This window comes from Setaria viridis, chromosome 9 (assembly GCF_005286985.2).
Source record: "Setaria viridis chromosome 9, Setaria_viridis_v4.0, whole genome shotgun sequence".
Classification (NCBI taxonomy): domain Eukaryota; kingdom Viridiplantae; phylum Streptophyta; class Magnoliopsida; order Poales; family Poaceae; genus Setaria; species Setaria viridis.
Window position 1 is genome coordinate 24,034,668 of NC_048271.2, and position 143,450 is coordinate 24,178,117.

General features: G+C 46.3%; 6 protein-coding genes, 2 long non-coding RNA genes and 1 pseudogene across 9 annotated transcripts; 4 read left to right on the forward strand and 5 right to left on the reverse strand.

Annotated features, from left to right (window-relative positions):
* Positions 1–4,193: 4,193 nt before the first annotated feature.
* On the reverse strand, positions 4,194–5,773 carry LOC140221339 (uncharacterized). Its single transcript, XR_011897114.1, has 2 exons — positions 5,282–5,773; positions 4,194–5,190 (listed from the first exon to the last, which is right to left on the reverse strand). It is a non-coding gene; the product is annotated as an uncharacterized lncRNA (long non-coding RNA).
* Positions 5,774–7,756: 1,983 nt separating this feature from the next.
* Positions 7,757–11,758, forward strand: LOC117841084 (uncharacterized). 2 transcript variants are annotated; one of them, XM_034721656.2, is made up of 4 exons: positions 7,757–8,226; positions 8,839–9,798; positions 11,045–11,104; positions 11,457–11,758. In XM_034721656.2, the coding sequence occupies exons 1-3, from the start codon at positions 8,163–8,165 to the stop codon at positions 11,074–11,076; spliced, it is 1,056 nt and encodes a 351-aa protein (XP_034577547.1). In that variant the 5' UTR covers positions 7,757–8,162; the 3' UTR covers positions 11,077–11,104; positions 11,457–11,758. The 2 variants fall into 2 exon arrangements, with proteins under 2 accessions (XP_034577547.1, XP_034577546.1); XM_034721655.2 differs by having other exon boundaries at positions 7,761–8,226; positions 8,833–9,798.
* Positions 11,759–15,961: 4,203 nt separating this feature from the next.
* Positions 15,962–16,060, forward strand: LOC117841147 (small nucleolar RNA Z247; annotated as a pseudogene).
* A 4,326-nt stretch (positions 16,061–20,386) lies between these two features.
* On the reverse strand, positions 20,387–21,774 carry LOC140221359 (uncharacterized). Its single transcript, XM_072290889.1, has one exon. It carries the CDS (start codon positions 21,740–21,742, stop codon positions 20,741–20,743), a length of 1,002 nt encoding a protein of 333 aa, XP_072146990.1. The 5' UTR covers positions 21,743–21,774; the 3' UTR covers positions 20,387–20,740.
* Positions 21,775–24,283: 2,509 nt separating this feature from the next.
* LOC117838133 (vacuolar-sorting receptor 3) lies at positions 24,284–31,316 on the forward strand. The gene is made up of 12 exons (XM_034718034.2): positions 24,284–24,699; positions 25,641–26,333; positions 26,562–26,650; positions 26,812–26,881; positions 26,953–27,036; positions 27,127–27,203; positions 27,292–27,373; positions 28,385–28,467; positions 28,543–28,609; positions 29,181–29,309; positions 29,391–29,500; positions 30,752–31,316. Exons 1-12 carry the CDS (start codon positions 24,390–24,392, stop codon positions 30,851–30,853), a joined length of 1,896 nt encoding a protein of 631 aa, XP_034573925.1. The 5' UTR covers positions 24,284–24,389; the 3' UTR covers positions 30,854–31,316.
* Positions 31,317–35,672: 4,356 nt separating this feature from the next.
* LOC117839465 (uncharacterized) lies at positions 35,673–36,586 on the forward strand. The gene is made up of 2 exons (XR_004636829.2): positions 35,673–36,252; positions 36,456–36,586. It is a non-coding gene; the product is annotated as an uncharacterized lncRNA (long non-coding RNA).
* A 1,814-nt stretch (positions 36,587–38,400) lies between these two features.
* On the reverse strand, positions 38,401–44,207 carry LOC117840436 (uncharacterized). The gene is made up of 9 exons (XM_034720947.2): positions 44,043–44,207; positions 43,543–43,623; positions 42,594–42,711; positions 42,403–42,497; positions 42,229–42,300; positions 41,343–41,672; positions 41,150–41,258; positions 39,851–40,022; positions 38,401–38,783 (listed from the first exon to the last, which is right to left on the reverse strand). Exons 1-9 carry the CDS (start codon positions 44,064–44,066, stop codon positions 38,696–38,698), a joined length of 1,089 nt encoding a protein of 362 aa, XP_034576838.1. The 5' UTR covers positions 44,067–44,207; the 3' UTR covers positions 38,401–38,695.
* Positions 44,208–47,257: 3,050 nt separating this feature from the next.
* On the reverse strand, positions 47,258–49,322 carry LOC117837084 (uncharacterized). The gene is made up of 2 exons (XM_034716659.2): positions 48,987–49,322; positions 47,258–47,812 (listed from the first exon to the last, which is right to left on the reverse strand). The coding sequence occupies exons 1-2, from the start codon at positions 49,320–49,322 to the stop codon at positions 47,363–47,365; spliced, it is 786 nt and encodes a 261-aa protein (XP_034572550.1). The 3' UTR covers positions 47,258–47,362.
* Positions 49,323–56,810: 7,488 nt separating this feature from the next.
* Positions 56,811–60,075, reverse strand: LOC117836105 (cinnamoyl-CoA reductase 1). The gene is made up of 7 exons (XM_034715476.2): positions 59,827–60,075; positions 59,361–59,511; positions 58,999–59,168; positions 58,537–58,722; positions 58,150–58,312; positions 57,331–57,520; positions 56,811–57,235 (listed from the first exon to the last, which is right to left on the reverse strand). The coding sequence occupies exons 2-7, from the start codon at positions 59,476–59,478 to the stop codon at positions 57,049–57,051; spliced, it is 1,014 nt and encodes a 337-aa protein (XP_034571367.1). The 5' UTR covers positions 59,479–59,511; positions 59,827–60,075; the 3' UTR covers positions 56,811–57,048.
* Positions 60,076–143,450: the final 83,375 nt, after the last annotated feature.

Sequence of the window (143,450 nt, forward strand, 5' to 3'; positions counted from 1 at the left end):
TTATGTGGGGATGCTTCACACCCATGGCAAGAGAAGCACCGCCACAACCACAAAGGTCGGCAAGGCTCCACGAAATGCGGGAAATATTATTGCTAGACAATGATGAGCCTGCGACATATGCAGAAGCAATGATGGACCCAGACTCCAAAAAATGGTAGAGTGCCATGCAATCCGAAATAGAGTCCATGGGAGACAATCAAGTTTGGAACTTGGTTGACCCGCCTGATGGTGTTAAAGCCATAGAGTGCAAGTGGATCTATAATAAGAAAAAGGACATGGATGGAAATGTTCACATCTATAAAGCACGACTTGTCGCAAAAGGTTTTTGACAAGTTCAAGGAGTTGACTACGATGAGACCTTCTCCCCGTAGTGATGCTTAAGTCCACTCGGATTATTCTAGCTATAGCTGCATATTTTGATTATGAGATATGGCAGATGGATGTCAAGACAGCTTTCCTGAATGGAAACCTAACTGAGGACATGTATATGATACAGCCCGAGAGTTTTGTCGATCCAAAAAATGCTAGAAAAGTATGCAAGCTTCAGAGATCCATTTATGGATTGAAGCAAGCATCCAGGAGTCGAAACATTCGTTTTGATGAAGTGGTCAAAGAGTTTGGCTTCACCAAGAACGAAGAAAAGTCTTGTGTTTACAAGAAGGTTAGTGGAAGCTCTGTAGTATTTCTAATCTTATATGTGGATGACATATTGCTGATTGGAAATAACATTCCTATGCTTGAGTCCGTAAAGACTTCACTGAAAAATAGTTTTTTGATGAAGGACTTAGGGGAAGCGGCATATATTCTCGGCATCAAAATCTATAGAGATAGATCGAGAGGGCTTATAGGATTAAGCCAAGATACTTACATTGACAAAGTGCTGAAACGGTTCAACATGGAAGAGGCGAAGAAAGGGTTCTTGCCTATGTCACATGGCATACACCTTAGCGAGACTCAGTGTCCTTCGACTACTGATGAGCGGGATCGCATGAGTAGAGTGCCATATGCTTTGGCTATTGGATCATGTATGCAATGATAAGTACTCGCCCAGAAACAAGCCATTGTGATGAAAATTTTTTTGTTGAATTTGGTTCTTATCTATGACTGTTGAGTATGTGAACAACTGCGAATAAATCCGCAAGTGCACGGATACCATTGTAGCTTTCACCTCAAAGTATTCCAAGGGTATCAAATCTAAGGGAACGTGTGTGTATACCTACGACTCTAATATCCAAGGACAACCAACCAAAGGTAGGCGAAGGGTAGAGAGGATTCCTATGGATGGCACTAGATAAGTTAAAGGTCGATCTCTCAGGTCAAGATACTCGCTTCGGGCACCGGCTTACCCTAAATGAGTCAAGCGCCTTCGGCCAATGGCTCTGTGCTATATCCGAACATAGAGGATTATGAACGACCAGTAGGACTCTCACCACCTACGGCCTACCTCTACGGCCTGTGTGATATAAGGTAAACGAAGGATAACCCTTAGCCTAGACATCACATCTACGCTACTAATTACTACTGCAGCCCAACTACGTCTGTCAACCCGTAGCAGACATACAGCACTCCGTATAAATACAGTGGAAACAAACCCGCGAGTAAGGGAACTGATCTCATTTATAGATAAGTACTAAACCAAAGAAGGAATCACGAATACTCACTTACTTAACTCAGAAGGAGCATCCATAGAGGTACATGACCGAGTAGAGTTCCTCCGAGCTACTCCCTCCCTCTCTCTCTCCATATAATAAGCACTAGCCTAAGCAGGGCTTTGCCATGGAGTGGAGCTCTTCTCTTGATAGGAATGAGAGTGTTTCTCCAAGTGAGGGATGGAAGGTGGTGTGTCTTGAAATGGAACCCCTCCCCTTCTATTTATAGGCTCTTGGGGTTGGTTTCGAGCAAGGATATTCAGGGAATCTTCCCTAACCCCCTTTGGGAAACCGTCAACCGCTGCCACGTGTCAACCAGGGATGAGAGGAGGCAAGGATGGTTCGGCCGTTCGGCGGAACCACCTGCAACCACCTTTCGCATCGCCTTTGCTCTGGGTCGCTGCCATGTGGGTCCTCATGTGGCTACAGGGTGCTTGGCAATGAATGTAGTCAGTTTCCTTCTGGTTGTGAGCCCATGGATCACTACTGTTGATGCTCATTCTTTATGTGTTTATGCAGGAGTTGACGCCCTAGATTTGGTATTTAAGAGCTGTCAACAATGACCTTCCTAAGCTATCGTTCATTTGTTGATGTGTGATGTATGCATGGTTGTAACTATTGCGTCGAGCTAAATCTTTGAAGTGGTTACATGTGTCGGTGTTCCCGTTTTGACTTACTGAGCTATCGTTCATTTGTTGATGTGTGATGTATGCATGGTTGTAACTATTGCGTCGAGCTAAATGTTTGAAGTGGTTACATGTGTCGGTGTTCTCGTTTTGACTTACCAGTTCCCAATTGTAATCGACATGTTCCAGATTGAAATGTTCCATTCCTGATATCCCGTAATATTGATTTCGTTTTCCCGTTCCTGCTCGCATTCTCGGCCAAAAAATGCAGTAGCGGGAATGGTTAAGGTGTTTTCCCAACTGCTTTCATCCCTAACGGTGGCAATGGAGTGGTTACGTCGATGGTGTGAGTTTCAGGCATAGAGTGTGTGGGCGAGCCGGCGGTGGCTCGGCATGGATGTGGTAGCTGCCACGCGAGTGGTGGGTGACTAACAGTTTTTGCCTTGGGGGCGTTGGAGCTGCGACGGCTATGGGAATGGTGGCTTTCCTAGCGAAAGTCTTGCTCGGCCTTGTGCCGAGCCGGCAGTGATGACGTTCTTTGGACATCGAGGCCAGTGCCATTTCTGGCCGGGTTCAACCGCTAGTCAGAACAATGAATAATAGTAATTTCTATTGAATATAGAAGATTGACCCTGATAAATGCCCCTACATCTGCCCTTGCCCCCTTGGGGGTGCCCTCCTCTCCCTAACGGCATTCTCCCGGTGAAAATTGTTCCTGAGTTTCCTTAGGTGAGCGGCAGCGACGTTTTTTGCGTCATATCTTCCTTGGAAGCATCATCTTTGGAGATACATTTCCGACGTTTCCTGACTTCTCGGTGGCTTATCTTTGACATTGTGGTGCTCTTGGCTATCGCAACGGTGGTGTTCTGCGTAGGGACGAGAGGATCTCTCTTCTATCTCGCCCTCTCCCTCCGCAATCTTTGCCGTGTTGACATCTAGGAGTCCGCACATTTTGGTGGAGTGTTGCCTTGAGTTGTCAGAGTTCGGCGGTGCGTTTGCAACTCCATGTTGGTCTAGCGGCGACTGGTCACGCATAGCGGTGGCCAGCTCGGTGCTAGGTTCTTCCCCTCGGCGGATTGTTGTTGTCATCGGTGCACAATGTTTTATCTGTTCGGGCGAGTTGCTAATCCAATCAGCCAGTGACATTGCGAGTTGAGTGGCACAATACACTGTGCGGCATAAGCTAATGTCCTAATCCAACCTGCCGGCGATGTTGTTGTTGAGTTGAGTGGTGCAGCTGTGTTGATGTCCCAATCCAACCAGTCAGTAAATTGCTGCTAAGTTGTGTGGTGCACCGTGCTAATGTCCAATTCAACCGATCGGATGTTGTTGCCTGAGTGAAGTTGTGTGATCGTGTTGATGTCCCAATCCAACCGGTCGAGTTTAGTTGTTTTTCTTAGTCCTTTTTATTTTCCTGATTGTGACCTTGTAGAGTCGTAGTCTTGTATTTTTCTGCTATTTGTGCGGTTCATTAAAAAAATACATAGAAGAAGTCCGATTTCATACACTGACACTGGTAGGATAGGAACAAATCCACATGCTCGAATTCAAAACTTGAAAATATAGGGGCATCGTCGCATAGTCAGCTTGTTTCCATATAATTTAGGGGGTGTTTGGATACACCCCTTTAAAGTTTAGCACATATCACATCGGATGTTTGGATGCTAATTAGAAGTATTAAACATAGGCTAATTACAAAACTAATTGCGCAGATGGAGTCTAATTCGCGAGATGAATCTATTAAACCTAATTAGTCCATGATTTGATAATGTGGTGCTACAGTAACCATTTACTAATGACGGATTAATTAGGCTTAATAGATTCGTCTCGCGAATTAGCTCGGGGTTCTACAATTAGTTTTATAATTAGCTCATGTTTAATCCTCCTAATTAGCATCCGACCATCCGATGCTCTAAAGTTTAGCACCTAGCCTTAATGGGATGTCATGTCATCTAAAATCTGAGGTGGCAGTACAATTAATGAGGAAGACTTCGTTTCCCTTTCGTACGTGAGACACCAGGTCGACTCGAAGACCAATGCACAAAGTCTTTCGTACGTGAGACACCAGGTCGACTCGAAGACCAATGCACAAAGTCTGTGGGGGACATTTATTTCCCTTTACTTATTTTTTGCACGTGTCACATCAAATATTTAGATACTAATTAGGAGTATTAAACGTAGACTATTTACAAAACTCATTACATAAGTGGAGGCTAAACGGTGAGACGAATCAAACCTAATTAATCCATCATTAGCAAATGTTTACTGTAGCAACACATTGTCAAATCATGGACTAATTAGGCTAAATAGATTCGTCTCGCCGTTTAGTCTTCACTTATGTAATGGATTTTGTAAATAGTCTACGTTTAATACTCCTAATTAGTATCTAAACATTCGATGTAACGGGTGTTAAAAATAAGCAAGAGTAACCAAACCAGACCGCACGTTGGAGTGTTTCTGCTTCCCGTTCCAGCTTTTCGCGGGACCCACCTCGGGCATACGAAGCCATGGCCGGCCAAGGCGCCCTCGAGCCCATCGGCGCCCGAGTCGGCCCTCTGCGGCGTTCTCCAGCTTCTTGCCACTGCCCGCGCATGAAGCTCGCAGCCGACGGCCGGCGCAGATCTCCCTCTCCCTGGAGCCGCCCTAGTGAATCTCTCCTCTGCCGGCCATCGCGGCCTCGCTCAGCGCGACACGGCGTCGCGCTCGCCGCAGCCCCGCGCACGCGCAGATCCGGCTCCGCCCGCATATGGACCTCGCTGACGCCGTCCGTGCCTGCGATAGTTGCCCCCCGCCTTCGCAAGTGCTCGCATGCCGCCCTGTGCAGCTCGCCGCCCAGCACACGAGCGCCTCCCACTACCACGGCCTTGTGAGAGTCAACACTCATCGATGGAAGTGATGGTGGCCGAATCAGACGCCTGGAATCATGAATTGGTTCACGGATGGTAGAAATCGAACCCCAATTGCATGAATTGATGCATTTTAGAATGAATCGACAGCAAGATTTACCAGTACTTAGGCGCCGGAGAAGGGAGAGAGGGGTGAGGCACATGGCGAGGCCCCTGTCCGCCGCGCGTGCGAGGCTGGCCGCGGCTGCTCCTCTGCTGCGCCGCCCGTACAAGGCGTCAAGGCCGGGCGTGGCTGGGCTCCTGCTCTAGCGCATGACGCAACCCCCGCGCCACCGCCCACGTCTGGCCCCTGCTCCACCGCTCAGCAGGCCGCCCAAGGCGAGGCCCCCACGCTGCTGCGCCGGCGACGTCGGTCGTGGCTTGGCCACTGCTCCGCTGCCACAGCGAGGTAGCGCCGCCGCCCCCGTCGCACGGCGCTGCCTGTCGCGGTCCCGCTGCCTAGCACAACGCCACCGCAAGCCATGCGCCCAGCCGGCGTGTCGTTGCGCCGACCAGGGATGCGTGGGGCCGGCCGGCGCCGCCCGCGCCTCGATGCCGCCGGTTCCAGAGAGAGAAAGGAAACCAGGAGAGATGGATAGAGAGGAGAGAACGCAAGAATTTACTGAGGACCCACGGGATGAAACGTTGGGTTGAGAAGAGCAGTTTCTGAAGGTGGGTTTTGTTTAGTTCTCAATTTGGGAGTGGTAAAATTGGCATTTTGCCATAAATGCGTAACTGTAGCGTTTCGTTTGTATTTGTGAATTATTGTTCAAATATTGACTAATTAGGCTCAAAAGATTCGTCTTGTAAAGTACAACAAAACTGTGTAATTAGTTTTTGATTTCGTCTACATTTAGTACTCCATGCATGTACCACAAGTTTGATATGATGGGAAATCTTCTTTTTGCATAGTGTCGAAGTTAGAAGTTTGGAGGGAACTAAACATGGCCTAATGTCCAGCTGACGTGGCCTAATGTCCAGCTGACGTGGCTACATGAACTCTACTCATAGAAATCATGGCCGCGTGCAGCATGACGCCAACAACCCACAGAGGAAGAAAGACTGTTGGCGCGCGCGAGAGGAACCCAAGCAAGATTTCAGAATTCAAAACGCACCAACTCGCCGCGCTTCTTGGCTTCGCGGGGTCCCGAGGCGGGCGGCGCACAGCGCACTTGAGAGCCTGCCCTCCAAAATCCAAAAGCAACGCAACAAAACAAAAAACAGGCGTAGTCGTAAATTTCCCACGTTGACAGCCCCGTTTTCTTCCACTGATTTATTTTTAGCACCCGTCACATCGAATGTTTAGATACTAATTAGGAGTAATAAACGTAGACTATTTACAAAATCCATTACATAAGTCGAGGCTAAACGGCGAGACGAATCTATTAAACCTAATTAGTCCATGATTTGACCATGTGTTGCTACATTAAACATTTGCCAATGATGGATTAATTAGGCTTAATAGATTCGTCTCACCGTTTAGCCTCCACTTATGTAATGAGTTTTGTAAATAATCTACGTTTAATACTCCTAATTAGTATCTAAACATTCGATGTGACACGTGCTAAAAATAAGTCATCGGAAGAAAACGCCCCCAGGTATTTGCATGATGCGGCACCAAATCTCTGTTTTCACGTTTCGTTAAAAAATCATATACCCGAATCGTGTCAAGAAAAATGAAACCTAGAATAGAAAAGCTGTTGTTCATAAAAGAATTGCAATCACATTAAATAAAATCTTCTTCTCTGGAGCAACCATAACAACTATGGTTATTTTGTATTAGTCACATCATCGCCAATATTTGCGGAAAAGAGAAAAAACGTAGAGCTAAGATCTGAATGAACCCTTATCATACAATGCATTTTGAAATTCGCAATCGTTCGTCTCTGTCTTGAAAAATGGATCTTTGATGATAGTAGATGTTCTTGTATTGGTCCCAAACTTGTTATTAAAAAATACTATTTTGACATCATATTGCAAAACCGACATTTTTTTCTAATAAAATTGTAAGTTTTTATGATATACAGCAAAAGTGATGTTCGTTTTGCTTTATATATAAAATACTTGTACGTTCTAAAAATACATCTGTGCTTGCACCTCAGTTAGCCGGGGAAGGGAGTGTTTGGATACCACCTGCTAAAGTTAAGCACATGTCACATCGGATGTTTGGATACTAATTAGGAGTATTAAACATAGGCTAATTACAAAACTAATTGCATAGATGGAGTCTAATTCGCGAGACGAATCTATTAAGCCTAATTAGTCCATAATTTAACAATGTAGTGCTACAGTAACTATAATGATAGATTAGGTTTAATAGATTCATCTCGCGAATTAGCTCGGGGTTCTGCAATTAGTTTTATAATTAGCTCATGTTTAGCCCTTCTAATTAGCATTCGAATATCTGATGACCAGCATAGAGCAATTTCAAACCAACACCTGACAAGCCAAAAACAGTGCACGAAAAGCCTCCAAAGTTCTCAATTTTTTCCATGGAGACGCACACGCACGACGGCACGAGTACAGCCATGGTCCCAACACACAACGCCCAAGACCGGTCTCCTCGAGTCCTCGACCTTGTTCTCTCTCCCCCAAAAGGCTGAGCTCCTGTGCCCCTGCCAGTACTCCTATACTCGACTCCTACCAGACTCTACCAGCGCACGACGACACAGGTCCTCCATACCAGACTCCAGAGTCCAGAGCAGCCGTCCTCAAAAGAATCCTCCTATCGCCATTAATGGCGCCCTCTGCCTTCTTTTTGCTTTGACCCAGTACAGATGCACAGAGAGCCTCTCCCTCCCTCCTTGCGTGTGGCTGAGACCGTGCAGTCACCTCACCTCAGTCCAGGTCAGGATCAGGCGCTAAGCGACTTCAAGGGCTCTGCTGCTACTGTTGCTGCCCACTACCGTGGCAGCCAGCCGGCTACTAGTATCCCGCTGCAGCTAACCGCAGTGTGGTGAGAGAGCGGAGAGTTGAGTGAGTGAGAGACCGAGGAAGAGGGGATGGAGTTCTTGCTGCTGTTCCTCGTCTCCGGCTCCCTTCTGCTCCCTTCCTTGGGTCTTGCTGGTAATGCCTCTCTTCGCTATAGTTCTATGGATTTCTTTTGTAGTTTTGCTGCTTCTGTTAGTTTGATTGTTGTAGTTCATCTTTCCTCTCTTTCTTCTATCTTTTCACGCCTCTATTTACTTTTCTCTTGATAATATGGTGTGTATGTGCTTTGTTTCTGGATCCAAGATGTTCTTGATATGGTTTTTACTGATTGTGCAGTATCAAACACGGATCTGGTAGTTTTAATTTATTTACTCCTACAGCATAGATGTATCTTGAATCAGCATTGGGGAGAGCCCATACTGAAAATAAGTATTCGTAGTCTCACTAGGCAGAAATTATTTCGGCAGCATATTCCCCTCCTTCCATTATCTTGCCCTTATTTTGTTTTCCCTTAATTGATCCTTCTCGGTTACATTAGTTACTCAAACATTTGCACATCTGCCTGCTTGTTCCACACCTTTCAACTTCAAGCCGCATTCCTTATCATTTGTATCTCTGTGTCAGTAAAATCTCAAACTGTTTCTGCATTTCTTTGTCGATTTTTTATGTTTTGTGTGCATTGATGAGTTTCTCCTGCAATGTACCTTTGTACGCTGTACCATCCCCATGGTTCTTCCGCAGTTTCAGGTCAAGAAGCTCGTCAACTGGTTCACCTCAATGGGCCATCTCAAACAGGTGTACATGTATCAGTCGCTCGCAAGGACCTCCCCATGGTGGCCTCCTCGGTTCTTGGAGCTGAGTCCTGGCTCAGGACCCATGTGCTGGCACAATACCCATCAGAGCACATTACGGCCATCGTTGTAGGCCGTGGTGTAACCTGCAACCATGGCCAAGAGCTCCTGCGGCTTCGCCTCTTGCACGCCGTCAAGAATCTGCACCATTCTCTCGTGCGCTGGGGCCTTGTTGATGATATAAAGGTCACCTCTGCCTCCCCTGTATGTGCGAGAGACAGAGCAGTCCTGCAGAGGAGGCTGTATGGGAGGCACCACTTGCCACCGTCTGCAACGTTCCGGCCACCGCAGCCACCTGTGGCATCGACATACATGCCACCACCACCAGGCGTGGCACTGTCCTTTGCACCGAATTACCCGCCTGAAGTTGTCCCCTCTGTTCCACCCACAGCAGCTGTGCCACCACACTCACCTGCTGTGCCGGCAAGCCCACCTCCAATGGTATCGGCTAGTCCACCCCTCACCATGCCTTCTACCCCACCCACCTCAATTCCTGCTAGTCCACCTGAGGTTACTGGTGGCATGGCCCCATCAGCAACGCCACCTCCATGCTTGGCTCCACCCACAGCGGCAATGTCCCCACCACCTTGGTCTGGCGAGGGAGGGAACAGTGGTGGCTTGTGGTGTGTGGCCAAGCCGACTGTGCCAGAAGACAAGCTGCAGGAGGCAATGGACTATGCTTGCAGCCAGGATGGAGTGGATTGCCAGGAGATTGCTGCTGGTGGTAGCTGCTTCTATCCAGACAACATTGCATCGCACGCATCATATGCGTTCAATAGCTATTGGCAGAAGATGAAGCAGATTGGTGGGAGCTGCAATTTTGGTGGTACTGCTTTGCTGATCAGTTCTGATCCAAGTATGACCTCCCTAACATATGCATTGCTTCATGGTTCTTTTGTTCAGTACAATAGTATGTATTAAGTTTCCATTAGTAGTGAATTCTGATGCTTTTTGTTTACTCATTATTTGGTTTCTAAAGTGTTTGTGATTGTAAACTTGCATTGCAGCATTGTGGTGCACACAATAGTAGCAATAGAATGATAGATTGATAGTGAAATGGCATATGTAGACTAAAGTGCTCATTTATATTATGGAATAACTGTTTTCAACAAAAAAGCCAAGTACTCCTACATGTTGTGCAGCACCTGCAATGCTAGTCATTTTTTTTAAGATAATGACCTGCCGGTGATGAATTCACGTTCATATTGTTAGGCACTTTCTGTCAGAATGGCTATTACTTATCATTGGTTATGTCATTGGCATACTGAACACTGAGCTAGCCAGCGAGAGATTATACATGACATTGACCAGAACAGATTATTGATTATGATTTTTTGATGAATTGAGAAGGAGCTAATGCTGTACCTGCTTGAATCTGATTTATATAACATATTTACCTTCTGTCATTGCTATTGAATCATTTGACTTATCTAAAATTCTCTACCTGTAAAAACATGGCATCGACATCTTACTTTTTTTTCATTAATAAGTAACTTAAATATGTTTGATTTAGCAACATGATTGATCACTGGGATACCTTATCCTATTGGTTCAGGAACATTTAGGATTGCTGGGTATGTTTGGTAGTAGTCCAAATAGCACAGAGATCCTGTCTTCTTTGCTAGTTTTACCCTGAATATAGTTTTAATCTCACCAGTCCACTCTGCACACTGCTCTTCTCTTGTTGTTCACTGTTTGAAGCTAAAATTAATTAAAGACTTGTGAAAATTGGGGCATATTTGGCTCCTGGGTACATTTGCAGTGAATATAGTGCTCTCTAAATTTATGGCGGTTTATATGTATTTTTACAATATGAGTGTTTCGTTTGAAAACTATGTCTAATCTTTAAGGGTTTGATTCTGTGATATGTGACCAAGATCTTGTCAGTAGGTACTACATAACCTTTATTAGAACTTTATAAATCTGTGGTTGTTGATCCGTTTTTTCCACAAGTCAAAGCAAAAATGAATTGATAACAGAACTGTATGACATGCTGCAGATATTACAGTAAATTTTTCATGCTCTGGTAGTAATAGTGCTACACGATAACTCCCTTCCAGATGTTAGATTTCTGCCTCTGACATGGTCCCTTGTATTTACAGGCTATCTACAGTGCCGCTTCATGCTGAGTTGAAAGGGCTGTGCTAGGATCTTATTCTATGGTCAGTATTCTCAATTGAATAGTTCTGAAATATGCCTGCTATTCATTCTTATTAAGCAAACTACTGTTTGTTATCGTTATGTTGATCTTGTTTCTTCACTTAAGTAGTCACAGAATCTGTTTGTACTAGCAACAGAAGTAGTCAAAGAATATGTTTGTAGCAACCAAAAGACCGTAAGTGGAACTAAACATTTTGTAGAGTTTATGAAGTACCATCTATAGAAGTTGTCAATATATCATATTTCATAATTACTCTAACTATGCGAGGCCCCTCAACATATTTCACCAGTTGAGGCTTCCTAGTTGCTATACCTTCATTTTGGACTCATATTCAACACCAATCTGTTGTGCAGGTCTTTGGCAAGACTGAAGATAGGGATGCCACCAAACGCGGACTAATAGTGGAGCGGCTGCTACATGCAAACGTTTGGCCCATCAATTTTTTGTTGATCCGTGCCTTTGCAGGGACTAGAATTCTTAGGAAAGTGCGTATCTGTAGTTTCTGGATTATTTACTTTTTGCGCGGATCTTCGGTCTTGTCAGCATCTTGCTGTCAGCCAGGATGGTTCTGCAACGCAAAAGCTGAACCTTCGTTAAAAGTTATAACTCATGAACTTGCCTTGTTCCGATCCGATAGTTGGGAACTTGAGTACAATTGTGGTTTTTATTCCTGAAAAATCTGGCAACTCCTAGAGTACCTAAAAACTACTTTTCTAAAATTATGTATTGGGGGTTCTTCTAAAAAAATTTTCCTAAAAACATATCAATCCATAGCAGATTGCTAATAAATTGCACCTAATATTTCAAAACAGTCATGTCATCGTATTGGGTCCATCAGAAGGGACGCGCGGGCATACGGGAATCAGGATTGGGGGAGGAACGTCAACGTTAAAATATACGCGGTAGAAAATTGGGGAAGGTTTGGATGGATTATGGAGTTTGTTTTTTATCTTTTTCTCCTTAAAAAGGATATTGGGGTAAAATTAGTAGTGTTTTGGAGTTGCTCTAGCAACGTATTAGTAGTTGTGGAAGAAAATAGCATTTAAGTATTAGTAGTTGTAGAAGAAAATAGCATTTAAAAAAAATCAAGTGAATTTATCAAAGCTAGGTTTCGATCTTGGGATCTGTGGGTTATGGGCCCACCACGCTTCTGGTGCGCCACTCTGATTCTTGTGTAGATTTGTATGTTAGGCTACATAATATACAAGATAACTTTCTTTTTGTTTTGAAAGTCAATTACTCCCTCCGTCCGGAAAAGATTGCAATTCTAGCAGTGTCATAGTTTTGTATCTTAAATTTGATCAATTATAGATAAAAAAGTATCAATACTTATGATATCAAATAAATACCATTAGGTTAATTATGAAATGTATTTTTATAATAAATTAATTTGGAGTCATAAATATGAATAGTATTCACTAGAAATGTGGTCAAACGTGAGCTACTTTTGATGGCACGCAACCCGTAGTTGCATTCTTTCCCGGACAGAGGGAGTATAAGATAACTCTCAGGTTCAATTTCCGTATCCCGAAGTCAACCCAACTACGTGTGCCGCCCTTCGATAATCCAGTTACGATACCTACGATTCGCTTTGACTGCCAAAGGCTGCTTGGAGCGATGGAAAGAGAAGCATCAGGTCTTCATGCATCGAGATTCAAGAGCGCCCGTAGCAACACGAAAGCGTGATCCAATCAATAAACGACTGTCTTGTTTCCTCACTGTTCGCTGAGCTCTGTTGTCCCTCGTGAGCAATAATGAGGGTGCGCATGGGCTGGGCAATCCAGAATCCACCCAAATCACTCATCCAAAGTCCAAACCCAATCCAATCCACGAAAAAGGTTGGTACATTATTGGTTGACCCGGATTAGTTTGAAACCATGGGTACTATAGTTGTCCATTCGGGCCGCCCAGCTCGGTCTGGCCAAGGCCCGTTAACTTTCATGCTGGCACTGGCCCGTCACGACGCCAACATCGTGCCGTGCTATGCCGGCCCACGAGCCGCACCAACAGCCAAGGCATGGGCCCGCAATGCCTTTTCCGTGCCGGGCCGGCCCGTAAAGCACAGCCGGCTTCGGACCACCACGAGGCACGGTGGCCCCCGCACCGCCGCTCCCGCAACCGGGCCCCTCGCCGCGGCCACCGTTGCTGCCCGCAGCCAGCCACCCGCGCCGCCGTCAGACCTCCACACCGCCGCTCCCACTCACCACGCCGCCACCGTGGCTCTCCGCTCTGCCGCTGCTGCTCCCCACAGCTAGCCCCACGCCGGCGCGGAGGAGAAGGGCATGGCGGCGTGCGGCGGGGTAGGGGGCGACGAGGCCGCAGGGAGGGGAGGCGGCCGCCGGAGGCTGGAGGGGAGGCGGAGGTCGGAGAGGAAGGGGAGGATGGAGCCATGGAGGGGAGTTGGGGAAGATGCGAGAGACTTAGAAGGAGGTGGAGGTGGCGGTGGGCACTGGGCAGCAGATAGGGAGAGGAAGGGGTGACGGGTGAGAGTTAGCAGGCCAGAGGTTGGCATTTATGTTGTTGTTGGGCTGGTAGGGAGGAGGTTAACGGGCCATTTCGGGCCGGCATACTAAAATCGTGCCGGGCCGGGCCACCCGTTGTGCCGGGGTGGCGACCCACGCTCGGCACGAGCTACCGGGCTGGGCTAATATGGGCCCAAAAAACTTCATGCCGAATCGGGCTAGGTTCGGGCAAAAAAAAGGGCTCTGTGCCAGGCTAACGGGCCGCGGGCTGCATCGACATCTATAATGGGCACACGCGAGCTGCAGCTTCAATCGGCACGTTGGGTGCAGGCGAACTCCCTTCGTCACACACTCACTCACACGAGACTTGTTTCCCAAATGGAGCTAAAACGAGACAGAGAAAATAGGATGCAACAACCTTGTAGCCCTCGTATAGTCATATAGCTCAGGTTGCAATCAATCGCTGATGTTAAGGTCTCGAGAAGGATGATCCGTCGTCATTGCTAGAACGAGGCCCTTGGTCGTGATACGATAACATTGTTAGAGTTAAGATATTGTTATTGCGTGTAACAAATGAATGAGTTGTTAAAGAGTCCGGTTCTATTATAAATAGATTAGTTTGATAGCTTTATCTACAAGTTGTATCAATACACAACAGAACTGAATCTCAACAACTTCTCCTTGTAATCTCTTTGCAGTCTTTTAGAACTCCTCTATATAAACACGCAACCTGTAGCATGTCGAGATACGCAACTACAGTTCCACCAAATCTTTCATGGTAATCAGGGCTACCTCTTCCTAATAAATTAAAAAAAAGCTTGAAGTTCCATCCATGGCGTCCTCCTTCTCCCTACTGGTGCAACTTGGGCCGGTTGTGTCAGAGAAGCTCACACGGAACAATTACGTTTTGTGAAAGGCGCAATTTCTCCCTACTGTTCGTGGTGCCCAACTCATCGGGATCCTCGAAGGCAAAGTTCCTAAGCCGAGCAAGACCCTGGAGGTGCTGAAAGATGGCAAGAAGCAAGAGGTTCCCAACCCCGAGTATGACTCGTGGGTAAGCAAGGACCAAGAACTCCTCAGCTACCTCTTAAAATCAATTACCAGGGAAGTGCTGGCAGGAGTGGCGATCACGACTACCTCCGCTGAAGCGTGGAAGGCACTGGAGACTATGTTCGTGTTGGGATACGAGGTAGGCTACACTAGCGCAAATCAAAAAAATTTCTACCGCGTAAACCAGGAAAACTGCCGTATAAGGATCACAGGATTACCACTCGACGCACTGATGCGGAAGACATAGATTCGTGTCGATGCAGCGAAGTCGATCAGCGTAGTCGTACGTAGTCGATCACGTCGACGTCCAGCAGCTCCTCAGCAGCTCGTCCACGTGCAGCAAGATCGTCTTCGTGCCGCGGCTCGTCGTGGCTCGTCGGCAGCTCATCCAAGTGCTGCAGACGCAACACCTCCAAGGTATCCACATGTGCAGGGAAGAAGTGTCGCAAGCCAGACTGCTAGGTCCACGAGTTGCAACAGGCGAGGGCGTCGGAGGCGCGGCAGATGTGTTTTGCCAAAAAGGTGTAAACCCTAGGGCGCCCCCACCCCTCTATTTATAGAGGTTCCTAACGGGCCTCTGGGTCCGAGGCCAATTAGTACTTCTAAACCTAATCCAACTCGGATCACATCCGAATTGAGCTTCCATGCATTTTCGGATTCGATCACTCGAGGGGCCCAGAGATATCACTCTCAATCAGAGAGGTTCAAATCCCATCTTGATTGACCATGTCTTATAGCATGCTTCTTAACAAACTCGAAAGCTACCTTTATAACTACCCTGTTACGGCGTAGCGTTTGATAGCCCCTAAGTAAGTCGATCCATATCTTGAGTACATGCGACAATCTCAGGTCTAAGGACAAAGCGTACATGTTGTGTAAAGAGAGAACTACTTCTCGGGTTGGGTCAGTCCTAGCACATGTCTCCACATGTGCCCACCTTATTAGTTCAACATCTCCATGTCCATGATTCGTGAAACATAGTCATCAACTAATACATGTGCTAGTCTAATATTCATGTGTGTCCTCACATGAACTCCGACTAGGGACGACTTTAGAATAACCATACAAGTAAAGAGTTTCACATACAATTCACATAATTGCAAATCAATTCAAGTAGCCTTTAATGGATATTCAAGGAACACAATATAAATCATGGATACAAATGGAATATCATCATCTCTATGATTGCCTCTAGGGCATACCTCCAACAATTCGTGGCGCAATCAAGAATGCGGGTGACCAACCTGGGGATGCAGCTGGCGACTCTAAAGAAGGGAACCCTGACTACTTCGGCCTACTTCAACAAGATGCAAAACATAAAAGATGAACTTGCTGCTACTGGAAAGCCTGTTGGAGATGATGAGGTTGTTGCTCATATCCTCAATAGTCTAGATTTTGATTATCATCCTCTTGTATCCTCGATGCTTGGCCGTGTAGATCCGATCTCGCTGTCAGATCTCTACTCTCAATTGATGGAGTATGATCTTCGCCTGGAAATGTTTCAAGAAGCTGGACAATTTTAGTCGTTGGCCAATTCTGCCTCTCGTGGACGCGATCATAACCGTGGTCGTGGGAACTACCACGGCAATGGTAATAGTGGCGGCCGTGGTGGTCAGTTCAGTTAAGGCCGTGGAGGATAGAACCAAGGAGTGGTGCAAATCCATCCAAGAAGAGCGGCAAACCACAGTGTCAAATCTGTAAGAAAGTAGGACATGAAGCCCTAGGATGCTGGTATCGCTATGATGATGATGATCAGCAACAAGGCAAGACAGCAGGCGCTGCAGCAATTGGCTATGGCTATGACACCAACTAATATGCAGATAGTGGTGCCACAGATCATGTGACCAATGAATTGGAGAAGCTGACGGTCCGTGACAAGTACACGTGGTGTGATCAGGTTCATACCGCCAGTGGATCAGGTATAAAAATTAGTAATATTGGGCATATAATTTTTCATACCCCTAATAGAAATCTACATCTTAACAATATTCTCCATGTCCCTAGCGCTCACAAAAATCTTATCCCTATACATAAATTAGCTCGAGACAATAATACTTTCCTTGAATTTCACCCAAATTTCTTTCTCATCAAGGATCAGGAAACGAAGAAAATTCTACATCAAGGTAGATGTAAAGGTGGTCTATATCCTCTAGGGTCGCATTCATCAAGGGAAGGTTCAAGTAAATAAGTTCATGTTCCAGATGGCATGGTAGGCTAGGTCATCCAGCAATTCCAATAGAATCGATGCATAAAGCTAACTGGATGGTAGGCTAGGTCATCCAGCAATTCCAATAGAATCGATGCATAAAGCTAACTAGATGGAAAATGCTTGTATAGCTCGAATTATGTAGAAGAGAAAACACCTCAGATTCCTGAAGAGGGGAGGTCTGAAACTGCTTGCTGTGGAGGACCAGAGGGCGCTCATGGTGCGCCTGTGCACGTTGTTCGCTCCGATTCGTGAGTTCATGAGCAACTGACGTAAGTTCCGGGCTGCGGCAGACACGGAGTTATAGGCGGCGGCGGCGTCAAACGCCAGGTTGCAAACTCGTGATGCTCCGTCACCGAGACTTGCAACACCAGGCGAGGACGTTCCTCCTCTGTTGTGCGCCTGTGTCTGTCATTCTTGGAACAAAATTAGTGGGTGGTATAGGGGGTTCTTGAGCCACGACTAGGGCCACTAACCTTGTGGTCCTAGGCGTAGGTCCGCCCTTCGTCACTCCCATTCCGTTACTCTTGAGCACCACCGTCCAACACCGTTCCACATGTCCATTTCAAGTTCCCAATCGGCGGGACACTGCATGATGGTCGTCCCACACACGCCTTGCGAACCAGGTCCACTGGCTACCACGCGTACGCAAAACCTCTGCACGTGAAACACACACAACCCATGGAACGGAACCAAACAAACAAGGTAAGGCCTCGTTCGGCAAGCTAGGTTTGAAAACAAGCCTGTTTTCATTCCTGAGCTGGATGGAGTGAATCCAGGTGGTTCACTGAAACCTGGTCACCAATGGATCCGGGCCAGGAATCAAACCTGGTCCTTTTATAGCCGTTCGTTTTGGTCAGAAATGAAAACACTTGTTTGACAGGTAGCAAACAAAAAGTAGCAACATCCTTTTTAGGCCTCAAATGAGGGAGAAGTAGCAAACAAAAATAGAGTCTTGATGAAAAAAAAAAGTAACATCCTTTAAGTCTTGATCAAGATAAAATAAAGTCCTAACATTATCAGGTCTTCAAGATGACAAACATTACACGAGCGTCTTGAAGAGGCAGTAGGAGGTCTGAAGAGGCAGTGAAACTGGAACCTCCTACTACCTCTTTAGTTCTTCAAGTTTCTTCTCTTGAGCAATCCTAACATCATCTAGAAGGTCCTGAAAATTAAACATATAGCATTAACATATCACCATAGCTAGACAAAAAGGGGGCTATGGTTCATTGTCGTAATTGGGGGAACAGAAAAGAATCTCGAGCCATGAAAACAGAAATGGACAAGCTGCCTCCTTAAATATAGCTCAAAGAAAATGGACTTGATTTAGAACAGTGTATGCAAGACTAAGCTTGTGCCTCCTTTGATAGAGGTGAATTATAAAATCAGTTGTCAGTTTATTCCTACTTATTTCCAATAGAATTGAAAATTTTGTTTGCCTACAATTAACTATATGTAGCAGACGCATAGAAAGAGGCATGAGCATAGTCATGACTACACTCTTCTAAATCAAGTTTAGCTCACTTCTCTGATAGGAACAAACACAAACCTATTATTCTCACTTCTTCATAATCATGTTGTGCAAGTTAAATTTGATAAGCAATTCTAGCAATTAGAAATCTAGTCTCCCAAACAGTACTGATGACAAACAAAACTATTATGCTACAGAAAATGAAGCTTGAGCTAAAAAGAAAGAAAGAAAGAAAGAAAGAAATGTGCATCCAGCTCGTTCTCATTCTGAAGATCCAGCCCAAGCAGTAGGACAGACACAAATTTGCAGTTCCAAGAAAAAAATGATCTTTAAGCGAAGCGTAGCAGCAAATTGCCAAAGAATGACAAGAAACAACATGAGTTTTCTTCCTTACAACAAGAATGACAAGCAGTTATGCACTGAACGTAATAACATTAAGAGCACAAACATTAGAATAAAAATTTCATTTCCACAGATGCATCTCTAGATCTGTAGCTATCGCTATCAGTAAATGCTAGTGAACTGAAGGACGGAACTCAATTCCATTCCTACACTGAATGACATGGACACAGTTTAACAAAATGAATGACTCTGTTCAGTGTTCAGCAAAGTGAATGACAAGAACTCAATATAGAAGATATGCAAAAAGATTGAGTAGAGATCAACTATTGTGGTTTCCTAAAGCTAGTTCCTTGAACATCAACGCCAATAATAATCAAATAGCAAAAGGATGGTGACTTCGTGCAGTGTAGAACGTACACATAGTAAAGGAAGCCACAAAAGAGCTATAACTCATAACATACCTGCTAGGCCATCTCATTCCTAAGCCAAATCAAAGCGGATTCTTCATCTTCTTCACTAGCACAAATAAAAGTCTCTCTGTTTTCTTTGCTCTTGGTGAAGATTGCATAAGATTTGGCCTTTTCCTGTTTAGTCACTTCCATTGTGTTGATAATCGATATGCACCTTTTGATGGAGTATTCATTACCTTTAGCAACCTCCTTATCTCTTGCCTCATTTTCTCTTGCTAGCTGTTGAGCTTCATCATCTGCTTGCTTTGTCCTCATTTCAAGGAATCTCTCCATCATAGCTTCAATTTTTGCACTCTTTCTAGGCTTTTGTCCTTCCTTTTCTGGTTTCTTTCTTGATGCAGCCATTCTTCATTGTCCACTTCTTGCCTCCTCTTCTTTATCTCCTGCATCCTTTTCTTCATCCTCTTCATCACGTATCTCATGAATTTCCTGTAGGGCTTCTTCCTCAGCTTCTTCCTCTACAACATCAATTTGTTGAAGGGGCTCTTCCACACGTTCTGACTCAATAGAAGTGAAATTGTATGTCCCTTCAGCCAGATGACCTACATTTGGCACAATGCATTCAAAGAAATAGGACAAGCACCTATTTTACATCGTAGAGAAATAGGAAAGAGCTTACTATACAAAACTTACCATCATAGAGTTCTCCCAAAGCATCAAAAAGTGGAAAGCTTGCCTTGTTGTTTTGAAACTTCTTGATTTTGGGGAAAGTCTGCATATTTGAAAAAAAAACAATGATCAAATACAAAGTTATCACTATGAGGTTATCCATAGAATTACTTCAAGAAATTAACTTACCACTACGAGGTTCTCCCACATTGAGGCTGATCCTTCAACCATATTTCTTTGCTCATTCCATTTTGACCCACTTTGCATTCTTGCCGCTTTGAGCATCTTGTAGCCTCTCTTAAGCTGACATTATTTATCTTGAATTTGTGCCTTTGTGTATGAGACAGACTTGTTTCTCAGATGGAACTCCTTCACCATCTTGTTCCACCCTTCAGTGTTCCAACCGTTGTCACTTCTATAGCCACTATCTTTATACTCATGCAGAATTTCAACAAGTGATTTCTCAAAAGTTGGGTTCCAGTCCGCTCTTTGTTTTCCTACATAAACAATGGTCAAGCATTAGTAACAGAAATTTCATAGCATCAATAATATAAAATTGACAAGAAAGCATGAAGAAACATTAAACACCGTACCTCCACTCCTCTTTGCCCCACTGCATGTAGGAGAAGACTTCTTTTTTATAGCACTTGTTGTAGGCAGGAAACTACTCAACTTTGGCGACCCCCTTGCAATCACATTGAGCTTTGGGGAGCCTTTTCCAACCATCACTTTTCAAAATAAAAAACTTATTCATGATACAAGCTTATTAACTTATTCATCAACTTATTCATGAAAACTAATTTACATGTTGCTGGTACTGAACCCACATTTCTTGGACGATGGTATCTCTCAAAGCATTGCCTTGTGCAGTGCCTGAGTCATTGTTTTGATCGCCATTGGGTAAAGAAACAAAGTGTGTTGGATCAATATTATCCGGCTGATGATCCAACCATTCCTCATCTCCATGAAGTAATCGGATTAGATTGTGGAAGATGGATGCAGCTATAGGTATTTTTCACTTGATTTTCTAACGTAGGAATGTGGCAACTTTGAGAATGGGGAAGCGCTTCTTAAGCACTCCCAAAGTCCTTTCGACATGGTTCCTCAGTAGTGTGTGGCGGTGGTTGAAGAGCTCCTTTGAGTTTTGTGGTCTTCGATGTCCAGCTCCAAATTCTTTCAAATGGTATCGAACCTCTCGATATGGAGCGAGGAAAGATGGAGTATTTGCATACCCTCTATCAACCGGATAGAATTTGCCTGGAGGTACCTGGAAGCCCTTGCTCATAGCCGATCTTAGCACTCTGGAATCTGTAGCTGATCCCTCCCATCTACTATAACTAAAAGTGATGTTGAGATCAAAATCACATGCCACCATCACATTAATGCTTAGTGTGCCCTTTCTATTCCTAAAAGGAGAATGCTTCTCAGGGGATATGGAAACGGGGATATGAGTTCCATCAATGGCACCAAGACAATTCTTGAAGAATGGATAGAATCTAGGATTATCTTGGATTTTCGGATGCACTTGATTAGGATCGGGGGACTGGAGGAAACGATGAGAAAGTGTGGGAATGACCTTCTTGAAGAAATGGTTGATGTGACGATGGACGGTGTCGTTGCTGTGCCCAAAGGTCACTACAGGATCCTCATATGAGGCGTTGCGACTTAACATGTATAGGAAGAAACCCAACTTCTCCTCCACCGTAATCCTTGTATCAACAACGAGTCTTTTCCTTCTAAGATAAGTCGCCAACTCTTTGAAGATGTGGGGTTCCATCCTAAATGTAACTTGACAGTTCTTGATATGTCCCTCAAGGAGTCGACGAACCTTAACCTCTCTTGTTTCTTCTGATGTATGACATTTCTTCTTTACTCCTCCTTCTCTAGCAGAACCCATCAGATATAAGGCGGGGAATAGAAACATCATCATGTCATCATCTTCTTCCTCCCTCCTCTTTCTAATATGATCTCTCAATGAGATATTCATTGCAGAACTAAAGCATATAAATTTATAGTCAGATAGAAGCATATAAATGATACTATATGCTAACCTAGCCTAACAAAGTCAAATTAAAACTCTTCGCAAGTGGCCAAAGCAAACCAATCTAGGGTGTAAGATATAAACATGGTGAAATGGTAACACCCTTGAAGGCTGGACTAATTTGGCACTATGGATGTAAGTAGAAGAAAAGAATGAACTCATGCTACAGTCATAATAGTGAAATGAGACGACTATCAGATAATGCAATATCGATAATATTAGTGCTTATATTACTTCGGTTCAAAGCATATAGCTGCCTTATCTCCTAACTGCAGTAACAAAAAAATAAAAGCCATCCATGTGTAAAGTTGCAGCACGAGTGTTCGAGAAAATATGCAGCACTTGCATAGTTTCACTTAGGAGCCAAGAGGTTAATATAACTGCCAGGTAATATTTACTCCAATTCAATTGGCATAACGAACTCAAAGAAAGAGCATGAACTTGACAATATCACCAAGAGGATTATCTTCGAATAGCAGTATAGCACAAACATGGGGTCCAGGACACCTTACAAGACAAAAATTACCATCAATCAGAAGTAACTTGAGCTCCAATTGTATAATGATTCTTTAAATGTTATTTCTGTTACACTAAAGTAAGAAAATCAGAATAGGAATTGTTACATTAAGGCCTCACTTTTTTCAAGTCTTCTAGTTTAAAACAAATAAACACTTACTATACTTCTCTCATAGGCCTAGTATCCATTTTCGGTTTCATATATAACCACTCAAAATTTGACCACTTGTTTCTAAACAAAGTACTCCAGGAACGAGAATACTATACAGGTTGTCATGGCAATTTTACTCATTGCAATAGAAAAAATTACTCATTGGAATAGACTTAAACATAGATAGAATTATGTACCTATTGGAGTTGGTACCGGATCCCAAGAAGGGGGTGGTTCACCTTCCCCAACTCTTAATGGTACTGGTGGGATCTATAAGTAACAAGAAAAAGTCAGCACATCACATAGAAGGACAGTTATGACATGATGATGGTGGATGGTGCTGCTACTGTCTAATGGAAAAAGTCGTCACATCACATAGAATGGTGCTGCTACTGTCAATATGATAGTTATTCAATAACCTAAACTAATTATATTTCTCACTAGTGTATTACTCTTAAAAACTTAATTTTATATTTACTGATGTAAACCATATCTTAGGCTGTCTAACTAACTGGTAATCACATAGAAAATGGCATGTCTCTGAGCATGGTTCAAATTTGCAATCACAACCACTCTATGTACCTCAACAACGAACTGGTAAAAGAATCAAATGTGCTAAAAGATAGCAAGATTTAATTCAACAATAATATAAAAGCATGATTAACTTGCAGTAGCGTATCCAACATCCAAGATGCATAATAATAGTTCGAACAGGTATAAACCCAGTTTGATACGGTTTTGTTCTACCAACACTTGATTAGGATCTAGTAACTTTTGCATATTGTTACTAAATTGAAATGTTTCCACCAGTTATATTTTTCTGCCTTAGATTGGACACAAAATTATGAAATAGATAAGACCAAAGTAAATGGATATCTTAGTGACAATCCAAAGAAGGGGATGCCAGGCCATTACTGCAGCTCTTCCAGCCAGGCTGTAGCATCAGAAATCAGGCAAGATGTCGCACACCAAGACGGACTCGAGCCTGGTGCCGTCCCCGCGCTCCCCGCCGCGCACGCGCCCCATCTACTACGTGCAGAGCCCCTCCAGGGACTCGCACAACCGCGAGAAGACGGCCACCTCCATCTACTCCACGCCGGCGCTCAGCCCCATGGCGTCGCCGCGCCACTCCCACTCCTCCGTAGGCAGGGACTCCTCCTCCAGCCGATTCTTGGGCCACCCAAGCGCGGCCATCAAGAACTCGCTACGGATCTCAACTCGGCAACATCAAGAATAAGAATACGAGGACAGGAGAGGGGAAGGAAGATAGGGCGGCGCCTTACCGGTGAGAAGGTGGCAGAGAGGGTCTCCTTCCGGGCTGTGCTGTCTCGTGAGGATTCGTTCGGAGGGTTGGAGGTGGGGATTGCTTCCGAGCCTCGGAGTGAAGGAGTGAAACCAAGCCGGCCCAAGTTCGGTTCCAGGCCAGATCAACCGAACAAAAATTGTTGGGTTATATTCATTTCGGCCGTTTCAATCCGTCCGGATTGAGCTGCGTTCCAGCCCGTTCCGGCCATCCGTCAGATTACCATGCGACCACCACGCGAAGTCGCCAATGACTCGCGAATCCACGCCACGACCTAGGACCGCGACCATGTGATCGCCGCTCACTGACCGGTAGGGCGACCGACCAAGCGCCCACATGTCAGCGTACCAGCGGGATACTGTTTCTGACCCAATCGTTTTTCTGCACCCGGTGTACAGGCCTACCACGCCGTACCCGAGAGCCGGCTTCTCATGTCAGTGAGACGTGCCACGAAGACCTAGTGCACGGTGCACGCACCCAGCACTCACACCACTCGCGCTGCTCCACCACGCGAGCCACGAGCTGAGAGCTAGTACGAGAGAGATAGGGATAGCAGTGGGGCATTAAAGAGAGAGAAAAAGAAAAGAAAAAACTGCTTCGGCTTCGATTCCGTTGAGCTTCGCTTCCGATCTAAACCCTCGCCGCGCCGCCGGAGCTCGCACGCGATGGGCGCGCTAGGGTTTCGGCGGCCGCTGCCACTACTGCTGCTGGCGCTGCTCACCGCCGCGGCGGTGGTGGTGGAGGCGCGCTTCGTGGTGGAGAAGAACAGCCTGATGGTCACGTCACCAACGTCGCTGCGGGGGCGCCGCGACAGCGCCATCGGCAACTTCGGTATCCCGCAGTACGGCGGGAGCATGGCGGGCGCCGTCGTCTACCCCAAGGACAACTCCAACGCCTGCGACGATTTCGACGGCAAGCACCCCTTCCGCGCCAAGCCTGGCGCGATGCCCACCTTCCTCCTCGTCGACCGCGGGGGTGAGCGTCCCCGATCTCTCGATTTTCCTGTCGTCGCGCCATGCGCTTTGTTGTGTAGTAGTAGTGCTTTGAGACATGGAGCGGGGGAGATTGCGACTTAGCTGCAAATCAATCAATCAATTTATTGCTTTTGCCTGTAACGAGGTGTAAAAGGTGGTGGCTAGTTTAGCATGTTCTAGTAGTCTATCTGGCAACCAAGTGAGCACAGCTATAAATAGTAATACCAAATCCGGTTTTTATTCTCCCCATTTTGTTATTAAACAAATAAATCGGTGGATCCATGCATTGCCTGTTGAATATGGGATCCTGTAAGTACAACGCCTAATTGGTGGTTTCAGCTGATCGGGTCAATCTGTATGGGGTTTATGCTGCTACTGAGTAAACTCAACGATGATGTGAAGAGTGCTGCAATCTGTATTGCTGAATTGGCGTTCTTGTGGTACATTGGTTATTTTAGGATGCCAACTTAACTCAATGGATAACTGTGCATGAATCCGTCGGGAAAAATAGCTTACTAGTAATTATTGATTCTCTGGCTTATTTTGGCACTAGTTTCTTATTGTGTAGAAAATTTGATATGTTTGACTCTGATCTTATCTAGCTTTCCAACTGCATTAGCTGCTGTTTTGATCGTTCTTAGTAACTTATTAAATAGGCACATGGCCACATGGGTTTGCCCCTCCCTCTCCCTCTCTTAATTTTTTTATATCTTGGTAGGTTTGAATGGTTGGGTAGTGATATACTCATATACTTCTCTTTTCAGATATTGTACTGATCATGATGATTTCTTCTCCTTTATATTCAAATATATGTGATGTGCAACTTTGATTGTGGAAATGACATTATTGGTCATAATATTGTAGTCTATGCTCCCCATATATGTTTAATGTTTTATTTCCTCATCATGATAATCTAGTTGTCCTCCATATATGTTTTTCCAGATTGCCTATTTGCGAAAAAGGTTTGGAATGCGCAAAATGCTGGTGCCTCTGCTGTACTTGTAGTTGATGACAAGGATGAACCATTGATAACAATGGATTTACCTCGGGAAGATGATGAGGCTGCAAAGTATATACAGAACATAACCATTCCTTCTGCATTAATAGATAAAAAATTTGGTGAGCAGTTGAAGAAGGCTGTTAAAGATGGAGAAATGGTTAATGTGAATCTTGATTGGAGGGAGGCTGTTCCACATCCTGATGACCGTGTTGAGTATGAGTTATGGACAAACAGCAATGATGAATGTGGACCTAAATGTGATATGCTGATGAATTTTCTAAAGGAATTTAAAGGAGCTGCTCAACTACTTGAGAAAGGCGGCTATAGTCAGTTCACACCCCATTATATTACTTGGTACTGCCCTCAAGCATTTGTGATCAGTAAACAATGCAAGTCCCAATGCATAAACCATGGGAGATACTGCGCACCTGATCCAGAACAAGATTTTAGCACAGGCTATGAAGGAAAGGATGTGGTGGTAGAGAACCTCAGACAGTTATGTGTGTTTAAAGTTGCAAATGAAAATAAGAAACCATGGGTCTGGTGGGACTATGTCACTGATTTTCACATTAGGTGCCCAATGAAGGAGAAGAAGTACAACAAAAAATGTGCTGAAACTGTCATCAAATCACTAGGTTGGTTCTGTTCTTTCTTCCCTTACTGAAGAATCCACATTGTATGTATACTTCTTAATCTTGGTTTTAAGTTTTTAACTGCTAATCCCTGTTTACTGCACACTTAAATTAGTGTACTAATGTACACGTTCATAGCACGATATGTCATCCGACATTTAACTTGTAGATATAATGGCCTGCTATTTCAGTATAAATGTAACTGCTTTAATGTTTTTACACTTGAAACAGGTCTGGATGTGAAGAAGGTTGATAAGTGCATGGGAGACCCAAATGCTGATTCTGATCACCCGTTGCTTAAAATGGAGCAAGATGCTCAGGTGAAATGACTTAGTATATTACATAGTTTGTTGTGGAGCTTTTATTAGAAAACTAAAGCAACGTAGAGTTTGTTTTGTGAGCAGTCAGTGCAGACTATTTTCACTGAACATTTACCATCATTAATTATATATGGGTTAACTTCTGCTGTTATGTTCTGTAGATTGGGAAAGGTTCAAGAGGAGATGTTACTATATTGCCTACTCTTGTTGTGAACAACCGGCAATATCGAGGTAAATATTTCACAGGAACTATTACAAGCTTACATTCACCCTGTATGATTTTAACCTGGAAAAGGATACAGGGAAGCTTGAGAGGAAAGCTGTCCTCAAAGCTATTTGTGCTGGTTTTGAGGAAACTACTGAACCAAATGTTTGCCTGAGTGATGGTAAGAACAATATATTATTCAACACCCAAATGTACACTGTGTAGGTCTTATTATGTGTTAGCTACTGATTCTTGAGCTGTTTCAAAACAGATATAGAAACTAATGAGTGTCTGAATGACAATGGAGGTTGCTGGCAAGACAAAGCTGCTAATGTAACGGCCTGCAGGGTACGTGTGGATAACTAGAAGATATTTATTGACTTTGCTGTCTGAATAATTCTTCGATTTTCTCACTTTGATGTCAATTCTTATCCAGGACACCTTCCGTGGCAGAGTGTGTGAATGCCCCACGTTCAATGGCGTACAGTTCAAAGGCGATGGCTACAGCAATTGTGAACGTAATATCTTCCGTTCTCATTTCTCACACCTAACTTTGACTTGTTTGGCATTATAACCTTGGTATCAGCTATATTAACAACTTGCATATAGGAATTGGCATTTTGAAACAATAAGCTTCCAGCGTAAAATTGTGTTATCTTTGAATACCCAAGAACTATGGAGGAATTGTTTTCTTTGGGATGGTATTATGGTAAACCATCATCAAATAGGACACCTAAATCTGCTAAAACACTATTGATGAGATGTTGCACTCTGCCTGTTATGTACTGTATATCATAATGGAGTAATTTTATAGGAGGGAAGCTGGATGTTAGTGACTTGAAGAGGAGTACGGGCAAGTTGAGAGAAAACAATGACTTAAGAGAATTTTCTCATGCATAAGTTCATCCATTTAATAGAGGGTTCTCCAAAAAAATGATCAAAGAGATAGATTGAAGTAGGGAATGGAGTATATCAATATGGAAACTAATAATTAGCCAGCTAATCAAAACCCCTCGATTGTAGAGATTAGTTGTGCCAGGTGCAATAAGGTAGCCCTTTTTTCTGTACATGTAAAGATGTAGTGAGAAGTGATGCAATGAGAAGTGAAGGAGGCAGAAAAGTGTTTGCATTTGGAAGTGTCTGTCCCACTTGGTAGCTTCATTTTCTTTAGTGTATCCAGATAGTCAAATCTGCATGGTTTAAGTCCATGCTCAACAAGTGGTTCATATAAACAGGTCAAATGGAGGACCCAGCACCGATAACAAAACTTTCATTGCACTATTGATTAGGTTCACAAAATATTTATTTTGTGCTAATGGTCTATTGAGCTATTGAGCAGTGACAGTTTTTATCATTGTGATTCTGGTATTGAATTATGTTTTGGTATTATGAACTTGCACAGCTTATATGCAGTTTCCTTCTTTTAATTATGGAATATGCATCCCTTTTACCACGCACTGAAACATGCACAGGCCAGTTAGACAGTTTGTATAGGAGAAGTTTATATTGGTTATCTATGTTACTTGCAGCTGCCGGACCAGGAAAATGCTTGATAAACCATGGAGGATGTTGGCATGAAACTCGTAATGGGAAAACATTCTCTGCTTGTCAGGTAGGTGTAGGACTTGCTACTGAATATTGATCTGTTGTTTTTTTTACTAAAGTTTTTTTTAAAAAATGTTTCCAGGAATCTGGAGATGGGAAATGCCAGTGCCCAGCTGGTTTCCGAGGGGATGGTGTTAAAAAATGTGAAGGTGCTGTGTCTAATACTATGAGTTGCCTCAGCATCCACTTTTTCCTCCCTCTCTTATGGTTCTAATGAGATTTATTTCTATGATGTTAAAAGTTATTTCGTTGTTGTGCTAGTGACAGTATATGATTTGATCTCACAGTTATTAGCCTTTGTAAATATATGCACAAAACTAGGAAGTATGCTTTGATAGATATATACTTATTAAGTATTTGACTTGTCTTGTTTCAAATATCTGCAACATCAGATTTGTGTTCTTTCAAAAAAAAATCTGCAATATTATGTACTTGTTTAATTCCCTTATCATGGAATGAGGAAACAATGCCCTTTTTTCCTTGTAAAATCATCTATCTAATTAGCACTAGCAACAAGCTATCTGTAGGGCTGTAGGGGCATTGGGTGCAACATTTTAGCTTGGGAAACCAAAATGGCGAAATATCTGCACTGTAAATCAACTTGCTATACATCCATTTTGGACTGGTGGTAGTATTTATTTGGCAATGACGTAGATGTTTAGTGCAGTGCAGAATATACATCATGCCTTAAACCATATTTCTTTTACTTTACCTTTGCAGATATTAATGAGTGCAAGGAGAGAAAAGCTTGTCAGTGCCCTGAATGCAACTGCAGAGATACATGGGGTGGCTATGACTGCACTTGCAGCGGTGACCTTTTATACATCAGAGAGCATGACACGTGCATAAGTAATTTCCAACTTAACTGATGTTTTTTTCAGTGATCTTTTAGAGGATCAATTAACTATTATATGGTTGGTTAATCTGTAGGCAAGACAGCAGTTCAGGCTAAAGCAGCATGGGCTGCAGTGTGGGGTATCTTGATAGTTATCGTTGTTGTGGCAGCGGGAAGTTATATTGTATACAAATACAGACTGAGGGTAAGCTAGCACATGCATAACCTTTCTTTCATTCATACAGTTTCATTGTGACCTTGTTTAACAATGAACAATTTTGCTACATTCATACAGTTTCATTGTGACCTTGTTTAATGATGAACAATTTTGCTACCTTTGAGCCTGTTACTGACTTAGGAGTAACTCTATTTCATTAAATAGATTCCATTTCTGAAATACTTGCACAAGCTTGGGTTTGTGCTGTTATGTGTAGACATGATCCAACTATTCTAATTTACATGCAAAATAAGTACATCTTTGATCAACTTGATCTATAAATTTGTGCTATTTAACTATCAGTTAAGATTTGACTTATGGCATCTAAAACATAGAGATGGAAGTAAAACCTATGGCCAGCAAAACAGATTTCTCATGTTGGTACTTGTTTGTGATTCACATTCTTGTTGGTCTGCAGCAATTTTATTCACTTTGACTTTACCATGTGTCCATGTAACATGTGCCACTCTTTGCTTGTTATACTTATACATGCATCGTTGTATGTGGCTGTGATAAGGCACTCCTTGGAATTACTGTTTTCTGGAAAGCTCAGTTGCAAATTCAGCAATTTATTTTCTGTGTGACACTAAATACGTTTTACCTTTTCCCACCCGCGTGTTGGTTGTCAACCCTGGAAGATTGAGAACTAGTGGAGTTATCCGTCAGTTTATAAAACTATTCTGAAAACAAGGCAGAAATGCTGCATCCATTAATTTGTAAATCAGATATTGTGATTTGAGACCTGGTACATGCTGCATTCTTCAATACTATGAAATGAGGTACTCCCTCCATCCCAAATTGTAGGTTGTTTTGGCATTTCTCGGTTCATAGCTTTTGCTATGCACATATACACTATGTCTAGATACATAGTACAAGCTATGAATCTAGAAATGCCAAAACGACCTACAAATTGGGATGGATGGAGTATTACTTATCCCACACACATTTCTAACCAGAGGTTCCTAGTTAACGGGCATATGATATGTGGCAGCTTTATGTGCTGATTTTGTGCCTTTTAGTTTCCAACTGAATGGTCAATAGAGCAGTAACTTGTTTTCTGTTGCCAGTATGCTAAAATATTTTGTTGGCTGTTGAATTGTCATTCATACATTAATTGATAAAACATTCTACTAATGATGATTTAGGGTACTGTAAAGTTGCTCCAACTACCATGTATGCTTGTACTAGTTTTTGCTCACTAACATCATCTGAATTCCATTTGTTTGTTTGTTCTTTCAGTCTTACATGGACTCTGAGATCAGAGCTATTATGGCACAGTATATGCCACTGGACAATCAAGGAGAGGTCCCAAATCATACACATGAAGAAGATCGTTCATAAAATGTCTCCTTTACGTGCACACACCGTTACATGGTAGGCCCATATGGCCTAAGTGACAGCAAGGAGGATACGCAATGTTTGAGCAGTGATGACGTATACAAACTGATACTGCAGGTGATAATGGTTTTATTTAGAGCGAATAGGGGTATGTTATTCACCTGCTAATTTATTGGGAGCAGTTTCATCTTGTATAACATTGTAAGCTCCATTTATGCGAGTGTACATCTGTAGGTTTTTTTTTGTTGAGCAGTCCAGTTTTCATAGTTTTTTTAGCCTATGAATGTTTTGTTGGCTTGTTGCTGGTCCATGTAATAGCATCTTCGAGTTTTCCACTCAATGGCGCCCGGGAAGACTCTGGACAACCTTGTTTGTTGGATGTAACACGTGCTACATTACATGAGTTCTCTTGTAACACTGGAAATAAATAATAGCCATTCTTGTCAACAGGAGAAACTTTACTTTCCGATTTGAACTTGTCGGTTTCTTGGAATCCTGATATTTTGTCGTCAAAATGTGTGTTTCCTTGCGTCATCTGTACCATCTGTGGTCACATCATGTACTTGTAACACTAGAAACATGGATTGAAAGCTTCCATGATTTATAATGGTGCTTGAAACATGGATGGTACTATGTTAAAATTTGTTCAAAGTGAGTTAATGAGATGTTGAAATATTCTGGGAACAATTGAAACTTGTGTGTAATTTGAGAAACGTATTTGAAAACTGAACCATGAAACAATGAGCATGCCTATAACTTGGTCTGGCTACACAAATCCATACATGAAAAAACATGATCCGAACTGAACGATCTAAAGGCTAACGCTCTTTACTGACCTGCTCGTAGGAAGTTCATGGGAAAAGTGGAGGATTTCAAATACGATTAAATTCTATCCACATTTTTCTTTTTAGAAAATGGAAATGTTTCTGACCTCTACAACATAACAACATAGCTAAATTTTTACAACATTCTCAGCTCAAAAGGTGATAAAAAATAGAAAAGATGTAAGCATACAAAAGGAATTAATCAAAAGCAAAGTCTATTATTGCTTTTCCATCCTTTCTTAGTAAAGATATCCAAAGTGATAATCTCCAACATTTTGCTTGTTGAACATATAGTTTCCTTCAATTCCTCACGATGCAATAGAGATTAAAACCGCAACATATATGCTTCACTAGAAACAACATGCATAAAAGAGATAAATCGTTATTTCTGAAAACCAAATCGATACGAGCTGCAATGTAGCGGAACCGTCCAAATTAAACCGGCTTAAGTGCACTTAACCATCCTTGAAACAACTAGTCGGGTCAACGTGCACTTAAAACGGTGTAATCTGACAGTTCGTCGGGTCAAGCCCGATTCTACCACCGATCCCTTCAATCGAACCCATATGCACAGAGCTCACGCGACGGTGAGAACAGATGATACAACAGAACATTTGATAACATCATAGAGTACTCATTAACCGAGTACCTAATAAGTACACACAAGTTTTGGAACAAGTTTGAAGTTCGCAGCGGATTACAAATCAGAGTTGGAAATAAAATAGCTACAGCGGAAGTCTAAGTGATACGATGACAACAAGTACATAGTGACATGGGTAGCCCGTCCGCTGTCATCCGTCCGAGTACTCCTTCACCCGAGTACTCTTACGCCGAGTCTGAAGACCACTCGACTGACCACCCCTCGGGTAGAGGACGGCCGTCCCAGGGTTGATCAGCAACTAGCTCAAATAAGTCAGCACTAAGCCTTGAAAAACATCAACAAGCAAGGCTGAGTAGACTAATACTTAGCAAGACTTAACCGATCATGGACTATACTTAGCCGACTTCTAGTATGCAAGGCTTTTAGATGGGGGGCTTGTTTTGCCAACAAAAAACAACTAAGGGTGGATCCTTACTTTCAAGTGTTAACCTCCATTTATAGTTGAACTAGATTACTGTAGGTGAGCAACTTTGCAAAACTTTTCCGAGGTAAGGTAAACAAGTAGTGAGATAACAATTTAACAGAGCATGTTTCCACTTCTTACTACGATGTGATGAAGAGATCAAGGCTCTCTTAACTGAGAGCGGCGGCAAATCGATTCGATTTATAACCTTGCAAGGTGGACCTATACACCCGGCATATGACTTGCCCCATCGAGCAACATATGACAAATGATTCCCTTAAAGAATGAGGGCATTTGAGAACCCCTGCGCCCCTCGAGTACTAATCCCTACCGGTACCTCCCAGGGCCTGCCATGAGTTACATACCAGTACACGAATAGGGATCAGGACGAACTCAAACTACTATCGCGCAATAAGGTACTAGGCTTTACCAGTTTCAACTATCTCTTCCTTCCGGCAGGTGCATAGTACAGTTCAAACTTGATCAGCACGGCCACAATGAACAAGCCTTAATCGACACAGCCGGAGTGTAACCAACACTCCATACTTTCTTTTCTTTCTATCTCCGCCCGGTCTCCAATTCTTCCATCTTTTAATTCCAGTTTCAAGTAGTTTTTCCCTGAACCGAGAGGTCCTATGTCTCGCGAGTGATAGGAGATCACTTGACTTTTATCACTCCTGATTTAAGCATGGCACTACTCGTCCTGCACATACTAGTATTTGAGCCTGGGAATCCTAGGGATCATGCAACTAAGGTTTCATTCAACTCCTAGAACTTAATGCAGTAAAAATTACTACTCATAAGACATGGCAGTTTTGAAATTAGGGGTAGAACTTAATGCAGTAAAAATTACTACTCATAAGACATGGTAGTTTTGAAATTAGGGGTTATGCTTTGGGACTTGCCTTCGGAATCAGCCTTGGGCTCTTCCGTACTCTGGTACAGTCCTTGCAGCGCTTCCTTTGAAGAGGCTTCGAGCTACTTACTCTCGGACACGGCCACCAACTCGTAGAGACCGTCCACTAGCGGATTGTCTACACGACAATGCATATGTATGAGTTGAAGGAAACATAAGATACATGCACAACATGCGATTTGAAAAGTGCAACAACCCAAATCATCGGATTAGAAACCACGGAAACACCAAGACTCTGCACAACTCAATCGACTACTGATTACCCTTGAACAAATGGCAGAAGGGTCCTTCGACTACTCGGATGACTACTCTGACTACCTTCTCTGTACTCTAGCACAACCTTAGACTACTCATGGCCCTTAGAAAACAACTCGGTTGGTGCCCAATCGACTACAAGCAGCCTTGAAACAATTCAGACACACTCCTCCAACTACTCGTGGCTCCGAAACTACTCGGAGTACACACGTCCGGTGGTGCTTGCACACAGGCACTGTCGTGGGACTCTCGACTACCCGAAAAACCTAGAAAACACAACGCCTCGATGAGAGCTTACCCAAAGACTTTGTTTTGGAGAAGAAGGGGCTGGAAAGGGTGGAACGCGGGGGTGATGGCACCGTCAACACTTCACTTCTTGGCGCTAGAAACTCCGGCGGCGACCAGTGAGGTTGGAGATTAACTAGGAGTGTCGACGAGGTGGTGTCAACTGTGAATCGGAAGTTTGGAATAGAGCTTTTGAGCGTAGTTGGTGGAAGAAGAGTTCGTTCGGCTTGCTTGTTTTAGCTGAGGAAGAGTGGAGGGGTGAAAGTGAGCGGAAGAGCGAGGTCTGCTCGGTCGGGAGCTATTTATAGGGAACGGTTACCCTTTTGCTATGGCAGTCCACGGCGGTACCAGGCGGTGCGGGGCGGGGTCAACGCTACAGTGGAGGAGCAGTGGCGCGCAGAGGCGTAGGCGATGGGACGAGGCGGAATGGCGTGCGGTTTTAGTCACGTGAGCGCTAACTTTCGGTGCTAGACGGAACGATGCGCGGCACGACATCCATCGGGCGGAACCCATCGGTCCGAACAGAGGATTCCAAAGAAGACAGAAAGAAGGGAGGACGACAGGTGGGGTCACGATTTTGGAAAAACCTCATAATCAAAACTCGGGTCGGGAGAACAACCAACAAAAATTTGAAAATCCCATTTTCTTAACAAGAAAAGAAATTGATGCAATGCCATGATGCTCATTTTGCTTAAGTGAAGTTGTTTAACCCTAACTTAACACGTGGGGTGTTATATGCAATCCTCAAGAAAATCAGTAATCTTTCTTTGTTTCTTATGCCTATTAACCAGTTTCGAACCATGTGAGTCACTGATTTGGGTGGGGTTAACCTAATAGCTATATTAACAATTACCCAAATAATCTTAGCACGCTGATAATAAAAAAAGATGTTTAATTATTTCATTACAATTGAATAAACAATAGTTTTGACTCCCAGACCATTTTCTCTGACATTGTTCGCCTTTTTGGATTATTGTATTGAGGCATAAGCAAAATACAGGAAACTTTTATTAATCGTTGAATCTCAAGAGCCATTAAAATTTTGCGGCTCTGACTCAATGTGGTAGCATACAGTATGTTTATTTTTCTTATTCTATCCGTTTTAAATTATAATTTGCTTTAGCCTTGTTCTAACCTAAACATCTCTAACTTTGACTAAATTTATTGAAAAAATGCCAACATTTACAAATCCAATTAGTTTTTTTAATCAAACTATAGATATTAATAAGTACCTCCATATCAAAGTACTTGTTGTTGTTTAGTACCTTTTTTATAAACTTTGGTAAAAGTTAAAGATGGTTGACTTAGAACTTTAATCTGGAGTAGGAGGGGGTAACAAACTAAAATTCTTTGTTTATCCTTAAATGTGCTTCAAACACCATGTTTACTACTTCTGTATCACTGGGACTATTTGAAGCACAAGAATGGCAATTTTTAAAAAAAGAAATAATAACGCTCAGAGCAATTCTCAATTTATCATGATGGATTAGCCATGAGCCACACCATTTCCCTTTTAAGATCGTGCTCATTCTGTAACGTTTCATGTTAGTATTTTTGCATAATGTGGCGGGGAATTTATGAGAGATTAAAGGGTATGAAGCATAGGAGTAAAACAAATCTCGATATTGAGCGTCTTTTACAATTATCTAACGCCAACTCGCACAATAATAAGAGCATGTACAACCCAGCACGTAACGACGGCACGGGCTCGTGCTCCCATGCCGAACCTGCCGTTTTACTCCCTCGTTTCCAACCGGCCATGGCTCCTCCAGATCGGATGCGGTGTGCGCAAAATCAGCGGTGATGGTGGCAAAATCGGCTTCGGCGTGCTCCAAATCCCCTCCCATGCAACCATCTCTTCCCCTCCCCCGCCAGATGCAGTACAGAGCTAGGAGCGGATTGGGGATGAACGGCGGCGGCGCGTAAAGCCCCTTCGGCCGCGCCAAATCAAGTAGAGGGGACGGCCAGCCGCTCCTGTGTGCGTGTCGTGCGAGAAGGCAACCTGCAAGCAGCTGGAGCGCAGCTGCCGCCGCGCACCACGTTGGCACCGAGCAGAAGGTGGTTGTTCTTCTTACCGAGATTTCAGGCTTCCAGCGCCAATTTGTTGCTGCGATCAATATGTAGTATAGGAAGAAAGGGCAGCTATTTTCTTGTCTGTTCTGAATTCTGATCGTAACGATTGCTTAATGGCTGTAATCCGCTTGGCAATTCAATCAATTGGTATATTTCTTAATCTGAATTTTCTTTTGTATCGTTAACAGGCTGCTCTCAGAGTAGACTCTACTCGTGTTCTCTCCATCGTTGGATTTACTGATTGGCCATCCATCTGGAGTTATGTGGATGTTTGTACAATTTTTGCTCCCGGAATTTGCATTAGTCTACTTGAACTGCATGTCATTGTCTGATCCGAACTCATCCATCCAATTACAAGAACTATCCTACTTATGAGACTGAACTTCTTACATGTCCTCTCCAGCTTGTCTTTTTGCCCTTTGAAAGCCCAGGTTCTTGAAGAGTTGCAAAATAGATAAATGTTATGATCTGAAATCATCAATCCAATCAAAGAAAATGTAAGATTATTAATGTCAGCAATCTATCCTACTTCATGGCTAGTTCTTTTATTCAAACTGAAGTACTAGTAGCATATGAGTCTTAATGGTGGCCGCAGGAGATGGCTTTCTGTGATATTTCTTTGCATAATTCCAGTGGTAATATCATTTAGGTGCCATGCTATTCTTCCTTGTGTCTCCACGTGCCTTTATATAAAAAGGCAAATGAGCTCTAATGTCAAAGACCTACATGATGTGCTTGAATATTTTGATGGTTCTAAACAAATTTTGTTTTATTTTTATCTTGCTTATGCTGATCTCATTTGTATCGAAGAAGCAACAAAATAGTATACAGAGATCTTATTTATAATTGATCATGAATGTAGACGTGCATTAAAAAGTTTACAGTCAGACAAATTAAAACGTTTGCAGTCAGACAAACCGTCTATTTTGTTGTCTTTATGTGATGTGGCAAAACTTGCAGACAACAGCTGTCAAAACTGTTGTACATACCCTAATATAGCCACCTTCTACAACAATTACATGAATAGCTGTTGTACTTTTCCTTTGAGAGTTCGCTGGGGGTGATGACAACAGTTTCCTTATGTCGGTCTCAATGGAAGGTTTCATGAGCATTAAATTGTATACCACATCAGCAATTTTGCTAACTTGGTAAGGCCATTACGAGAAGAGAGAACACACGACGAGACTACAATATAAACAAAGTTTGGAAAAAATCCAAATTACTCATTTCAAGTATAGCTAAACTATTTTTTTCAGTTTACCATGCACTGTGCAATTTGGTTCAATTTACCCCTAACATAATTTGTCTTTTTTTTCTTCATGCACAAATGGAATCTTAAACTAAATTTTTGCAAATGATAATAGATACCATAACACATGTTAGAAAAATATATCATGGATTTTTTTATCATTATTTTGATAGATAAGACATTTAATAATAAATTAATACATGTGATACAAAATTATAAGAAAAATAATGATAGAAATTCATCTTATTTTTGATATATATTATTATGTCCGCTACCATCTTGCAAAATTATAAATCAAATTCAACTTGTGTATGGAGAAAAAAATAAATTATGTTAAGGGTAAATTGAACCAAATGATTGGACCAAGATATAGTTTAGGAGTTTATTTAGACTTCGGCTATACTTGAGGGCAGTAATTACTTCTCCTCAAATTATTATATTTCGTGATAATGAAGATAAAAAAGAGCGACATACTCATCGACAAATTACAGAGGAACCACAGCCTCAAATGAGCTCGTATCCATAATGATTAAGTTACGGTTTTGACATCAGCAGCTACTGTTCAACATAAAACGTGTAGTTTTGGAAGTCGTATAAAATCGTAGCACAGGTACCAATTCAACCGCACTAAAACCTAGTAGCTCTAAGAAAAAGTTGAACAGGTATAGATTCTAACACAAAATTCTGATTATATTCACAAAAAAACTAAGCAAATTTTCATCACATAGGGTACAATGTTGTCTCTCTCCTAAAAAATTTAAAGGATAAAAACAACTTTTAGACAATAAATTTAAAAGAAAAATATCCCAATTTAAATATGTTAAATATGGGAATTTTGCACGAGAGGGGTTAATTGGACAAACTGAGTAGCTTTGGCCCCAGAATGAATAAATATTTCCCGTTCCCATCAAATAACAAAGGGTAGACGGTATATTTTCTATGATTTCTCCTCAGGCAGGTAATACAATATTGTATGGCATTATAGTTACATAAACATGAGCATCAATCAGGAGATGGAAGCAGTCAACTATAACTCTTATATGTAACTAACAACTATCCATCCTCAAACCACCAAAAAGGCCCACAGAAAGGGGAAAGAAAAAAAATACAGGGAGGGTAAAACCCTTTCAAATCAGCAGCATAGCAGTACAAGATTGCAAGGTCGAAAATTCAATAGTGCTACTGAATCTCATCCTCAACAAAGTTTTCAGAAAGACTGCGTTGGGACAGCCGGTAATAGAGAATTCCCATCGTCGCTATACATGCCCTGCAACAACATATTATTTTGTACATTAGCGCAAATTCTCTTTAACAAAGAGTAAGATATTATCATCTTGAAAACCAGACATGGAAAGGTAAGAGAAATGCAAGACTATGCAACCAATATTAATCAATGATCTGTGTAATAGTCTGAATTCTTTCTCCAAATTTGTAAAATAGGGGTGCACGCATGAGGGTTATCTATAAATTTTTAGATTTCGGTTAAAGTTCGAAACAGATGACAACAAAATCTGAACAATTTGGATTGGAAGCCCCTAATCCATACAGGCCATAAAGAAACACTTTTCTTTTTAAACCATGCAAGAGATGAGAAAAATATGAGCAGGAATGCAGGATAATAAATTTACATGGTTGCTAATAAAAGACAACAAAGGGTACCGTGATCAAGTAACAGAGCGTATTAGCTTAATAAGGTTATCAAGTAAAAGGCTATTTAAGTTTATTTGTTTAATTGCAAATATCAACTGGAGTTATAGTACAAGGCTATCATAATTAATGAAGAAGACAAATATCAGGTTTTATTGATACTCAAAACATCAAGTACTATCTATTAAAGACTACACATGTTACAGTAGAAGTGCAACACTTGAAGATAATGAAAACTCAGTGACTCCTTTCTTTTTTATGGCAGCTATTTACATGTCTCACAACTCTGGCATGCCAATTCCTTAGCAACCTGTCACATATGCACATATGCCAGACTATCTTTGCAAAATTGCCACATAGCTGTGGATGTTGTTTTCTAACTATGACAAAGTATCACTACTGATCTGAGATATCCGAAGTACCAGTCAGCAGCCTAAGTGGCTTCTACACCCGAGACCATTGCCAAATGTAGTATGTTACAAGGTAATTCAATTCTTATCCTAGTTTACTGCAAAGCAGGAAAATGTCCTGTTCCTTAGAGCACACACTAGGGAAAAAAAGGCTCTTATCCTACTTTACAGATATTCACGATAAGCACCCATTCTAGAGAGGCAAGGGAGGGTGAGAGAGTATATAAGCAGGAAAAAAAAAACAGAGAAACTAATCAAAGCATGCTAGAAGACTTACATGATAGCCATTGCAAGTAAGATCTTCGTGGGATCCATTCTTGATGATCTTTGCCTGGTGCGACCCTCTGGAGCATCACTCTCCTTTTTTGAAGGTGCCGTGACTGGTAGTGTTGGCAGTGCACTAGACCAGAAAGGCAGCAGCATCCTTAGAAATCTGTGACGAAATGTACCTGTACAAGGGATGTAAGCATCAAATGGTAGCAAGCTGGATTTGAGGTAGCTTATGACCTCAAGCTCACTAGGAAAAAAAGTACTAAACGGCTATTTTAGCATCAATCTTGTCATAAAGCCAGCTTTAGTATACACATGCAGGGTTTTCAAATAAGTTGGTTTTACATTTGCTTATTACAAGACTGAGAATAAAGTGAAACTCAACTGCTCAAAAGCATGAACTGAATCTAAATTCTTAAGTTCAGTATATTTCAACCATACAACAGTACTTCATATAATCAATCATAAATATCTCGCAGGCAAAAATTTTAAGTTCACACTTAGTTGCTAGAGTTTTCTGGTGTTGCTTCTCAAGAGTAAAGGTGTTGCAGCTGTCAGTGCTCATGAATATGTAAGTTTTAAATCCGCTATGGCCCAACAAGTTTGACCATCCAACAGTCCTGAGATTAATTCAAGAATTTCAAACAGACGCAAATAATTTTCCCAAGCCAATTATTATTGCATATTTTTAGGACCAGAAGGCAAAGAAAAATGGTCTGGTATATAAATCACAATCTTTTTTATAAGAATAAATCATATTTTATTAGGCCTAGATCAAGCTCAGGCAAGGCCATATACGCTCAAAACAGGACAGTGCCATACATGCAGTAAAATAGCCAATAAAAAATAAAATTATCGTGTTTGCTACACAAGAATTTCATGAAACATATTAGTTTGAGCACGATATGGAATACTTGTCCCTACAGGGGCTTAAAAAAATATAAGGTCTAGTCAGTTAAGTCAATAGATGCTCAAAGCAGGAAGATATCATATGTAAAAGTGTACATACAAGCCATAAAATAAGAGCTATCTTCAGTACTCAGGATTTTGACAACAAACATTTTAATGCCAGCAGAATCTGGTAAAACTTCAATGTACCAAACAGGGACTGAAAGTATCATCACACTTGTTTGCAAGGTAACTAGTGATATGATAGTGCATGGTAACTAACTTGTGGAACAGCATCATTCCCACTAATTGTTTAGTTCAAGTCATCCGTTTACAAAATCATAGCATAATACACGGAATCATAGGCACAAATAAAGATGAATGAATAGAACAAATCATCCTGCCCATAGCATCTTACCCCTTTTGGTATACTTTTTGCGATTTCCATCTTCATCATCAGCATAATAAGAAATCTCTGAATTTTGTCTATCAACACTGGTAGCACCTTTTCTTGTCATAGCACCAGGCTACAAATGAAGAGATAGGATTGCTGTTCTGTGAATAAGTAAAGCTCAAAAGAAGACAAAATATTGGGATATCTCAGGACTTACCCCATGTGGGCTTGGACTTCTGATGAAGTTGGACTCCTGTTCTGGGAATTGTGTTATCACTGGACTAGGACCCTCTATTTCAACAATTTCTGGTTCAACATGGATAGGTGCCCCAGATCCTACACTAGCAGAAGAGTACATTCCAGAATGCAATGTTGATGGCAAAGATGCATCTTTAGCTGAGCTAATTATGTTTGCACCATTAGATTCTCTATCACCAGAACTGGATAAACGTTTAAGAGGATCTGATGCAAAAGCAGGAGGGGTCCGAGTATCAGCTTTAGGCATTGTCACAAAATGATTTCCAAATACGTTCTTCTCCAATCCAGTCTGCAACATATTAGAAAAGCACAAGTTTTATCATAACCTAATGTCTCACAGAAAAAAAATCTTGCAGTAAACATACACTGAAGTCTAAATGTACTTGAACAATCGAAACAAACTTGTTTAAGTATATACAAAAAATCTCAAAGTCGTTAAAGCATTATAAAATGAATACTAGTCAATATCAATTATAAAATCATGAAGGTTAATTTGGGATCTGCACTTTAAATTCCATGATACAATGCAGTTTCATAAATTTCATAGTTCATAAGAAACAAATGAAGAAAAACAGTTGGACAGCATCAACAGTTGGAATGCTTATATGTCAGAAAATGATTAAATATATGTCTGAAATAAATCCCTGATAAATACAGAATCAACGGGTTACTCTGAAATAGTAGTATTTAGCCAATGCAGAATATTGCACCAAGAACTTTTTCATCAGCAGATATTTTAACACTCGAATAGATGCAGCTTAAATGTTATGAAAACTTAATAAGGAGAAAATCAGTGGTTTTAACTTTTGAGTAGGCAAACATGAAATAGGTTTGAAGTATCTAACCTGGACTATTGCTTCTTTCAGTTTTGCGTGAAGACGAGAACCTGTATCTTTAATGCTTGATGGTGGCCATATCTGTTAGGATAGCCAAAGATCAAAAAAATGTGAGATCCTCAGAGTTGCAGCAGCCGATTTGCACATGCGCTTCCATGCAGAGGGAAATTGAGTTCAACTCACAGGCTCAGAACATGAGGGGCAGACATATCCAGCAGGTGCTGTTTGGGTTGGAAAATTTTGGATATGTGATATCAAGCATTTTGTGTGCATCACATCTATAAGGAAGTCAGCAAACGAATATCCAGTTATATTAAAGAAATAAGGCATCTTGAATGAATGAATTTAAGCATTCTATTGAGAAAAACACATACGTAAGCAACCCAATCTTGTAGTTTCTTCGCTTCCGGCTTCCAGAACTGAATTGCAAGATGAGCAGTGTTGTGGCCAGTCATAATCAGAATTAACAACCCATTCAGCATAATTTTTCACCTACACAACAAGGACAGATGTTAGTTCCTAAATTAATGCAACACTGTCTTTTAATCTAACAAAACTTGCAGAGATGTTAATGGGCAGATAAGATGTAACTAGCACTGTAACGTAAAATTCTAAACTTTCTGCTCGTGCAAAGTAAATAGAGCCAAAAGGATAATATGATGCACAATGCACCCATATGATGCTGCAATCTAATACTACACAATAAATGAAACCTGGACCCAAAGTAATTGCAAGCACAATGCTGATTTTCTTACTTACACAAGAGGCTGTACATCCTATTCTTAGTTTTGCCTTCAAATATATAACCCATAGTCTACTTCATCACACCGCCAAATGGGAAAATCAGCATTCTACCAATGAATAGCAGCAGGTATAGGACAAGCTCAATACAAAAAATGAAAGCTTTGTAGGTTTTAGATACTCGAAATAAAAACCTGAGACATAAGCGTCATTATTAAAAGATGGTCAATGCATATGCATCCAAAGGAAAAGCTGATGCTCTGGCAGACGCACTAGTGAAATGAAAACCTTGCTCAACCAATTCCTTGTCATGGAATCCACATCCATCCATTTCTTATCAAACTGTAAACAATTGACAGCTTATCCCTTGTTTCTTGAAAGTCTCAATGGAAACCAAAACAATGTACAATAAGGGCAATGAGACAGGAATTATTGTGAATGACTACAACCAGGAAACAGCATAGAAAAGAACTGGTCATACTATGATAACATAACACTAGCTCAATCATTTTGGGGCCTAGATGCTATTTGTTTGCGCACATGCAACCAGGACCATAAAAGAAGTCAGGGAAGCTCACTCACCACGCACAGCTCATGCTCCTGGAAGCATATGCACTCGCCACAGACAGGGACCTGGTGGACGAAGCAGTAAAGCCTCGTCGCCTGAAACAGCAGAACAGGCACACAAAATCATCAGCTCCAAACTCCACCACAAGCAATCAAGCAGATCAACCAAACCCACTCCAAATAAATCTCAGAACACAGCCAACACGATCGGCTACAACTACAAGAACACATGGGAGGTGTTCGACGAAATGCCCAAGCGTGGAACCCAACATTCATTCCAAGGGATGAGCGTGAAAACCCCCAACGCCCGCCGTGAACCCATACAACCCCCAAAATCCGCACTTCTCGCGCCGCTTTGTCGGATCCGGACCACGCCGCCGCCGAACCCGCCCACCCAGCATCCCTGATCCCAAATCCGCCCGTATGCTGCCGGCGGAGCAATACAAGACGACGCGAGAAACCGCGGGGGTTCGGGGCGGGGATCGCCGGATCGGCGGGGAGGGAGGGGGAGTTACCTTGCGGCATTTGCACACGACCATCGCCGGTGGACTTCGGAGGCCGCCGCTCGAGGGGTGGATCGGCACGGGGCGGGGCGCGCCGGGGAGGAGAGGGGGAGCGCGAGGAGCAGATCTCGTGGGGGATGGAACGGAGGCACAGCAGTGTCCCTCTCTCGACCTTCTCGGTGTTTGGTTGGGGGGTTGGGGATGGGCGGTGTGCGGCTGGAAGCGGTCCGATGGGAGATCGTACGGCTGAGATCTCGCAGCTCACGTGAATTGCTGCCAACGTCTCCACGAAGGCAGCCTGTGACGGAAACTCGCCTTTTTTGTGTAAGAAAAATATAAACAACCGTCTAAACATCAGGCTCCAAGGCGAATTTAGAGAAGGTAGAGTCAGATGGACATCGAATTTGATGCTTAAGTACTGAACTACTGATAAGATATTTCACTTTCTCTGAGTCAGTTGGAAAAAAGACGAGAACAAAATTCTTACTAATTTTAATATTTTCTACCCCTTTGTGTAGCGAGGGTCGGAGGGATATCACGGAAGTTCTAATTGATCTAAGTTCAGTAAAGTTGAAAATCTAAAAACTCCAATTCTAACAAAAAAATTATCTAATTTTTAGTCTCACAGCTAATTCATTGTATGTTAAGGTCAAGAGAAAGGAAGAAGAAACTATGCGTGCGGCTATTGATGCCATCACCTCATGCATAGCCTCTCCCATCTCTTGTGCTTGTTGTAGGTTTTAGATCCTATTTGGCATGACTCTAACTCTGGGTGGAGCTGCTCCACTCCAGAACTCCAGGTGGAGCCAGCTCTAGGTGGAGTTGGAACTGTCTGATGCAGGTGTTTGACTGGGAGGGTGTCTAGAAAAGAGGAGTTTGAGGGTAGATTGCCATTCTTGCCCCTGGTTCTTTTTGAGAGGGTGTCTAGAAAAGAAAAGAGGAGTTTAGGAGTTTGAGGGTAGATTGCCATTCTTGCCCCTGGTTCAAAAAGACAAACTGTTCTTTACGCATCAGTTGTGCCTGCTTGACAACTAGAATAATGCGTGTCACTACATGCCAATAAGCTTGACCAACACGATTAGCTTCCTGATCATGGCTGCAGAAGAACACGAATGAGCCGAGTGCAAAGCCTTCATTTGGTGATGTTTACAAAATGGGCGAGCCATTAGGCCGCATTTTGCTACTTGGCCAGCAGATCACAGATTCACAGGATAGAAAGAAAAGAAACCGAAGGGATTGCAAGATAATCAATGGCGTAAACACAGCAACAGGCGAACAACACACAACCTCGCCGCTCAAGTTGGCCTCCGCCGCCTGCATCATACCCAAGGCGCTCACTTGTTTGCTGCCGCCGCCGCGGCATGCTCCTTAGCGGCCTTCGAGCACCCGTCTTTCCTATGCCAGCCCCCGTGGTAGAGCTGTTGCTGCAGCCGCGCCTAGAAGTTGCTGCCCCTCCTAGCCGTCCTCTCCTTCTCCCGATGCTGCTCCTGCTTCGTGCGGCGTCCCGCGGCCAGCGCCGCAGCCTTCCTCCCCTCCTGCCGCCGCAGCAGGCTCAGGTTCCCACGGCGGGGCCGCGGCACCTGCGCTGACGACAGCGCGACAGTCTCCTCCCACGATGAGCACAGGGAGGAGGAGCCCGACGACGACGACGTGGACGCGCCGGCGGTGGCGGCTGAGAGGTGCGACAGGCGATCCCGGAGGCAGAACGGGCACACGCCTGCATCGTGTTGGTGCTTCGGGTGCCTCATCCTCGTGCTGGCAGCGGGGTCGGGTGGCCGGCGGTGGTCAGGAGGGGTAGCAGGAGGGGTCGGCCGGTGGTGTGTTGACGGGAGGGGCAGCAGGAAGGGCTGGCAACGGGGGTAGACGACGATAGCCGGTGGCATGAGTGGTTGGTGGCTGGCGGCGGCCAAACCCTAGGCGGCGGCGGGGGTTGGGCAAGGAACAGGCACGGGAGGGAGTCACGGCGCGGGGGGGTGGGGGGGGTCTCGGGAGAAAAAGAAGTGAACCGTTTTTTTAATCAGTGGCACTTCACGAGGAGATTCATATTGGGTGGTTTTGAAGCTGCAAAAAAGGTGCTCCAAAACTCCACCCCCTATTTGCACTACAACTCCATGGAGTTGGCAGCTCCATGAAGTTTTGGAGTTGGGGTGTTTGGCTGGAAAATTGGCTAGAGTTGCTGAAGTTCAGCTTTAGAGCCATGCCAAATACGCTCTTAATGTGACAATTGCACCTCAAACTGGCCACATGATATCATGAGCAATTATTAGTATATTTTTGAACAGAATAACATATATTATTTTTAAGAAGCCATTATAAATATCTTGTTGTTGTCGAGGGCATGTCTCCTAAATGAAAATATACAATAGTAATCGCAGACAATTAGCCATGATAGAAAATCAGTATATATATCACGGTCGAATGTAAAAAGAATATGATCAATAATTGGCATAACTTTTTTCTAGACCTAGAGGCCACCCTGACTAAACAATTATTATTGTCTATATGGTTTTTTGTCCAAAACAACAACAACACATATTTTCATATAAAAGAAAATTTTGGCTAAAATTATCTATTAAAATGATTTTAAAATAAAATAATTTTGTGAAATATATCCTCATGGTTTATGTTTGGAACTTAGGATATTACTTAAAACCGGCTCCCATGATTCTTATTTGGAAACCAGATAATGCAACGACCATGGTTCTTATTTGGAACCATAGGACAAGGTTATTTTGAATCGGATCGGAACTACAACAGTAGGATCGCAAAATCATAGGATCATAACTGCTAGAATTGTAAAATAGTAGATTTTACTTAGGAGAATCGTAAAATCACATAAGGGCCCGTTTGTTTCGTAGGAATTGAAACTCATTCCAAGAAATACATTCTAGATATTGGATTCTACCGGAAATGAATTACTCAGAATTTGATTCAATTCAATTTTTTTGTTTGGGTGTTGATGGAATTCTTTTCCATGAATCTAATTCCATATTCCGTTTGGATAGCTAAATATGGAATTAATTCCATATTCCGTTGGGATAGCCCAGTTTGTCACAGACAACCGCATCACAGACAACCGCATCACAGATATTGGATTCCATATTCATGAGGTCCAGTAGCAGCAAACAAGGTCCAGTAGCTACATCTCCATGACTTTGCTGTATACCAAAACAAGAATTCCCGAAGATCAGAGAAAGATAACATGAGGTCCAGTAGCAGCAAACAAGGTCCAGTAGCAGCAAAGTCTAAACAGAGTCATACATTATGATCATACACACTCAAAATGACATGACTAATGAGCATAGTGATAGTAATCAGCATCTAAGCATGCATCACTTTTTGAGTTGCTTTAAGAGCCACCTTTTCCTCATCCCCACTGGAAGTGCCAACAAAAGCTCATACTTGCGTGCATCACCGGTCAGGATATCAAATAGGTCCAACAAAGTGTCTTCATCCAATCCTTGTACCTCATTCAGTGTGTTGAGAATTTCTTTTGATGTTGGACCTTTAGGTGCTTCCTCCTTGAGTGCTTCAGCAAACTTGTCCACTTTTTCAGCCATCATAGAGGTAAAAGAGTCACCTGACCGTTGCCTCTTTAAACTTCCTGAAGTTGCCGATGATGTGGGCTCTTTGTTACTAAGATCTTCCTTACTCATGTCTTTTGAGCTCTCAGCTGCAGTCCTTGCCGCTTCACCGGTAGCATGATCTTTGCCAAACACCAAGCTGATTGAGTCCCAGTACAAGACAGTCTTGTGCCTATACCCAGAAGCTTCTTTGTTTTTCTAAAAAAACAAATGGTTAACACATGTATATCCAACCTAAACTCTGTTTTATACTGTAGAGATAACACTGCATAGATAATGATGATATTTTGTAAAGCAAGTATATCTTCTGACTAAAATTGTAGGAGGACAACTACATTCTTAGATAACTAGAGCAGACACGATGAAAGCAAAAGGGAACTATTTCAAATTGACAGCCAATCAGAGGAGACACAATGATAAATCCCTAGAACCATTCCACTCCCCCCACAATCCAATGGTTATGTTAAAGACCCAAATAATCCCCTCCACTGTTATGACTAAAGAAGGTTCAGGAGTGCCATTTGCACTGACACATCCAACTTCAAGCCACACGGAATAACAATGAACATATAAACATATGTTGCTTAAAAAGAACAGAATAAAATTGAATGTGCATTCTATAGCACGGAATACCCTTTGACATTTTGCTAACTGTTAGACATTTTGACTAACTATGCTAGCTATGGGCAATATAATGAATAACCACTTTTCACATGGCAATCATGCAAACAAATATCCAAATGCAATCAGGTCTATAATCAAAGCAAAAAATTGAGCAGCCAATCTCCAGACTCTAAAGGATAACAATATTTAAGATCTTCATTTTGCAGAAACCACCCATCATTTGTTCAGAGGGAATGCCACTAGGTTTCTAAGCACAGTTGAGCAGGCTTCCACGTGTTCCTCATTTAGTTTCCTGAAAATAACAACTATATATTTCCGCATCTCAACAGAAGAATGATCGTGATGAGATTGTAGTATTTAACCAACCGGATTACAATCATTATGTTAATATATGATGGCTCTCTCTGCTAATGGGTTATATAGACATACAAGCATGAAACAGCTGGTACAGTTAAAATGCACCTGCTCCTTCATGAAACTGGGAAGGACAAAAGGCAGAAAGCATATCATTGTGAAAAGTCAACACACTGAATGCAACACACTGAATCATTATGTACAAGTGATTAGGCCTCATTCAGTGTGTTGACTAACTATGCTAGCTATGGGCAATCATTATGTTAACATACAGGTCCTATTTTAAAAAGTCTACCCTGTTTTACTACATATTAGGTCTACCTTAACAAGTGATAACCTAACAAGTTCTGAACTTAACACAAATTTAAGTAAATCAGTGGTTTTTGAAACTTACCGCCACATATTCTTCCCATACAGCATCACTATCAACAGATATTTTGTTTTTGTTCCAATCCCAACCAAATCCACTTGATTCCAGCATACCATTGATGATAGTGTAGTGTTTGTCAAAGGTCTTGTTCCTTGCCATGATATTGTCTTTTGAGATATCCACATTACACTTTTCTCGGACATTCTTGATAGCAGCTGTATAGACATGAGACTTCCACCCATTCTGGCATCTGTCACCCTTGTTATAGTACTCCACAAATGTGTCAAGAAGAGCCTTGTCCATGTCATCATTCCAAGAAATGTAACCCCTGCCCGAGCCTGACTTCTTGCCCTTCTCCATATCCTACAGGAAAAATGTTCACAAAAGGTTATTAGTAAAATATTAGGAGCAAAACCAAATATCATAAGTTTAAGCATGCATTGATGATAGAATTTATCATACATTGACCACGTCTTGCTTGGTAATCAGCAAACATTTGGTTAGCTTTGGTATCCCTAAAAGTGCTCCATTCATTTGTTGATTGAACATTGGTAATCATACCCACTTCACTTTGAACTTCATGAGGTTCAAAAGATATTACTTGATCAACTTGGTGTATAAGTAAATCATCCATATCTCTCTGTCTATCAATTACAAAATTGTGCAATATGCAGCAAGCATTAATGATCCTAATCTGCAAGAATTTAGTAGAAATGAGTTACATGCTAGCTAAGGTCATTCAGAGGTGAATTTCAAGCTAGGTTACTATGGAATACCTGATTTTGTAAGTCAAAATATGAGTTGCTTCTTAGTATAGCCCACCTCATCTTTAATAGTCCAAATGTTCTCTCTATCACATTTCTAGCAGTTGAATGGCGCAAATTGAATAGTTCTTTGGCAGTGGATGGGTTATGCCCTTGAGCAGCCCACTCATTCAAGTGGTAGCGAGTGGATCGATATGGAGCAAGAAAGCCCGGTCCATTGGTGTATCCGGCATCTACTAGATAGTATTTTCCACTTGGAATAACAAATGCATCGTCCCGAGACATTGCATCACGTAGCACACGTGAATCTGAAGCCGATCCTTCCCATCCCGCTAAGACATAAACAAATTTCATGTGACGATCACAAACCCCCAAAACATTGGTGGTAATCTGTTGCTTCCTATTCCTATACCTCCCTTGGTCAGCCAAAGGCACAAAAACGTCAATGTGTGTACCATCTAATGCTCCAAGGCAATCTTCAAACCACTTCCACTTGGAATCCTCAGGTTCTACAACTGATGGATCAGGAAGCTTGATAAATTCATGGCATAATGATAGAATACCTCTAAGCACCTCATTGAAGTGACGGCAGATTGGCTCAAGTGACCATCCATATGAGCTACAAATCATCCTCATCTTAGTGCCATGACCCACTACAAGCAAAAAGATTGCTACCTTTTCTTCTACCGACACATTCTTGTTATCACACATACCACATCTCTCACGTAAGATGGCACATAGGTCATAAAATGATCTCTTAGTTAGGCGCAAACTATCATAGCAATAGACATTTGATCCTTGGTACAGATTTCTTAGCATTTGTTTGCGTGTAGCTACATCTCTCTCAGCCACTTCATCCGGATCAACGATATGTCTAGGTCTCTTACGCTGATACCATTGCACAATCATGCTCATGATAGCAGAAACAAACAAAGCAGCCACTCGTTTTCTCTTCTTCTTACGCATCTCTCTCATTTGCTCCATGCTTGTATTAACCAAGTCTATGTTGTTGTCAGGCATCTAAAGCACATATGCAAAAATGAATATTTTAATTTATCATCAAAAAGGTTCATAATTAACTAACTTAGCACCCAGCATTGGAAAAGAAATGAGGCCCATGTGCTGCAGTAACTAAAAATTAAGTAAAAAATATTCACACAGTGGACAATTTCACTCCAGACGAACATTGAATTAGGCTGCATCGAAGTAACTAAGTGAAAGTGGTATGTCAAAAAAGCATCCTATGCTGGGCAGACAGCAAATTGATGACCTGTATGGCAGTCCAGCAGGAAGCATGTTCACGGCCACAGCATATTTCATGGAGAACAGAAAAAACTTCAGAATTTCATGGAGAACAGAAAAAACATACCCTCCTCGCTGTACCAGACAACCTACAAGTACTATCCTATTAAGGTGTGCATGGCCTGTCAACTTGACGCACAGAAATGGGCAAAATTCTATGGTGCCAGGAAACCAATCTATTTGAGATCTGACGAACACGATATGGAAAGAAAATGGAGGCTGGAAAAAAAAAGATGTGGATCAAAGATGTTTCATTGCAAAACTACATAGTATGTTAAACTGATCCCCATTGTTCTACAACCAAAGGGAAGAGTTAAAAGAAGGGCACGAGATCAAGGTTGAATTGATGTCTTCACACAGTGGACAATTTCACTCCAGAATGAGCAGCTTACTCATGTACTATCGTGTGCAATTTAGAAAGAATTTGCAAACTACTGAAATTATTTGCCAGGTCATGGACCTGCCCAACCAGCTGGTAAGAAGACGGCTTCCTATGATATGACTTGATAAAATCAATAAACCATGTGTAGTTGTGTTCCTAATCTGAAGAAAGGTTTCTGATGTATCTTGGTCCTGCTACTGCTTTGTTGATAATCAGGAGGTCGCGGTGAATCTGATAATCACAGACTACTGCATGCCTAGCATTGACAGGATATGATCTGCTCAAATCTGATAATCTGAGAATTCTTATGGATCTATATAATATTTTTCGGATTATCTCCTGATTTTTGAAGAACAAATCAAAGTCAAATGTCAAGATATACTAATCAGTGGCTGAGTAGAAGTAAATCAAGAAACCAAATTTACCGTTTAAGAAAAATATTAGAAAATTGTTTCATGGTTAGAAAATGAATCTGGTGCCCTTATGGGAACTCTATGGTTATGGATTTTTAAATTTTAAGTGCTGTTAAAAAGAAAAGGTACTACACATTTCTTTAAATAGAACAAGACAAAACACGAGCTGCTTCCAATCATTTCAACCATATAGTTAGCAATTCAAGAACTGACTAAACAAGTCACCAACACATCATCCTTTCAATAATTAAGAGTCCACACGAGGAACTATGATTTTTCAACTAAGGATCCACTCGCTAATCTTTGAACTTACAATGTATCAATGCCTCAGCATATCAGTTCCTTGCACCCTTCTTGAAGCCGCCCAGCAACGCCTTAACCAGTAGCTAACAAAAGAGAAAAGAATCTGAGACAGTGAAATAATTGGCCTTAAGTAACAGATAAGCAGATGGGAACTTAAACTAGGACAAAAGTAACAGCTCTGATAGAAATGCTAAGATAAGTTGGTTCAACTGATGCAAGAACCGTGAACTCTTATGTCTAGCAATTGAGTATGAAACTACGAGGAGTGTGGTACCGCATAGATGAACTAAACTGAGATCTATCAACAGTAAACTGAGATCTATCAGGACAGGGAGAAGCTTGGTGATTTGTAAGATTATTATGAAATGAGATGATCCACCTGAATTTAGGGATGCATTAACAGCTTAATTAACTGACTACACTGAGATCCGCAACGGCTACTCAGCACTCAGCAGAGATGAGTAGCTTGGAAGCGGATCCCGAGCGAAAACCCAGCATAGAGCAGGTAGTTGGCGTTACCAGGGGACGACGGGATTGGAGGCGGAGGCGCGTCGTGAGACGGGTCGCACAATGGTGTCCGGAACGCGCTTGTTGAGGTCGCGGAGGATCTCGATGAGCGGGCGCGTGATCCCGGACGGCGTGGCGTCGAGCGGCACGACGTAGTTGGTGGTGGATGCCGCCGCGCCCGGTGGCTTCCGCTCTGGCGCCGCGGCGGCGACGACCGCCACGCGGGTGGGGCGGCGCAGATTCGGGGGTGGCGGAGGAGGGGCTGGCGGAGGGGGCGCCGGAGGAGGAGGCGGCGGCGCGGGAGGTGGCGCACGGAGTCGGGGGCGGCGGCACAGGGGCGAGAAGTCGGGAGGCGTCGGGGGGGGGGGGGGGAGGCGAGTTGGGGGGAGGCGAGTCGGGAGAGTCGGGGAATTGTTTTCCTGATATTTTGCTCGGAATGTGGGGAAGGAAGGATGGAATCACCAAGAATCCCTCTTTCCAATTCCGGGGGCAGCCAAACAGGGTGATTTTGGAAATTAATTCCAATTCCAGCAGATTCTAATGAAACAAACAGGCCCTAATAGAATTGAGATTTTGACAACTACAGGGGGAAGTCTCTTAGGTTCCAAACTGTGTGGCTCATCTAATATAATTCTTAATCTGGGTAGTTAGAGATAAAATAGTCTTAGACGATCCGAATAATATGTGAGAGATGAGACATCTAATATGAGCATTTTTGTAGTAGTGAAATGTGGTAATGTGACCATGCTCGAATAGCTTAACAAGAGCCATCCACTTAGCCTCGGCATCAATTTTTTTTTTGCCATAGTAGAATGAACAACGTATGCAAGCCAAATAAAAATTGTGGTCGGGAGAAACTTTACCGAGGAAATGAGATAATAGATATAGTTGTTCATCTACACAGCTTACGTAGTCCTCAATACATGGGGCTCACACGCGACGCCACTGCAAAGTTGTCAAAAAATAGAAATACCATGGATTATACTGTCTACGTATCAAAATATTTGTCACTGTTGACTTTTGTTGACTTTTGATTATAACGTGATGTGAACTTATTGGGTTGATTCCTGATCTTTCGATGAAAGAAGGGGGATAACTCTATTTGGGGATGGAGATGACGTTCACGGTCTGACTACAACCATCCAAGAATGCTGCGCCTTAGTAATCGATACACCACCTCCAATGGTCATCACTCACGATCTTGTGGATCACGATTAACCAAACCAGTAGGATAATTCCTGCAAGCAATCGAGGAACAAATAAGAATAAGTAGAACAAGCAACTCAATTATAAATATCGAGATAAAAACCAATCTGGAATAAAAAAGTTAGGGTTTTGAATCGAGTAGAACGGATGGTCTAGTCGACACACACGTCTACAAGGAAGTAGTAATGGCTAAACTTACATCTAAACAAAACCTAATCTGTTTGTTGCGACTATGGTGGTATATGAGAGGGTAGAGGACGACCAGGACGTGGTGGAGGTCGTCCCACAATTCTAAGACACGTCTCTAATGGATCCAACTTGATACACGACCCACTGGGTCAAAATAAGGCGACGCAACACCTTGGACAGAAAAACCTCTCGGCAGTAATTTGATCATTGCAGCCGCCTCGGAACAGACATGGACATGAGTCTGGATTCATATGAAAATAAACTTCATAAGGATTCCATGAAATACTTGAACAGCCCAATCCGAGTCCGTATGCGACCGTGATGACCATCACAAGTTGGTGTTATTCTACCGTCCGAATCCAACTCCGAAACGTGTTGGATTTGATCTCTTTCTTTTCTTGGGTCAAAAGTGACGTGGTGGTCTAGTGGAGGACGTTGGGAATACTTGGACTTGCCCCCAATCAATTTGTTTGATCCTCCATGCCTTCCATGTGTGTTTAACACTCTTTTTCATCCACGTATATATTTTTAAAAATGACAATGAACACACATCATGATGCAGCATTAATTCATTAAATGTATCAAATACAATCATGATGAAGAATTATTTCACCTTTAAATCAAAAGTTACTAATGTGGTTGTATCCGAGCAGATGATGTCATCATCGTAACGTTTGACCATTCGTTTTATTCTAAAAATTATGTAAGTGTCATTTATTTTGTTTGTGACTTACTTTACTATTATAGGTATTTTAAAAATGACTTATCTTTTCGTATATTTACAATAAATTTTTGAATAAAATGAATAGTCAAAACATTCAAGAAAAAAATCAATAACAACAACTACTTCGAGAGGGAGTATCAATTAACATGTGGGTCCATCCACAATCTGGTAAACAATCGAAGCAATGTGGCAAATAAACAAGGCATGCCAGTAAACAAACGATTGCAAGCGAGATACAACAGTTATGCTTTACACATATGTAAAGGTTGTTGTCCTAGTGATATAAAAAATGACAGGGGAATTCACATCAGTAGCACGCATTGATGATCCAACGACACATTGGATAAACAACATGCATCTAGAGCAAGTAGTGGTAGAAATTGGTATAGACTGTGCAAGTTCTCGTTGACCCCAGACAATACAGTGCCTTCGTGTTCGTTCGAAAAAACACAGTGCCTTCGTGTTCGTTCGAAAAAACACAGTGCCTTCGCAAGAAAAGGGAGCGATGAAAGCGTCACTCCGGTCATCCAAAATATCTTTTTTCTTCCGAAACGAACAAGGCAGCTGCGGCTTATATTAAAAAAAGAAGAATAAACTCAGACTGAGCAAACAACAAAGAAACAACACCGGCCGGTTGGATTGCGGCATCAACCCGCGCCGTACCACGCCAATGCACAACTCAAACTCAACTCAAGCACACAACATCTACCAGTTGGATTGGGACATCAACCGGATCTCTCTCAACTCTGCCCGGTTGAATTGGGACATCGACACGAGCCTCAATGAAGACTCCGCCTGGTCGGATTGGGACATCGACATGAGTCTCCATGAATTCTGCCCAGTTGGATTGGGACGTCGACACGGGCCACCACACCACCAGCGCCACAGACGGGAATTTTTTTAATAAGGAAAGAGAAAGAAAGGAAAAGAAAGAAAGTATCCCCTCGAGAGCCACCATCACCGAAGCAAGCTGCCTTGCTGGACATTGCCTTCAAGAAGATCAAGGCATCAAAAATGTCATCGATGCCAGCCCAAACTGGGTTGGGTTTTCACCCGCCTCGTCTGACAGGGAAGCCAGACAGGAGCCAAGGCTTGCGCAAGTGATGCCCGACATCGCCTTCAGGAAGGACATGACGCTAATGGCGCCATCGATGCCGTCCCAAGGAGGGATGGGTTTTCACCTGCATCGTCACCACGGTGTAAAGAGATAGTCGGCGCCACCAGCCCCACCACCATGGCGCTGCTGATGAGCCTCCGCACGGTCACAGTCAATGACACCATCATGGCGATGCTGGAATGCGCCCGAGCACACCGTTGTCGGCCACACCACCACGGCGCCACCGACACACCGCTGCACAGCACCTTGGAGCCCACCCGCCGAGGTAGGCCGCGAGGCCACTGCGGGCGTCGGCGCAGCCAGTTCCCGCGCGCCGGCCGCACGCGCCGCCGCGGTTGGGCACATCTGCTGCTGGCTGGAAGGCAGCCACCACGTGCCTACCACGAGTGCCGCATCCGAGCCACGCCCGCACCGGCCGCCGATGCCGTCGTAGCCGAGCCACGCTGCCCGAGCCGCAGCAATAGCGCCGCTAACGATCAGGCAAAGCTCCGCCGATGTAGAAGGCCGCTATAGCCGGGCCTGCCGCCGTAGCCGCAATCTCGACGCACCAAGGCCTCGGGGAAGCAGATCCGGCGGCCTAGGGTGCGGATCCGACCGCGGCCAGCCGGCGACCACCGCCTCCGCCATGGCCACCACCAAGGAGAGTGTGAGGAGGGAGGAAAGGAGAGGAGGGAGGTGGAGCCCCGCCGTCACCTTCCTTGCTGTCGCGCGGGCTTCCGGTGGCCGCTCGAGCGACGGCAAGGAGGGGAGGCGGCCCTGTGGCGGCGCCGGCTCTCGGTTCCACCGAAGCCGGGCGGCCTACAGGTTGTCATCCAAAATATCAGTATATATGTTCAGATGTTGGTGACAATCCTTAGCAACCTTAACAAAGGTGGTTTCCATGGGCACAGGACACTTCCTTCACAAATTGTGCAGCTAGATAGATCTGCACGCAGGACAAATTAAACACGAAGAAAAATATTTTATTGTTACTGCAATATTGGATTGGTAGTGGTTTCTACTCTATGTTCGCGATCTGGGAATGGAACCACAGCAAAATATACAAGGGCAGAGTTGGAACAATGGAACATGACCCCATATAGTGTATTTTGTTTGAGGAAAATGACTCCTTGTTACTTCAAGTTGAGCTCAGTAATGTTCCAAAGGTGGTCACAGTTGATTCATGGTACCTTCTACAGGCTACAGCCACATACGGATGAGAGATGGAAGTCGGCAAGGATCTCCAGCTACATCCTGGAGTAGGCCTGCCTTTTCATATGACTCGACGCTATCTGTGAGCGTCTCCTCCAGCTTCCTTGGTTCCCAGTCCAGATCCCGCAGCTTCTGACATGATAATGGTGCTGCTCCATGGTCGGCATCAACGATTCTGCAACAGCAAAAGTGTTGTTCATCAGATCATGCATGTACACAAACGACATGCATGGATTCCAAGTTCTCACAGTGCAGAAAGGCAAAACTTACTCATCTATGTAATGGTACTTTGGGAACATCTTCTTCAACAAGTCCACCAAATCCCTCGTGCAAATGAGATTTGGCGAGCAAATATATCTCCCAGATGACTCACTCTTCTCGTACAAAATAAGCAAAGCATCAGCCACATCACGCACATCTACTATGTCCCAGAGTCTGTTGGTCATCACATCAGGGCCTCCTGTAATCCAACAAATTTAAAGACTAGTACAATCTTGTAGCACATAACCAGGAGAACACTAGTACAATCTTGTAGCACATAACTTGCTGTAATGCGTAACAGGAGAACAAGATGAGAGAACTGTAATTTTATTAATTACAGTTTCATTGAACGCAATGACTGCACAAATAAAATGCGGACTAGTTGCTTCTGAGATGCAATAATTCTAGCATAGAATTTTCCATGCATGGTTTTGTCCCGCAACGTTTACAATGAATGAGTCAAGTGTGGAATAACGTGCAATAGATCCTAAAGAGTCCAGTTCTGCATGATGGTTCTCATTTAACAGCTGCGGAGTATCAGAAAAGGCCATGTCAGCTACTTTTAAAAAGAAAATGGACTAACATGGGACAGCAAATGGAACGATCAACAGATTCCGTGTAATCTCATCAACTTAAATCAACCATTGCATCTAGCAATAACCGATATGATAGTCTAAAAGCCATGGGTTCGACCAAATAAATCAGCTCACACAAAATAGGTAGAGGATTCAAACACAATTTTACTAGTGATTAAACAGAAAATCAGCAAAATCAATTCGACTGTTAATAAAGGAGAAGGAATGTCATTCACCGGCACTATGAGGGAACCTTTTATAATATAGATGAGGAGTTTGCTGCTGGTATTCACTGTAGACTGCAGTAGTGGACCAAAAACATAAGGTGGGCAAAGTGTAACAACATTTAGTCCATTTTCCTCTGCATATTCCAAGGCTTCTTGTTCAGCGACAAGCTTGGCAACAGAATACCAATCCTGCCAGCACAAATAAGTAGAGGTCTTAATTTGGTTCCCCACAACAAAATCATCACTAGGAAAATGTCATGTATCACAATATACCATTCAAAAGTTATATACTACTAATAAGGAAACCAGCAAATAGAACGGACTATCTATAAAATCAAGTTATGTGCTCGCCTATGCATTGTGGTGTTTGTTCATTGATGTTTCAGCTTGCGGTACTAACTAGAATTTCTGACCTCTTTCTCCTCGCAGAACTCTTTGTCTGACCAGCAACTCTCATCTTTGGGTCTATCTTGAGGCCAATTTGGGTTTGAAGTAACAGCAGCATTGGAGGACATCACAACAACTTTGTGAACCTTCAGAGTTGAGCAAATCTTTAGAACATTCAAGGTACCTTTTACAGCAGGATCCAGTACTTCACGCTGCACATATGCATATAAAATGTAAGAGCACTTCTAGCCCTCAAATAAATCTAAATGTGGAAAAGGCTAGTTTTGCAAGAACAATGACCGAATGTTATATTTCCAGCATATATTAGCAAATAGATCAAATTATAGGAATTTGGAAATGCATCAGCCGAGAGGTATCTTTAGAACAGTGCATTGCACTACAGTGATCTATTTCAAAATCAGTACACGCTCAGTATTTCACTACAGTGCACAACATCAACAAGAATTGTCTAACGAGCAAAGGCTTGCCTCAGGATCAACAATCTTATGTTCAGGCACTGGAGTGGCAAGATGGAAGATCCCTCGACAACCTTCAATCGCCGGTGTTAGAGTTTCGCAGTCGAGCACATCAGCCTTGAACAGGTGCAGATTCTCTCGAGCCTTGTCCAGCTGCATCAGATGGGCGTTCTTTGGATCACCTACAATCACATTGAAATAATTAAATTAGGAGAAACGCCACAGTTCAGTTTATGGCAGTATGTATGGACTATGGAGCATCTTTCTTGCACAGCCTCTGGTGACCTACTGAACGTCATCAAATTACAGAACTGGAAAATTAGCAGCAAGAGAGCCCCACAGGTTCATTGAGAAGAGAATAGATAGATATGTACATGGGTCGCGGAGACTGGCATGGACGGTGTAGCCACGGGAGAGAAGCAGCTTGATGAGCCACGAGGCGATGAACCCACCGCCTCCGGTCACGCACACACGTGGCTGCGGCAATGCCATCTCCAGGGTCAAAGTTGACTGGCAACGACAAACCTGGTACACCAATGCACCATACATATGGTGCGGCATCCAACAAGCAACATTGTAATAAGTGGTTTTGGGCAATTTTCAGCATCATCAATTCAACTTATTGGATGGCAATGCACAGCCAAAAAGAAGCCGCGACAAACATGATGACTAAAATGGTGATGACGTAAAGCAATATTTAGCATGGATTCGATAATTCCTATTGATTATAGCAATACATTTCACAGGCTGTCGGCAGTTGAAACCTCGAGCGCAAACATGTTCTCCTTTGCTTGATAAAGAAAACCCCCAGAGAACTATGATATAACTAGAAGAAAGTACCCTTTTGCTGTAGGGCGCGAAGCACCGACGAGAGCGGACGCGGAAGGCCTCCCCTGCCTCTCTAGACCCAGCAGAGCAGCGGCTAGTCTCGGCTCCAGTAGCTCGGCAGCCGGCGGCCGAAGCGGAGATTGGGCACTCGGCCGCTCGCTCCGCGGAGGCTCAGCACTGGTGGGATTGGCATGGAGCCCTCGTATCTGCCGACTGAGGAGGGAGGCGTGTGCTGCCCACTTGCCAAGCTATGCCCAGGCTGTGCAGCATGCATGGTGTCGTACGAATAAGCGAATGGTCAAAATTAGCCCACGCGGATAACACTCCTTGCTTTTATTTTATTTTCCCTGTCCCTGGTGATTGCGGAGCCTATTTTTATTTTTTTTCTTTGACCACATGCACTAATTTAAATTTGTACCCTTCTTCTCTGTCGTACGAATAAGCGAATGGTCAAAATTAGCCCACGCGGGTAACACTCCTTTCTTTGATTTTCCTTTCCATAGCCTATTTTTATTTTTTTTCTTTGACCACATTCACTAATTTAAATTTATACCCTTCTTCTTCCTTCTTCCGTCCAACTTTTTTTCCCGATTGTCTTCGGACCCAGGACTAAAGGGCCTTTAGTCCCGAGTCAAAAATCCACTGCCGACGGCCATCGACAGGGGCCTCTTTAGTCCTGGTTGGTAATATCAACCCGGACTAAAGAGTCCCTTTAGTCCCGGTTGTAATGGAGGGAATCTGGTGGAGCGTTTAGTCCTGATTGAAAACACCAACCGGGACTAAAGATTCAAAAATCCACTACCGACGGCCATCGACGGGGGCTCTTTAGTCCCGATTGGTAATATCAACCCGGACTAAAGAGCCCTATTTAGTCCCGGTTGTAATGGAGGCAATCTGGTGGGATGTTTAGTCTTAATTGAAAACACCAACCGGGACTAAAGGCCCTGTTAGTGTTTTAACCCGGCATACTATCAAGGGAGTACTCGAGATAGAGTTTTGGTTGGTGGGTGTCGCTGAAATCAAGGAGTTGATGGTGACACAGGGATACGATTTAGATAGGTTCGGACCGCTAGATCGCATAATACCTTACGTCCTATGTATTGTATGCTTGTATTCGATTGAACCCGTTCTGAGGGGGTCCCTGCCCGCCTTTATATATCAGGGGAGCAGGGTTGCAGAGTAGTCTTTTGTATAAGAGTACTAGTCGGATAAGACTATAGAATCCTACTCTAACTCGGCAGAGTAGTTTCCTTATATTCCGACTAGTCCTTCAGGAGTTCCATGTAGTCTACATTGCCCTGTAGTATAGTCTTCATGTCCTGAGTCGTCTCGAGTACGTCCCCTCGAGTGGGTCCGTACAGACCCTCTGGTAGGCCCGGGCATGTATGGTCGACAAGCCCCCGAGTACTTTGTAGTCAAATGAAAGGGTTTCGAGTACTCAGCAGATATTGCTCAACTAGTCCTCAGTGCTTGTTGAGTACTTCTGTCGTGGTTAGTCTTTCGAGTACTTGAATTCTGTTATGCGTCTGGAAGGTACTCCTGCCCCATTCTAATATTGGTTTTGAGTAGTTTGTCTTCAAGTCTTTAATGTGGAAGTGCGATGAAAATCGCACTCCATATGGAGTAGCCCCCGAGCCTTAGGTTGAATTGAAGAATCAGGCTGAGGGTCAAGCTGAATTTGCTTCGTCTTTCCTTAATCACTGAAGAAAAAGAAATTTTTGTCCAATAGGCGAGGTGTATGCAGCCCCCGAGCGCTTTGATCGACTATACTCAGGCGATGAAGGGGTCAACCATGATCAATGTAACCGTTGGACTTCATTCTTGTGATAAATCTGGATAGTATCAGACCGTTGCAAAATTACCGGCTTGTTGAGTCGTCCAATCTACCTCGATCATCATGATCTCCCAGTCTGGTGGATCCTTACTAGTGGTTGCTGGACTTGCTTGTTCTGTTATGGACGGCTTGCGAAGTTCGTGAACAAAGATGCCTGCTGGGACTTCCACACGTGTTGAACCCATTTTGGATAAAACATCAGCAACAACGTTGTTGTCACGGACCACATGGTGAAATTCGAGCCTGAGAACTTGTTCTCTAGTTTACGGACTTCCCTGTAGTATGCATCCATGTTTTCCTTGTTGCGATCCCACTTGTCGTTGACTTGGTTGATGACTACTAATGAGTCACCGTAGACTAATAATCTTTTGATGCCTAGTGAAATTGCTAGGCGAAGATTGTATAGAAGTGCTTCGTACTCGGTTTCGTTATTTGACGCTTCCCAAAATATTTGAAGAACGTACTTGAGTTGTTCACCTTTTGGGGATATTAAGAGTACTCCCGCACCGGCTCCTTCAAGCTTGAGAGATCTGTCAAAGTACATGAGCCAGTGTTCAAGGCGTTCTATCGGTGTAGGTAATTGGTTTTCCCTCCACTCAGCCATGAAGTCGACTAGAGCTTGGGACTTAATTGCTATTCTGGGTTGAAATTTTAGGGACAATGCCCGAGTTCTACTGCCCATTTTGAGATTCTGCCCGTGACGTCCCAATTGTGGAGGATTTCACCGAGCGGGAAGTCAGTGATGACGGATATGTTGTGTTCCTGGAAGTAGTATTGCAGTTTTCACGAAGTGAGTAAAATGGCGTAGAGTAGCTTCTGAACCGGCGGGTAGCGTGTCTTGGAGTCAGAGAGTACTTCGCTGACAAAGTATACAGGTCTCTGTCGGTGTTTTAGACTGCCAACCCGCCCAGGGGGTACCCTAGGTGGTTTTTTGTGCGGTGGGTGTCGTCGAGAATCAAAGAGTCGATGGTGATACAAGGAACACGATTTAGATAGGTTTGGGCCGCTAGATCGTGTAATACCCTATGTCCTTTGTGTTGATTGTATTGAACTTCTTAGCTGTTTTCTTGAGGGGGGGGGGGTATCCCTGCCCACCCTTATTTAGTCGGGGGAGCAGGGTTACAGGGTAGAGTCCTAATCGAACATGGTTTTAGAGTTCTACTCCAAATCAGTAGAGTAGTTTCCTTGAGTTATCCGACTAGTCTTCAAGAGTCCGTGTAGGCTACGCTTGTCGGTGTTTTATACTGGCAACCTACCAAGGGGGTACTCGAGGTAGTCGATTAGTCGGTTGGGGGATCACCAGACCTGGAACCCGAAGGTAAAAGCGAGGGCACAAGACACGGATTTATACAGGTTTGGGCCGCCAGAGTAGCGTAATACCCTACATCCTATTTTGGGGTGTTGTATATTGCGCCTTGCGCTTCGGTGTTGAGCTTAGGTGAGCTGCTGATCTAGGTACCCTCGCCCTCCTTTATATACTCCAGGGGGCAGGAGTCCTAGTCGGATTACAAGGAGGAGTCCTAGTAGGAGTACACGGTATGAGTCCTAGTCGGATTATAGGGGAGTCCTAGTTGGAGTCCAACTTCTTGCTTCCTTGCGGGTATTGGGGATCTATCCCCGATGAGCCCCTGAGCGCTTCATAGTTGAATGCAGCAGTCTTCGAGTACTTTTAAGTTATTCGCCGAGTAGTCTTGGTGTTCCTCGAGTACTTTATCTGGTGGAATCTTCAAAGCTTCTCAAAGCTGCTATGAGGCTATGGTGTGCTCAAAGCCTTGATCATCCTGATATTGTAGTCTTCATGTATGGAGGGCGGCGAAAGTCGCACTCCATATGGAGTAGCCCCTGAGCCTTAGGTTGAATCGCAGAATTAGGCTGAGGGTCAAAATCTTGAATCTTTTTCTTTCAGCTTGAAAAAAGTCTTGGGTGTAGCTTATCAGCCCCCGAGCCTTGAATTGATTGAAAAATCAACTCAAGGGTCTTGAATCTTCACTCAAGTTATCATCCGAGTAGTTTTTGCGGCATCCAGCCCCCGAGCTTATGTGCCAGGTGAGCCGTAGGAGCCACGTCGAGTAGTTATTGGGACTTAGCCCTCGAGTTCGGGAACTAGTGTGTACGCTTGGCATCCTTGAGCATCATCACCAAAGTTTGATATGAAAGAAAAGATGCGTACATTATGTAGCTTTTTTGCAGAATATTGAAACTACTTAAATTTATTCAGCGATCAATGTAAATATTGTGTGTCATACTCTTGTTCCAGTCATCACAGGTATGTGTGCTGCGTTTAGGCTGTTACGTTTTAGGCTCTCAGTCCCCGTTTAGCCGTAGCCGCTGCGTGTGTCGGAGCTGTGTCTTGTGTACGCGTATGGGCATTGCTGTTTGCACGTGTATGTGTGCTAGCATTTGGCATCACAGGTGCACCCGAGGCTTTCACGAGTTAAGGCGTGTTCTGCTCGAGAAGAGTAGTGACCTTAAGAGAAGACAAAAAGGAATAGTCATTGTTGTGACAAAAAGAGCGTGGTAGCATGAAAGAGTTTGCTGCCCTCCGGCGAGTAGAGCACGTGTTGTGCGCAAGAGCTTCCGGCGAGTTGAGCGTGTGTTGTGCGCAAGTAGAAAATAAGCCGGAAAATAATTTAGAAAAGTGACTTAGCTTGATTCGTGGATGATTGTTGATGAAGCCGTGACGGTTGTTGACGAAGTCGACTAGTCGGAGGCGATTCTGACTAGTTGTTGACGATGCGAAGTTTGCCCCGACTAATTTTTTAGTCGAGACGAGGAGTTGGAGTAGTCCGCCCTCGACTAGCCTTGTAGTCGAGATGAGTAGTAGAAGTAGTCGTCGGTGAGCGCTGCGATATGGTTGGAGAAGTCATTGGCGAGCCGCCTGTAGTCATCGGTGAGTCGCCGAGTGCCTTCGCAAATTTAAAGTAGTCGTCGGCAAGCGTCACAACGAAGTAGTCATCAGTGTGTCACCGAGCGAAGTAGTCGAGGAGAGTAGTCGAAGTAGCCGTCCTCGACTAGTAACTAGTCGAGACGAGTAGTCATCGGCGGGGTAGTGTGCGGGCCGGATGTCGGAGTAGCCGGGCTCACGTACATCTTGTGTGTGCATCAAGCGAAGATCTTGAAGTGCATTGGTAGCCTTTTTGTTGTGTGCGTAGCAGAGTACTACGAGATTTTTTATTTGCCGTAGTAGGAGTGCAAACCGCAACAACAGTTTTCCATCTCGATGCACGTGCGAAGCTTGGAGCTTTGCTTCCGTACTTGATGAGCATGCAACCTTCTGGTGTGTTTTTTTTGTGTGTGTATGGCTGAGCCCGCTTAATTCCGAGTAGCACAGCTTGATGCTCTGTTCCGCTTGAAATTTGTGTTCTGTCAACTTGCTCTTAGCTTTGTGCAGTGCAAAAAGCTTCTGCCCTCCTCATTGCACCTTGGGGAAGTAGGAATATATGACATGGGAATCAGTCCGATCGGTCAGTTATGGTTGCAGCAGATCAACTTTGCTTTGGACTGTGCAGCCCAAGTGCCTTGCTTTGACTCGGACAAGCAAAAATGAATACTGGTAGAACTCTGATTCGACGTTGGAGAAGACATGTATCGCCGAATAAGAGCTGATTGCGGACTGCATCTACCACACGTCGAGACAGAATTCTTTTGTCGATGCGACCGTATTTGAGCTGGTAATCTTCAAATATTGAGGACCCAGCGTGGGAGCGTGTTGAGCCGCTGATAATTCAATGCAGAACAACATCACACTCCATCTAATAGATTGATTTCGAAGATGAGGTCCTTCGAGCTCGCCCGATGATCTCGACAATCCGCCCCACGGTGGGCGCCAGATGTCGGTGTTTTATACCGGCAGCCTACCAAGGGGGTACCCGAGGTAGTCGATTAGTCGGTTGGGGGATCGCCAGACCTGGAACCTGAAGGTAAAAGTGAGGGCACAAGACACGGATTTATACAGGTTCGGGCCGCCAGAGTAGTGTAATACCCTACATCCTGTTTTGGGGTGTTGTATATTGTGCCCTGCGCTTTGGTGTTGAACTTAGGTGAGCTGTTGATCTAGGTACCGTCACCATCCTTTATATACTCCAGTGGGTGGGATTCCTAGTCGGATTACAAGGAGGAGTCCTAGTAGGAGTACACGGTATGAGTCCTAGTCGGATTACAGGGGAATCCTAGTAGGAGTCCAACTTCTTCCTTCCTTGCGCGGGTACTAGGGATCTATCCCCGACAACGCTACCCTGCAGCGTAGTCTCCAAGTCCTGATCACGTCTGAGTACGTCCTTGGGTGGACCGTACGAGGCCTACTCGTGGGCCCGGGGATGTGTGCCCGACAAGCCCCTGAGTACTTTGTAGTCGAGAGGAACAGCTCTGGGTACTTGAGGACGCCGCCCGAGTTTCCCTTGGTGTTTCCTGAGTTGAAGATGCAGCCAATCCTTCGAGTACTGGTGTTGTCACATGGTTGGAAGGTACTCCCAGCATGCTCTGATGTTTGCTCCGAGTAACCTTCGCTTTGAAACTGTTTTATATGGTAGTGCGATGACAATCGCACTCCATATGGAGTAGCCCCCGAGCCTTAGGTTGAATCGGAGAATCAGGCTGAGGGTCAAATCTGTAATTCCGCTCTGACTTATGTAGTCTTCAGAAAAAAGAAAACTTTATCCAATGGGTACGGTATCCGCAGCCCCCGAGCACTTAGTCGATTACTTGTAGTCGGTGAAGAGGTCAAACCTTTGGTCAGAGTACCCATTGATAATTATGGTGGTAAATCTGATTTATTTCTGGCCGTTGCTTGTTTGACGTTTGGAATCCGGAGATACTACTAATATAATAGGGGGGGCTAGTGGTGATTAGCGGTACGTAGTTTTTAGCAGATCTGTTTTTGCGCGCCTTTCCTGTGCATTTGGTGCGGCCGCTCTTCCTTGTGCCGCTGCTGCCATTGTTGCTTCGTCCTAGCTCTTGAGATAGATCTACCGCTGCTCCTTCCCTCCTCCACCTTTCTCGAGATCAACTGATGCGCGTCAAGAAGATGGGGAAGAAACCTGAGAAGACCCAGGGGGAAACCGGGGCCACCAGTAGGTTGAGATCTAAATCCAAAAAGGGCAAAGAGCTCGTGCTGCCGGCGCCAAAATGTGGTCCAACAAACCAAACTGCGCCGCCGCCCCCTGGGATCACCTGGCAACACTCTGTGATGAAGGAGCCAGTGGTCCAGGCTTTGGTCGATGCGAAACTTCTTCAACCAAAGCTTGAACTTGAGTGGAGGCCTGCGTTTGGGAATGCGTGGCAGTTTGAGGAGCACCCGAAGGAGACAGTCATGCTTGCACACTTCGTCGAGAGAGGACTAACAGTGCCCACCTCCAACTTCTTCAGAGGTATTCTCGGGTACTACAACCTTCAGTTAGTTCACTTGAATCCAAATGGTGTGCTCCATATGGCTATCTTTGTACACTTGTGTGAGGTGTACCTTAGTGTCCCTCCTAGTCTTGATCTTTTTAGAAAGCTGTTTCGCTGTAAGTCGCAGCCCAATGCAACTAGAACAGAGGTGTTTGGAGGGCTGGGTTTCAGCTGAGGAACTCGAGTGCTTATCTCGAGTATGTCTTGCCTAACTCTCATGGCGACTAGAAGAAAAGATGGTTTTATGTTGGGAATCATGATCCTGTCTTGCCAGTGGTCACCGGTCAAGCTCCAAAGCATGCGGATAATTAGGTGAGTGAGCCCGAGGACACCCCTGAAATTGCTAATCTGCTGACTCAGATTGCCGACTTGAAGTCGTTGGGCTTAACTAGCATCAATGTGGCCGCTAGTTTTCTCAAGCGGAGGATTCAACCTTTGCAACAATGAGCTCGCTCAGGCTCGGAGTACTCGGGTTTTGATGACCTATCGTGGATGTCCCCTAACAACATATCTGATGATGATGTTGAGGCATTGTTGGGGAAGTTATTCAAGAACTATCAGGGGGTACCAGTACTTCCAGGAGTTCTTCATCAATTTGATAGTTGGTATGGACCAACAGAGGTATGTTCCTTTGCTTAATTTGTGTAGTCGAGGCATGGTAACACTTTTTGGAGTAATAATTGTTGGCTTGTACTCCCGGGTGCTTTTCGGATTCTTGCCGTTGTCTGAGGGTAGGAAGATTGCGGTGGTTGACACTGATGATGATCCTTATTCCCCTGCAGAGAAACGACGAGTAGTTTGAAAGAAAGTTGCTGTTTAAGCTATTTCTTCATCGAGTTTGACCCCCAAGGGGTCATAGAGTGCCGAGGTACGTAGTTGTGTATCCGAGCACTTTTTTTTGGAAAGTTATTTCTTTGTAGGTCGTTGATGATGTTAGTCAGTTGTATAGGCCGTCGACTTGATCACCGGCGGTGATGAGGCTACTTCTGGTGAAGTAGTCGCGATTGCTAAAAACGCAGTTGTCAGTGTCGCAGCTATTGAAGAGCTGCCTGTGGGGGTGCCGGTTTTGAACTCGCAAATAGTAGCCTCTGAGCGGGCAGCATCGACATCGGCAGCCCCCGAGTTGGTAGCCCCCGAGCAGGTTACCGGGGTTACATCTTTTGAGGTGGCAGATGTCGTGAAGACACCGGTGGTTGCTGCTGGTGCCCTGTTGTCTGATGTTATCGCCAGTGGTGAGTACTCTATTTATTTTGGTAGTCCTGCATGCGTAGTCTCAGCCTTGGTTTTTTCAAGACTCGCCGGAGTAGAGGTCGTACCTCCCACGGTGCCTGTGGTGCCGAGTACTCAACTGGCAGTTACTGAGAAGAAACATCTGCGATTGTCGCCGCGGTCATCCCGGTGAGTTTTTATGTGATCTTTCTTTTGCTTGTATTTTTGAACTTCCAAAAAATGGATGATGACCTAGTGTTTTGACCTAGGGATGCTGAGGGTACCATTCCCGTGGATACAGGAGTGGAGGTTGGTCTTCCGACTACACTCTTTGGTCCTTTAGTCGACTTGTCGGTGGATGACGCACCTGAGGTTAAGGACACAAGTCGTCTTGGTGCCACTATCTCCATGCTGCAGGAAGTTATCCGCTCAGTGGAGGGCCCAACAGTTTCCTCGAGTTTTGGGGGTGTGCCGCCTTGAACGACTGTTGGTGGCACCTTGGCTTTAGTTGATGAGACTAAAGTGGGTGAAGTCAGCGCGCTGGGTATGTTGCTGGAGTATAGATGCTTTGAAGGGGTTTTATTTTGTATCCTATAATGACCCATGAGTTTTTGTTGTCAGGGGTTGTTGTGGGTGAAAGTCCGGAGCCTCTGATTGCTAAGAATACCAAGGGTTTGGTACTCGAGCTGCTGTCGGAACCAGAGTTTCGAAGAGCTATCCAGAGCTTTCAGGTGTGTGTGAACTATTTTCTTTTGACTAGTTGTGTTTTGATAAGTTTTGATGACTTGTTTTGCTTACAGGATCTGTATGACAGAGCCCAAAGGAATACTCGGGCCCTCCAGGAGCGTAATGACACTGTGCAGTGAGTGGTGCAACAGCAGCAAGAATGTAGCCGACTTACAGAGTCCTTGAGAGTTCACGAGGAGGCTGCAAAGTCCTTTGCAGTAGAGTGGAATGACCATGAAGTCCTTCAGGAGCGATTGGAGAACCGCTATAAATCTTTGAACAAGAAATATCAGGGTGAGTACTCATAATCTTGTTTAGAGTTGCACATCTTGTTTCTTCCAAACTATCGAGGTTCAGGCGTCTTGTTTCTTCTGCTACTCCTTTGTCATATTGTTCAACTGCAGGCGACTGACACATGATGTTTGCGGGGAGGATGGCCTCTGACCCATATACGAGGAAGTAGGGAGAGAACCCAATAGACTTGTATGGTTGAGTACGTAATCCCCAAAGAACATTGGGTAGTTCCTTGAGCCATTTGCCTCCTCTTGTGTTGCCGATGTCGTGCAACCTTTTCTTGAGAGCTTCGAGTAACATGCCGTTGGCATGCTCGACTTGGCTATTGGCCCTTGGGTGAGCAACAGAGACGTATCGTACATCAATTCCGCTATTATCACAGTATTCCCAGAAGTTGTGATTGTTAAAGTTTGATCCCAGGTCAGTGATGATCTTGTTGGGGAAGCCGTAGCGGTGTACAATTTCGTCCAAGAAGTCGAGGACTCGGTTTGCCTTGGGACAAGTAACAGGTTTGACTTCAATCCATTTGGTGAATTTGTCGATGGCTACGAGTACTCGATTGAACCCTGCTGGCGCAGTTGGTAGTGGTCCTGTCATATCAAGCCCCCAGCAAGCGAAAGGCCATGTTGGAGGTATCGTGATGAGCTTGTAGGCGGGGATATGCTGTTGCTTAGTGAAGAACTGACAGCCTTAGCATTTGTAGACTAGTTGTTTTGCATCGGCTAGTGCCATGGGCTAGTAAAAACCTGCTCTGAAGGCTTTGCCAACAATTGTTCGCGAAGAGGCGTGATTTCCACAGATTCCTTTGTGTATTTCTTCTAAGATTTATGGGCCTTCTTCTCGGGTGACACATTTCATGAGTACCCCTGACGATGCGCTCCTTTTGTAGAGCTTGTCTCCGACTAGAACATAGCTTTTTCCTCGTCGTGAAATTTGCTCAGCTTGGTTTTTATCGGATGGCAACATTTGATCTTTGATGTAGTCGATGAAGGGTGATCTCCAGTCGACTTTGATCATCATGATCTCTCGATTGGTTTTTGGAGGTTTGGTAATTGCTGGAATGACTTGTTCTAGTATGGATGTCTTGTGGAGCTCGTGTACAAAAATTCCTATTGGAACTTCGGCACGAGTTGAGCCTATTTTTGACAATACATCAACAGCTACATTATTGTCGCGGACAACATGATGAAATTCCAAGCTTGAGAACTTGTTTTCTAGTTTGAGGACTGTTGGTGTTTTAGACCGGCAACCCGCCTAGGGGGTACCCTAGGTGGTCTTTTATGCGGTAAGGGCCGTCGAGAATCAAGGAGTCGATGGTGACGCAAGGAACACGATTTAGACAGGTTTAGGCCGCTAGATCGCGTAATACCCTACGTCCTGTGAGTTTGGTTGTATTGATCTTAGATGAACTGGAGTTGTTGTTTGAGGGGGGGGGGGTCCTTGCCCGCCCTTATATACTCGGGAGGGCAGGGTTACAAGTCTGAATCCTAGTCGGGTACAATTACAGAGTTCCACTCGGTGTGGTCCGAGTAGTTTCCTTATGCACACTTAACTAGTCCGAGTGGGATACGCTTATAGCTGCGTAGCCCCCCTTGTCTTGATCGTGTCCGAGTACATCGCTTAGTGGGCCGTTCAGGGCCTACTCATGGGCCTAGGGAGCATGCCCGACAAGCCCCCGAGTACTTTGTAGTCGTGCGTCGTAGTCACGAGTAGTGTGGGCACCATCCGAGTGGTTCTTCGTAGTGGTTGTAGTGTCCAAAGTGCTCGAGTACTGTCGCGTGGCTGGAAGGTACTCTTCTTGTTCCTCCGAGTTGCTTCTGTTCCAAGAAAATTTTTTATATGGTAGTGCGATGACAATCGCACTCCATATGGAGTAGCCCCCGAGCCTTAGTTTGAGTTGAAAACTCAGGCTTAGGGTCAAATCTGTTCTTTGGCTGTTTCCCTCTGGTAGTCTGAAAAAGAAAACTTTGTCCATCGGGTACGGTACCCGCAGCCCCCGAGCACTTAGGCAAATTTTGTCGATGAAGTGGTCAAAGCCCGTTGATTTGAGTAGCTGTTTGGTATTATGGCAATAAATCTATTTTAAACCTGACTGTTGCGTAACTGACGCTTGGAATCCGGAGGTTGGGGAGATATAACTAGAGGGCCCCCTTTCGGTTAGGGTTACGTTCCATTGTAGCAGATCTATTTTTCTTCTTCTCCCCATTTTTCTGTTCCTTTTTTGCGCCGTTGCATTTTTCCAGCGCGACCGCCGCCATTGCTGTTTTTTGAGAGAGGTCCTAGGTTGACTTTTCCGTGCTGCGGCTGAGATCGTCTGATGCGCACCAAGAAGATGGGGAAGAAACCCGAGAAAACTCAGGGCAAGGCTCTGGCCGCGGGTAAGGTGAAATCGAAGAAGGGAAAGGAGCTGGTGTTGCCGGCGCCGAAGGTTGGTCTGACGAACCAGACTATGCCGCCACCGCCTGGAATTATGTGGCAGAATTTTGTGATGAAGGAGGTGGCCATTCAGGTGCTTGTTGATGCCAAGCTTCTGCAGCCAAAGGAGGTACTCGAGTGGAGGCCTGCCTTTGCTACCGCGTGGCAGTTCGAGAAGCATTCGAACGAGACTGTCATGCTTGCACATTTTATAGAGAGGGGACTGGCAGTGCCCACATTCGACTTCTTCAGAGGTATCCTCGAGTACTATAAACTTCAGCTGGTTCACTTGAACCCCAATGGTGTGCTTCATATGTCCATTTTTGTACACCTGTGTGAGGTTTACCTGGGCGTTCCTCCTAGCCTTGAGCTATTTAGGAAATTGTTCCGTTGCAAGCCTCATCCTAGTGCTATTAGGACAGAGGTTTTTGGAGGCGCCGGGTTGAAACTTAGGAACTTGGGCGCTTATCTTGATTATAACTTGACGGATTCTCATGGTGAGTGGAAAAGGAAGTGGTTTTACATTGGGAACCATAGCCCTCGCTTGCCGGTAGTCACTGGTGAGCGAGCCTGAAGATACGCCAGAGCTGGACAACTTGCTAACCCAAATTGCTGAGTTGAAGACACTGGGCTTGACTGGCATTAATGTGGCAGCCAGCTTTCTTAAGAGGAGAGTTCAGCCTTTGCAGCAGCGGGCTCACTTGGGTGGGGAGTACTCGGGATTTGATGATTCGTCGCGTATGTCCCCTAAGGATATATCTGACGATGATGTGGAGGCACTGCTGACCAAGTTCTTCAGGAACTATCAAGGAGTACCCGTTATCCCTTCAACTCTTCGCCAATTTGATGCTTCGTATGGGTCATCAAAGGTATATTTTTTTGTTTAACTTGTACTTTTCGAGATGTTGGAACATTGTTTGAATATTAACTTATTCTGTAGTCCCGGGTTCTCTTCAGCTATCTGGCGCATTCCGACGAAGAATTGGTTGTTGAAGAGTCAGATGACGAGCCTTCTCCTCCTACGAAGAAATGCCGAGTAGTTCGCAAGAGGCTTGCTGCCAAGTCTACCTCGACTTCGACTCCTGAGAAGTCACAGAGTACCAAGGTGTGTAGTCGTTTGTTCATTGGTAGCTGGTAGAGTTTATCCTATAGCCTCTTGATCACTTTATTTGTCTGAAAAGGTTGTCGACGGGACCCTTGGTGGCGATGAGGCTACTTCTGATGAGGTAGTCACGACCGCCAAGGACGTGGATGTTGTGTCTGTTGAAGAAGTTCTAGGGGAGGTGCCGCCAGCGGATGCTGGAGTATTCCCCGAGCTATCAGTCCAGACTCCATCGGCTACCGCATTGCTGGTCCCTGACCAGGCAGTTCTGGGTTTGCCTGCTGGAGTGGTGGATTTTGCGAAGGGAGGATGGCCAGTAGTTGCTACTGGCTCTTTATTATCCAATGTGATCGCTAGTGGTGAGCTTTCTCCCCGACTATTTTTGTTAGTCTGAGTTTATTGTAGTCTTGACCCTGTTTTTGCAGGACTTAGCGAGAAAACTGCACCTTCAGCTGCTCCTGCGGTGCCGAGTACTCGGCCGCCTGTTGCCGCGAAGAAGCGCGTGCAATTGCTGCCACGATCAACTCGGTGAGTTTTTTATTCTTGGTTTGTATCTTTGAGCTTTCTGAAAGTCATGCGACGACTTTGTATTTTGATGTAGGGATGCGGAGGATACTATCCCTGTGGAGGCAGGAGTAGAGTCTTGTCCCTCGACTACTCTTTCTGCTCCCTTGGATGATCTATCTGTGGATGATGTATCCGAAGTTGATAGTAGTTGTCTTGGAGCCACCATGTCTATGCTTCAAGAAGTGATCCGTTCGGTAGAGGATCCTGCGGTTGCTTCAAGTTCTGGTGGTGTACCCTCATCGACGTCTACTGGCGGTGTTTTGGCTTTGGTTGATGTGGCTAAGGCCAGAGAGGCGACTGCGCCAGGTATGTACTCGGGATACTGGTATTGTAGTCATCGTTTTGTGTTGACTAATGTTCCTCATTTCAGGTACTGCCTTGGGTATAGCCCTAGAGCCTCATGTTGCAAAGAGTGATCAAGGGCCAGTACTCGGGCTTCCATCGGAGTCGGAGTTTCAGAGAGCTATGCAGAGCTTTCAGGTGTGTTGTTTCTTTCGTCTGACTGTTTTTGCTGAAAAAACTTGACGATTTGCTTTTATTTGCAGGATCTGTATGGCAGAACTCAAAGGAATGCTCGGGCCCTTCAGGAACGAAATGAACAATTGGAGCAGGAGTGCGCCCGTTTGATGAAATCCTTGAGAGTTCATGAAGATGTTGCGAAGTCCTTCGCCGTTGAGCGGACAGATCACGAGGTTTTGCAGGAGAAACTGGAGAGCCGCTATAAGTCTTTGAATAAAAAGTATCAAGGTGAGTACTTTATATTCTTCGAGTATGTCCATTTTTACTCGGTTTGTTGAACTTGGTCATTTTGTTGCAGAGCTCAAGAGAAAGGAGGCTATTGCGAGTAGCCAGCTCCTTGATTGGAGGAACGCGCATGACCGAGTAGCTGATGAGGCTAATCGACTTCGGGCTTTGCTGGCTGAAGCGCAGGCTGCCTGCGAGCATCAGAGGGACAGGAAGAACCAGAATGGACTGATGCTTGCTATGGCCATGGTAGCCTGTAGGGATCATGGCCAGACTATAGGAAGACTTCAAGGCGAGCTTCAAGAGTTAACTGATGCTGCTCAGGGCTTGGTGAATGCCATTGCTCCCCTTGAAGAGGACACAGGACCTCGTTCACTAGTTGAGCACTTGAAGGCTGCTCCGGGCAAGGTTGCTGGCCTCTGCAAGGCTATATGTAAACAAGTCCTTGCTGTGGTCAAGTCGTATTACCCGTGCGCAGATTTGACGGTGGCTGGTGACGGCGTTCCTCGCAACTGGACGGAAGAAGCCTATGCGCAATACCTCGAGGAGGCTGAGTCAATTGCTTCGAAGATGTCTGAATTTGTATCTTTGGAGGAGCCTTAGGCTTTGTACTCTTGTAAGCTTCCGAGTACTTGAAACAATGTTTTTGTTTGAAAGTGGGTACTTGTCCATCCCTTGTTGTATGGGGTAATTCCGAGTGTTGAGTTTGAGTAGTCGCGCTGTTTATCGAGTACTCTGCTTTTTTACTCTTTGATAGGGGGGGTGCATGGGTGTACTGTACTCTTTTGTCTTTTGTGGCGTGAATGCTTTCACATGGGCAGAGTCAGAGGTCATCTAGACTCATCATTTCATGAGCGAATAGTAACTCCTGGGTGGTTGGTAGTTGTAGCGCTTGGCTATAAATAGACCACCATGGAGGTCGACCCGGATCAGGCTTTGAGTAGTGATGGATTGCCTTCGGTTACTGTTGTTTTAGTGTAGAGAGCCTTCAAAGAGTACATTGGTGCTAGAAGATTCCTCGTAGGTTAGAGCCACCTTCCCTCCACAGACTCTAGCACTCGTAGGGATAGCCGCGATGCTAGAAGAATCCTCATAGGAGGTTTCATCGCGCACCTCATCTTGCAGCTTGTGATCCAGCCGGGTGCGCGCTGGAACTCGTGGGTGATGGGTGATGAGTGCTGCGGTCTTTATCCCGCTCTCTTCGAGGTGGAGGTGTGGCTGCAGTGTGGGACGGTTCGACAAGGCTAGCAAAAGAGCAGCCTTGTTTCCTTCTTTGCGCAGCACGCGGAATTCATCATTGCCGCTGTCGAGGTAGCGGCGATGCAGGAGTTCCTGGTGCTGTCGGGCATACACCCCAGGCCCACAAGTAGACCTTGGACGGCCCACTAAGGGACGTACTCAGAGACGATCAGAACAAGGATGGGCATATCCTACTTGGACTAGTCAAGTATGTTTATGGAAAACTACTCGGGCCTTTACCGAGTAGAACTCTGTAATAGTACTCGACTAGGACTCAGACTTGTAACCCTGCCCCCCCGTGTATATAAGGGCGGGCAGGGACCCCCCCTCAAACAGATACAAGAACAACTCTAGTTCATCAATACAAACCAACACACAGGACATAGGGTATTACGCGATCTAGCGGCTCGAACCTGTCTAAATCGTGTTCCTTGCGTCACCATTGATTCCTTGATTCTCGACAACCCTTACCACACAAAAGACCACCTAGGGTACCCCCTAGGCGGGTTGCCAGTCTAAAACACCGATAGCTAGCGCGCCAGGTAGGGGGACTCGTCGAGTTTCTCAGCGTGAACTCAATGGCAAAGGTCATCATCAAGCCCGTTTTCTTCATCGAAGCCGGCACTACCTTCGTTTTCGGATCCTGGCTTTGCGTCGCCGAAGGTTCGGGTTCGTTCTGACGCCACATCGTCGACGTTCAGGAGAAGAAACCAGAAAGTCTGATCGGAAAAAACCAAAATTTCAATGTCGACGAGTTCGAGTTCGACTACGCGTCGGATTCAACTTCGCCTCGGATTACTCCAACCCTCTGCTTAGGGGTCGGGCTCAGCTGACCTCAGGACTCAGGGTCGGGCGAGGCGGAGTTTCACCCCTTGGGGTCGGGCGAAGCGGAGCTACTCCCCCAAAGGGCCGGGCTTGGCTGACCCCAGAACTCAGGGTCGGACTCGCCTCGAACAAGTCGGTCCTAGCCAGTGTCCAAGTCGGTTTCGATTTCAAAGCGGTTCCCGCACGGACTCCGCAACACAACCAAAGTCCACCAAGGTTTTCTTACTCAAACCAGATTCGAACTCGGGCATGACGAAGACATCGACTCCGACTCGTCCTATTCGCCAGAGATACCATTATCTGGTCCAGCCCAAGGATTGGTAATAACTTCAACATCACAAGGCAGATTCGTCCACTGGCCGAGATTGCGCCCATCTCTCCTTAACCGTGACTACGACTCGCGCCTTGTCACCCATATAGACAACCTCCCGTATCAAGAAGGCGTTCCACTCACTTCCAACCGCGAGGAAAGTTCCACGGAAATTGCAACATCAAGCTCCGGAAGCTACTACCTGGACAGGGAGATACTTGTTATTACTCAGAATAACAACCCGGGTACTAGCCAGAATAGAACCCCTAGGAAATTAGCACAAATCGACAACATCTCCGAAGATGAGTCTACAGCTGACGCCCCTCACGATGAAACTTTCGAGCAACGTAACCAAAGAAGGACGCGCAACGCTACTCGAGCCGAGTGACGATAGTCGATGGCTACAAATATTCCCATCACAAATCTTGAAAGGGCTTTCAACACAGTTCAGGCTCAAGAGCACAATACTCCACTCGCGGCTATCGCCTCAATCAACCTTTTAACAACGTTGATGCCCCAGGATAAGGATAACGAAGCCACAGCTCAACTCGTACAGTGCGTAACGGACTGATCTCACAACTCGCGTAGCAAGCTTACAAGTTACTCGACAAAGAATCAGCAATTCCATCTATTCCTCGCATCACTGCTCACCAAGAAGGTAGTAGGGGAGCTGCAGATTACAACAATGTCCAAAAAAACGGCTATGAAGTTAACCAACCTAGGCAGCACATCCAAGGCCCAAGCGAGCACAAATCCCTAGCTCGCCATAAGGATGTTGGCAAGGTCAGCTGCACCAACTCGGTTAAAAGCATCCGCCCTCGCATCACTTTCCCATATGCATGGAACCCGCACCGTTGACCTGGCTTGAGTCGCTCAAACCCAAGTCCATTGACTCCTAGGCAGACTTGACAAAGGCTTTCACCAACAACTTCACCGGCTCCATGGCTAGACCAGGCAACAAGATTGACTTGAGTCAAATTAAGCAAAAAGAAGGCGAGACCGTACGCGACTATCTACGATGGTTCTTTGAAAAGAAGGCTACCATAGTTGACATCTCCGAAACAGACGTCATCGAGTGCTTCTAGAACAGACTCTATGATCGACGAACATACCAAGACTTCGGTGGTCGACGACCAGCTGATGTCAAAGAACTCAAAGTCATGGTGTAATAGTGGGCGGATGAAGAAGACAAAGAGCGAGAACGATTCGGCTCCCACCATAACCGTGGACGCGACAACAATCACAACAACGACCAAGATAGAACTCGGCATAATGATTCTCGGAACAATTATTCGAGTAATCACAATCGCAAAAGGAAGCCCGACAACACTGTTGCCGCCATGACCAACTTCGGGAAAAAGGGACCCCGTAAAAATGATGAAGGGCCAACCTTCACTGAACTACTCAAAAAGCAGTGCCCATGGCACCCGACTAGCAAACACTCGACCATTGACTGCTACAGCATGTGCCGAGTCATGCAAGATTTACCCGCACCACCACCTCCCAAAGAGTACACCAAGCAAAGAGATAAGGGCAAGAACAAAGCCCACAACGATGAAGACGAAGAAGGCGACTTCCAGACAGACTCAAAAACCATCAACGTCATTTTCGACGGTATCCCAGGCACCGCATCCAAGCGAGCCAACAAGCTCATACTCAGGGAGATCATGGCCATCGAACCAATGGATCCAACATCGTTAAAATGGTCAGAAGTTCCCATTTCTTTCAGTAGAAAAGATCAATGGACCAAGTTCTCAGAACCAGGCTGTTTCCCACTAGTCCTAGATCCGGTTGTGGCAGGCTCAAAGTTAACCAAAGTACTCATCGACGGCGGAAGCGGACTCAATGTCATTTTCGCCAAGACATTGAGGAAGATGTGCCTCGACGTTACTGAAATGCTTACTCCAATGGATTCGCCTTTCTACGGCATCGTCCCTCGAAATGCGGCTATACCACTAGGACAAGTTGTCCTTCCAGTCACCTTCGGAACTAAGGAACATTGCCGTACCAAGTACATCAGATTCGAAGTCGCCGACTTCGAGACATCTTACCTTGCTATACTCGGAAGGCCAGCACTCGCCAAATTCATGGCCATACCACATTATGTTACCTGGTACTCAAAATGCCAGGCCCCAAGGGAGAACTCACACTGCGAGGAGATCTACGGAGATCCTATGAATGCGACACCGAAGCCGTGGAAATTGCTGTGACTACTCAATCTCCTAGTCCCATGCAGCAAGTCTTCACAGCTTCAAAGAAGCTCCACCCAACCGAACTGGAGATCCTGGAAAACAAGTCGGGGTCCACAAAGGTGAAACCCGCCAGTGAGCAAGACTTCAAATCAGTTGACCTCCATATGGGTGATCCTTCCAAGACAGCCCTGATCGGAACAGGGCTAGATCCTAAATAGGAATTCACGCTCGTCAGCTTCCTTCGGGCTAACCATAATATCTTCGCTTGGAAACTGGCTGACATGCCAGGTGTGCCCAAGGAGCTGATTGAGCATTCTCTCAATGTCGACCCCAAAGCTACTCCAAAATGCTAACGACTACGCCGGTTCGCTGAAGACAGACAAGGAGCAATCAAAAAAGAGTTAGCCAAGCTACTGGCGGCAGGGTTCATCAAAGAAGTCTTTCATCCTGACTGGCTCGCCAATCCCGTACTCGTTCGTAAGAAAAACAACGAGTGGAGAATGTGTGTTGACTACACCGACCTCAACAAACACTGCCCAAAAGACCCCTTCGGGCTACCCAGGATCGATCAGGTGGTTGACTCCACCACTGGGTGTGCTTTACTATGCTTTCTCAACTGCTACTCTAGCTATCACCAGATAAGCCTCAAAGAAGAAGATCAAGTCAAAACAACATTCATCACGCCTTTCGGAGCTTTCTGCTACAAGACAATGTCCTTCGGACTAAATAATGCAGGGGCAACTTATCAAAGGGCCATACAGATGTGCTTCGAAAAGCAACTTCACCGCAATGTCGAAGCTTATGTCGACGACGTCATTGTCAAAACAAAAAACCGGGAGGAACTCATTGCTGACTTGGAGGAAACTTTCTCTAGTCTCCGCGCTTTCCGATGGAAACTCAATCCTACTAAGTGCGTCTTTGGAGTACCTTCCGGTAAGCTACTCGGGTTAATCATTAGCCATCGCGGCATTGAGGCTAACCCGGAAAAAATATCTGCCATCACAAACATGCAGGCATCAGCCAGCATTAAGGATGTGCAGAAACTCACAGGCTGCATGGCCACTCTCAACCGGTTCATCTCGAGACTTGGAGAACGAAGACTACCCTTCTTCAAGCTTTTCAAACGCCAGGACAAGTTCAAATGGATGGAAGAGGCAGATGAGGCGCTAACACAACTCAAAAACTTTCTGTCAAAGCCTCCTGTACTCACCGCTCCCTCTCTGAACGAAGACTTGCTCCTATACATCTCAGCTACTACTCATGTTGTCAGCACAGCAATAGTAGTCGAATGGCCTGAACCGAGCCACGCTTACAAGGTCCAACGACCTATCTACTTCGTCAGCGAAGTACTCTCGGACTCCAAAACTTGGTATTCACCGATACAAAAGCTCTTATACGCAATTTTGCTCACCTCCCGGAAACTGCACCATTATTTCAAAGAGCACAACATCACAGTCATCTCCAACTTCCCGCTCGGCGAAATTCCGGAAACTGCGCCATTATTTCCAAGAGCACAACATCATAGTCATCTCCAACTTCCCGCTCGGCGAAATTCTCCACAACAGAGATGCCACGGGTAGAATCTCCAAATGGGCAGTTGAACTTGGAGCTCTCACCTTGGACTTCAAGCCAAGGACAGCTATCAAATCGCAAGCTTTGGTCGACTTCATAGCTGAATGGACTGAAAATCAAGTGCCAACACCAGTCGAACGGCCAGAACATTGGGTAATGTACTTTGATGGATCCCTCAAACTTGAAGGGGCGGGCGCAGGCGTATTACTCATCTCCCCCAGGGGAGACCAGCTCAAGTACGTACTGCAAATATTCTGGGAAGCATCTAATAACGATGCCGAGTACGAAGCACTGCTACACGGCCTTCGCCTTGCAATCTCCCTCGGCATCAAACGACTACTGGTGTACGACGACTCTCTCAGGCTTACTGCAAAGAAGTCCGCAAACTGGAAAACAAGTTCTCAGGCTTGGAATTTCATCACATCGTCCGCGACAACAATGTTGCCACCGACGTCCTATCTAAAATGGGATCCACTCACGCAGAGGTTCCAGCAGGAATTTTCGTACACGAACTGCGCAAGCCGTCCATATCTGACCAAGTCACACCGCCAGCAATCCCAACTGCTGACGTCTCTCATGAAGTCATGATGATAGAAGTCGACTGGAGGACACCCTTCATCGACTACATCAAAGATCACCAACTACCATCCGACAAAAATAAAGCTTAGCAAATCTCCCGGCGAGTAAAAAATTACGTTCTAGTCGGAGACAAGCTCTACAGGAAAGGTGCATTGTTTGGAGTACTCATGAAGTGTGTCACCCGAGAAGACGGCCAAGACATCCTAGACGAAATTCACAGAGGACTCTGTGGCAACCATGCCTCTTCAAGGACACTAGTTGGCAAGGCTTTCAGAGCAGGCTTCTACTGGCCAATGGCTCTGGCCGACGCTAAACAACTGGTTCAGAAATGCAAAGGTTATCAATTCTTCACAAAACAACAACATGTCCTGGCCTACAAGCTAGTCACAATACCTCCAACATGGCCGTTTGCCTGCTGGGGGCTCGACATGATAGGGCCGTTACCAACTGCGCTAGGAGGATTCAACTGAGTACTCGTGGCAATCGACAAATTCACCAAGTGGATCGAGGTCAAACTAGTCACTTGCCCCAAGGCAGACCGGATCCTCGACTTCCTGGACGAAATCGTACACCGCTATGGTTTTCCGAACAGGATTATCACAGACCTAGGGTCAAACTTCAACAATCACGACTTTTGGGAATATTGCGAGAATAGCGGCATCGACGTCCGCTATGTCTCGGTCACTCACCCGCAAGACAATGGACAAGTCGAGCGTGCTAATGGCATGATACTCGATGCCCTGAAGAAAAGACTACATGACGTTGGCAATGCTGGGCTACGAGGTAGGCTACGCTAACGCATATCAAAAATTTCTACCGCGTAAACCAGGAAAACAGCCGTATATGGATCACGGGATTACCACTCGACGCACTGGTGTGGAAGATGTAGAATCACGTTGGGGCAGCAAAGACGATCAGTGTAGTCGAACGTAGTCGATCACGTCGATGTCGAGCGGCACCTCAGCAGCTCCTCCACGTGCAGCAAGATCGCCCTCGTGCCACGGCTCGTCGTGGCTCGTCGGCGGCTCGTCGTAGCTCGTCGGTGGCTCGTCCAAGTGCTGCAGGCGCAACACCTCCAAGGTATCCACATGTGCAGGGAGGAAGCATCACAAGCCAGACTGCTAGGTCCGTGAGTTGCAACAGGCGAGGACTTGGGAGGCGCGGCAGATTTGTTTCGCCAAAAAGGTGTAAACCCTAGGGCACCCCCACCCCTCTATTTATAGAGGTTCCTAATGGCCCTCTAGGTCCGAGGCCCATTAGTAATTCTAAACCTAATCCAACTCGGATCACATCCGAATTGGGCTTCCAGCCCCTTAAGTGTGTGACCCTATGGGTTCGGATACGTATAGACATGGCCCGAGTACTCCTACTTGGCTCAATAGTCGGTAGCGGCCTCTAGCAAGACGTGCCAACTCCTATACGCACACGAAGATCATATCAGATGAACCATCACAACACTATGTATATGCTATTCCCTTTGCTTCACGATATTTGGTCTAGCTTCAAGCCGACCGCTCTTTCTCGATCCTGTGATTCGGAATCCCTTTGTAGGTTAACTCTTAACCGTACGTAGCATGGCCATGCATTTTCGAATCCGATCACTTGAGGGGCCCAGAGATATCACTATCAATCAGAGAGGGGGCAAATCCCATCTTGATTGACCATGTCTCACAGCATGCTTCTTGACAAATGCGAAAGCTACCTTTTTAACTACCCTGTCACAGTGTAGCGTTTGATAGCCCCTAAGTAAGTCGATCCACATCTTGAGTACATGCGACAATCTCAGGTCTAAGGATAAAGCGTACATGTTGTGTAAAGAGAGAACTACTTCTCATGTTGGGTCAGTCCTAGCACATGTCTCCACATGTGCCCACATTATTAGTTTAACATCTCCATGTCAATGACTTGTGAAACATAGTCATCAACTAATACATGTGCTGGTCTAATATTCATGTGTGTCCTCACATGAACTCCGACTAGGGACAACTTTAGAATAATCATACAAGTAAAGAGTTTCACATACAATTCACATAATTGCAAATCAATTCAAGTAGCCTTTAATGGATATTCAAGGAACACAATATAAATCATGGATACAAATGGAATATCATCATCTCTATGATTGCCTCTAGGGCATACCTCCAACAGTCTCCCACTTGCACTAGAGTCAATCTAGAAGGTACCTAATACCCATAGCTCTTACATGCGCATCATGCTTAGCCTGCGGGAGTGATTTTGTCAACGAATCAGAAATGTTCAGATCCGTGTGTATTTTGCATATCTTGATCTCACCCCGGTTAACGAAGTATCGAATGAGATGAAATCGCCGCATTACGTGTTTGTTCTTCTGGTGATTCCTTGGCTCCTTTGCTTGCGCAATTGCCCCATTGTTATCACAATATAGATTCAATGGGCTGGATGCATTCGGGAACACACCAAGCTCAATAAGGAAATTCCTTATCCAAACACCCTCCTTCGCGGCTTCCGAAGCCACGATGTACTCGGCTTCTGTCGTAGAATTGGCCACCATCTGCTGCTTGGAACTCTTCCAATTAACAGCATGAACACAAATCCTGATTGTGACTTTGAATCATCTCTGTCAGTTTGGAAACTAGTATCGGTGTAACCTATTACAACGAGCTCCTCCTCACCTCCATAGACAAGGAACATATCTTTAGTCCTTCTTAAGTACTTAAGACTGTTTTTCACCGCTGTCCAGTGACTCTCACCTGGATCAGACTGGTGTCTGCTTGTCATATTTAGCGCATATGAAACATCTGGGCAAGTACTTATCATTGCATACATGATAGATCCAATAGCCGAGGCATATGGCACTCTACTCATGCGATCCCGCTCATCAGCAGTCGAAGGACATTGAGTCTTGCTGAGATGTATGCCATGTGACATAGGCAAAAACCCTTTCTTGACCTCTTCCATGCTGAACCGCTTCAACACTTTCTCAATGGAAGTATCTTGGCTTAATCCTATAAGCCTTCTCGATCTATTTCTATAGATCTTAATACTCAGGATATATGCCGCTTCCCCTAAGTCCTTCATCGAAAAACTATTTTTCAGTGAAGTCTTTACGGACTCAAGCATAGGAATGTTATTTCCAATCAACAATATGTCATCCACATATAAGATTAGAAATACTACAGAGCTCCCACTAACCTTCTTGTAAACACAAGACTGTTCTTCGTTCTTGGTGAAGTCAAACCCTTTGACCACTTCATCAAAACGAATGTTCCAACTCCTAGATGCTTGCTTCAATCCATAAATGGATCTCCGAAGCTTGCATACCTTTCCAGCATTTTTCGGATCGACAAAACCCTCAGGCTGTATCATATACATGTCCTCAGCTAGGTTTCCATTCAGGAAAGCTGTCTTGACATCCATCTGCCATATCTCATCATCAAAATATGCAGCTATAGCTAGAATAATCCGAATGGACTTAAGCATCACTACGGGCGAGAAGGTCTCGTTGTAGTCAACTCCTTGAACTTGTTGAAAACCTTTTGCGACAAGTCGTGCTTTATAGATGTGAACATTTCCATCCATGTCCTTTTTCTTCTTATAGATCCACTTGCACTCTATGGCTTTAACACCATCAGGCGGGTTAACCAAGTTCCAAACTTGATTGTCTCCCATGGACTCTATTTTGGATTGCATGGCACTCTACCATTTTTCGAAGTCTGGGTCCATCATTGCTTCTGCATATGTCGCAGGCTCATCATTGTCCAACAATAATATTTCCCGCATTTCGCGGAGCCTTGCCGACCTTCGTGGTTGTGGCGGTGCTTCTCTTGCCATGCACTGTCTTTCCACTCTTTTCTCCTTTGAGAAACTCTTTCTCTAGGAAAATCCCGTTCCGAGCGACAAACACTTTACCCTCTGACCGGTTGTAGAAATAATATCCCAAAGTTTTCTTTGGATATCCCACGAAAATGCACTTATCTAACTTGGGTGTGATCTTGTGCGACTGAAGTCGCTTGACAAACACTTCACATCCCCAAATCTTTAGAAAAGACAAACTAAGAACTTTTCCAGTCCACATCTCATATGGTGTCTTAACTACGGATTTAGATGGTACCCTATTAAGTGTGAAAGCTGTTTTTTTAGAGCGTATCCCCAAAATGATAACGGTAGGTCCGACTGGCTCATCATTGATCGAACCATATCTAACAAAGTTCGATTACGTCGCTCAGATACACCGTTTCTCTAAGGTGTTCTAGGCGACGTAAGTTGTGGAACAATTCTGCAACTCTTTAGATGATTGCTAAACTCGTGGCTCAAATACTCGCCTCCATGATCAGATCGTAAGGCCTTAATTTTCTTGCCACGCTGATTTTCAACTTCATTCTGAAATTCCTTGAACTTTTCAAAGGTTTCAGACTGTGTCTCATCAAGTAGACATAGCCATATCTACTAAAATCATCAGTGAAAGTTATGAAGTATTGGAATCCTCCTCTAGCCATCGTGCTCATTGGTCCGCATACATCGCTATGTACGAGTTCCAACAAGTCTACTGCTCTCTTAGGAAAACCTGTGAAAGGCGTCTTGGTCATCTTTCCTAGCAAGCAAGCCTCACATGTCTCGTATGATTCAAAATCAAACAAAGTTAGAAGTCCATCAGAATGGAGCTTCTTCATGCGCTTTTCACTTATATGACCCAAACGACAATGCCACAAGTAGGTAGGACTCAAATCATTAGGCCGAGACCTTTTAGCACTTACGTTATAGATAGGTGAACCATCAAGATTTAAAACAAACAATCCATTCACAATGGGTACAAAAGCCATAAACATATCATTCTTAGAGATCACACAACCATTGTTTTCACTCGCAAATGAATAAACATCCTTCATCAAGCATGAAGGAGACAAAATGTTTCGACTTAAACTAAGAACAAAATAACAATTATTCAACCATATAATAAATCCTGACGGGAGGTGGAGTTGCATCGTCCCGACGGTCAACGCAGCAGCTCTTGCATTATTGCCCACGCGGAAATCAACTTCTCCTCTTTCCACGCTTCTACTTCTTATCATTCCCTGCATCGAATTGCAAATATGAGCAACCGATCCGGTATCAAATACCCAAGAATTAATAATTGTATAAGTGAGAAATATGTTGTCTATAACATTAATAACAAGCGTAACTGAGGTGGAAGTACTCTTACTTTCGCCATTCTTCAACGAAGCTAGGTACTGCTTGCAATTTCTCTTCCAGTGACCATGTTCATGACAATAAAAGCACTCTTTGTCTGGAGCAGGTCCAGGTCCAGCTTTAACCTTGGATGCTGGGTTTAGCTTGGACGTTCCAGCCTTGCCCTTCTTCTTCCAAGAATTGCCCTTCTTCTTAAAGCTAGGCTTGTTCTGTATAGCCATCACATGACTACTACTAGCACTTTTCTTAATGTCAGCCTCTGCTGTTTTAAGCATGCCACACAGTTTATTCAGACCCTTCTCCGTCCCATGCATATGGTAGTTCGAGATGAAGTTCCCATAGCTAGGTGGAAGAGACGAAAGAATGAAATCAGTGGCCAACTCTTGGCCCAGTGGGAAGCCCAGCTTCTCCAACTGTTGAGTGTAACCAACCATCTTGATTACGTGTGGTCCTACTGCTGCGCCTTCTGCTACCTTGCTCTCCACAAAGGCCTTAGACACATTGAACCTTTCAGTCCTGGCCTGTGTTTGGAACATGTCTCTAAGCGCCACAATCATATCGTGTGTCTCATGGTTTGTTTTGAACTGCATCTGCAGCTCGGGTTCCATGCAAGCAAGCATAAGGCAGCTTACTTCGAGGTTAGCATCACATGCTTTCTTGTAAGCACTCTTAACAGCAGCAGGTGCATCATCAGCAAGTTCTTCTGGTAATGGGTTGTCTACAACATCTTCCTTTTTCTCAGCCCTGAGAACAATTCTCAGGTTCCGGATCCAATCCGAGTAGTTTGTTCCATTCAACTTGTCCTTCTCAAGGACCGAATGCAAAGAAAACATGTGGTGTTGCTAGGTGCCATTTAATCTACAACAAAAGTAATGCAAAATACACTAAAACAAACATATCCATGATAGAGAAAATCACATTAAACTATTTAAGAGAATCTACTCCCACTAAAATCAATATCCCTCTATTGATACTTAGTGATTCAAGATCCACAACTAACAAGTCTACTAGTGAGCTTTAGCATCACCGCTAGCAAACAAGGTAGATCGGTAAGCAACTTCTTGCTAATCATATCACATATGACTTCTGTTGTTGGGTGACATCTCTATGTCTCGGCGCCCAACCTTTATGCCCCAAGGTCCTTAACCGTTAAGATGACCTTGTTAAGCAAACTAACCCTTATGCGTGTAAGTGTCCGACACAAACTCATCTAGTCAAGGAAAACTAGTGGCACCCTAATTTCATAGACCCACCACTAATTGTACAAGACATGGGATGGTGCAAGTTTTAGTTGGGAGGGCATACTAACTTAAACTTTGTGAGGGATCATTCTACTTCTAACATCATAGCATGCAGAAAGTAAAATATAAACAGAATAGCATTCACACAGTTATGACACAGTATGGCCCGTTTTCTTATGGTGATCTCCATCTCCACAGATGTTGTTCACCATGGTGATCTCCATCTCCATGTTCCATGTGCGCCATCCTCCTGGTGATTAGTCCTCCAAGAACTAGAACATGCTATTACGCCTAATAGCTAGTAAAGAAGCTAGTAATGAAGATTACATAATTGCTTGGATCATCATAGACTGGTACACAGACCATTAAATACATTAAAGTGACAACACATATGGCTCCAGCCGTGTTGCCGTACACACGAAATGCAGGTCACGAATGAGTTACACACATGCATCACATACACAAAGGGCCATACTGATCACAAGATACATACATCCTGCAAAATAGAGTTAGGCGTTCTAACGTTCAAAACTTCGGAGGCCCGAAACTCCATCTTCCAAGCTAAATTTGGGAAATCTAATTTTGCCGAAAATGGCGAAGAGGTCCAACTTCATATGTAACTTTTTCTGTAGATCAATTTTTATATAAAATTTGCCCCGATCCGAGATCGTACCGAAAAGTTACGGCTGATTTACCGAAGGACACGCATACGGCAAAATCCCGACCCGGTAGTAAATCCAATCTACTATTGCACATCACATGTGCTTGCCATATGAACCTGGATCTCGATTCGACCAATCACATTGATCTTCGCTCGCTGCAACTGACATTACGTGTATCACTTAACTCCGATGGCGAAAACCCGACCGGTAGGAGTATGTCGTTACACAACCATTGCAGCAAGAACACGAAATCAGGACATAGATCAAACTGAAAACTCGCATATCTCCATATGCACACATCCCGAATCCAAAACTAAACAGCTACGGCTCTGATACCACTATTGGGCTACGAGGTAGGCTAGGCTAGCACAAATCAAAAATTTCTACCGCGTAAACCAGGAAAACTGTCGTATATGGATCACGGGATTACCACTCGATGCACTGGTGCGGAAGATGTAGAATCGCGTTGGGGCAGCAAAGACGATCAGTGTAGTTGAATGTAGTCGATCACGTCGACGTCGAGCGGCACCTCAACAACTCATCCACGTGCAGCAAGATTGCCCTCGTGCCGCGGCTCGTCGTCGGCTCGTTGTGCCTTGTTGTCGGCTCGTCGTGGCTCGTCGGCGGCTCATCGTAGCTCGTCGGTGACTCATCCAAGTACAGCAGGCACAACACCTCCAAGGTATCCACACGTGCAGGGAGGAAGCGTCACAAGCCGGACTACTAGGTCCGCGAGTTGCAACAGGCGAGGGCGTGGGAGGCGTGGCAGATTTGTTTTGCCAAAAAGGTGTAAACCCTAGGGCGCCCCCACCCCTCTATTTATAGAGGTTCCTAACGGGCCTCTGGGTCCGAGGCCCATTAGTACTTCTAAACCTAATCCAACTCGGATCACATCCGAATTGGGCTTCCAGTCCGTTAAGTGTGTGACCCTATGGGTTCGGATACGTATAGACATGGCCCGAGTACTCCTACTCGGCCCAATAGTCGGTAGCGGCCTCTAGCAAGACGTGCCAACTCCTATACGCACGCAAAGATCATACCAGACAAACCATCACAATATTATGTATATGCTATTCCCTTTGCCTCATGATATTTGGTCTAGCTTCAAGCCGACCGCTCTTTCTCGATCCTGTGATTCGGAATCCCTTTGTAGATTAACTCTTAACCATACGTAGTATGGCCATGCATTTTCGAATCCGATCACTCGAGGGGTCCAAAGATATCACTCTCAATTAGAGAGGGGCAAATTCCATCTTGATTGACCATGTCTCACAGCATGCTTCTTGACAAACCCGAAAGCTACCTTTTTAACTACCATGTCACGATGTAGCGTTCGATAGCCCCTAAGTAAGTCGATCCACATCTTGAGTACATGCGACAATCTCAGGTCTAAGGATAAAGCATACATGTTGTGTAAAGAGAGAACTATTTCTCGTGTTGGGTCAGTCCTAGCACATGTCTCCACATTGTGCCCACATTATTAGTTTAACATCTCCATGTCAATGACTTGTGAAACATAGTCATCAACTAATACATGTGCTAGTCTAATATTCATGTGTGTCCTCACATGAACTCTGACTAGGGACAACTTTAGAATAACCATACAAGTAAAGAGTTTCACATACAATTCACATAATTGCAAATCAATTTAAGTAGCCTTTAATGGATATTCAAGGAACACAATATAAATCATGGATACAAATGGAATATCATCATCTCTATGATTGCCTCTAGGGCATACCTCCAACAGGCAACACCAAAGGTGGCAAATGGCTCAAAGAGTTACCTAATGCTCTGTGGGGCCTACGTACCCAACCGTGCAAGACTACGGGCTATCGCCCTATTTCCTGGTATATGGTTCGGAAGCCATTCTACTCGCTGACATCATGTGGCAATCACCATCCGTTGAGCAATACGACGAAGAATTGGCAACAGAAACATGGCGAACAGATATAGATAGTCTAGAAGAAATAAGATGCACGACACTAGTGCAATATGCCAGATACCTTGACGGTTTAAGGCGTTACCAGGACCACAACGTCAAGGAAAGATCTTTCAACTCGAGCAATATGGTCCTTAAGCGTATCCAAGACACGTCAGGGTTGCATAAACTCAATTCACCATGGGAAGGTCCTTACATCATATCAAAGGTTACGGGACCCGGATCTTACAGACTCCAAGAGCTCTCAGGAGAACAAGTACCAAACTCCTGGAATATAGAACATCTCTGTCGCTATTACCCATAGCAGCATCCGAGTAACTGCTCCAAGGCAATAACTCATGATGACTACTCGGGCTGATTGCCCGACTACCGACTTCAAGACACCTCAGCTTTAAACAAGAGTTGTCAACTCAACAAGGATCACTGCCCTGGTACAAATTTTCCATAAAGTATTTCTTTATTGAATCGAAGATACATCAGGTTACAGTACTCAGGATACACGAAGACTACAAGCAACTGCCTACTGGCGGGCTGCATTTAAGCCTCAAGCTTTTACTATATCACAAGGCCACTCAGGTCTGCCGACCATAAGGGGAAGGGCCCACACGCAAGGAAGCTGCGCAAAACGCAGCCATATCCAGGTACTCTACCCAAGGCAACGCCAGGAACTCTAGCATTGCCACTACCTTGACAGCGGCAACAATGAATCCGGCACGGCGCGCCTAGAGGGAACCAAGGCTGCTCTTTTGCTAGCCTTGCGAAGCCAATCCACTCTATGGCCACACCTCCACCTCTCAGAGAGCGGGATAAAGACCACAGCACTCATCACCCATCACTCGCGAGTTCCAGCGCGTACTCCACTGGATCACGAGCTGCAAGATGAGGCGTGCGACGAAACCTCCTATGAGGATTCTTCTAGCATCGCGGCTATCCCTACGAGCGCAAGAGTCAGTGGAGGGAAGGTGGCCTCAATCTACGAGGAATCTTCTAGCACTGGTGCACTCTTTGATGGCTCTCTACACTCAAACAAAAGCAACCGAAGGAAATCCATTGTCACTCAGAAACTTGGTTTGGTTCGCTCTCCAAATGGCTTTATTTATAGCCGAAAGGTGCAACTACCACCTGCCCAAGAGTTACTATGCGCCCGTGATCAATGAGTCTGACGACTCCTGACTCTGCCCATGTGATGGTACTTATGCCACAAAGGACAAAAGAGCACAGTACACCCATGCATCCACAAAGGACAAAGGAGTACAGTACGCCCGTGACCTTCAAACCAGACTGCTCGACAGCATCACGACTACTCGACACTCAGAATCCCCATTATCTCGGGGGCTTGGACTACTCCAACCCTCCGCTCAGGGGTCGGGTGAGGCGGGTTTCTCCCCCCTCAAGGGGTCGAGCGAAGCGGAGTTTTCCCCAAAGGGTCGGGCTCAGCCAACCCTGGGACTTCGGGTCAGCTAGCAAGGAGTAAAATTACCCTTCGCAAGACAATCACCTCAAGCAATGGGCAAGTATTCATTTATCACAAGTATTGTTCAAAGTACTCGACACAAATACAAGAGTACATACAAAAGCTTAAGGCTCTTCTAGAGAGACAAACTCCGACATCTTTGATGCGATAGGCTCCGCCTCCTCGAGGTACTGCGCATATGCTTCTTCTGTGCAGTTGCGAGCCACGCCATCACCAGCTGCCGCCAAGTCTGCCCTCGGGTAGTAGGACTTCACAACTGCAAGGACCTATTTGCAAACAGTCTTGCAAAGTCCCGTCACTCTACTCGGGGCAGCCTTCAATCGCTCGACTAGTGATTGCGGCCCCGCGCTTTCTTCCACGGGGGCTATGGTGTTCACCAAGTCTTCAGCTGCCACAGTTAGCTCCTGGAGTTCGCCTTGAAGTCTTCCCATGGTCTGGGCATGATCTCTGCATGCCACCATGGCCATAGCAAGCATCACGCCATTTTGCATCTTGCGGTCCCGATGCTCGCAAGCAGCCTATGCTTCTGTTAGCGCGGCCCGAAGATGTTCAGCTTCATCCGCCACTCGGTCGTGCGCGTTTCTACAGTCGAGAACTTGTCTCCTTGCAGCCATCTCTTGCTTCTTGAGCTCTACAAGCCAAAACAAGTTCAACCTTAGCTGACTACAATCGGACATACTCGGAGTATGCAAAGTGCTTACCTTGATACTTCTTGTTCAGCGACTTGTAGCGGCTCTCCAGCTTTTGCTGCAGGACTGCGTGATCCGTACGTTCCACAGCAAAAGACTTCGCCCAACCTCGTGAACCCTCAGAGCTTCTGTCAGATGGGCACACTCCTGCTCCAGTTGATGACTTCATTCCTGGAAAAGGTCCAAGTATGCAAGGTACTAGGTGAGTCAAAAGCCTCACAACTACTCGGTCCATGTGACGACTCAAAAAGGAAATTTACCTAGAAGCTCCGGAAAACATCAATGGCCTTTTGGAACTCCAAGTTGGACGGCAGGCTGATCACCGGTCTTTGAGTACCCTCCGCAAGATGAGGAGTTGTACCCAAAATGGCACTTACATCATTTATCATCAGTCAACTGCCTGCTATGACTACAATAACAAGACTGCAGAAACATGCTTGGAGCAGTCATCTCTGTGGTTTTTTCAACACCCACTACGGCCAGCGATCCGCCAGTAGATGTTGATAAGGCAGCACTTCCTGAACCCGATGCAGCGGTGGGAACTTCCGCTGAACAAATGACATCTTGAAGCATCGACATAGTAGCTCCAAGACGACCGGCATCAACCCTGGGTGCCTCCTCAACAATTAAGTCCTCGAAAGGAGCAGATAATGTAGTCGGGGGATCCGGCCCTACCCCTGTTTTTACAGGGATCGTTTCCTCTGCATCTCTGCACCAAAATACGTCACTACGGGATTTCAAGACAACCTAAAGTCATTCAACAGACAAGAAATCTCACCGGGTTGAGCGTGGTGGCAGTCGCACACGCTTCTTCTCAGCAATAGGCGGCCGAGTACTGGGCGTCGCAGGAACAGCTGCCGGCACTGTCTTCTCACCAAGGCCTGTGAAGCAGAAGTCAAGACTACAATACAACTCAAACAAATACATTTAGAAGGGACAATGCTTACCACTGGCGATCACATTGGACAGCAAAGTACCAGTAGCAAGTACTGGCACACCTCCTTGGCAACACCCGCTATTCCAGCAGGCAGCCCCAGGACCGCTTGGTCAGCAACGGGCATCATGGCAGCCGACGGAGCCGGTGCGGATAACTCAGGGGCTACTCCAACTTCTGTTGATGGTACCTTCTCTGGCACCATATTGACAGATACATCACCGACACCCGGGTCGGGTATGACTACTTCTTCAGAAGCAGCCTCATCGCCATCAAGCGCCGTGTCAACAGCCTTTATGACAAAAACGAATTAGTCATATCAATAGCAAGTTAAAAATTTATCAGCTACAGATAAGTTCACGACTACATACCTTGGTACCCTGAGACTTCTCAGGGGTTGAAGGAGACTTACCTGCAGACATGTTGCGGACTGCTCTGCGTTTCTTGACAGGAGGAGAGGGTTCATCCTCTGACTCCTCAGCAACAGCCTCTGACTCTTCTTCCGACTGCGCCAAGTAGCCGGCAAGAACTCGAGACTACAAAAAACAAGTCGATATCAACAACAAATATCACACAAGTCAGAAAAGTACAAGTCAGGTGCAAAGACATACCACTTCTGGCTCATACCAGGCGTCATACCGATAAAGGGCCGCAGGGATTACTGGTACCCCCTGATAGTTCCTGAAGAACTTGGCCAGCAGCGCCTCTACATCATCATCGGATATATCCTCATCGGACATACGCGATGGATCCTTAAGACCTACGTACTCACTTCCTGAGTGAGCACATTGTTGAAGCGGCTAGACCCTTCTCTTCAGAAAGCTAGCCGCCACATTGATTCCAGTTAGACCGAGTGCCTTCAACTCGGTAATCTGCTGCATCAGGTGATCAAGCTCGGGAGTGTCTTCGGGTTCGCTCACCCAGTTTTCTGCGTGCTTGGGCACATGACCAGTCACCACAGACAAGAGAGGATCGTGGTTCCCAATATAGAACCACCTTTTCTTCCACTCCCCATGTGAGTCAGTAAGGCTGTACTCAATATACACGCCCGAGTTCCTGAGTTGGAACCCGGCGCCTCCAAAGACTTCTGTCCTATGGACACTAGGCTGTGGCTTACAGCGGAACAGCTTCCTAAACAACTCAAGACTTGGAGGAATTCCGAAGTACACTTCGCATAGGTGTACAAAAATCGACATATGCAGTACACCATTGGGGTTCAAATGTACGAGTTGAAGCTTATAGTACTCGAGAATACCTCTGAAGAAGTCAGAGGTGGGCACTGCCAACCCCCTCTGATAGAGTCGGAGTGCCCGATCTTTCGGTGAGTGGAGATAAATTCGACTTGGTGGAAGTAGACCCTCACGATCCGACTACGACGAGCGAACCCGAAGCGCCAATGCAATCGCTGAACCAACTCCCGATGGTTACCAACCTCGCCGGTGCGAGATCAGCCTGATCACGAAGATCGATTCCTGTCCGCAATCGAAGAACGAACAAGAAAGAGAGGCGAGCAATCTAAATATCACTCGAAGGTGGAGTTCTGAATCACAAGGACAGCGCGTATTTACGCGTGTTCAAGAGTAGCTAAAGCTAGATGTAAAACAAAACTCAAGTCGTAAACAAAAAGGACTCGGACTAAATAAAGGGGGCGCAGCCCCTGGAGTCCGAAGGGGTCACGGCGCCCAACCCTAGGCGCCCCACCTGGGCTGCCCTGTTGGGCCATCTTCTTATTCCGATGGGCCTTCGTTCCTTAACAGCATGATGAAGTTTAATTCTCTCGCACGGGCTCGAGTGATTGGCCCAACTGGATGAGCAACTGTAGGTGCCTGAGGTGGAGGAGCAACTGGAGGCGCCTGAGGTGCTGCTGGTGTAGATGTACTCGTGGTGTCCTCATCATCCTCCCCTTCTTGAACTGAAGTCGTCCTCGACGGCAACTCCTCATCTTCGCCCACATACGGTTTCAAATCTGCAACATTAAAACTCGTGGAAACACCAAACTCCGCAGACAGGTCAAGGATATAAGCATTATCATTAATCTTGGTTAGCACTTTAAAAGGACCAGCAGCACGTGGCATCAATTTAGAACGACGTAAGGTAGGAAAACGATCCTTCCTCAAATGCAACCAAACCAGATCACCCGGTGCAAAAGTAACATGTTTTCTCCCTTTACTACCCGCAACCTGATATTTAGCATTAGCAGCAGCAATGTTTTGTTGAGTTTGCTCATGCAAGCTAATCATTTGATCAACATGTGCAGCGGCATCTATGTGTGGGGTGTCCTCGGCATCAAGTGCAAACAAATCAATAGGCGCCCGAGGAATATAACCATAAACAACTTGAAAAGGACACATCTTTGTAGAAGAATGCGTTGCATGATTATAAGCAAACTCAACATGAGGCAAGCAATCTTCCCAACGTTTCAAGTGTTTATCTAAAACAGCCCTAAGCATAGTGGACAAGGTTCGATTCACCACCTCAGTTTGTCCATCAGTCTGAGGGTGACAAGTGGTGCTAAACAGCAATTTAGTTCCCATTTTATTCCATAGTGATCTCCAAAAATGACTGAGAAACTTAGCATCACGATCAGAGACTATTGTATTTGGAATACCATGCAAACGAATAATCTCGCGAAAGAACAATTCAGCAACATTGCTAGCATCATCAGTCTTATGACAAGGTATAAAATGAGCCATTTTGGAGAAACGATCAACAACCACAAAAATACTGTCCCTCCCCTTCTTAGTTCTAGGCAATCCCAAAACAAAGTCCATAGAAATATCAAGCCAAGGGGAAGTAGGAACAGGCAAAGGCATGTACAAACCATGGTTGTTTAATCGTGACTTAGCTTTCTGGCAAGTAGTGCAGCGGGCAACAAGGCGCTCAACATCAGCGCGCATCCGGGGCCAAAAGAAGTGGGCAGCCAGCACTTCATGCGTCTTGTAGACGCCAAAGTGCCCCATGAGACCGCCTCCATGCGCTTCCTGTAACAACAAACGACGAACCGAGCTAGCTGGAACACACAGCTTGTTAGCGCGAAACAGGAACCCGTCCTGTATGTGAAATTTGCCCCATGGTTTGCCATGAATACAGTGGGCGAAAGCATCTTTAAAATCAGCATCATCCACATATTGATCCTTCACAGTTTGCAAACCAAAGATTTTAAAATCTAACTGTGACAGCATGGTATAGCGACGAGACAAAGCATCAGCAATGACATTTTCCTTCCCGCTCTTGTGTTTAATAATGTAAGGGAAAGACTCAATGAATTCTACCCATTTAGCATGACGACGGTTCAGGTTTGTTTGGGTACGAATATGTTTTAAAGCCTCATGATCAGAATGAATTATAAACTCGCGATGCCAAAGGTAGTGCTGCCAAGTATGCAAAGTGCGCACTAAAGCATAAAGCTCCTTATCATAAGTAGAATAATTCAAGCTAGCACCACTTAATTTCTCACTAAAGTAAGCAACCGGTTTTCCTTCTTGTAACAAAACAGCACCTAGCCCAATACCGCTAGCATCGCATTCAAGCTCAAACACTTTAGTAAAATCAGGCAACTGCAAGAGAGGAGCATTGGTTAACTTATCTTTCAAGGTGCTGAACGCAACCTCTTGCGAATCACTCCAAGCAAAGGGAACATCCTTCTTTGTAAGCTCATGTAGAGGCGCTGCAATGGAGCTAAAATCACGAACAAACCGGCGGTAGAAACCTGCAAGGCCAAGAAAGCTTCGAATTTGTGTGACCGTTGTCGGTGTAGGCCACTCCCGAATGGCATCAATCTTGCTGCTATCCACCTCAATGCCCTGTGGAGTAACAACATAGCCAAGAAACGAGACACGTTGTGTGCAAAACATGCATTTTTCGAGGTTAGCAAATAAATGGGCCGCACGCAATGCATCAAAAACAGCACGCAAATGTTCTAAATGCTCTTCCATAGACTTGCTGTAAATGAGGATATCATCAAAATAGACAACTACAAACAATCCTATGAAGGGCCTCAGAACTTCATTCATCAAACGCATAAATGTGCTGGGAGCATTTGTCAAACCAAACGGCATAACCAACCATTCATATAACCCAAATTTCGTTTTAAAAGCCGTTTTCCATTCATCACCTAATTTCATGCGAATCTGATGGTAGCCACTACGCAAATCAATCTTAGTGAAAATAATGGCACCACTAAGCTCATCTAGCATATCATCAAGGCGTGGTATAGGGTATCGGTAGCGAATGGTAATGTTATTAATAGCACGACAGTCTACACACATACGCCATGAGCCATCTTTCTTTGGAACAAGTAACACAGGAACGGAGCAAGGGCTAAGAGACTCACGAATATAACCCTTGTCAAGCAACGCCTGTACCTGGCGCTGGATTTCCTTCGTCTCATCCGGATTTGTACGGTACGGTGCGCGGTTCGGAAGCTGTGCACCGGGAATGAGGTCGATCTGGTGCTCAATGCCACGAAGTGGTGGAAGTCCCGGTGGCAAATCTTTTGGAAAGACATCAGCGTACTCCTGCAAAATGTTAGCAACCGCAGGGGGAATATCCAAAGATGGTGCATCATCAAGTGAAACGAGCACACTAGAGCATATAAGGGCATAGCATGGCAAAGGAGCATCGCGTAACTCATCAAAATCAGCACGTGTGGCAAGCAAAACAGGAGCATTCAACTTGATTTCAGAATTAAGAGATGTCGATGGTTCAAGTTGTTTAGCAGTTTTCGCAGCTCTAGCAAGATCATCTTTAAGAATTTGTTCAGGTGTCATTGGATGTATAATTATTTTCTGACCCTTAAACATGAAAGAATAGTGATTTGAACGACCATGATGCAAGCTATCAGTATCATATTGCCAAGGTCGCCCAAGTAACAGAGAGCATGCTTCCATGGGAATAACATCACAATCGACAAAATCAGAATAAGCACCCATGGAGAAAGGAACACGGACTGATCGAGTAATTCTAATTTTCCCACCGTCATTAAGCCATTGAATGTGATATGGATGTGGATGCTTACGAGTGGGTAAAGACAACTTTTCAACCAGCGTGGTACTCGCCAAATTGTTGCAGCTGCCGCTGTCGATGATGATGCGAATCGACCGCTCCTGCACAACGCCCTTGGTATGGAAAAGAGTGTGTCGCTGATTCTTCTCGGACGGTGCGACCTGTGTACTAAGAACACGCTGCACAACAAGACTTTCATACCTATCGGCGTCACCCGGGTTGACATGTACCTCCATAGCTGCATGGTCAGTGGCAAGCATCGCATGTCGAGTATCTTCAGAATCACTAGCGGAAGAGTACTCACCATCATCACGAAGAAGCAAAGTGCGCTTGTTCGGACAGTCCCGAATCACATGGCCAAATCCTTTGCAACGATGACACTGAATATCCCGTGTACGGCCTGTGGGAGGGGCGGCGCCTGTGGAAGGGGCAGCGCTTGCAGGTTTGGCCGTTCGCTCGCGCGGTGTAGTGGTGGGCGTGGGTGGCGCAGGGAGAGCGGGTGCGGAGTTGGATGTTGAGCTTCTTCCTGCAAAAGAGTTAGAATATGTCTTCGAGCGGCGTCCCTGCACTTCACGTTCAGCTTTGCAAGCATATTCAAATAATGTTGTCATATCTGTGTAGTCCTTATAATCAAGTATATCCTGAATTTCGCGGTTCAAACCACCACGAAAACGTGCCATAGCAGCATCGTTGTCCTCCAATAACCCACAACGAATCATGCCTATTTGTAATTCCTGGAAATATTCCTCAACAGATTTGGAACCTTGCTGAAAACGTTGCATTTTATTAAGCAAATCGCGAGCATAATAAGAAGGCACAAATCTGTGGCGCATAGCAGTTTTTAATTGCTCCCAAGTGGTTGGAATGGTATTGGGATGTTTGTGTTTATATTCACGCCACCAAATTAAAGCAAAATCAGTAAATTCACTAATAGCAGCTTTAACTTGAGAATTAGCAAGAATATCATGGCATGAAAATTTCTGTTCAACTTCTAATTCCCAATCAAGATATGCAGCAGGATCATATTTGCCATTAAAAGGTGGAATTTTAAATTTAATCTTGGAAAAGGAATCATTACCACCGGAACGGCGTGGCACGCGGCGGGCACGGCCTCGGCGGTCGCCATCGTCCTGGTCCGAGTCACCACCATAACCCTGCTGCAACTCTGCGACTGTAGTGTGCAATGCATCGAGTCTTGCCACAACTGAGTCGAGGGTGGCCTTAGCGGCCGTCTGTGCAAGGTCGAGCTGATCACACCGCTCGGTCGTCGAGGAGATCGTCGAGTCCAGCCGTTCATGAATCGTCTGAATGTCGGTGACAAGCCCTTCAACTTGCGCCCGTATGCCCTGCAGCTGGTTAGCCCCCGCGTCGACATCATCTGCCATGGTTAGCGCAAAGACAAGAACACAAGCGACGACAAAATAGGGGTGTAACAGCTCACAAGGCGCTCACACTAGTGCTGTTATCAAATTCTTATCCGTTCTTACCACGCACACAGGGGCGAACTGCAACCAACCGGTGGAACTCACGAAAGATTGGAGGAGCGATTGCCTGGAGAAACAAAATATGCTCGTCGTAGAACTATGTGGAGTTCTGGGAAGGCTGCACTCAAATGAAGGATTAGCACAATCAAACAATAATGCAAAGTTGAAAGATAGTGCCAAACACGTAACAAGAGTTGCTGGTAACAAGGAAAAAGCGAAAGAACAGAGGCAAGGTGGAGAGGGCGCACCTCTTTTTTTTTTTATTTCTGTTTTTTTTTTCACAGAGGGTGCCCCAAAACTGATAATATGAACACAGAGGATCTCAAATATCAAATTGCGGCACACACTTTTTCCGAAAGTACAGGGGTATTCCGGTAAAAAAAAGAGTAAGGCGGACCTCAGAATAATAAAGGACCAAGAAAGAGAGATACGGATGTGAAAGGCTAGCACGGAATGCGTGGGGGAGGGGGGAATTAACACCAGAGAGTCGTGACCCAGGAGGAGTCACGGCGCGTGCAAAGGGAGGTTCCACCGAATCACCTTCCTTCTCCCTGTTGGATTCTTCTTCGTCTTTTTTTTTTTGCTTCTTTCCTTTTTTTTTGCACTTTCCTTTTTTTTGATTGCTTTCGATCTTTTTTTTTTTGACAGGGGAGGGGCGATCGGAGTAGTGGGATGGCGCGGCGCGGTTGTCGCGGGGGGAGGTGCGGTGGGCGCGGCTGGTAGGGTTGGCGAGCAGCGGAACGGCGGCGGCGGCGAAAACTAGGGTTAGATGAAAAACGAGAAACAAAAGATTAAACACAAGTAACCAGCAACAATTGAACGAGTAGGCACACAAATTCAACAAAGACACTTATTGAAAGAATGTGCGAGGCTAAACGGTTGCTGGGACAAAGGATCTAACCTGAAAAAATTTGTTTTGGTTTTTGTGGACTGTAGGAAGGGAAAAACACTCGGTAAAACTCACCGATCAACCTGGAAAGCTGATACCACTTGATAGAGTCGGAGTGCCCGATCTTTCGGTGAGTGGAGATAAATTCGACTTGGTGGAAGTAGACCCTCACGATCCGACTACGACGAGCGAACCCGAAGCGCCAATGCAATCGCTGAACCAACTCCCGATGGTTACCAACCTCGCCGGTGCGAGATCAGCCTGATCACGAAGATCGATTCCTGTCCGCAATCGAAGAACGAACAAGAAAGAGAGGCGAGCAATCTAAATATCACTCGAAGGTGGAGTTCTGAATCACAAGGACAGCGCGTATTTACGCGTGTTCAAGAGTAGCTAAAGCTAGATGTAAAACAAAACTCAAGTCGTAAACAAAAAGGACTCGGACTAAATAAAGGGGGCGCAGCCCCTGGAGTCCGAAGGGGTCACGGCGCCCAACCCTAGGCACCCCACCTGGGCTGCCCTGTTGGGCCATCTTCTTATTCCGATGGGCCTTCGTTCCTTAACAGCATGATGAAGTTTAATTCTCTCGCACGGGCTCGAGTGATTGGCCCAACTGGATGAGCAACTGTAGGCGCCTGAGGTGGAGGAGCAACTGGAGGCGCCTGAGGTGCTGCTGGTGTAGATGTACTCGTGGTGTCCTCATCACCCTCTCCACAAAGTGCGCGAGCATCACGGTCTCGCCTGGATGCTCCTCAAATTGCCACGTATTTGGAAATGCGGGGCGCCACTCCAAAATTTCTTTCGACTGAAGAAGCTTCACATCGACTAGTGCTTGCACGGCTTTCTCCTTCATCACTAAATGTTGCCAGGTTGCCCCAGGTGGCGGCGGTGCAGTCTGGTTTGTTGGCCCCACCTTCGGCGTCCGCAGCACCAGCTCCTTCCCGTTCTTGCCCGTCGTCGGAGCCTTGCCCTGGGTCTTCTCGGGTTTCTTTCCCATCTTCTTGGTGCGCATTCGACGGACTCAACCTCAAGCTATAACAGCACTCTCACTCAGATCTTTCTCAAGGGGCGGCAATGGCGGCGACGGCACTGGAGGTGGCGCAAATGTGGAGCAGGAGGACGGAGGAGGCAGATAATCAGATCTGATTACCGTGTGGCGTAAAAACAACCGAAAGGGGGCTTTCCAGTTTTATCTCCGCCAGCTCCGGTTTCCACGCGTCGGTTGCGCAACGGACAAATTAATTGCAGATTAATCGCCTTAAACACTCAACGACTACTCTTTTCAACGGACTGCTGACCACTTCAACGACAGAGATCGCCTAAGTGCTCGGGGGCTGCAGGTACCTTACCCGTTGGTCGGATTTTTCTTTTTCAAAGGCTGCTGAGGGTAAAAAAGACAGAAGACTGGTTTTGACCCTAAGTCTGACTCTTCGACTCAACCTAAGGCTCGGGGGCTACTCCATATGGAGGGCGATTGACATCGCACTACCATATAAAATCTCAGAACAGAAGCAACTCGAAGGAACAAAAGAGTACCTTCCAGCCACGCGATAGTACTCGATCACTTCGGTCCGCAAACTCTACGACTAGCTACTCGGATATTGCCTGCAGTGCCCAAGACTGTGGCGCACGACTACAAAGCCCTCAGGGGCTTGTCGGGCATACACCCCAGGCCCACGAGTAGACCTTGGACGGCCCACTAAGGGACGTACTCGGAGACGATCAGAACAAGGATGGGCGTATCCTACTCGGACTAGTCAAGTATGTTTATGGAAAACTAATCGGGCCTTTACCAAGTAGAACTCTGTAATAGTACCCGACTAGGACTCAGACTTGTAACCTTGCCCCCCCGTGTATATAAGGGCGGGCAGGGACCCCCCTCAAGTAGATACAAGAACAACTCCAGTTCATCAATACAAACCAACACATAGGACGTAGGGTATTACGCGATCTAGCTTACCGAACCTGTCTAAATCGTGTTCCTTGCGTCACCATTGATTCCTTGATTCTCGACGACCCTTACCGCATAAAAGACCACCTAGGGTACCCCCTAGGTGGGTTGCCGGTCTAAAATACCGATAGGTGCTGCCTTGGGAGGAGGACCTGGATATGGCTGCGTTTTGCGCAGCTTCCTTGTGTGCGGGCCCTTCCCTTAGTAGTTGGTAGACCTGAGTGGCCTTGTGATATTGTAAAAGCCTGAGGCTTAAATGCAAACCGCTAATTGGCAATTGCTTGTAGTCTTTTGCTATGATGTTATTGAGTACTCTTACTCATATGTCACTTTGAGTCAGGCTCGAGTAAAAAATTGCTTTGCCCTTGAGGCTTTGTACCGAGGCTGGAATGCCTGTTGAGTTGGTAGTCTTGTGTCAAGAGTAGTATATCTTGTAGTCGGTAGTCGAGCTGTCGGCTCGAGTAGTTGAAATGAGTTTCTACATGAAGCAAAATACTCGAGTTCTTTTGTCTACTACGGGTAGTAGCGACAGAGGTGTTCTATATTCTAAGAGTTTGGTACTTGTTCTCCTGAAAGTTCTTGTAGTCGGTAAGATCCAGGTCCTGTGACCTTGGATATGATGTAGGGACCTTCCCATGGTGAATTGAGTTTATGCAATCCTGTCGTGTCTTGAATTTGTTTGAGGACCATGTCGCCTAAGTTGAAAGATCGTTCCTTGACGTTGTGGTCGTGGTATCATCTTAACCCGTCAAGGTATCTGGCTGATTGGACTAATGCTATGCATCTTGTTTCTTCTAGGCTGTCCAGATCCGTGCGTCTCTTTTCTTCTACCATTTCTTCATCATATTGTTCAACTGAAGGAGATTGCCACATGACGTCCGTGGGTAGTATAGCTTCTGATCCATATACTAGGAAATAGGGGGAGAGCCCAGTAGTCTTGCATGGTTGGGTTCGTAGTCCCCACATAGCATTGGGTAATTCCTTGAGCCATTTGCCTCCTTTTGTATTGCTGACGTCGTGTAGTCTTTTCTTGAGAGCTTCCAATATCATGCTATTAGCACACTTGACTTGTCCATTGGCTCGTGGATGAGCAACTGAGACGTAGCGGACGTCGATTCCACTATTTTTGCAGTACTCCCAGAAGTCATGATTGTTGAAGTTGGACCCCAGGTCTGTGATGATTCTGTTTGGAAAGCCGTAATGGTGTACGATTTCATCCAAGAAGTCGAGGACTCGGTCTGCCTTGGGGCAAGTGACTGGTTTGACCTCGATCCATTTGGTGAATTTATCAATGGCCACGAGTACTCGGTTGAATCCTCCTGGCGCAGTTGGAAATGGTCCTATCATGTCCAGCCCCTAGCAAGCAAAAGGCCATGTTGGAGGTATTGTGACTAGCTTGTAGGCAGGGACGTGTTGTTGTTTAGTGAAGAATTGGCAGCCTTGGCATTTTCGAACTAATTGTTTCGCATCTGCCAAAGCCATGGGCCAGTAGAAACCTGCTCGGAAAGCCTTGCCTACTATCGTTCATGAGGATGCGTGGTTGCCACAGATTCCTTTGTGAATTTCTTCTAGGATTTCTTGGCCATCTTCACGGGTGACACACTTCATGAGTACCCCTGATGATGCACTTTTCCTGTAGAGCTTGTCTCTAACTAAAATGTAGTTTTTTCCTCGTCAGGAAATTTGCTCAGCTTGATTTTTGTCGGATGGTAACTGATGATCTTTGATGTAGTCGATGAAGGGTGTCCTCCAGTCGACTTCTATCATCATGATTTCTCGAGTAACTTCTGTAGTCTTGATCACCGGTGGTGTGACTTGTTCTGGTATGGATGGTTTGTGGAGTTCATGGACAAAGATTCCTGCTAGAACTTCTGCACGAGTTGAGCCTATTTTTGATAGTACGGCGGTGGCTACGTTGTTGTCGCGGACGATGTGATGAAATTCCAAGCCTAAGAACTTGTTTTCCAGTTTGCGGACTTCTTTGCAGTAAGCGTCCATGCTATCCTTGTTTCGATCCCATTCGTCATTGACTTGGTTTATAACGAGTAGTGAGTCGCTGTATACCAGTAGTCTTTTGATTCCGAGGGAGATTGCAAGATGAAGGCCGTGTAGCAGTGCTTCGTACTCGGCTTCGTTGTTTGAGACTTCCCAGAAGATTTGTAGTACGTACTTGAGTTGGTCTCCCTTTGGGGAGATGAGGAGTACGCCTGCACCGGCTCCTTCGAGTTTGAGGGAACCGTCGAACTACATTACCCAGTGCTCTGGCCTCTCGACTGGTGTTGGCACTTGGTTTTCAGTCCATTCAGCCATGAAGTCGACCAAAGCCTGAGATTTGATAGCTGTCCTTGGTTTAAAGTCCAAGGTTAAAGCTCTGAGTTCAACTGCCCATTTGGAGATTCTACCCATGGCGTCTCTATTGTGGAGAATTTCGCCGAGCAGAAAGTCAGTGATGACTGTGATGCTGTGTTCTTGAAAATAATGTCGTAGTTTCCGTGAAGTGAGCAGAATTGCATATAGGAGTTTTTGTATCGGCGAGTACCGTATTTTGGAGTCCTAGAGTACTTCACTGACAAAGTATACAGGTCTTTGGACTTTGTAAACATGGCCTGGCTCAGACCGTTCGACTACTAGTGCCGTGCTGATGACCTGAGTAGTAGGTGCTATGTATATGTTGACGCCAGATTTTCACACGTGTGAAATCGGCGTCAGGGAAGGAAGAAATCAGAAGGTGCGGTGAGACACAGGGGTGGCGGTTGGGAATCGGCCGATTGGTGCTACAGTCATGGATCGGCCAATTGACCTTTGGAGTTTCGCCTCACCCGACCCTGAGGCCTAGGATCGGATGCGCCCGACCCTCCGAGGGAAGATCTCCGCTTCGCCCGACCTTAGGTCCCAGGGTCGGAGTAGTCAGAGCCCCCGACATGTGGGTCCTAATCGGCTGTCCCTTGCCGATAAAGTGAATAGAAATCGGCCGATTAGGAGGCTGGAGCGATTGGGCCGGTGTGGGCCTAAAGAGGATTATGAAGATGAAGAGGGAATCAGCCCATGAAGAGCGCGATAATCGACCTAGTACGAGTCGTACTTCTAAATATTCATTTTCTGTTTAAAATTAGAGATAGAGTTCTAATCGGATAAGAAGTCATTTGTAACAGGCTATAAATAGCCACCCTTGTAGATCTGTAATCATCATTAACTCAATACAACAAACTACTATTTCCTCGTACTTACTTTCAAGCCGGCGACTTCGCCAATACTTTTCTCTTTTTCACGAGTTCGTACGGGTTGGCGGGGCTGAATCAACTTGACCTCCGACCGATCTTGTAAGTTCCGCTTATCGAATAATTTCTAAGCTTTAACTTCGGGCGCATCGCTGTCATTTCATTTAGATTTATTCACCAGTTATCGATATTTACTAGAATTCTAGGTTTTACCTGCTGTTCTGGTTTTATCACTAGTTATGCAGCTAGGAATCAGCAATTTCGGCTTTTCTTGTACTTCGTAGTTTAGTCTATTCATTTTACGCATAGCCGATTAGATCTGTTCCTAGTGTTGCTACTGTAGCGTTGTTTAGGTTACTTCAGTGGTTCTCTTTATCGACGTTGCTTGGCAATCGGCCACATCGTAGCCAATTTCCTTATTACAGCAAATCGGCCGATTCGCTGATAAGCTTTCTCGAGATCGGAACCTTAGCCGATCGCAACCTCTGGGATTTGACACGTTTCTCTCCTTGCCAATCAATAGGTCAGATTGGCTGGCACGCCACGTGAGCCGCACCACAGCGATCACCCGAACAGGAGCTAAGCAGATTCTCCCGGGTCGTGTGTCTGACGCTGGGAATTTGATCAGCCGATTTCTACCGCCAACACACTTTTGGCACGCCCGGTGGGACCAATACAACCGCCACTTTGTCGAAAGCTGCCGAAGTCTCGAAAGACAACGTCATCGAAGTGACAGAAGCAGACCTCAGGGACGACCAGAGGGAAGAATTGGAGAAGCAGACGGCATACTACCGGAAGACATGTCTGCAATCCTTCAGTCGTACCAAGAGCGGAGAAACTGTCAAAAAGACTCCGTTTCCAACTCCCCGCCAGATCACAATCACCGAGGACTCGGACAAGATGTCTGAGATGGTTCAACAATCTGTCTATCAAGCTTTCATTGATCAATCCCCGGTGATTTCTAATACGGTGTACAATGCCGTCATCAGCTCCTTGGCTAACGGCGTATCCCAAGGGTACCAGGGGCCGGCATATGCTCCACCAATTACGGCCCCGAACAGGAGTTATTCAAATGCACCTTATTCGGCTTCTCAGCCGATCCAAATTCCAGTTGGAGGTCCTAGCGCTTCCTCATCATTGATCCCTATGGGGTCTAATGGCGCGCAATATCTCCAGCCGCGTCTCATTCAGTTGTCCTGCGCGCAGTTTCCTCCTTTGAATTCAGCGCCTTGGGGGGTACCATCAGTGACGGCCGCCCAGGATCAACTGGCCAGCCATGGAAGTCCTCAACTCCAGGCATCTTTCCAAGCGGCCGTTAGGCCAACCATGCCACAGTATCAGCCTGTCACGACGGAGATGAGCAGGGGGCAGAAACAACGGGAGTACTTCGGGGCGTTGCGCCGCTCGTACTATATGACGAAGCGGCCAGCTCATTCAAACAGCCGACCTTGACTACGCAGCCGGCTATGACACATTAGGCGCCGCACGCTTTCACTCATCACCCAGTCATCCCGCCGCCAGTGTACCAGCACGTGCCGGTTCCCCAGCTGATAGTCCACCAGCAACAGCCAGACTGGACGGCGCGCATAGCAGAGGTGATTCAAGAGCAATTCGGCTTAAAATCGAAGGTGCAGACCTACACATACAAGACACCATACCCGCCTACATACGACTCGCTGCCGTTTCCCCATCGGTATAAAGTTCCCAATTTCACTAAGTTTTCGGGGCTGGACGACACCTCAACTGTGGAACACGTGAACAGATTCATCATCCAATGCGGGGAAGCAGCGGTGCAGGATGCTCTACGGGTGCGCCTTTTCTCGTCATCCCTGTCTGGGTCAGCCTTTCAGTGGTTCACTACATTACCGCCCAACTTGATAATTACGTGGGCTGATCTGGAAAGGCAGTTTCACAAATACTTCTACGCCGGGATACATGAGATGAAGCTGTCCGATTTAACTAGCCTCAGATAGAGAAGCGACGAGCCGATATCCTCATATGTGCAGAGGTTCAGGGAGATCAGGAATAAGTGCTACTCCCTGGCCCTGACCGATGCACAATTGGCCGATATAGCCTTCCAGGGTCTCCTACCTCATATCAAAGAAAAATACGCTTCGCAGGAGTTTGAGAGTTTAAGCCAAATCGTCCACCGACTGTCTAGTCAAGAAGTACGCCCTTTTGATCCACGGAGGAACTTCCAGAAGAAGGTGGCATACTTAGAAGAGGTTGAAACCAAAGACGACACAGAGATCGGCCTTGCGGAATGGATTAAAGGGAAAAAGCCGATATCGTGTCCGTTCGGAAAGAAGGAGCCGGAAACGTTCGGATTCGACACATCAAAGGCCGATAAAATCTTCGACCTTCTCCTCCAGGAAGGACAGATCAAGCTCTCGCCGTACCATATGATTCCGTCTGCCGAACAGCTGAAGAAGATGAAATATTGCAAGTGGCATAACGCCACCTCCCATGATACAAATGAATGCAAAATCTTCCGGCAGCAGATACAGTCGGCCATCGAGAAAGGCAGACTCAAATTTGAAGTTCCAATGAAACCAGCCAAGCCGATGAAGATCGACCAGCACCCCTTCCCCACCAACATGGTTGATACGGGGAGAAATTCGCTCCAAACCAAGGTACTAACGTCCGAATCGGCTAAACAAAGCAGCGCCGGGGACCCCAGAAATGAAGCAACACCCGAAGACGTCAAGGGGAAACGATGGATGGAGGATGATGACGACGGATTGGGAGAACCATGCAAGCCCATTACTTCCCAATTTCTGCTCAATAAATATCAACGGCAACATGAACGCTCAAGATCCCGGGAAGAGGCGGTGCGGCGACATTAAGATCACTGGCGATGTCCGTTCTTCATCCACTATTGGGAAAGCAACCTCAGGTTGCCATCGGCCGATAATTGCCCTGAGTGCAATGGCCCGTATCGTAACAATCGGCCGTTCAGAAGTTCTTGCTCTAGAGATGGAAAACTAGAGCCGATCAGCAGGAACTGGCGCGACCAAGAAGACCGGCGCCCTCCAGTACGTGATCGGCTGGGGGGCAGAAGTGACCGATATGACCGGTCGGAAGGCAGGCGCGAGCGGAATGATAGGCCGGGGGGCAGATTTGATCGACATGACCAGCTAGAAAACAAGGTTAGCATTCACGATCGACTTGAAGAGATGGCCGATGCTCGGGTATCAGACGAGAATCCTTTAGGACGCGAACCAGAATGGGAACGCGCCAGGCCACGGACCAAACCAGTGAACCCTAGGTGGTGCCCTGATGGGTTGACCAAGTCTCAAAAGAATCCAGCATCTCCGTCAGTGGGAGCAGCAGGAAGAAGAGCAACGACATACGGCAGACGAGAAAAACGGCAGGTCTCAGGTCTGGCGCCCCAAAAGAGACGACAGGCGAGACAACGAATCGGCAGCCGACATCGGCATGGTTTTCATACTGCCGATGGAGTTCATGACTCCTGCCGACCGACAGAACATGTCAACAATAGAAGAGCAGATGGCACAATTGGCTTTGGAGCCAATGACAGCCACGTTCGAGAAGCCCGAAGATGACAAACGACAACACATGAAGGCATTGTTCCTTAAAGGGCATGTCAACGGCCGACCCATCACCAAATTACTAGTAGACGGAGGAGCTGCGGTTAACATCATGCCGTACGCCGTGTTCCAGAAGCTAGGGAAGAGCGATGACGACCTGACCAGGACAGATATGATGCTCAAGGACTTCGAAGGCAACGTGTCCCCCGCTCGCGGCGCACTCTGCGTCGACCTCACCATCGGCAGTAAGACCCTTCCTACTACTTTCTTTATTATTAATGGCAAAGGGTCCTACAACATGCTACTCGGCCGAGACTGGATACATGCAAATTGCTGCATCCCGTCTACGATGCACCAGTGCCTCGTGCAATGGGTTGGCAACAATATCGAGTTGGTCACCGCCGATTCCGCATACAGCGTCGCGGCGGCCGACACGTAGCAGTGGAGCTGCGAGAACGTCAAGTGCATATCTGGGAGAATATGGGACACTGATTTCTTGAAGGTGTCCGATTTTGGCCTGCAGCCGATCCGAGCAGTCGGCTCCAAAGATTCGGACTGAATGGATCAGTTCGCTCGAGAAGATGGGAAGCTGGGACACGGGTTCACGTCGGCCAATTCATTAGAAATGGTAGACTTAGGCGATGGCACGAAACCAAGGCCGACATATATTAGTGCAAATTTGGATCCGGAATACAAATGTAAATTGACAAATTTATTAAGAGAGTTTAAGGATTGCTTTGCTTGGGAATACCATGAGATGCCCGGATTAGACCAATCTATTGTCGATCATCGGTTACCCATAAAGCCGGGGTATCGGCCGTATCAACAGCTTGCACGGCGGTGTAATCCTAAAATCCTACCAGATATAAAGGCCGAAATAACGCGGCTAATCGAAGCAAAATTTATTCGGCAATGCCGTTATGCCGAATGGATCTCCAACATTGTACCAGTATACAAGAAGAACGGAAAACTACGCATATGCGTCGATTTCAGGAACCTCAATCAGGCCACACCAATGGACGGATACCCCATGCCAACGGCCGATGTGCTGATAGATGCCGCCGCGAGACACAAGGTTATTAGTTTCATGGATGGAAACGCTGGATACAATCAGATACTAATGGCCGAAGAGGACATATCCAAAACGGCCTTCAGATGCCCGGGTCACCTTGGTTTATTCGAGTGGGTAGTAATGACTTTCGGTTTGAAGAATGCCGGCGCTACATATCAGCGAGCCATGAATTACATATTTCACAAACTTATCGGCATATTGGTAGAAATTTACATCGACGATGTCGTAGTCAAATCAAAAGGACACCAGGAGCATCTGGCCGATTTGCGACAGGTACTGGAATGCACGAAGAAACATGGGCTGCAGATGAACCCGAATAAGTGTGCCTTCGGTGTATCCTCCGGATAATTCTTAGGATTCATGGTTCATGAGCGGGGAATAGAAATCAACCGGAAGACCATAGCGGCCATCAATAAGGTCGTGGCCCCGCAGAATAAAACTGAGTTGCAATGTCTAATTGGCAAGGTGAATTTCATCAGAAGATTCATATCTGATCTGTCTGGGCGTATTCAAGCCTTCACACCATTGTTAAAGTTGAAGCCCGACCAAGACTTCATATGGGGAGAAGACAACACAAGGCGTTAGAAGATAGCAAGCAGTACTTGGTCTCACCACCAGTATTGGTCCCACCTCAAACTAGTAAGCCGTTTAAACTATATTTATCAGCCGATCAACGAGCTATCGAGTCGGCTCTAGTCCAGGAGTTCGAGGGAAAGGAACGGGTAATATATTATGTCAGTAGAAAACTTCTGGACGCTGAAACAAGGTATCCCCCAGTAGAGCGGCTTTGCCTATGCCTTTACTTCTCATGCACCAAACTTAGGCACTATTTGCTATCGGCAAAGTGTGTAGTCGTATGCAAAGACGACGTGGTAAAATACATGCTGTCATTGCCAATTTTGAAAGGACGAATCGGAAAGTGGATCTTAGCTTTGTCGGAATTCGATCTTCGATATGAATCGGCAAAGGCCGTCAAAGGTCAGGTCATGGCCGATTTCGTTGCCCAGCACTGCGGACCAGAGGCTACCTTCGTGGAACCAGTACCTTGGACCTTATACTTTGATGGGTCGTCATGTGGGGCTGGATCAGGAATCGGCATCGTCCTCATATCGCCTCGGGGGGCAAGCTATGATTTCTCTCTGCCGATAGAAGCATCCGCCACTAATAATCAAGCAGAGTACTGAGCTGTGTTGAAGGGGTTACAATTATTAAGGGAAGTCAAGGCTGATGCTGTCGAAATTTTTGGGGATTCCATGCTTATCGTGGACCAATTAATAGGGAGGTCCGAATGCAAGGACGATGTGTTAAGGATTTATTACGAGGATTGCCTGCAGCTTCTGAAAGAATTCAAGTCCGCGGTTATTGAGCACATCCCAAGGAATCACAACGAGGATGCCAACAAGCTCGCCCAACATGCATCTGGGTATCGGCCGATTCAAGGCGCCATGGCTCTACAACTCGCGGCCGATGACTGGCGAAAAGAGATCGCCGATTACCTAAAAGATCCATCTAAGAAAGTGGATCGACGGATACGATTTCATGCTACAAAATACGTGTTACTAGAAGACGACTTGTTCTACCGAACAATTGATGGCGTCCTACTCAAGTGTCTAGGGACGGAGGAGGCGAAGACATTGATGGGAGAAATCCACGAAGGAGTGTGTGGAGCCCACCAGTCGGCACATAAGATGAAATGGATGATTAGGAATAATGGGTACTACTGGCCGACGATGCTCGAAGATTGCTTCAAATATTATAAAGGATGCCAGGATTGTCAGAAATACGGGAATGTCCAACGTGCGCCCGCATCGGCCATGAATCCCATTATCAAACCGTGGCCGTTCAGAGGTTCGGGAATAGACCTCATCGGGCAAATTTATCCTCCGTCAAGCAAAGGGCACAAGTTCATTCTGGTAGCCACAGATTATTTCACCAAATGGGTGGAGGTGATTCCGCTAAAGGCCGTGACATCGGCCGCTATGGTTGACTTTGTAAGGGACCATATCGTCTACCGTTTCGGCATTCCCCAGACTATCACGACCGATCAAGGAACGATGTTTACATCAGGAGAATTCGAAGAGTTCACGGCCGATATGAGAATCAAATTGTTAAACTCCTCTCCGTACTATGCCCAAGCTAATGGTCAGACCGAATCTTCCAACAAAAGGGATAATTAAGTTAATCAAGAGGAAGATAGAAGAATAGCCGAAAAAGTGGCATTTATGCCTGACCGAAGCCCTATGGGCATATAGGATGGCTTGCCACGGGGCCACCAAGATGTCCCCTTATCAGTTGGTGTATGGTCACGAGGCGGTACTGCCATGGGAATTGAAGAAAGGGTCGAGACGCACTTTACTCCAAGATCAGTTGGCGGCCGATGACTACTCCTCACTCATGAAAAGGGAACTTGATGACTTGGCTGGCCAACGATTGAGAGCTTTGGCAAGTATTGAAGAAAATAAGAAGAAAGTGGCCAGATGGTATGATAAGAAAGTCAAAGTGAAGCAGTTCTCTCCGGGAGACCTGGTATGGAAGTTAGTGCTGCCGATCGGGTCAAAAGATCCTAAGTTCGGTAAGTGGTCCCCTACGTGGGAAGGGCCGTATAAAATCGGCCGATGTGCTTCAGGAAACACTTATATTCGGGAAACGATCGAAGGAGAAGAGTTTACTAGGGCTTTGAACGGAAGGTACTTGAAAAGGTACTACCCTAGTATATGGGTCGGGGCATAAGGATCAACCATGATGAACAAACACACAGCTGATACAAAAAGAATCGCTTAGAGAGAAAACATAATCGTCCAAATCGGCCGATATATTATTCGGTACGGACGATAGGTTACATGGCCGACGCGGTACAAGTCGCCGTTAGAACAAAAAATAATTAACCACGCCTCTTCTTAAGTTCTCTCTCAGCCCGACCTAGTTCTATCAGAAGACGGATGTGCCGTTCTTCTATGTCTTTCATCGCGGCTTCCGCTTCAACTTGACGGGGAAGAGGATGACTCCGGTCCATTGCCGAACGTGATGTTCCTGCCGCTGCATCTTCAAGAGCGATTTGACAAGGAAGCGTGTGACTCCTGTCGGCTTGAGGTCGCCTGTGGTCGTTGCCATTAAGGAAGTCCCAGATCCGTTGGACATCGGCAGGAACGTGCTCCTTGAGTTCTTCACGATGAGCCCTGATTAGATCCTTGTCTTCTTGTGACAATGGTTCGTCGGAGTACACGAGCCCGATGGCTCGTTCGAGTTCAGGACGAAGGTGCCACGGCTGGGAAAAGCAACAATATAAAGCTGCTGAAGATGTGATTCTTTTCAGAGGAATTAAACTGAGAAAGAGGATGATGGCAAATCTCTTACCTGATTAACAGAGGAAAAGGAAGAGGATGAAGAAGACATGACTGCAAAGCGGGCCGACGGAAACAAGTCAGGGAAGATAAAGTCGAGTTAAACGGGTGCTCTCAAAAATGGAACCGAGGCCGGTATTTATAAGTGAAGAAGGCGTGGATGTTTGGTAAGACGCGTCCCATCAGAAGTAAAAAGGGTAATAAATAAGGGGGCACCGCGAAGGGCGGTCAAAGGAGGTATTAATGTTCATACAAGACTACCAGTGCTTTTACAGGTCGCCCAGAAGGGCATTGATAGCCGCAATCGCTCGACGCCGGATCTGATCGGCCGAATCCAGGACCCGTTGGTCATCCTCCGCCGATCCCGGGACTTCTGACATGTGGCGGTGGAGTTTGAGAGCTTCGTGAGCCAGATGCTGCCTCTCCCGCTTCAGATCGGCGATGACGGAAGGAAGTTCCTGAAGCCTCTTCTCTTCGGCGGTTATTTCTTTGGTCACTTGCTCCATCTCCTTGGCAAGTTCTGCTCTTCGGCGTTTGAGGCGATCTATCGTGCTGACGATTCCAGTGCAAGAATCTTCCAAAAATTGAATCCGTTGATGCACCTCTTGAGCTTGACGCTTGTACAGATCTTCTTTTTCATGAGTCTTGGTCAGTTTGGCGCAATCGGCCATGTGACGCAAAGCCCTGAAGATCGGAATCCGCATTGACTCGATATACGCGGCCGGCGCCAAGGCTTCTTTCGCCTCTTCTGATACTCGCCCGCTGACGTCACCAAAGAGCTGCCGAATCGGCGAGGCATCTTCTACTAATCGGCCGATGTCCTCTTGAAGAAGGGATCATATGCTTTCAAGCTTGGCACGGACATCATCAGGAATGGAGCTCAAAGTGACCTAATGGGAGGCGACTTCCTCGTCATCGGAGAGGGCGACCACGAACGAGAAAAGGCTGTTATTAGGGGTGTCCTATTCCTGGAAAATAGTAAATGAAAAAGAAGACAAGTCAGCCGATGGTGGTAGCAAATCGGCCAATTAAGGGTGGGAGACCTCTTACCTCCTTAAAACGGATTTCTTCAAGCTGCGTTTGTGAGACCGTCACCCTCGACTCTGGGACTGGTACCATTGGCTCGTCGGAAGAAGAAGACTCCACAATAATTGGCGCTCTGCTCGGGCCAGCTTCTTGAAGGATGACCAATGGTTGATTAGGCGAGGTGCTTAGCGTGTCGGTGACCTGTGTCAAATTTAATAAGAGCATCATCCAAATACTAGAAGAATGGGGTGAAGGGTGGTATACCTCGGCAGATGGAAGCGTTGGCGTTTCATCGACCGCTTGGGCTACCGCCGATTGCTGGGGGTCCACGAGGGTGATCTGTGCAGTCTAATATAAGAGGAGTCAGTATAGAGATAGCGATCGGGAAGATCGGACAACAAGTTTACCTTCATGGCCTCCACCAGTAATGACGCAGCGGCTGCTCCGTCTTCCGTGGCAACTTGAATGTCTACTTCTTCAGCAGTCAGAAGGGGTGGCGCGGCCGAAGTTTCTGCCAATGTAATCATAGGAGGATCGGCCGATTCTATACGAGCACGTACTCGGCGACTGGTCTTCTTGACAACCTTCTTCTGCGCCTGCTTCGCTCGACCGGCAATAATGTCCACGGAAGGGGCATGATAGCCGATAAGGGGGAAGGTGGTATATGGATAACGGTCCTCTATCGGCCGGCCACTCCGGTTGCATTTTGGGGGAACGCGGTTTTCAGACTGAGTCAACAGCAAGAGTTAGTATATATGTTTAACAACATTAAGAGGGAATGAAAATCGGCCAGGGAAATGAAGAATAGCTCGGCATTCGGATCGATGTTGGCTGGATCCAGGAGGTTGCAGTATGTCGATGCAGAAGTGCAGAACAGGTACTGTTTCTATTCGGCCCACCATAGCTTGAATGGCTGAACGGCGAAGGGGGCTACTATCCATTCATTCAGGTCTATGGTACTGGAGTCTGGGATCCGATCTTGCAGCCGATTATAGTCAAGGCCCTTGGTGAGTTCATCTCTGAACTTTGCTCGGCCGGTGAAGTATGCCTGAATCGGCAATTGACCCATGCCGAACTGCCGTGCTGCAATGGAGGGGTTGTAGAACTCATACGTAGGAGCATCCTTCCCCGAGAAGAAGTTGGCCGGTAAGATTCCCGGTTTAATTAATTCGTGTGTGAGGTCTTCGTCAAATCGGCCAGTAGTCGAGTCAAAGCAAGAAGGGAGCTCAAAGATTGGGTCATCCCTCTGATAAAGGAACCAGACGGTTGCGTCTTCACTAAAGCCATCATAAAAACACCGGAAGTATTCGGCCACCTTGGTAGCAGAATACGAGCAACCGGAGAAGGCCGATGCCGCTTCGCCAAAAGATGTACATCGGTGTCAGACAATGGGGTTCTCTGCCGATTCAATGTTGGGGAACGTCATGTGCTCCACTCGCTGCTGAGAAATCTTGCTCATGTACAGGTTAAGCCATAAGTTGATAAACCACCAAGGCCCACCGGGGTTTCCAATCGGCTCCCCTTGGGATAATTTAACGCCGATTTGGTGAAGCATGTGATAGGCTGCCCCCAGTAGGTGCTTTCCAAGAGGAACGGAGGTCCCTGTCGATAATGCCTCGGCCAGAGCTTGGGTGTTGGTGGACGGACCAGCTGCCCTCCCACAGAAGAGATGTTTCTCTAGCCACATCATCAGGAAAGCCGTGTGCTCTCTGTTCTCGACTGATCCGGCCCTTTTGTTGCATCTGATGAACCCCTTCCATCCGCCGATTCCCTTTGTGTCTAGCCGATGAGAGGTCGTGGCCAAAAGGCGAAAAGGGGTGTCCGGAGAGGAAATGTCAAGGCCGATCAACAAGACCACATCGGCCAAGGTGGGAGTCATGGGTCCGTGTCCAAAAAGGAATGCATTGAGAGCATCGGACCAGAAGTAGGAGGCTGCTATCACTAATGGTTCATTTCTTTCCATTTGGGACAAAGATAGATCGATGCACTGGCCGATTTTACGCTCTTCCCATTGGACCCTCTTGGAAGCGGCTATCCGCTGGTACCATTCCCTCCAGCCGGGGGTTTCATTCGGCCATGACCTGAAGGTACCTGACCAATGATCTAGGTCCATAGTTGATTGCTTAAAAGGGATTCTATGAGTTTCCAAATTGATTAAGTCGGTTGGATCTGGGTTTCCCATGGGACCAAGGCAAATAAGGCCGGGAGTCTCTGTAAGGCGAATGGTAATCTGATGCCTAACCGCCTAAGGAAGGAAAAAGGGGTGCTGAAGTAAGAATAGATCTAAAAGAGAATAAATTTCTGATAAGGGAAGTTTCGGTAATGACCTCCGGGATGAAGTTCATCGTAGTTGACGGGGTCGTCAGTGGAGCTGCAGATGATGAAGCCGCCAATGGGATTTCGGTTGAAGCCCCAGTTCCCGCCGATAAAGGTTCTTCTCTCGTCGATGGAGCCGCTGCCGTTGCCGCTGGAACTTCCGCCAGTGGGGCCATCTCCGGAGCTTTGGACGTTGGTGAAGTGCCCGAAGGTGCCGCCATTGGGGAAGTAGGGAGAAGTAAGGATGGAAAGAAATGTTGGGGAAAAAAAGTTGGAAGCTGATGAAGACGCCGGAGGAAGAAGAAGGCATGTACGCTAAAAGAAGGAGGACGTGAGCTCGTAGGGGGAGTACGGGACAAGCTGATATTTAAAGGTGGTCTGAGAAGGGGTAAAAGTGGAATTTTAACCGTGCCGGCGTTTCGATTTTTTCAGGAGGAGTGGTTGTCGTGGGCGCCCGTTTCGAAAAGATTGCAATCATCGGGCTGGAGACCGCGAAACGGAAGGATATTTTCAATGCGTTTGTTTCGGAAGGGAAGTTGAAAAGAATTTTGAAGTAAGACTATGTTTTACTCCGAAACTGGGCGGCATGTGTTGACGCCAGATTTTGACATGGGTGAAATTGGCGTCAGGGAAGGAAGAAATCAGAAGGTGCGGCGAGACACAGGGGTGGCGGTTGGGAATCGGCCGATTGGTGCTACAGTCATGGATCGGCCGATTGACCTTTGGAGTTCTGCCTCGCCCGACCCCTGAGGCCTAGGATCGGATGCGCCCGACCCTCCGAGGGAAGATCTTCGCTTCACCCGACCTTAGGTCCCAGGGTTGGAGTAGTTAGAGCCCCCGACATGTGGGTCCTAATCGGCTGTCCCTTGCCGATAAAGTGAGTAGAAATCGGCCGATTAGGAGGCTGGAGCGATTGGGCCGGTGTGGGCCTAAAGAGGATTATGAAGATGAAGAGGGAATCAGCCCATGAAGAGCGCGATAATCGACCTAGTACGAGTCGTACTTGTAAATATTCATTTTCTGTTTAAAATTAGAGATAGAGTTCTAATCGGATAAGAAGTCATTTGTAACAGGCTATAAATAGCCACCCTTGTAGATCTGTAATCATCATCAACTCAATACAACAAACTACTATTTCCTCGTACTTACTTTCAAGCCGGCGACGTCGCCAATACTTTTCTCTTTTTCACGAGTTCGTACGGGTTGGCGGGGCTGCATCAACTTGACCTCCGGCCGATCTTGTAAGTCCCGCTTATCGAATAATTTCTAAGCTTTAACTTCGAGCGCATCGCTGTTGTTTCGTTTAGATTTATTCACCAGTTATCGATATTTACTAGAATTCTAGGTTTTACCTGTTGTTCTGGTTTTATCACTAGTTATCCAGCTAGGAATCAGCAATTTCAGCTTTTCTTGTACTTCGTCGTTTAGTCTATTCATTTTACACATAGCCGATTAGATCTGTTTCTAGTGTTGCTACTGTAGCATTGTTTAGGTTACTTCAGTGGTTCTCTTTATCGACGTTGCTTGGCAATCGGCCGCATCGTAGCCGATTTCCTTATTACAGCAAATCGGCCGATTCGCTGATAAGCTTTCTCGAGATCGGAACCTTAGCCGATCGCAACCTCTGGGATTTGACACGTTTCTCTCCTTGCCAATCAACAGGTTAGATTGGCTAGCACGTCGCGCGAACCGCACCAGGGCGATCACCCGAACAGGAGCTAAGCAGATTCTCCCGGGTCGTGTGTCCGACGCTGGGAATTCGATCAGCCGATTTCTAGCACCAACAGTATAGGAGTAAGTTCTCGTTTGGAGATGGAGCAATGAGGATTGGAGGTTTTGACAAAAAGTCTTTGAGTTGCGTTAATGCCTTGTCTGCCTCTTCTGTCCATTTGAACTTGTCCTGTCGTTTGAGAAGCTTGAAGAAGGGTAGTCCTCGTTCTCCAAGTCTCGAGATAAATCAATTGAGGGTTGCCATGCAGCCTGTGAGTTTCTTCACATCTTTAATGCTAGCTGGAGCATGCATATTTGTGATGGCAGATATTTTCTCCGGGTTAGCCTCAATGCCACGATGGCTAATGATGAACCTGAGTAATTTGCTAGAAGGTACTCCAAAAACGCATTTGGTTGGATTGAGTTTCCATCAAAAATCTTGTAGGCTTGAGAAAGTTTCCTCTAAATCAGCGATAAGGTCCTCCTGGTTTCTTGTTTTGCCGACTACGTCGTCTACGTAAGCTTCAACATTGCGGTGTAATTGTTTTTCGAAGCACATCTGTATAGCTCGTTGGTAGGTTGCTCCTGCATTTTTTAGTCCAAATGACATTGTTTTGTAGCAGAAGCCCCAAATGGAGTGATGAAGGTTGTTTTATCTTGATCTTCTTCTTTGAGGCTTACTGATGATATCCTGAGTAACAGTTGCGAAAGCATAGCAAATCCCACCTGGCAGTAGAGTCAACTATTTGGTCAATCCTGGGTAATCCAAAAGGGTCTTTTGGACAGTGTTTGTTGAGATCCGTGTAATCGACGCACATTCTCCATTCATTGTTTTTCTTGCGAACGAGTACAGGATTGGCTAGCCAGTCAGGGTGAAAGACTTCTTTGATGAACCCTGCTGCGAGTAGTTTGGCTAGCTCTTTTTTGGTTGCTTCTCGTCTGTCTTGGGCGAACCTGCGGAGTCGCTGTCGTTTTGGAGTGGCTTTGGGGTCAACATTTAGAGAGTGCTCAATCAGTTCCTTGGGCACACTGGGCATGTCAGATGGTTTCCAAGCAAAGATATCATGGTTAGCCCGAAGAAAAAATTGATGAGCGCGGTTTCCTATTTAGGATCTAGCCCTGTTCCGATCAGAGCTCTCTTGGAAGAGTCACCCATCTGGAGATAGACTGGTTTGAAGTCTTTCTTGCTTGCTGGTTTCACCGTTGTGGACCCCAACTTGTTTTCTGGGATCTCGAGTTCAGTTGGGTGAAGTTTCTTTGAAGCTGTGAAAACTTGTTGCATGGGGCTAGGTGCTTGAGAGGTTGCGGCAATCTCCATGGCTTCGGTGTCATACTCGTAAGATCGCCGTAGATCTCCTCGTAGCGTTAGTTCTCCCTTGGGCCCTAGCATTTTGAGTACCAAGTAAACGTAGTGTGGTATGGCCATGAACTTAGCTAGTGCTGGCCTTCGAAGTATGGCGTGGTAAGATGTCTTGAAGTTGGCGACTTCAAATCTGATGTACACGGTACGGTAGTGTTCCTTAGTTCGAAAAGTAAGTGGTAGGACGACTTGTCCTAGTGGAATAGCCGCGTTTCCTGGTACGATTCCGTAGAAGGGTGAATCTGTTGGGGTAAGCATTTCCGTGACGTCGAGGCACATCTTCTTTAGTGTTTTGGCAAAAATGACATTGAGTCCGCTTCCGCCATCAATGAGTACCTTTGTAAGCTTTGATTCTGCCACAACGGGGTAGAGTACTAGAGGGAATTGGCCGGGCTCTGAGAATTTTGTCCATTGGTCCTTTCTTCTGAAAGTTATGGGTACTTCTGACCACTTTAACGGTGTTGGATCTGTTGGTTCGATGGCCATGATTTCCCTGAGTATGAGTTTGCTGGCCCGCTTGGATGTGGTGCCTGGGATTCCGCCAAAAATGACGTTGACTATCTTGGAGGCGGTCTGGAAGTCGCCTTCTCCTTCATTGTTGTGGACTTTGTTCTTACCCTTATCTTTTTTCTTGCTGTACTCTTCAAGAGGTGGTGGTGTGGGTAAATCTTGCATTACTCGACGCATGCTGTAGCATTCTATTGCCGAGTGTTTGCTAGTCGGGTGCCATGGGCACTGTTTTTTGAGTAGTTCGGTGAAGGTTGGCCCTTCATTGTTTTTGCGGGATCCCTTTTTCCCGGAGTTAGTCATGGAAGCAATGGTGTTGTCGGGTTTCCTTTTGCGATTTTGATCACCCAAAAAATTATTTCGAGTATCGTTGTGTCGATTTCTATCCTGGTCATTGTTGTTGTTGTCGTGTTCGCGGTTGCGATGAGAGCCAAACCATTCTTGCTCTTTGTCTTCTTCATCTGCCCACTGTTGTACCATGACTTTGAGGTCTTTCACATTGGCTGGTCATCGTCTGCCAAAGTCTTGATATGTTCGTCGATCATAGAGTCCATTCTGGAAGCACTCGATGACGCTTGTTTCTGAAATGTCAACTATAGTAGCCTTCTTTTCAAAGAATCATCGCAAGTAGTCGCGTAGTGTTTCACCTTCTTTCTGTTTTACTTGACTTAGGTCAATCTTGTTGCCCGGTCTAGCCATGGAGCCGGCATAGTTGTTGGTGAAAGCCTTTGTCAAGTCTGCCCAAGAGTCAATTGATCTAGGCTTGAGTGACTCAAGCCATGTCAGAGGTGCGGGTTCCATGCATATGGGAAAATGGATAACTTTGGTGTCGTTGTTGCCCCCAACTGCCTGGACTGCCAACGAGTAGCATCGTAGCCATTGAATTGGGTCTTGCTTGCCATCATACTTAGTGATTCCTTTTAGTTTGGACTTTTCGGGTAATCTTGTCCTCATTACCTGATTTGTGAAAGCAGGAAAGTGGTTGTAATTGTCGACTTCTCGCTCACGCCGACTGTTGATTATTTCTTGTAGATCGCTGAAATTTGATACTTCATGATTTTTTCGAGTATGGCGAGGAGTTTTTGCGGAGTTGGTGCAGCTAACTTCCCCAACATCTTTTTGTCGTACTGGAGCGTTGTGTTTACTCGGACCTTGGCTGTGTTGCCTTGGTTGGTTCACTACTTTGTTGAAGTTGTTGTTAACCGTAGCACCTCTACTGCCCTCTTGATGAGCTGTAATGCGGGGAACAGACGGGATTGGAGATTCTTTATTGAGTAGCTTGTAAGCTTGTTCTGCGAGTTGTGCAATTAGTCCATTTCCTCGCTGCGCGAGTTGAGCTATGACCTTTTGTCTCTGTCTCGAGGTATGAGCGTTGATATAAGGTTGATCGAGGTAATTGCCGCGAGTGGAGTGTTGTATTCTTGAGCCTGTACTGCGTCAAATACTCTTTCAAGGTTTGTGATGGGAATGTTTGTAGCTAGCATTTGTCGTCGTTCAGCCCGAGTAGTATTGCGCATCTTTCTTTAGTTCCTTTGGTCGGAAGTTTCGTTTTGTGGGACGTTAGCTGTTGACTCGTCTTCTGAGACATTGTCGAGTTGTGCTAGTCGCCGGGGGGTTCTCTGTTGGCTAGTACCCGGGTTGTTATTTTGAGTAATAATAAAGACTTCTCTGTCTGGGTAGTAGCTTCTAGAGCTTGATGTTGCAATTTCTGTGGAACTTTCCTCACAGCTTGAAGTGAGTGGGACGCCTTCCTGGTATGGGAGGTTGTCTATACGAGCGACAAGTCGTGACTCGTATTCGCGGGTGAGGAGGGATGGTCTCATTCGTGGCTAGTGGATGAATTTGCCTTGTGATGTTGAAGTTATTACCAGTCCTTGGGCTGGTCCTGTCAGTGGGATCTCTGGGACGTAGTCCAAGTCGGAGTCATCGTCTTCGTCTTTCCTGTGTTGGAGTTGAGTTCGAGTGAGGGAACTTTGGTAGACTTCGGCTGCATTGCGGAGTCCGTATGGGAACCGTTTCTGAGTCGAAGTTGATTTGAGAAGTGATTGGGACCGACTAGTCCGAACTGGGGTCGAGTCCAACGCGTAGTCAAACTCGGGATTGTTGACTTTGAAATTTTGGGTTTTCCGGGCCGAATCGACTGATTTCTTCTCCTGGATGCTGAGCCAGGATCCAAAAACAAAAGTTGCGCCTGCTTTGATGATGAAGACAGGCTTGATGATGATAGGTGCCATTGAGCTCACGCTGAGAAACTCGACAAGCTCCCCTACCTGGTGCGCCAGCTGTCGGTGTTTTAGACCGGCAACCCGCCTAGGGGGTACCCTAGGTGGTCTTTTATGCGGTAAGGGCCGTCGAGAATCAAGGAGTCGATGGTGACGCAAGGAACACGATTTAGACAGGTTCGGGCCGCTAGATCGCGTAATACCCTACGTCATGTGAGTTTGGTTGTATTGATCTTAGATGAACTGGAGTTGTTGTTTGAGGGGAGGGTCCCTGCCCGTCCTTATATACTCGGGAGGGCAAGGTTACAAGTCTGAATCCTAGTCGGGTACAATTACAGAGTTTTACTCGGTGTGGTCCAAGTAGTTTCCTTATGAACACTTAACTAGTCCGAGTGGGATACGCCTATAGCTGCGTAGCCCCCTTGTCTTGATCGTGTCCGAGTACGTCCCTTAGTGGGCCGTTCAGGGCCTACTCGTGGGCCTGGGGAGCATGCCCGACATGATGAAATTCCAAGCTTGAGAACTTGTTTTCTAGTTTGCAGACTTCCCTACAGTAGGCGTCCATGTTTTCCTTGTTACGATCCCACTTATCACTAACTTGGTTAATGACGACTAGCGAGTCACCATATACCAGCAGTCGTTTGATTCCGAGAGAGATTGTAAGACGAAGACCATGTAGTAGTGCTTCATACTCGGCTTCGTTGTTTGAGACTTCTAGAAGATTTGGAGAACGTATTTGAGTTGTTCACCTTTTGGGGAAACCAAGAGTACTCCTGCGCCGGCTCCTTCAAGCTTGAGGGAACCGTCGAAATACATGACCCAGTGTTCTGGCCTTTCGACTGGTGTTGGTACTTGATTTTCCCTCCATCCAGCCATGAAGTCGACCAGAGCTTGGGATTTGATAGCTTTTCTTGGTTTGAAGTCTAGAGATAGAGCTCCGAGTTCTACTGCCCACTTAGACATTCTATCCGTTGCATCCCTATTGTGAAGGATTTCGCCTAGCGGGAAATCAGTGATGACGGATATGCTGTGTTCTTGAAAGTAGTGTCGCAGATTCCGTGAAGTGAGCAGGATTGTATAGAGCAGCTTTTGTACAGGTGGGTACCGAGTTTTGGAGTCCGAGAGTACTTCGCTGATGAAGTATACAGGTCTTTAGACTTTCTAAACGTGGGCTGGTTCAGACCGTTCAACTACTATTGCGGTGCTGGCAACGTGAGTGGTAGCAGCTATGTATAGGAGCAAGTCTTCGTTCGGAGATGGAGCGGTGAGGATTGGTGGTTTTGACAGGAAGTCTTTGAGTTGTGTCAAAGCTTTGTCTACCTCCTCTGCCGATGAAACCTTGTCCTTGCGTTTGAGTATCTTGAAGAAGGGTAGTCCATGTTCTCCAAGTCTTGAGATGAATCGATTGAGGGCTGCCATGCAGCTTGTGAGCTTCTACACATCCTTGATGCCAGCTGGGGCTTGCATATTTGTGATGGCAGGTATGTTCTCCGGGTTGGCCTCAATGCCATGGTGGCTAATGATGAACCCAAGTAGTTTTTCGGAAGGTACACCAAAAATGCATTTAGTAGGGTTGAGTTTCCATCGGAATGCTCGTAGACTTGAGAAAGTTTCATCTAAATCGGTGAATAGATCATCCGGGTCTCTTGTTTTGATGACTATGTCATCTACGTCAGCTTCTATATTGCGGTGTAGTTATTTTTCGAAACACATCTGGATGGCCCGTTGATAGGTGTCTCCTGCATATTTTAGTCCAAAAGATATTGTTTTGTAGCAAAATGCACCAAACGGGGTGATGAAAGCTGTTTTGGCTTGATCTTCTTCTTTGAGGCTTATTTGATGATAGCCTATCGAGGAAACAAAGCAAAGCACACCCAGCTGTGGAGTCGACTACTTGGTCGATCTTGGGTAATCGAAAAGGGTCCTTTGGGCAATATTTGTTGAGATCTGTGTAGTCGACGCACATCCTCCATTCGTTGTTTTTCTTTCGAACGAGTATGGGGTTGGCTAACCAATCAGGGTGAAAAACTTCTTTGATGAACCCTGCTGCGAGTAGTTTAGCTAGCTCTTTTTTGATTGCATCTCTTCTGTCTTGGGCGAACCTTTGTAGGCGTTGTCTTTTCGGAGTGGCCTTGGGATCAACATTTAATGAATGTTCAATCAGTTCCTTGGGCACACCAGGTATGTCAGCTGGCTTCCAAGCGAAGATATCATGGTTAGCCTGAAAAAAACTGATGAGCGCAGTTTCCTATTTGGGGTCTAGCCCTGTTCCAATTAGAGCTGTCTTGGATGGGTTACCAGTCTGGAGATCAACGGTTTTGAAGTCTTTCTCACTTGCTGGTTTGACCTTGGTTGATCCTGACTTGTTTTCTGGGATTTCGAGTTTCATGGGGTTAAGTTTCTTTGAAGCCGAGAAGACTTGTTGCATGGGGCTAGGTGCTTGAGAAGTTGCTGCGATTTCCATAGCTTCGGTGTCGCACTTGCATGGGGCATCTTGATTACCAAGTAGACATAATGTGGTATAGCCATAAACTTGGCCAGGGCTGGCCTCCCGAGTATAGCATGGTAAGAGGTTTCGAAGTCGACAACTTCGAATCTGATATACTTGGTTCGGTAATGTTCCTTAGTGCCAAAAGTTACTAGTAGGACAACTTGTCCTAGCGGTATGGCTGCATTTTCTAGGACAATCCCGTAAAACGGTGAGTCCGTTGGAGTGAGCATGTTTGTGATGTCGAGGCACATTTTTCTTAATATTTTGGCAAAGATGACATTGAGTCCGCTTCCGCCGTCAATGAGTACTTTGGTCAATCTTGAGCCTGCAACAACAGGGTCGAGTATAAGAGGGAAATGGCCTGGTTCTAAGAAGCTTGTCCATTGATCCTTTCTACTAAAAGTTATGGGTACCTCAGACCATTTGAGTGGTGTGGGAGCTGCTGGCTCGATGGCCAAAATTTCTCTGAGTACTAGCTTGTTGGTCCGCTTGGATGCGGTACCCGGGATTTCGCCAAAAATGATGTTGACTATCTTGGAGGCGGTCTGGAATTATCCTTCGGCTTCTTCATCCTTATTGATTTTGCCTTTACCCTTATCCTTTTTCTGACTATAGTCTTTGGGAGGTGGTGGTGCGGGTAGATCTTGCATTACTCGGCGCATGCTGTAGCAATCTATCGCTGAATGTTTGCTGTTTGGATGCAATGGGCATTGTTCCTTGAGTAACTCAGTGAAGGTGGGTTCCTCATCGCGTTTGCGAGACCCTTTCTTCACCGAGTTGGTCATAGTAGCAACAATGTTGTCGGATTTGCACTTGCGGTTCGGATTACCCGAGTAGTTGTTTCGAGTATCAGTATTTCGGTTCCTGTCTTGTTCATGGCTGTTGTTATTGTTGTCGCGTCTGCAGTTGCGATGGGAGCCGAATCGCTCGCGCTCTTTATCTTCTTCATCTGCCCATTGTTGTACCATGACTTTGAGATCTTTAATGGTGACTGGACGACATCCTCTAAAGTCTTGGTATGTTCGACGATCGTAGAGGCCATTTTGATAGCACTCAATGACGTCTGTTTCTGAGATGTCAGCTATTGTAGCCTTCTTTTCGAAAAATCGGTGCAGGTAGTCGCGGAGTGTCTCGCCTTCCTTCTGTTTAACTTGACTTAGGTTGATTTTATTGCCTGGTCAGGACATGGAGCCCATGTAGTTGTTGGTAAAAGCCTTTGTCAAATCTTCCCAAGAGTCAATGGTTCTAGGCTTGAGTGATTCAAGCCATGTTAATGGCGCGGGTTCCATGCATATTGGAAAATGGATGACCTTTGTGTCATTGTTGCCTCCAGCTGCCTGAACTGCTAGTGAGTAGCACTGTAGCCATTGAACTGGGTCTTTCTTGCCATCGTACTTAGTGATTCCTGTTGTCTTGAACTTCTCGGGTAGCCTAGTCCTTATTACCCGTGTGAAAGCAGAAAAATGGTTATAGTTGTCGACTTCGCATTCGCGTTCGTGACAACTATTAATTACTTCCCTTAGATCACTGAAAATTGACACTCGTGATCCTTTCTGCAATGGTGAGGGCTTTTCGTGGAATTGGTGCAACTGGCATCTCCAGCATCCTTATTTCATCTTGGGGCCTCGCGTTCGTTTTGTCCCTGGCTATATTTCCTTGATTGGTTGACTACTTCGTTGCTTTTTATTTGAGCCTCACGATGGTTAGCGTGGACCGTGACGTCTCTCCTGCCATCTTGATGGGCCGAGTTGCAAGGAATAGATGGGATTGGGGATTCTTTATCGAGTAGTTTGTAAGCTTACTCTACGAGTTGCGCAATTAACCCATTGCCTCGCTGCGCGAGCTGAGCTGTTAATTCGTTGTCTCTGTCATGAGGTATGAGAGTTGATATAAGATTAATTGAGGCGATTGCTGCGAGTGGAGTGTTGTGTTCTTGGGCTTGCACTGCATCGAATGCTCTTTCGAGGTTCATGATAGGGATGTTTGTAGCTAGTAGTCATCGGTGTTCAGCCCGAGTAAAATTGCGTGCCCTTCTTTGGTTTCTCTGTTCAAAAGTTTCATCCTGCGGGGCGTTAGCTGATGACTCATCTTCTGAAATGTTGTTGAGTTGTGCTATCCGTCGAGGAGTTCTTTGTTGGCTGGTACCCACGTCATTGTTTTGTGGTGTGATGACAAAAATTTCCCTATCTGGGTAGTAGCTTCCAGATCTTGATGTTGCAATCTCTGTAGTGCTTTCTTCGTGGTTTGAAGTGAGCGGGACGCCTTCTTCATACGGGAGGTTGTCTATGTGAGCGACAAGTCGCGACTCGTAGTCATGGTCGAGGAAGGATGGCTTCATCCCCGACTAATAAACAAATCTGCCTTGCAGGCTTGAAGTAGCTACCAAGCCTTGAGCTGGGCCTGATAATGGGATTTCTCGGATGTAGTTCGAGTTGTAGTCGCAGTCTTTGACTGACCCGAGTTCGGATTGGGCTCGAGTGAGGAAACCTTGGTGAACTACGACTGTGTTGCGGAATCCATACTGGAATCAACTTCAAGCTGAAGTCAACTTGCAGGGTAACTTTCATGTTAGCTCGTGCAGGCTAGTGCGAGTTGAGGTCGAGTCTGAGCCATAGTCGAACTTGTTGTTGTTGACATTGAAAACTTGGTTTTTCTCGGTGGAATTTTCCATTTCTTGCTAAAAAAAGCTTTCGTCGAGATGTTCCTTCTCCTGGTTGCCACTGATGCGGCATTGAAATGATCCAGCACCGTCGATGATGCAAAGCCAGGATCCGAAGACAAAGGTTGCGCCTACCTCAAAGGTGAAAGCAGGCTTGACAATGACTAATGCCATCGATCTCGCGTGGAGAAACTCGGTGACTACCCCTACCTGGCATGCCAGCTATCGGTGTTTTAGACCGGCAACCCGCCTAGGGGGTACCCTAGGTGGTCTTTTGTGCGGTGGGTGTCGTCGAGAATAAAAGAGTCGATGGTGACGCAAGGAACGCGATTTAGACAGGTTCGGACCGCTAGATCGCGTAATACCCTATGTCTTGTGTATTGATTGTATTGAACTTCTTAGCTGTTGTCTTGAGGGGGGGTCCCTGCCCGCCCTTATATAGTCGAGGGAGTAGGGTTACAGGGTACAGTCCTAATCGAACATGGTTTCAGAGTTCTACTCCAAATCGGTAGAGTAGTTTCCTTGAGTTATCCGACTAGTCTCTAGGAGTCCGTGTAGGCTACGCTACCCTGCAGCGTAGTACCCAAGTCCTGATCACGTCCGAGTATGTCCTTGGGTAGGCTGTACAAGGCCTACTTGTGGGCCCGAGGATGTGTGCCCAACAGTCTCTAGACTTTGTAGATATAGACTGGTTCAGATCTTTCAACTACTATTGTTGTGCTGACAACATGAGTAGTTGCAGCGATGTACAAGAGCAAATCTTCGTTTGGAGTTGGAGCTGTGAGGATCGGTGGCTTTGATAGGAAATCTTTCAGCTGTAATAGAGCCGTCCGCCTCCTCTGTCCATTGAAATTTGTCTTGTCGTTTGAGTAATTTGAAGAAAAGTAGACCCCGTTCTCCAAGTCTTAATATGAATCTGTTTAGGGCTGCCATGCAGCCTATGAGCTACTGCACGTCTTTTATGCCAGATGGAGCTTGCATGTTAGTAATAGCGGAGATTTTCTCAAGATTTTCTTCAATGCCCCGTGATTGATGATGAACCCGAGTAGTTTCCTCGATGGTATGCCAAAAACGCATTTTGTAGGATTGAGTTTCCATCGGAATGCTCGCAAACTTGTGAAAGTTTCTTCTAAGTTTGCGATTAAATCATCTGAATTTTTAGTTTTGACTACTACATCGTCCACGTAGGCTTCCACGTTGCGGTGTAGTTGTTTCTCAAAGCACATTTGAATTGCACGTTGATATGTTGCACCTGCATTCTTCAACCCAAAGGACATTGTCTTGTAGCAGAATGCTCCAAAAGGGGTGATGAATGCGGTCTTGGCTTGATCTTCTTCCTTAAGAGCTATCTGATGATATCCCGAGTAATAATCAAGGAAACAGAGTAGTGCGCACCTGGCTGTGGAGTCAACTACTTGGTCGATTCTGGAAAGCCCAAAAGGATCTTTGGGGCAATGTTTGTTGAGGTGTAGACAATACACCTCCTCCACTTGTTGTTCTTCTTTCGAACTAAAACTAGGTTGGCTAGCTAGTCAGGGTGGAAAACTTCCTTTATAAACCCTGCCGTCAGTAATTTGGCTAGTTCTTTCTTAATTGCGTCTCTTCTGTCTTGAGCGAATCTTCGTAGTCGCTGTCTTTTTGGAGTAGCTTTAGGATCGATGTTGAGTGAATGCTCGATAAGTTTCTTGGGAACACCTGGCATGTCGGCTGGTTTCCACGCGAAGATGTCTTGGTTTGCCCGAAGGAAACCGACGAGCGCGCTTTCCTATTTAGGATCGAGCCCTGTTTTGATCAGGGCTGTTTTGGATGAGTCGCCAGTTTTGAGGTCAATGGTTTTGAAATCCTTATCATTTGCTGGCTTGACTTTAGTAGCTCCTGACTTGTTTTCTGGAATTTGGAGTTCTGCCGAGGTAAGCTTCTTTGACGCGGTGAACACCTGTTGCATGGAGCTAGGAACTTGAGTAGTCGCGGTGATCTCAACAGCTTCCTTGTTGCATCCATATGATCGTCGCAGATCTCCATGAAGGGATAGTTCTCCTTTTGGTCCGGGCATTTTTAGTACCAAATATATGTAGTGCGGGATGGCCATGAACTTGGCTAGTGCTGGTCTTCCAAGGATGGCGTGGTAAGAAGTTTTGAAGTCAGCCACCTCGAACTTGATGTACTCTGTGCGGTAATGTTCTTTGGTAACGATGGGTAAAACAACTTGTCCTAGTGGGATAGATGTGTTACCTGGGATGATTCTGTAAAAGGGGGAATCCGTTGGGGTAAGCATTTCAGTGATGTCGAGGCCCATCTTGCTTAAAGTTTTGGCGAAATTGACGTTGAGTCCACTTCCGCCGTCGATGAGTACTTTGGTTAGTCTTGAGCCTGCGACAACTGGGTCTAGTACTAGAAGAAAACACCCAGGTTCTGAGAAGTTGGTCCATTGATCCTTTCTGCTGAAAGTAATGGGTACCTCAAACCATGATTTCTCTGAGTACTAATTTGTTGGATCATTTGGAAGTAGTGCCTAGAATTCTGCCGAAAATGACGTTGACAGTCTTGGCGCTGTCTGGAACTTGTCTTTGCCATCTTATGTTTCATCCATCTTGCCCTTGCTCTTGTCCTTGTTGTTATTGTTATTGTTGTTGGCGGGAGGTTCTGGCAACTCCTGTAAAACTCTGCGAAGGCTGTAGCAGTCGATTGCAGCGTGCTTGCTGAGCGGGTGCCATCGACATTGTTTCTTGAGTAGTTAATTGAATGAAGGGCCATCATTTCGTTTGTTTGGTCCTTTCTTGCTGAGTTTGACATTGCTGCAATGGTATTGTCTAGTTTGCGCTTGCGATTCTGATTGCTCGGGTAGTTGTTTCGGTGATCGCTGTTGCGGTTTCTGTCTTGTTCTTGATTGTTGCTTTGGTTATTGTTGTCACATCCGCGATTGCGGTGTGAGTCAAACCTTTCGCGCTCCTTATCTTCTTCGTCTGCCCATGACTGAGCCATAATTTTGAGTTCTTTGACATCTGCTGGCCGACGCCTGCCAAAGTCATGGAACATGCGTCGATCCCAGAGACCATTTTGGAAACATTCAATCACATCTGTTTCTGAAATATCGACAATTGTAGCCTTTTTGTCGAAAAAACAACGTAGGTAGCTGCGAAGGGATTCATCTTTTTGCTGCTTAACCTGAGCCAAGTCAATTCTATTGCCAGGGCGCTGCATAGCTCCCGCATAGTTGCTTGTAAAAGCTTTCTTTAGATCAAACCATGAATCTATGGAATTAGGCTTCAAAGATTCGAGCCAAGTCAGTGGTGCTGGTTCCATGTATACTTGAAAATGGATGACTTTTGTATCATCGCTTCCATCTACAGCTTGGATTGCTAATGTGTAGCAGCAGAGTCACTAAACTGGGTCTTGTTTGCCATCATACTTAGTGATGCCCATTGGTTTGAATTTCTCTGGGAGAGTAGTCTGCATGAGTCATCTTGTAAAAGCGGGGAAGTGGTCATTGTCATCACCTTCAGCTTCACGTTCACGACGGTGATTGTTGATTATATCTCGAGCATCACGGTTGTGATTTAATGTTTCTCGAAGATCACTGATGTGCGAGGGTTCTGGATTTGCTCTGCAGTGACGTGGTCCTTCCACGGAGGCTGTACGACTACCCTCAGCTGCATCTCTGTTTCGTCTTGGAGCTTCAAGTACGCCCCTATGTTGTCTTTGTTCGTCATGTGGTTGGTTGGAGAGTCTTGCATTGTCTCTACTATCATCATGGTGACTTGGGTTGCGAGGCACTAATGGGATTGGTGTTTCCTTGTCAAGAAGTTTGTATGCATGCTCTGCCAAGTAAAACAGGAGATCACTGTATTTGTTTAGAGGCATTGAACGGGCGATAAGGTCGATAGAAGCGATAGCGGCAAGTGGTGTGTTATGTTCTCGTGTTTGAACTGCTTCGAATGCTCTATCGAGGTTCACAATGGGAACTCTTGCGGCCAGAAGTCAACGACGTTACACCCTCTGAGTGTTTCTTGCTCTTCTTTGAGTTCTCTGGCTGCGAGTTTCACCCTCCGGGGCATTCGCTGACAATTCATCTTGGGAGACTTCTTCGATTTGGCGTTCCTGATGAGGAGTTCTTTGGTGCTGATCGCTGGTTCCTGTTCCATCGATTGGCGAAACCACAACAAAGAGTTCTCTATTCGGAGAATAGCTTCCAGAGCTGGATGTTATCACTTCAGTGGAGCCATCCTCTTCATGGATCAGTGAGAGTGGAGTACCCTCTTCATGTGGGAGGATATCCAAGTGTACGATGAGGCGTGATTCATTGTCTTGGGCGAGGAATGATGGCTTCATGCTCGGCCAGTAGGCGAATCTGCCTTGCGGTGTTGATGTGATTACCAGGCCCTGTTGCGAACCTGATAAGGGGAGTTCTTCAAGAGAGTTCGAGTTAGAGTTGTGGTCCTCAACTGACTCTAATCCGGATTGGACTTTGGATAGAGTTTTTTGATGAACCGTGACCATGTTTTCGAGTTCGAGCAAGAATTGGCTTGAAGTTGTATCCAGTCCACACGATGGCTGAATTGCCTGCTCGCGCGGACTAGTCCAAGTTGTAGTTGAGTTCGAGTTGTGGCTGAACCCGGTGTTGTTCAGATCGAAAAATTCGAATTTCTCGATGAAATCTTCCTCGATGAGAGTTTCCGCAGAGATGTTTCTTCTCCAGTTCTTCGATGAGGCAACGCTGGAAACCTCCAATGGCATCAGCGATGCAGAGCCAGGAGCCGAAAACAACCATTGTGCCCACTTCGACATGAATGTAGGCTTAATGATGACTGAAGCCATCGATCTCATACAGAGAATTTCGGCGACTGCCCCTACCTAGCGTGCCAGCTGTCGGTGTTTTAACCCAACATCCTATCAAGGGTGTACCCGAGATGGTTTGGTTGGTGGGTGTCGCCAAAATCAAGTAGTCGATGGTGGCACAGGGACACGATTTAGACAGGTTCGGGCCGCTAGATCGCATAATACCCTACGTCCTGTGTGTTGTATGCTTGTATTCGATTGAACCCGTTCTGAGGGGGTCCCTGCCCGCCTTTATATATCAGGGGAGCAGGCTTATAGAGTAGTCTTTTTCATAAGAGTACTAGTCGGATAAGACTATAGAATCCTACTCTAACTCGGCAGAGTAGTTTCCTTATATTCCGACTAGTCCTTCAGGAGTTCCATGTAGTCTACGTTGCCCTGTAGTATAGTCTTCATGTCCTGAGTCATCTCAAGTACGTCCCCTCGACTGGGTCCGTACAGACCCTCTGGTGGGCTCGGGCTTGTATGGTCGAGAGGCCCTCCCTTTTACTCCTAGTTGGAATTACCAACCGGGCCTAAATCTTTAGTCCCGATTGGTAATTCCAACGAGGACTAAAGGGGTTATTTAGTCCCGGTTGGTAGCACCAACCGGGACTAAATTCCCAAACGGGACCTTTTGACGTGGCCTCCCTCTTTTTCCTCTCCACCTTATCTTCTCCTCTTCTCCCATCCTCCCATCCTTATCTCGCGTACGTAGCTAGGCAGCTCCTCCTCCTCTCGCTTGCACACGCAAGCAGCTCCTCCTCCTCTCCCTTTCTTCCTCCTCCTCCTCCTCTTCCTCCTTCTCCTCTCCCTTTCTTCCAGGCGGGTGGGCGGGCGGCTCAGACGCGGGCGGTCGGCGGGCGAGCGGGGCGGGCGAGCGGCGTGGGTGGCCCATTTTTTTAGTTTTTGGGAAACATTTTAGTCCCGGTTGGTGTTACCAACCGGGACCTAAAGGGGGTCTTTAGTCCCGGGTGAATGACCCAATACTAAAGAGGGCCTTTTTGTCTTGATAGATTAGTCCCGGTTGGATTTTCAAGACCTATGTGTCTCTCCAACCATGACTAAAGGTGAGTTTTCCACCAATGTTTCTTTATCTTCCTCCTCCTCCTTCTCATTTTCTTCTTCCTTGTCTTCATCCATGGTTGAAATTTTTACAGGGCTCCATGGATTGCGATGAGGGTAGTGGGCTCAAGCTTCCCTAGCCCCTACACCGGATCCACCATTGTATGGGAATGATATTGTTGATTACTCTGCGCACTGAATCTAGGCACACATTCGAAGGTGGAAACCCAATTTTGATGTTGCAGTTGTACAAAGCAATAAGTAATTAAAGCAGAGGACCCTGAAACAAAGTAATTAAAGAAGAGGGAGTTTCTTAGTTTGGGTTGAGACTTTGAACATGTGTTAGGTCTGGAGACCAAGAGGGTTGGGATAGACCAAAAATGTTGAGGGGGTTATCTGCAAAAGAAGATAGAATTAAACAAATCTATGAAAATTATAAATGTTTGTGAGGGTGAAACTGCAAAAGCTCAGGGAGCTTTAGGCCTTGGCGGGGTGGTGGTTCCGGGTGTTCCAATCGCCAGCGCAGCGGGGTTTGACGGCTCGGTCGAAGTAATGCAAAGGAAGAGCACGACAAGGGGTTCCTGCAGGATTCTTACTAACGATGGAAGTGCAAGGGGTTCCTGCAGGCTTCTTACTAATGATGGAAGTGCATGGTGTCAGTCAGAATTTGGCCCGGCGGAGGAGGATGGTGGCGGCTCGATGTTGCACGGTGGAGCTTCTCCAACAACAAGATGAGGAAGGCGAGCGGTGTGGCTCAGCGTCGCGGACTTCCTTGAGGCAGCGGCTTTCTTTGGCTGCATCCAGGAGTGGTGAATCAAAGCGTAGACAGTCCAACAGTGCACAGCACTCCGGTGGCTATTGGCAGCGGAGCTGCACAGAGGCGAGGTTGCGGGACGAGGCAGGTGTGTTAGCAGAAGGGCACAGGGCTTCGCCCTTTATAGGGCATGGAACGTGCCATAGCGTGTCGTGCACGCCAAGGAGGACGTGGCGGCGCAGGAATACTGCAGCAAGAGCTGCTGCAACAGGCGTGGGTTGGATTGGGCCTAAGGGCCGGGTTCGACCCATTTTGGGGTGGGGTTCACAGCAAGGGACAGAGGACGGGCATACTAGGCCGAAGTGGGTTGAGATCCTGGGTGCGGACTTGGCTCGTTACGGTTAGGGTTTAGGTTTATTAGTATTCAAAAAATATTTTTAGTGCAAAAACAGTTCCGAACTAAGATAGATATTGTTTTAAACAAAAAACATCCTAAAAGTTCAAAAAATCTCAAAAAAAAATCCCAGAGATAGAGTTGGACACAATTAACCCAAATAAAATATTAGGATCTCATGAAAAAGATTTTAGATCCCTCCAATAAAGTGATTTAGCTGTAGAAAATTGAGAATAAATTTCAGAACAATTTGGAAAATTCTCGGAGAAACCTAATCAGCATCGAATCACATTTTGAAAACAACTAGCCCATCAAGCCGTGCTTCCGCATGGGCTAATAATTTTTAAGTCATTGTATTAGAAAGTTATTTAAAAATTAGATCTCTTGTTTAAGCTGGAATAGGAGGCTTAGACACTAACCTAGCAAGTGAAAGGTCAAATTTGCCCTTAAAAGCTCAAATTGGGGTTAAATCAAAACTTGAAACTGTAGAATTGCCTAAGTTAGGAAGACAAGCGTTCTACCAAACTTTGAACCCTTATAGATCCAAATCTATCTCAATTTTGAACTGGAACCTTTCGTAAAGTTTAAACTTTGACCTGAGGACAACAGATCTTAAAAAGGGAAATTTTGAAGTGTTGTCCAAAGTTTTGGTTTAAATCTCCCTCAAACCTCAGCCCTTTCACCCTGTCTCGCGCCCCTCCCTCGCGCCAGAGCTTGCCACCGCCACGTGGAACCCCCTCACTAGTGAGCTCCTATCGCCCAACCTGCAACCGTGACAAGACAAATCGGTGCCCTGGCTGCCCAATGCTCGCCTGCAAGCATCTCCCTCTCTGCAGCAGCATCGCCTCCGTCCAACCGCATGCCTCGCCTTGCCAGCAGCTTGCTGCCATGCTGCACCCCTTCATCAGCCGGCTCCGCTACGCCAACCTGCTGCATGATGGGACACAACGGAGCCCCCAGCTCCGCCAACCAGCGCGCACGGTAAAACTGCTCTGCGACTTTCATATTCCGCTGTGCCAGTGCGAGCGAGATGCTCCCCCGGAGCTCCGCCTCTGCCCGCCAAATGGCATCCCCCGCCAATCAACTAGCCTCCAGTGGCTCCCCATTGCCCTCTGGCCACACCTCTCGCCATCACTGGCCTTGCCTAGCCCCTCCGCTTCGCCCGGACCCTATAAAAGGGGTGAATGCCCGCGTGCGCAGCTCCCTGCTCACCCGTACCGCCACCTCGTTTCACAAGCTCTGCCGAAGCTCTACGCCGCCGCTACTCACCGTGGAGACCCCACCTCCACGCTGCCCCGCCGCTCAATGCCACCTCCGCTAGCTTCGCCGCAGCCACGCGAAGCCTTGCGCACCCTCCGTTGGCCGCCGGAAGCCTTGCCGGCACCGGGATGCCGGAGGAACCTCCGCCGCCACCTGTGTTTTCGTCCCCACCACCGTTCATCATACACACGCCTTCTCCGCCGCCCAAACCTGCCCCAAGCCTTCCCTGGTGAGCACACCTTCGATCCCGAGCCCTTGTTCCCTTTGCGCGCCGTACCGTCGGAATCGCACTCGCCCTGCCACCGGTCACCATAGGGACTGATTTGAGGAGTTTTAAAAGTTGCAAGGGCCTAGTTGTAGAACCTGAGGGCAGTTCTATGAATGTTTGAGAAGTCCTAGGGCCTATCTGTAAAACTGCCACGGCTTTATCTGTTTGAAATGGTTTTAAATGACTAAACTTTGGAAAAACACAGATAATTTTAGAAAAATTAGAAAAATGTCAGACCACTTTTGTTAGACTCAGTGAGCAAAATAGTTTCATAGAAAAATAACTTTGCCCATATCACTGTTAGAAAAAAATGCTCTATAATTTTATTTCTTGTTTAGACCTTTTAAATCATAGTAAATCACAAAAAATGTAAAAATAACAAAACCACCTCTGAGATGGTTGTTGCAGTGACATGAACCTTAGGAAAATACTTTGCAGCCTAGTTTGGAACATTAAATCAAAGTTTAACTTCTATCTATGAAATCTATGGTTAAATTTATTTTTTTGCCTAGAGATTAATCTAGAGTAGAGAAAAATGTGACTCCACTTGGAGTAGTTCAGCTTTAAAGTATACGTCTCAGGAAAAATATGAAACCCTGGATGACACTTAATGAAAGACACTTTGCTTTTTATGGAAAGATAAATAGGGGATATATGTGGAAAATAGATGTCCTTCACTAAAAATAATGAAAACTTCACCAAAGTTTCTATCACAAACATTCAAGCCACTGCTAAAGTTTCACCCTCAGAATCACTATAGATTTTGAGATAAAAATGGTTAAGTACATGCTACCTTTAGGTAATGAAATAATTTTAATTATTTTTGTACTAGTCCAATGGATCCCAAATTTTTACAGTAACCTAGTGACGACATGATTGAGTTACTGCTAAATTCTCAGTGTCATATGTTGCTGTTTGAATATGGAAACAAATTTGGAAGATGAACCAGTTTAAATGAATAAAAGTAAATGTTAAGTCATATTAAGGTTAAAATGGTAATTTATGGAAAAGGTACCGGAAAACATTCAGAAATAGGATAACTTTCCAAATGAACCTTGAGCAACCCTAGAGTGACCTCACTTTCCTTGTGAAGTCTAAATTGTAAAACCTTAAATGTGTACACAATCACCATCAAAGTCAACCCTGAGTTTTATACCACAACACACCTTACTTCATGAAAATAATGAAAGTCTAGAACCTTTTTTAGGTGAATGTGGTTGAAATGCAATTTACACTTCAACAATAATTCATGTCTTTCATCCTGCATGTGAAAGTATGAAAAATTGAACTACCTGCATATGCATATCATGTAGAAGTTAATATCGCTGATGGAACCTACGAGCTCCACCCCACGCCGGAAGAGGAACCCACAGTAGAGCTACATCACGTGGAAGCTGAGCCCGAGCCATATCAAGACCCCGAAGACCAGCTAACTGTGACATCATGGCCCAAGGCTTAATAGGATTGATAGAATACTCATACCAATAAGTTGCAACTTCTTTTTCGGAAGCTCATCCTCAAAGAACTCCGGGGTTAAGCGTGCTTGGCCCGGAGCAATTTTGGAATGGGTGACTGTTGGGGGGAAATATTAACGATCCCCTAAAATACCGCTTAAAGGAGCGAACGCGGAGGCCCGAGCCCACCTAAGCACGATCAAAGCTCCGCCTCGCCCGACCGCGGCCTCAGGATCGGGAACGCCCGACCCCCCTCCACAAGGTTTCCGCCTCATCCGACTGCGGCCCCGGGGTCGGGGGCGCCCGACCCCTCGCCACGAAGTTCCGCCTCGTCCGACCCCAAGCGGAGGGGTCGGGCGCACTCGGGCCCCCGGGGCAGGCATCCCCCTCGGATGCGGTCCAGGTGGGCAAGACAGACAAAATCCTGTGGGTCCCCCCCGTCGGCCTCGCCATAAATGCGCCGCAGGCCTGGCGGAGGGAAGGGATGACCGCGCCCCTCACGCAACCCGTCGCAAGTACCCGTGCAAGACCGCACTGTGCAAGCTACAGTGCCGGCAGCTGACTCTCATTCGCCGCAGGGTACTCATGGCCTGCGCCGGCCAGAGCGGAGGAGAGACCGGCCTGTCCTCGGGCCCCGCGCACCCTCGGGTCCCGCGTGCCCGGCAGTAAGGATGTGACGCCCTCTCTCCGGGAGCCGTCATCCGAACGGTGGCATCCACCGTCCTCCCCAACAGACATGAGGATAACAACGAATCGCCTTCATCATGACTCGACGCCTACAAGTGCCGAAGGAGCTACCTGTAGGGAGCAACGACAGTTGGCACACGGCCGCCTCCCCCTCCGGCATGCACGCCGGCGTTCGCCAGGGACCGGCAGAGGCGTCGGGCGTCTAGGGACTCGCCCCTCCTCCCTGCCGTATTTTTTACCATTCTACGCTTTACTCTTTACGGTCCTCCTCACCCGATCCCAGCTGTAACTCCGGCCACCCCCCTTGCGATATAAAAGGAGGAATCCAGGGCCGGAGGGGGGATCGGCTTCCTCTCCCACAAGCCACAGCACACAACGACGCTCCGTGAGAGCACAAGCACTAAAGAGACTTGGGACCAGTCCCTCTCTCATCGACCTGTAACCCCTACTACAGAACCCCGCGTGGGCAATACGAGCATCCTCGATACTGGACGTAGGGCTTCCCTTGCCCGAACCAGTCTAACCCGTGTCTCCCACGCCACCACCTGAGGCTTTACGCGCATAAAAGAAATTTACTAGTCTAAGTCTTGATCCGCCAATCTTGACAACGACAGTTGGCGCGCCAGGTAGGGGACCTTTGCGCGTACATTCCCAGCCTCAGATGGCCAATTACGATAGTAGCTTTGCTCCGGGCTCCCTGATCCGATTCGGGAGCCTGGACTTCCTCACCACCGGGGAAGGGGTCGAGCTGATCCCTGTCCTCGTCCTACCCGCTCGCCCAGCTGCTCCCGGCCCTGCCGCCGGGACGGCGGCGAGCGGTCGCTCGCTTCCTGGAAGGACCTCACAAAGGGGACAGCCCTTCGGGCTACGCAACGCCACGGGGGCTTACGGACGCCTCCTAGCGCGGTCCATGACCACGTCGCCCACGAGCAATAAGCTCGTAGGCGCGATGAGGACAATCTCTGACGCTGGCTCCAGCAGCGGGAGTCCCCACCCCTCGCGCGAGTGCCTTGTGGTCGACGCGCACTCCGAGGGATCCAACGGCAATGATGCCGAGGGGAGACAAAGGGCTCCCCCCTCGCGCGCCGCATCTACAACCGGAGCCTTACCAAGGGCCCCGGAGTGCTCTCGGCAACCAGAGGCGCGCATGGGCGCCCGCCAAGAAGTCGAGCACCCCCACCACGAGGGGGGAGCGCGACAACGGGCGCGTGACGTTCAGCAACGCATCTGCGCGGACGAAGAGCGTCCGCAGCTCTTTGCCCGCGCTAGCCAAAACGTTGCCGCCGCGGCGGTGTTGCTCCGACAGCTCCCCGAACCAGCGACGCCCGAGGAGCGACAGGCACGCCAAGAGATGCGCAACCTGCTCGAGTGCGCTACCGTCCAGCAGGCGGAAAGTTCGGCGTCCCGGCGACGCGGGCAGAACGCCAGCCGGGCGACGCCCGACGCGCCCCCAGAAAGGCGGGGGGAATCTGTCCATCAACCCCCTCCGGGGGCGAATCAGGCCGCGTCCGCCCGACGGACCCCGCCACCCACGGGAGGCGAGGCTCGATCCGTCCACCAGCGCGTCGGTCTCGTCCGCGACGCCCGCGACACCCTGAATGCGCGGAGACGCTCCCGCGCGGACAGGGAGGACGGGGTAGATCGAGGCTACCACGTCCACCGTGGCGGGCGCTACGACAGCGGGGAAGATCGCAGCCCGAGCCCTGGACCGGCTGGGCCCCGGGCCTTCTCTACGCGCATCCTAAATGCACCCTTTCCGCCGCGCTTCAGGCAACCCACGAGTATAGCCAAGTACTCAGGGGAGACGAATCCTGGAGTGTGGCTCAGCGATTACCGGCTTGCATGTCAAGCCGGCGGGGCGGATGATGACCTGTTTATCATCCGCAACCTACCCCTTTTCCTGGCCGACTCCACGCGAGCCTGGCTAGAACATATCCCTTCAGGACGCGTGCGCAGCTGCAACGACTTGAAGGAGGTTTTCATAGGATATTTCCAGGGCACGTACACGCGCCCCGGCAACTCCTGGGATCTCCGGAGCTGTCGTCAGGGGGCGGACGAGTCGCTCCGGGATTACATCCGGCGCTTCTCCAGAAAGCGCACCGAGCTCTCCAACGTCGCGGACGCCGACGTCATAGGAGCCTTCCTAGCAGGGACCTCCTGCCGGCCCCTCGTCCACAAGCTGGGGCGCCGAGGCCCGCGAACCACGGAGGAGCTCCTCAATATCGCCACTAGCTACGCCTCTGGCGAAGAGGCCATCGGAGCGATCTTCGACCGTTCCAAAGGCAAGGCGAAACGGGAGGAGGATGCCGACAAAGGCACCTCCAACCGCCAGCAGAAGAAGAAGGGCAAGCAACAGCGCGAGGCCCCACTCGTGGCCGCGGTCGAGCGCAAGCGGGGGGAGCCGCCCCCCGAGGACGCTCCCGGCTTCTTCGACAAGTTGCTTGAGGGACCATGCCCGAACCACGAGTTCCCCGTGAAGCATGCCTACAAAGACTGCAATCTCATGAAGAGATACTTCGTGGGTAATCCGGTGAAAGGCGACGGGAAGCGGAAGCCCGATGAGGAGAAGAAGGGCGACGAAGAGAAGGAAGATGGCTTCCCTAAGGTCGACGGCTGCTTCATGATCTTCGGCGGCTCCGCAGCATACGACACCAAGCGCCAGCAAAAGCTGGAGCGTCGGGAGGTCTACGCCGCCGAGCCTGCGACTCCGGCCTTCCTCGACTGGTCCGGGTTGGCCATCACCTTCGATAGGTCCGACCACCCTGGACGCGTCCGGCATCCGGGGCGTTACCCTCTCGTCGTCGACCCCATCGTCGGCACGACGTGCCTCACCAAGGTACTCATGGATGGGGGCAGCGGCCTCAACCTCCTCTACGCCGAGACTCTCGACGCTATGGGGATCGACCGCTCCCGCCTCCATCCCAGCAAGGCACCTTTCCATGGCGTCGTGCTAGGGAAGCAGGCGACGCCTCTCGGGCAAATCGACCTGCCCGTTACGTTCGGGACCCCTTCCAACTACAGGAAGGAGGTCCTCACCTTCGAGGTAGTGGGGTTTCGCGGAACCTACCATGCCATCTTAGGACGGCCGTGCTACGCGAAGTTCATGGTAATCCCCAACTACACCTACCTCAAGCTCAAGCTGCCGGGGCCTAACAGGGTCATCACCGTCGGCACGACCTTCCAGAAGGCATACGAGTGCAACGTAGAGTGCTGCGAATACGCCGCGGCCATCACCGTCTCGAGCGGCTCGGCGGTCTAGCTTGCATAGGCCACCGAGGATCGCCCCGACTCCAAGCAGCCGAGCATCTCCTTCGAGCCCACCGAAGGTATCAAGGAAGTCCCCCTCGATCCCGGGTGTTCCAACGGAGGGGTTGTGCGGATCAGCGCGGCCCTATCCCCCAAATAGGAAGGCGCGCTCGTCGACTTCCTCTGCGCGAATAGCGACGTCTTCACGTGGAAGCCCTCGGACATGCCTGGCATCCCGAGAGAAGTCGCCGAGCATTCCTTGAATATCAGGGTCGGCTCCAAGCTAGTGAAGCAAGGATTGCGCCGTTTCGACGAGGAAAGGCGCAAGGCCATTGGCGAAGAGCTCCAAAAACTTCTGGCGGCCGGGTTCATCAAGGAAGTACGCCACCCCGAGTGGCTGGCCAATCCTGTCCTTGTACCAAAAAAGAACAGGAAATGGAGGATGTGTGTCGATTATACCCGTCTCAACAAAGCGTGTCCAAAGGACCCGTTTCCTTTGCCACGCATAGATCAAATAGTCGACTCAACAGCCGGGTGCGAGACCCTTAGCTTCCTCGACGCATATTCCGGCTACCATCAGATTGCGATGAAAGAGGCTGACCAGCTCGCTACCTCCTTCATCACCCCCTTTGGTCCCTACTGCTACGTCAAGATGTCGTTCGGCCTCAAAAACGCGGGGGCTACCTTCCAGCGATGCATGCTGAAGTGCTTCAAGGACCTCATCGGGCGGACCGTTGAGGCCTACGTTGACGATATCGTGGTTAAATCCAGGAGGGGTGACCGGCTTGTTCCCGACCTGGAGCTAGCCTTCGAAAGGCTAAGGGATAAGCGTATTAAGCTCAATCCCGAGAAATGTATGTTCGGAGTCCCAAGGGGCATGCTGTTAGGCTTCATCGTCTCCGTGCGCGGCATCGAGGCATACCCGGAGAAGATAGCGGCCATCAGCGACATAGGGCCAATCCGGAATACAAAGGGGGTGCAGCGCGTCATGGGATGCTTAGCAGCCCTAAGCCGCTTCATCTCGCGTCTCGACGAGCGAGGGCTCCCTCTCTATTGGCTCCTGAAGAAGTCTAACCGCTTCGAATGGACCAGCGAGGCCCAGGAGGCACTTGACCGACTCAAGGACCTCCTGACGAAGGCCCCGATTCTAGTCCCGCCCACCAACGGCGAGTCCCTCCTGCTCTACATCGCGGCGACCACCCAGGTGGTTAGCGCGGTCCTGGTGGTGGAGCGGGAAGAAGAGGGACATGCTCTCAAGGTGCAACGCCCAGTGTACTTCATCAGCGAAGTCTTGTCCGAATCCAAGACACGATATCCAAAGATCCAGAACCTCGTCTACGCCATCCTCATCACGAAGAGGAAGCTGCGTCATTACTTCACCGCCCATCCGGTAACGGTCGTTTCATCATTCCCGCTAGGTGAAGTAATCCGGAACCCAAATGCTATGGGGAGAATCGCGAAGTGGGCGCTTGAGCTTATGGACCAGGGTATCACCTACGTCCCCCGCACCGCCATCAAGTCCCAGGCACTTGCCGACTTCGTGGCCGAATGGACGGAGGTTCAAACCCTATCGGCGCCAGAGAAGCAGGAGTACTGGACGATGTACTTCGACGGGTCACTAATGAGGGCCCGCGCTGGAGCAGGCCTCGTCTTCATCTCTCCATTGGGCGTACGCATCAGGTACATGATCCGCCTCCATTTCCCTACATCCAATAATGTCGCCGAATACGAAGCCCTACTCAATGGGCTCCGTATCGCCATCGAGCTGGGTATCCGTCGGCTGGACGT

Coding starts and splice junctions, on each gene's coding strand:
- LOC117836105 (XM_034715476.2), bottom strand. CDS start 59,478: ATGGCATTGCCGCAGCCACGTGTGTGCGTGACCGGAGGCGGTGGGTTC. Junction 57,521..58,149: donor CCTCATCTATATTATAAAAG/GTTCCCTCATAG, acceptor GTTGGATTACAG/GAGGCCCTGATGTGATGACC. Junction 57,236..57,330: donor AAGTACCATTACATAGATGA/GTAAGTTTTGCC, acceptor TTGCTGTTGCAG/AATCGTTGATGCCGACCATG.
- LOC117837084 (XM_034716659.2), bottom strand. CDS start 49,322: ATGGAGAAGGGCAAGAAGTCAGGCTCGGGCAGGGGTTACATTTCTTGG. Junction 47,813..48,986: donor TATGGGAAGAATATGTGGCG/GTAAGTTTCAAA, acceptor TTGTTTTTTTAG/AAAAACAAAGAAGCTTCTGG.
- LOC117841084 (XM_034721655.2), top strand. CDS start 8,163: ATGGAGTTCTTGCTGCTGTTCCTCGTCTCCGGCTCCCTTCTGCTCCCT. Junction 8,227..8,832: donor CCCTTCCTTGGGTCTTGCTG/GTAATGCCTCTC, acceptor GTTCTTCCGCAG/TTTCAGGTCAAGAAGCTCGT. Junction 9,799..11,044: donor GCTGATCAGTTCTGATCCAA/GTATGACCTCCC, acceptor TTGTATTTACAG/GCTATCTACAGTGCCGCTTC.
- LOC117838133 (XM_034718034.2), top strand. CDS start 24,390: ATGGGCGCGCTAGGGTTTCGGCGGCCGCTGCCACTACTGCTGCTGGCG. Junction 24,700..25,640: donor CCTCCTCGTCGACCGCGGGG/GTGAGCGTCCCC, acceptor ATGTTTTTCCAG/ATTGCCTATTTGCGAAAAAG. Junction 27,374..28,384: donor TGGCTACAGCAATTGTGAAC/GTAATATCTTCC, acceptor TGTTACTTGCAG/CTGCCGGACCAGGAAAATGC.
- LOC140221359 (XM_072290889.1), bottom strand. CDS start 21,742: ATGCTTCTATCTGACTATAAATTTATATGCTTTAGTTCTGCAATGAAT.
- LOC117840436 (XM_034720947.2), bottom strand. CDS start 44,066: ATGGTCGTGTGCAAATGCCGCAAG. Junction 43,624..44,042: donor TCGTGTGCAAATGCCGCAAG/GTAACTCCCCCT, acceptor CTGCTGTTTCAG/GCGACGAGGCTTTACTGCTT. Junction 42,301..42,402: donor GCCCCTCATGTTCTGAGCCT/GTGAGTTGAACT, acceptor CTATCCTAACAG/ATATGGCCACCATCAAGCAT.